This window comes from Oncorhynchus masou, chromosome 9 (assembly GCF_036934945.1).
Source record: "Oncorhynchus masou masou isolate Uvic2021 chromosome 9, UVic_Omas_1.1, whole genome shotgun sequence".
NCBI lineage: Eukaryota > Metazoa > Chordata > Actinopteri > Salmoniformes > Salmonidae > Oncorhynchus > Oncorhynchus masou.
Window position 1 is genome coordinate 59611145 of NC_088220.1, and position 120502 is coordinate 59731646.

The 120502-nt window shown below is 44.2% G+C and overlaps 10 protein-coding genes, 1 non-coding gene and 1 pseudogene across 15 annotated transcripts; 6 read left to right on the plus strand and 6 right to left on the minus strand.

Annotated features, from left to right (window-relative positions):
- The first annotated feature begins 11295 nt into the window (after positions 1–11295).
- trnag-ucc (transfer RNA glycine (anticodon UCC)) lies at positions 11296–11367 on the plus strand. Its single transcript has one exon. It is a non-coding gene; the product is annotated as a tRNA-Gly (tRNA).
- Positions 11368–13589: 2222 nt separating this feature from the next.
- LOC135546353 (DNA-directed RNA polymerase II subunit RPB4-like) lies at positions 13590–14969 on the plus strand (annotated as a pseudogene).
- A 4-nt stretch (positions 14970–14973) lies between these two features.
- On the minus strand, positions 14974–17094 carry LOC135546352 (dual specificity protein phosphatase 14). The gene is given in 3 exon segments (XM_064974707.1): positions 14974–15499; positions 15502–15654; positions 16733–17094. Coding segments are annotated over 3 exon segments (582 nt in total). The 5' UTR covers positions 16770–17094; the 3' UTR covers positions 14974–15107.
- A 3823-nt stretch (positions 17095–20917) lies between these two features.
- Positions 20918–29317, plus strand: LOC135546354 (uncharacterized). Its single transcript, XM_064974708.1, has 4 exons — positions 20918–20971; positions 27009–28086; positions 28343–28592; positions 28827–29317. Exons 2-4 carry the CDS (start codon positions 27050–27052, stop codon positions 29073–29075), a joined length of 1536 nt encoding a protein of 511 aa, XP_064830780.1. The 5' UTR covers positions 20918–20971; positions 27009–27049; the 3' UTR covers positions 29076–29317.
- A 4774-nt stretch (positions 29318–34091) lies between these two features.
- On the minus strand, positions 34092–46183 carry LOC135546355 (PHD finger protein 13-like). Of its 3 annotated transcripts, XM_064974710.1 has the most exons (5): positions 46140–46183; positions 45751–45836; positions 36809–36895; positions 34621–35533; positions 34092–34344 (listed from the first exon to the last, which is right to left on the minus strand). In XM_064974710.1, exons 2-5 carry the CDS (start codon positions 45760–45762, stop codon positions 34115–34117), a joined length of 1242 nt encoding a protein of 413 aa, XP_064830782.1. In that variant the 5' UTR covers positions 45763–45836; positions 46140–46183; the 3' UTR covers positions 34092–34114. The 3 variants fall into 3 exon arrangements, with proteins under 3 accessions (XP_064830782.1, XP_064830784.1, XP_064830781.1); XM_064974712.1 differs by having other exon boundaries at positions 34621–35416; positions 45751–46175; XM_064974709.1 differs by having other exon boundaries at positions 45751–46175.
- Positions 46184–53335: 7152 nt separating this feature from the next.
- kbtbd3 (kelch repeat and BTB (POZ) domain containing 3) lies at positions 53336–56787 on the minus strand. The gene is made up of 9 exons (XM_064972898.1): positions 56544–56787; positions 56296–56461; positions 55879–56061; positions 55205–55378; positions 54786–55076; positions 54423–54665; positions 54285–54357; positions 53961–54178; positions 53336–53732 (listed from the first exon to the last, which is right to left on the minus strand). The coding sequence occupies exons 1-9, from the start codon at positions 56777–56779 to the stop codon at positions 53457–53459; spliced, it is 1860 nt and encodes a 619-aa protein (XP_064828970.1). The 5' UTR covers positions 56780–56787; the 3' UTR covers positions 53336–53456.
- A 1452-nt stretch (positions 56788–58239) lies between these two features.
- On the minus strand, positions 58240–63463 carry LOC135546357 (solute carrier family 35 member F2-like). Its single transcript, XM_064974714.1, has 8 exons — positions 63287–63463; positions 62692–62867; positions 62378–62505; positions 60883–61042; positions 60580–60736; positions 60415–60467; positions 59110–59264; positions 58240–58692 (listed from the first exon to the last, which is right to left on the minus strand). Exons 1-8 carry the CDS (start codon positions 63400–63402, stop codon positions 58426–58428), a joined length of 1212 nt encoding a protein of 403 aa, XP_064830786.1. The 5' UTR covers positions 63403–63463; the 3' UTR covers positions 58240–58425.
- Positions 63464–64154: 691 nt separating this feature from the next.
- LOC135546356 (cullin-5-like) lies at positions 64155–73839 on the plus strand. Its single transcript, XM_064974713.1, has 19 exons — positions 64155–64205; positions 65135–65244; positions 65328–65427; positions 65634–65810; positions 65944–66085; positions 66217–66362; positions 66473–66553; positions 66665–66758; positions 66859–66989; positions 67267–67374; positions 67670–67734; positions 68065–68197; positions 68439–68570; positions 68664–68787; positions 68944–69119; positions 69267–69428; positions 69578–69696; positions 70168–70291; positions 70490–73839. The coding sequence occupies exons 1-19, from the start codon at positions 64182–64184 to the stop codon at positions 70682–70684; spliced, it is 2343 nt and encodes a 780-aa protein (XP_064830785.1). The 5' UTR covers positions 64155–64181; the 3' UTR covers positions 70685–73839.
- A 534-nt stretch (positions 73840–74373) lies between these two features.
- Positions 74374–82267, plus strand: LOC135546358 (DCN1-like protein 5). Of its 2 annotated transcripts, XM_064974715.1 has the most exons (11): positions 74374–74491; positions 76679–76749; positions 76953–76995; positions 77089–77191; positions 77962–78053; positions 80656–80726; positions 80845–80936; positions 81046–81154; positions 81315–81419; positions 81568–81670; positions 81757–82267. In XM_064974715.1, exons 4-11 carry the CDS (start codon positions 77121–77123, stop codon positions 81813–81815), a joined length of 702 nt encoding a protein of 233 aa, XP_064830787.1. In that variant the 5' UTR covers positions 74374–74491; positions 76679–76749; positions 76953–76995; positions 77089–77120; the 3' UTR covers positions 81816–82267. The 2 variants fall into 2 exon arrangements, with proteins under 2 accessions (XP_064830787.1, XP_064830788.1); XM_064974716.1 differs by lacking the exon at positions 76953–76995.
- A 1615-nt stretch (positions 82268–83882) lies between these two features.
- On the minus strand, positions 83883–87210 carry LOC135546363 (uncharacterized). Of its 2 annotated transcripts, none has more exons than XM_064974720.1 (5): positions 86846–87210; positions 86404–86462; positions 86088–86277; positions 85788–85982; positions 83883–85459 (listed from the first exon to the last, which is right to left on the minus strand). In XM_064974720.1, the coding sequence occupies exons 2-5, from the start codon at positions 86420–86422 to the stop codon at positions 84595–84597; spliced, it is 1269 nt and encodes a 422-aa protein (XP_064830792.1). In that variant the 5' UTR covers positions 86423–86462; positions 86846–87210; the 3' UTR covers positions 83883–84594. The 2 variants fall into 2 exon arrangements, with proteins under 2 accessions (XP_064830792.1, XP_064830791.1); XM_064974719.1 differs by having other exon boundaries at positions 86404–86570; positions 86846–87208.
- A 252-nt stretch (positions 87211–87462) lies between these two features.
- Positions 87463–116666, plus strand: LOC135546360 (calpain-5-like). The gene is made up of 13 exons (XM_064974718.1): positions 87463–87913; positions 96983–97142; positions 100290–100421; positions 110755–110963; positions 111093–111285; positions 111363–111556; positions 114420–114497; positions 114607–114802; positions 114890–115012; positions 115092–115288; positions 115376–115497; positions 115583–115719; positions 115863–116666. The coding sequence occupies exons 2-13, from the start codon at positions 96987–96989 to the stop codon at positions 116040–116042; spliced, it is 1917 nt and encodes a 638-aa protein (XP_064830790.1). The 5' UTR covers positions 87463–87913; positions 96983–96986; the 3' UTR covers positions 116043–116666.
- LOC135546359 (olfactory marker protein-like) lies at positions 102727–104857 on the minus strand. The gene is made up of 2 exons (XM_064974717.1): positions 104548–104857; positions 102727–103823 (listed from the first exon to the last, which is right to left on the minus strand). The coding sequence occupies exons 1-2, from the start codon at positions 104638–104640 to the stop codon at positions 103395–103397; spliced, it is 522 nt and encodes a 173-aa protein (XP_064830789.1). The 5' UTR covers positions 104641–104857; the 3' UTR covers positions 102727–103394.
- Positions 116667–120502: the final 3836 nt, after the last annotated feature.

The window sequence follows — 120502 nt, forward strand, 5'->3', positions numbered from 1 at the left end:
GGAGGACAGTGGGCAGTGTGTGTGTGGAGGACAGTGAGCAGTGTGTGTGTTTGGAGGACAGTGGGCAGTGTGTGTGTTTGGAGGACAGTGGGCAGTGTGTGTGTTTGGAGGACAGTGGGCAGTGTGTGTGTGAGCAGTTGGAGGACAGTGGGCAGTGTGTGTGTTTGGAGGACAGTTTGGGCAGTGTGTGTGTTTGGAGGACAGTGGGCAGTGTGTGTGTTTGGAGGACAGTGGGCAGTGTGTGTGTTTGTGTGTGTGTTTGGAGGACTGCACAGTGGGCAGTGTGTGTGTTGGAGGACAGTGGGCAGTGTGTGTGTTTGGAGGACAGTGGGCAGTGTGTGTGTTTGGAGGACAGTGGGCAGTTTGTGTGTGTTTGGAGGACAGTGGCCAGTGTGTGTGTTTGGAGGACAGTGGGCAGTGTGTGTGTGTTTGGAGGACAGTGGGCAGTGTGTGTGTTTGGAGGACAGTGGGCAGTGTGTGTGTTTGGAGGACAGTGGGCAGTTGGAGGACAGTGGGCAGTGTGTTTGGAGGACAGTGGGCAGTGTGTGTGTTTGGAGGACAGTTTGGAGGACAGTGGGCAGTGTGTGTGTTTGGAGGACAGTGGGCAGTGTGTGTTTGGAGGACAGTGGGCAGTGTGTGTGTTTGGAGGACAGTGGGCAGTGTGTGTGTTTGGAGGACAGTGGGCAGTGTGTGTGTTTGGAGGACAGTGGGCAGTGTGTGTGTTTGGAGGACAGTGAGCAGTGTGTGTGTGGTTGGAGGACAGTGGGCAGTGTGTGTGTTTGGAGGACAGTGTGTGTGTTTGGAGGACAGTGAGCAGTGTGTGTTTGGAGGACAGTGGGCAGTGTGTGTGTTTGGAGGACAGTGGGCTGTGTGTGTGTTTGGAGGACAGTGGGCAGTGTGTGTTTGGAGGACAGTGGGCAGTGTGTGTGTTTGGAGGACAGTGGGCAGTGTGTGTGTTTGGAGGACAGTGGGCAGTGTGTGTTTGGAGGACAGGGCAGTGTGTGTGTTTGTTTGGAGGACAGTGGGCAGTGTGTGTGTTTGGAGGACAGTGGGCAGTGTGTGTGTTTGTGTGTGTGGAGGACAGTGGGCAGTGTGTGTGTTTGGAGGACAGTGAGCAGTGTGTGTGTTTGGAGGACAGTGGGCAGTGTGTGTGGTTGGAGGACAGTTTGGAGGACAGGGCAGTGTGTGTGTTTGGAGGACAGTGGGCAGTGTGTGTTTGGAGGACAGTGGGCAGTGTGTGTGTTTGGAGGACAGTGAGCAGTGTGTGTGTTTGGAGGACACAGTGGGCAGTGTGTGTGTGTTTGGAGGACAGTGAGTGGCAGTGTGTGTGTTTGGAGGACAGTGAGCAGTGTGTGTGGTTGGAGGACAGTGGGCAGTGTGTGTGTTTGGAGGACAGTGGCCAGTGTGTGTGTTTGGAGGACAGTGGGCAGTGTGTGTGTTTGGAGGACAGTGGGCAGTGTGTGTGGTTGGAGGACAGTGGGCAGTGTGTGTGTTTGGAGGACACAGTGTGTGTGTTTGGGCTGTGTGTGTGTGTTTGGAGGACAGTGGGCAGTGTGTGTGTTTGGAGGACACAGTTTGGAGGACAGTGTGTGTGTTTGGAGGACAGTGGGCAGTGTGTGTGTTTGGAGGACAGTGGGCAGTGTGTGTGTTTGGAGGACAGTGGAGGACAGTGTGTGTGTTTGGAGGACAGTGGGCAGTGTGTGTGTGTGTTTTGAGGACAGTGGGCATTGTGTGTGTTTGTGTGTGTTGGAGGACAGTGGGCAGTGTGTGTGTTTGGAGGACAGTGGCAGTGTGTGTGTTTGGAGGACAGTGGGCAGTGTTTGGAGGACAGTGTGTGTGTTTGGAGCACAGTGGGCAGTGTGTGTGGTTGGAGGACAGTGGGCAGCAGTGTGTGTTGTGTTTGGAGGACAGTGTGTGTGTTTGGAGGACAGTGGGCAGTGTGTGTGTTTGGAGGACAGTGAGCAGTGTGTGTGTTTTGGAGGACAGTGGGCAGTGTGTGTGTTTGTTTGGAGGACAGTGTTTGGCAGTGTGTGTTTGGAGGACAGTGGGCAGTGTGTGTGTTTGGAGGACAGTGGGCAGTGTGTGTGGTGGGCAGTTGGAGGACAGTGGGCAGTGTGTGTGTGTTGGAGGACAGTGGGCAGTGTGTGTGTTTGGAGGACAGTGGGCAGTGTGTGTGTTTGGAGGACAGTGGGCAGTGTGTGTGTTTGGAGGAGTGGGCAGTGTGTGTGTTTGGAGGACAGTGGGCAGTGTGTGTGTTTGGAGGACAGTGGGCAGTGTGTGTGTTTGGAGGACAGTGGGCAGTGTGTGTGTTTGGAGGACAGTGGGCAGTGTGTGTGTTTGGAGGACAGTGGGCAGTGTGTGTGTTTGGGCAGTGTGTGTGTTTGGAGGACAGTGGGCAGTGTGTGTGTTTGGAGGACAGTGGGCAGTGTGTGTTTGGAGGACAGTGGGCAGTGTGTGTGTTTGGAGGACAGTGGGCAGTGTGTGTGTTTGGAGGACAGTGGGCAGTGTGTGTTTGTAGGACAGTGGCAGTGTGTGTGTTTGGAGGACAGTGGGCAGTGTGTGTGTTTGGAGCACAGTGGGCAGTGTGTGTGGTTGGAGCACAGTGGGCAGTGTGTGTGTTGGAGGACAGTGGGCAGTGTGGGGACAGTGGGCAGTGTGTGTGTTTGGAGGACAGTGGGCAGTGTGTGTGTTTGGAGGACAGTGGGCAGTGTGTGTTTGGGCAGTGTGTGTGTTTGGGACAGTGGGACAGTTGGGACAGTGGGCAGTGTGTGTGTTTGGCGGACAGTGGGCAGTGTGTGTGTTTGGTGGACAGTGGGCAGTGTGTGTGTTTGGAGGACAGTGGGCAGTGTGTGTGTTTGGAGGACAGTGGGCAGTGTGTGTGTTTGGAGGACAGTGGGCAGTGTGTGTTTGGAGGACAGTGGGCAGTGTGTGTGTTTGGAGGACAGTGGGCAGTGTGTGTGTTTGGAGGACAGTGAGCAGTGTGTGTGTTTGGAGGACAGTGGGCAGTGTGTGTGGTTGGAGGACAGTGGGCAGTGTGTGTGTTGGAGGAGGACAGTTTGAGGACAGTGGGCAGTGTGTGGTTGGAGGACAGTGGGCAGTGTGTGTGTTTGGAGGACAGTGAGCAGTGTGTGTGTTTGGAGGACAGTGGGCAGTGTGTGTGTTTGTGGGCAGTGTGTGTGGTTGGAGGACAGTGGGCAGTGTGTGTGTTTGGGCAGTGTGTGTTTGGAGGACAGTGGGCAGTGTGTGTGGTTGGAGCACAGTGGGCAGTGTGTGGTTGGAGGATAGTGGGCAGTGTGTTTGTGTATGGAGGACAGTCGGCAGTGTGTGTGTTTGGAGGACAGTGGGCAGTGTGTGTGTTTGGAGGACAGTGAGCAGTGTGTGTGTTTGGAGGACAGTGGGCAGTGTGTGTGTTTGGAGGACAGTGGGCAGTGTGTGTGTTTGGAGGACAGTGAGCAGTGTGTGTGTTTGGAGGACAGTGGCAGTGTGTGTGTTTGGAGGACAGTGGGCAGTGTGTGTGGTTGGAGGACAGTGGGCAGTGTGTGTGTTTGGAGGACAGTGGGCAGTGTGTGTGTTTGGAGGACAGTGGGCAGTGTGTGTGTTTGGAGGACAGTGGGCAGTGTGTGTGTTTGGAGGACAGTGGGCAGTGTGTGTGGTTGGAGGACAGTGGGCAGTGTGTGTGTTTGGAGGACAGTGGGCATTGTGTGTGTTTGGAGGACAGTGTGCAGTGTGTGTGTTTGGAGGACACAGTTTGGAGGACAGTGGGCAGTGTGTGTTTGGAGGACAGTGGGCAGTGTGTGTGTTTGGAGGACAGTGGGCAGTGTGTGTGTTTGGAGGACAGTGGGCAGTGTGTGTGTTTGGAGGACAGTGGGCAGTGTGTGTGGTTGGAGGACAGTGGGCAGTGTGTGTGTTTGGAGGACAGTGGGCAGTGGGCAGTGTGTGTGTTTGGAGGACAGTGGGCAGTGTGTGTGTTTGGAGGACAGTGGGCAGTGTGTGTGTTTGGAGGACAGTTAGCAGTGTGTGTGTTTGGAGGACAGTGGGCAGTGTGTGTGTTTGGAGGACAGTGGGCAGTGTGTGTGTTTGGAGGACAGTGGGCAGTGTGTGTGTTTGGAGGACAGTGGGCAGTGTGTGTGTTTGGAGCACAGTGGGCAGTGTGTGTGGTTGGAGCACAGTGGGCAGTGTGTGTGGTTGGAGGACAGTGGGCAGTGTGTGTGTTTGGAGGACAGTGGGCAGTGTGTGTGTTTGGAGGACAGTGGGCAGTGTGTGTGTTTGGAGGACAGTGGGTGTGGTTGGAGGACAGTGGCAGTGTGTGTGGTTGGAGGACAGTGGGCAGTGTGTGTGGTTGGAGGACAGTGGCAGTGTGTGTGTTTGGAGGACAGTGGGCAGTGTGTGTGTTTGGAGGACAGTGGGCAGTGTGTGTGTTTGGAGGACAGTGGGCAGTGTGTGTGTTTGGAGGACAGTGGGCAGTGTGTGTGTTTGGAGGACAGTGGGCAGTGTGTGTGTTTGGAGGACAGTGGGCAGTGTGTGTGTTTGGAGGACAGTGGGCAGTGTGTGTGTTTGGAGGACAGTGTGCAGTGTGTGTGTTTGGAGGACAGTGAGCAGTGTGTGTGTTTGGAGGACAGTGGGCAGTGTGTGTGGTTGGAGGACAGTGGGCAGTGTGTGTGTTTGGAGGACAGTGTGTTTGGAGGACAGTGGGCAGTGTGTGTGTTTGGAGGACAGTGGGCAGTGTGTGTGTTTGGAGCACAGTGGGCAGTGTGTGTGGTTGGAGGACAGTGGGCAGTGTGTGTGTTTGGAGGACAGTGGGCAGTGTGTGTGTTTGGAGGACAGTGGGCAGTGTGTGTGTTTGGAGGACAGTGGGCAGTGTGTGTGTTTGGAGGACAGTGGGCAGTGTGTGTGTTTGGAGGACAGTGGGCAGTGTGTGTGTTTGGAGGACAGTGAGCAGTGTGTGTTTGTAGAACAGTGGCAGTGTGTGTTTTTGGAGGACAGTGGGCAGTGTGTGTTTGGAGGACAGTGGCAGTGTGTGTGTTTGGAGGACAGTGTGTTTGGAGGACAATGGGCAGTGTGTTTGTTTGGAGGACAGTGAGCAGTGTGTGTGTTTGGAGGACAGTGGACAGTGTGTGTGTTTGGAGGACAGTGGTTAGTGTGTGTGTTTGGAGGACAGTGTGCAGTGTGTGTGTTTGGACAGTGGGCAGTGTGTGTGGGACTGAGGACATTGTGTGTGTTTGACAGTGGGCAGTGTGTGTTTGGAGGACAGTGGGCAGTGTGTGTGGTTGGAGGACAGTGGGCAGTGTGTGTCTTTGGAGGACAATGGGCAGTGTGTGTGGTTGGAGGACAGTGGGCACTGTGTGTGGTTGGAGGACAGTGAGCAGTGTGTGTGTTTGGAGGACAGTGGGCAGTGTGTCTGGTTGGAGGACAGTGGGCAGTGTGTGTGGTTGGAGGACAGTGGGCAGTGTGTGTGACTGGAGGACAGTAGGCAGTGAATGGCCTGTCCTGTTGGTACGACTGCAGTGTGAAATATGTATGAAACACTGCCACTGTCCTGTCAGCTGGTGACAAAAGCAACCATCCCCCTTCAATCAGACGCATGCATAAACACGCATGAACACAAACACACACCCACTTACAAACACCAGCTTAATGAGAGGGAAAGGGAAAGGGGGATACCTAGTCAGTTGTAAACTGAATGCATTCAACTGAAATGTGTCTTCCGGGTGTAGGGGAGGACAGCAGTGAGCTAATACATTAAAGAACCATTCCAACTACCAACTAATTTAACATGTACAGAAGGATCTGAAAAGAAGGTGATAGAGACGGAGGGGGGAATAGGGAAGGAAATAAATACTCTCTCCCTGTCTCCACTCCTTTCCTCCAGCCCTCCACTCCCTCCCTCGATCATCTCCTCATCTCCCTCCCTACCTCCCTCCTGCCCTCCACTCATCCTCCCATCGTTCTCCTCTACAGGAGCATTGTTCTATTACTACCAGGCTATGTACCAGCATACTATTAATACCAGACTATGTACCAGCATAATATTACTACCTGACTATGTACCATCATAATATGACAACCAGGATATGTACCCGCATACTATTACTACCAGGTTATGTACCAGCATACTACTACTACCAGACTATGTACCAGCATACTATTACTGCCAGGCTATGTACCAGCATACTATTACTACCAGACTATGTACCAGCATAATATTACTACCAGACTATGTACCAGCATACTATGACAACCAGGCTATGTACCAGCATACTATTACTACCAGGCTATGTACCAGCATACTATTACTACCAGGCTATGTACCAGCATACTATTATAACCAGGCTATGTACCAGCATACTATAACTACCAGGCTATGTACCAGCATACTATTACTACCAGGCAGAATACCTGACCACTGTGACTGACTCAAACTTAAGGAAAGCTTTGACTATGTACAGACTCAGTGAGTATAGCTTTGCTATTGAGAAAAGCCGCCGTAGGCAGATCTGACTCTCAAGAGAAGACAGATGATGCCCACAAAATGAGGTGGAAACTGAGCTGCACTTCCTAACCTCCTCCCAAATGTATGACCATATTAGAGACACATATTTCCCTCAGATTACACAGACCAACAAAGAATTTGAAAACAAATCCAATTTTGATAAACACCCATATCTATTGGGAGATATACAACATTGTGCAATCACAGCAGCAAAATTGACATGTTGCAACAAGAAAAGGGCAACCAGTGAAGAACAAACACCATTGTAAATACAACCCATATTTATGTTTATTTATTTTCTCATTTTTAGTTTAACTATTTGCACATTGTTACAACACTGTATATAGACATAATAAGACATTTGAAATGTCTTTATTCTTTTGGGACTTTTGTGTAATGTTTACTGTTAATTTTTTATTGTTTATTTCACTTTGGTTTATTATCTATTTCACTTACTTTGGCAATGTAAACATATGTTTCCCATTCCAATAAAACCCTTGAATTTAATTGAGAGGGGGGCGGGGGGATGGGGGATGGGGGGGCTGAGAGAAACACAGATGTACAGTATATAGTATATATATATATAGAGAGAGATATATAGAGAGAGATAGACAGACACACATAGAGACTTCAGCCTGCTCTAACAGATGCAGCTCTCAGTCAGAATGACTGGCTTGTGGTTTTAAGAGCAGAGTTATCTGAAGAATGATATGGTGATTTAAATCAACAGCCTGAGGCAAGCTATTGGAACATTCAGACTCTTCCATAAACACATCACGGCTTCAGGAGGAACACAGACCACGGGAAAACAACTGTTCTGTTGGGGTCTGTGCTATCTTGGGACGTCCCTACAGTACCTCATTGAAGTTGACATGTAAAATGGTTAAGCTAAGGGTTATGGTATTAGTTAAGGTTAGAGTAGGGACGTCCCACGGATCCCAGATAGCACTGACCGTTATGTCAGGGTACGCACCATAGACTGTCTACATACCTACACATGTTCCTGAAATACTCAGCCCTGTTTTCTATATCAATATGACATTCCATTTATGAACAGGCTATAGGCATATAATGCAACTGGGAAATGGCAAGAGGTTACCTGACTGCTGATTTGCTTACACCCTGGATCTGAACATTGTTTCCCTGTCGCTTAACCCTTTATTTTGGGCCTCCGTTAGAAGAGACGTGGACGGCAAGGGTGAGGAAGGTGCACATGGAGAGTGGATTGGACACGCTGTCATACACGTCAATCCAGAGCCTCCCAAACATGCTCAATAGTTGGCATGTCTGGTGAATATGCAGGCCAGAAGGACTGGGACATTTTCAGCTTCCAGGAATTGTGTACAGATCCTTGCGGCATGGAGCCATGCATTGTCATGCTGAAACACGACGTGATAGAGGCGGTTGAATGTTATGACAATGTGCCTCAGGATCTCGTCACCGTACCTCTGTGCATTCAAATTGCCATCGCTAAAATGCAATTGTGTTCATTGTCCGTAGCTTATGGCTGTCCATAACACAACCCCACTTTGTTCACGTTGACATCAGCAAACCGCTCACCCACACAATGCCATACACGTGGTCCGCGGTTGTGAGGTCGTTTGGACATACCGCCAAATATGTCCAACCGACATTGGAGGCGGCTTATGGTAGAGAAATGAACATTCAATTCTCTGGTGGGCATTCCTGCAGTCAGCATGCCATTTACACCTTCCCTCATATGTGGCATTGTGTTGTGTGACAAAAGTAAACATTTTAGAGTAGCCTTTTATTGTTCCCAGCACAAGGTTCACTTGTGTAATGATCATGCTGTTTAATCAGCTTCTAGATTTGGTGGATGGATTATCTTGGCAAAGGAGAAATGCTCACTAACAGGGCTGTAAACAAATTTGTGCACAAAATTTGAAAGAAATAAGCATTTTGTGCATATAGAAAATTTCTGGGATCAATTATTTCAGCTCATGAAACATTCGACCAACACTTTACATGTTGCATTTATATTTTTGTACAGCGTAAATCTGCTGAGGCATACATAAAAAGACAAACTGAAAATGTGTAGCTCTTTTTGATAGCATAAGTCTGTCTCGCCCGTTGCAGGCCGTCATCATGAGTGAGGTTGAGAAACGGTTTGATAGCACCATCTAATGGCCAAACTCTTTCATTACCATGGGAGAAAAATAGGCTATTGCTAGAGATGCGGTTCCCAAGTGTATCCCAGGTGTCCTACAAGTTGATATCATTTACTTTGTCCATGAGGGGAAATTTGTCTGGGATAAAGAGGGGCATCATGCAATGTGTCAAACAGGATTCCTTCTTAAATTCCTAATCAGATACAATAAATCATATCCTAATGTATGTTTATGATATGAACTTGTAGGATACTTGGGACAGAGGGAAGGGACAGACATCTTTATTATCCAGGATGGCGGGAACAGGGAGGAAGTTAGGATTCCATTAAATGTAGACCAGCTTCCGATTGGATTATACATGTGTTGAATTTTTGGGACAATCTCTGAAATTCTGTTCTGAACTACTTTATTAAAAGTACCCCAAAGAAAAATACACATTTAAGGCAATAAAACATGTGCACGAATTAGAAAAGACAATGTATAAGATAGAAAACAAAGCCCATTTAAATCAGGAGTCATCGGGATAAGCAGTACAGGACACTACAGAGCATTAGGCCTTATTTACACACTACGCAAGTATGCAACACAAGCAATTAGCAATTGCATAGCTGTGAACAGTATACCCTACGCATGGAGTTGGAGATTACAACATCTGGTTTAAAATGAACGGTTGACAAACATGTCTGATGTTCATCTGTTGTGGGCAGTGTTGCTGGGAGTGGTGGGATCTGGTCATGTTTTAAGGTCTGGAGCCACGGTGGACATATCACTCAGAGGCATGCAATGACGGGCCAGAGTCTGTTGTTCAGAAGCTAACAGACACCGGTATGACAGAAACGTTGTCAGCACATCGTCGCTTCTCAACACTCCCATTCTGAAATGATAGAGAAAGAGAGAGAGAGAGAGAGAGAGAGAGAGAGAGAGAGAGAGAGAGAGAGAGAGAAAAAAGAGAGCCCATCAATACACCAACACAGAGCAGGTCAAGGATATCACTAGTACGAATTAAATAGTATTTTTCCTTCATCAATCAGCATGCACTACCCCATAACGACAAAGCAAAAGCAGGTTTTTAGAAATGTTTCTGCAAATGTATAAAAAAACCGGAAATATCACATTCACATAAGTATTCAGACCCTTTACTCAGTACTTTGTTGAAGCACCTTTGGCAGCGATTACAGCCTTGAGTCTTTTTGGGTAGGACACAACAACTTGGCACACCTGTATTTGGGGAGTTTCTCCCATTCTTCTCTGCAGATCCTCTCAAACTCAGTCAGGTTGGATGGGGAATGTTGCTGCACAACTATTTTCAGGTCTCTCCAGAGATGTTTGATCGGATTCAAGTCCAGGCTCTATCTCGGTCACTCAAGGACATTCAGAGACGTGTCCCAAAGCCACTCCTGCGTGGTCTTGGCTGTGTGCTTAGGGTTGTTGTGAACCTTCACCCCAGTCTGAGGTCCTGAGCGCTCTGGATCAGATTTTTATCAACAACCTCTCTGTACTTTGCTCCGTTCATCTTTCCCTCTCCTTGTCCCTTCCACCGAAAAACATCCCCACAGCATGCTGACACCACCACCATGCCTCACCATAGGGTTTCTTCCTATGGTGACGCTTGGCATTCAGGCCATAGAGTTCAATCTTGGTTTCATCAGCCCAGAGAATAATGTTTCTCATGGTCCGAGAGTCCTTTAGGTGCCTTTTGGAAAACTCCAAGTGGGTTGTCATGTGCCTTTTACTGAATGGTTTCCGTCTGGCCACTCTACCATAAAGGCCTGATTGGTGGAGTGCTGCAGAGATAATTGTCCTTATGGAAGTTTCTCCCATCTCCACAGAGGAACTGGAGGTCTGTCAGTGACCATCTGATTTTTGTTTACCTCTCTGACCAAGGCCCTTCTCCCCCGATTGCTCAGTTTGGAAGCATCTTGGTGGTTCATCTTGCATCTTGCATCAACTTCATGGCTTGGCTTTTCCTTTGACATGCACTGTCAACTGTAGGACCTTATATAGACAGGTGTGTGCCTTTCCAAATCATGTCCAATCAATTGAATTTACTACAGATGGACTCCAAATTGTAGAAACATCTCATGGATCAATGGAAACAGGATGCACCTGGGCTCAATTTCGAGTCTAGTTGCGAAGAGTCTGAATACTTATGTAAATAAGGTATTTCTGTTATTTTTTTCGCTTCGTGGTATTGTGTGTAATCCATTTTATAATAAGGCTGTAACGTAACAAAATGTGGAAAACGTAAGGGGTCTGAATACTTTACGAATGCACTGTAATACCACTAGAAATGAGAAACAAAACTGTTAGATAATATTTGTTCAGGTAATGTAAGCTAGCTAGTTAGATATAGAAGCTCTCTCAGTCTCTTTGCAAGCTATCGACCTCAATTGGAAGTTCTTGCGAACCAAAACCAAACCGTTACATAACTGGTTTAGCAGGGACAAACTCAGTTAGCTGGATTAGCAAAATAATGTAATTTGATTACGACACCTTAAAACAAGCAACATTAGCACATCTGTATTATTTAACCGTGACCTATTTTTAGCTAATTATATGTATAATTATATATGTCTGGCCAAATAAAAAAAACGAAACTACACTTTTAACAGGTAATTACAGAAAACATTAAAATTGTTACTTTAAATTCAGTCATGTTTATTTAAAGTCATGTCAGCGTTGGTGGTATAGTGGTGAGCATAGCTGCCTTCCAAGCAGTTGACCCGGGTTCGATTCCCGGCCAACGCAAATCATTTTGAGCATTTCAACCAATATTCTACTTGTTTTTTTCTCCAAACAATGAACCGCAATGCAGCACTGAATGAAAATGGCGTTGTAATTTAATCGTCAACCACCTGGCGACACCAGACGACTTTCTCGCAGCTTTGCATAGTGCAATATGAAGTGCATTATGTTAAAAAAATATAACTACCAAAAAAAAGACGGCCGGTCCTGACCCTACAAAAAAATACGTCCAAAATACTTCGGCCCTTGATGACTGGAGTGCAGCCTAGAGTGTCCGCCTACAATGGACTTGTATGAATGTCCATCCATGTGTTAAGCCCACCGTTCGTAAAACAGGCTGTTGCATTGCCTTTAATTGTCCAGATTCCCGTGACTAATCAATTTGGCTATTAAAACTTCTGAATATCAGCTACCTAACATTATCCTGAATCTATTTCAAATGTGTTTACACAGAGGGAAATGCAAAATTATTTTATTTTTCGCTATGATCGACGGATACAAACTTGAAACCACTGACCATGACAAATATTTTGTATTTTACATGGATCTGTCCTGTTTTTAGGATATGTTGTTTGTTAACATATCAGCGAATGTTTTATTTGATTGGGCGCTATTAAAAGGTTAGGGTATTTAATCGGAGAAAAGTGCTTGATGTAAAACGTGTCTTCATGACATTGTCATACATTTTATATCCAACCTGTAGGCTACAGTGAAGCCCACGAACACTTTCTACCATATACTATGTCTGCTACATGATTTATGTTAGAGGATTTTTTTAACGGAATTGGTGGAGCTCGGCAACAGCACCCTGGAGATGCGCGCTGAGAATGTACAAGCGAAATATTTGAGGCCCATGCATTTGACAAAGTGGGCATTGCTTATCACAGGACGGCATCAGCGCTCACCTAAAAAGCTATATGCCACTGGTTGAGAGAAATTGTCATGGTTTTTGGGGAGAATTATTTGTTTTTATTTGTTGTTGGAGGTGCGTCTGGTCAGTTTAGCACAGAAAATGCCGCACTCTTCAATAGGCCGCTTAATGAACGAACCGGCCAAGCGATCTATTGACTCACGTAGCCTTTTATATATTCTAGGCTATTTTCCGATCGTCCCAATCTAAATGAAACCCAAAATCCTTACTCCTGTTTGGCATGAAAATTCCTAACTTTATTCGATAATCCATAGGTTGCATTGTCAATGCAAATCTGGTATATACATGTCAAAATACAGCTATAACATTTTCCCAGCTTCTTTGCGCCGTCTGGTATTGCTGACCATATGAGAGCCTCAGTGGGGAATGTGTGATCAACAAACGGTATGAGAGTAGATTAAACAGAGTTGGTCCCTGTTAAGTAGCCCTAATGATAGAGTAGGCTTAACTTTGAGCTATTTTCAGGTCTCTCCAGAGATGTTCGATCTGGTTCAAGTCCAGGCTCTGGCTGGGCCACTCAAGGACATTCATAAACTTGCCCCAAAGCCACTCTTGTGTTGTCCTGTGTGCTTAGGGTCTTTGTCCTGTTGGAAGGTCAACCTTCACCCCCAGTCTGAGGTCCTGAGCGCTCTGGAGCAGGTTTTCATCAAGGATCTGATGATGAGATGGTTATCCTTCTGGAAGGTTCTCCCATCTCCACAGAGGAACTCTGGAGCTCTGTCAGAGTTACCATTGGGTTCTTGGTCACCTCCCTGACCAAGGCCTTTCTCCCCCGATTGCTCAGTTTGGCCAGGCGGCCAGCTCTAGGAAGAGTCTTGGTGATTCCAAACTTCTTCAATTTAAGAATATGGGAGGCCACTGTGTTCTTGGGGACCTTCAATGCTGAAGACATTTTTTGGTACCCCTCCCCAGATCAGTGCCTTGACACAATCCTGTCTCGGCACTCTAAATCAATTTTTATTGGTCACATACACCTATTTAGCAGATGCTATTGATGGTGTAGCGAAATGTTTGTGCTTCTAGCTCCGACAGTGCAGTAACATCTAACAATTTCAAAACACACACAAATCTAAGTAAAGGAACGTAATTAAGACTATATAAATTGACACTTACTTCAACCTCATGGCTTGTTTTGTTTTGTTTTACATTGAAAAAAATAAATAATTAAACCACATTTAATGCTTAACGTTTAGACAATTATTTTTCATATATCGAATAAATACTGGTTATTGACACTTTTCTACTATTACGTGGGGGACTTTTAAAAGTCGAAATACCGTGACCCGGAAGTACTTTGTGTTGCTATGAGACGCTGATTTTTATTTTTTTGTTAGGTAGCAGCTTCTTTCCTTGAATAATTTGGAGTTTCGCCTTGCTAATGTTTTTATAATGCCAAAACAATTATTAGGCGCCGATATAGGCACCATTTGGTTCAGAGCAAGCAACTGGATATCAGCTTTGTGGCTTTTTATTTTACTGTAACGTTAGCTAGAAAGGTTAATTAATTAATTGTGACAAGCAGTATGGCGTCCAGAGGCGGTTCAACAACTGTCAAGAAATATTGAGGAGGACGCTTCTCAGTTACTTTCCCCCAAAGGTTCGTGTCCCGCTTATTTATGATAACTAGATTGAATATGACGATTCACTGGAGGTATTTAGCTAGCTAACTATATTAACCACGTTAAAACACACCTGTGTTCTTCATAGAGTTCGAGAACGCGGAGACACTTCTAAACTCCGAGGTAAAGATGCTTCTGGAGCATCGCAAGCAGCAGAACGAGAGTGCAGAGGACGAACATGAGCTATAGGAGGTCTTCATGAAAAGTCTGAATTATACTGCACGTTTCAGCCGGTTCAAAAACAGAGAAACTATAGCCAGTGTCCGCAGGTCAGTGTAGCGGTTGTCACTATCACAACCAAAAACCAATGTCAATACCGTATAAAATACAATATGGTGGTAACTTTTCGTGATGACTGAAATTATTGCCCTGTATCGTATAGCTTGCTCTTACGGAAGAAGCTGCATACATTTGAGCTGGCCAGTTTGGCCAACATGTGTCCAGAAGTAGCTCGGTAGCTCCTCATCCCTAGGTAGGGCCTGTTGTTACTGCCTCCTCACATATCACCATACTCAGTCCTCTAACCCAGACATTGTATCTATTTGGGTAGCAGTCGGCTCTTGACCATGAAATCAGGTGTAAATGTTTATTATATATACATTTAGTGACAGTAGTTGTGTCTGTTTGTTCTGTCTAAAGTCTGGAGTGGCAGTTTGAGGATGAGGAGCTGCAGCAGATCCTTGATGACATCCAGACCAAGAGAAGTTTCCAATACTGAAGACAGTTCCTCCTCTGGCCTGTTCTAACCTAAACCCATCGTTATGTCAGAAAATACTGGGCTCTGCTACCCCCAGAAGGACACTGTGCATCCTAAATGACACCCTATAGTGAATAGGGTGCAGTTTGGGATGTAACCGGACTCTGACCATTCTCCCCAGGATGGGTACCTTCAAATTGGACTTGGGGGGTGTATCGACAGCCGAGGGGTGCGTCAGTCACCGCAGAGCTGTACATTCATTGCAGAGATGATACAGCTCCATTTAGAAGACCATACCAAGCTAGGATGAATACATACATTACTAAATGTAAATACTTTATAAATAAACATCAGATTTTTAAATATTTTTTATAGCAATTTGTTTTATTTTCTCATATACATCTATGACAAATCCCAAATAGCACTCTTTTCAGTTTAGGCTCGTCAAAAGTAATGCACTACATAAGGAATAGGGTGCCATTTGGGACACATACCATCAGCCATTCACACAGTAAATAGCCTCCTGTCCATCCAGAGCCTCAGGCAGCACACCACAGGAGGTAGCTGCCATCCTCACAGTATTCTTCCCATAGAGCCTCCTCTCATACTCCATCAGCTGCCTCCAGAAACCAGCATTGGGTCGGATATGAGGCCTGTACTTCAGGACCCACTCATGGGCCTGGCGCAGTGATACCCCCTCATACCGCATCAGGTAAGCCATGATTAGGGTAGGTGAACGGCTCCGGCCTGCAGTGCAGTGGACCAGCGTACTCCCTGAGTGGTTGTTATGGATAAGTTCTGTAACAGCATCGAAGTAGCAGGCCAGGGGGGCGTGAGGCTGGTCCAGTACGGGTACCTGGAAACACTCCACCCCCTCATACGGAGGACAGGGTACTCTGCAGTGGCGTTGACAATCAGAGTTATGTTCCTACTGTAGAGACCGGTGGGCTTGAAGACTGTGTCCACACCACCCAGATACAAAGACTGGGTGATCTGGGAGAATGACATGGGGAATGGACATTGACAGCTGCCCAACTGTCTCACTACAACAGAGAAACACGATTAAATTGTAAAAAGATGCAGTCTGTAAGTCAGCACAAACATGTGAATATCTTTACTTAATTGCGATTTGCCTTAGAGACTTACCAGAAAAGAAGAGCCGAAACCAATATCGATTTAACCTTAAACTTACTGTGTATTTTTATTTTCTGTTTTACGGCGGCCGTTTTTCCTGACGCATAGATTTGACGTAATTGATCCACGTTCCATCACGTGACTGGATTGTCATAGAGGTACATTCAATTAGCTTGAACGTTTGCTACGTTGCGGAACGGTTTATACTGAACGACTCGTTATCCGAAAATGTTTTTCTACGTTCTTGAGCAGACTTTGATGTACGTTTCCTCCCGTGTGGCTTGAAGCAATGAATGACGTATTTAAAGGGGCAGCGGACATGCTGACAGCATTCCACAACCTATGGTCGCGTTTGAGTGGTAAGGCCAAAGCAACCGACTGTAGACGAAAGTCGAGGGGAGTTGCATCTGTGACAGCCAAAAAGTCAGACACTAATGTGGTTTTCCAACAGCAAGGCTCAGATCAATATGGCTGTGTTAATGTTTTATTATAATAGGTTTTTATAATGTAGAAATATGTATCTCACCCCCATATCACACACTCAAACTGAAATCATAATATATATATGTGTGTACACAGTGTACAATCAATTAGTGAGGCTCATCACTTGTGTGTACTGTATACCCACTGTACACATAAATCAGTTATAAATGTTTCAGTCATGTCTTTGGTCATGTTCGTGTGGGTCAAACAAAACACCCCAATGATTGGTTGACAATAGAACCTCTTACAATGCAGGTTGATCAAAAACAACAAAATTGTCAAAGTGCTGAATACAACCGGTGTCGACCTTACCATGAAATTCTTCCATACAAGTTCTTAACCAATGTTGGTGAAGAGCAACCGCTGAAACTAGCAGTCAAAATTTTGACCTTTGATCACGATTGTTATAAAGTTTACGTGCTAGACATTTAGGTGCAAGTTGGACAATTTTTATCCCCAGAATGCAAAACACATCAAATAAAATACACACCTTTGTTCACTTACCCTCGCCTTGTGCCCTTGGGGGGAATCCCGCGGCCATATTTGTCGTCGGTCCAAATTATTAGCCAAGCAGGGAAGTTTGCAACATGTAAATAAGTTAGAAATGGTGCTACTAATGCAAAAACATGTCTCGTAAAAGTAATGTTTTTGTTTGGTTAGCTTTTGGAAATAGTATAAATAAAATATTTTAATTCTTGAGGTTCCAGCTAGGCAGGCTAATGTTAGTTAGCTAATTAATTTGCTAGCTATCATACAATAGGTGTATATTAATAATTATATAGTTCATATAAGTAGACATGCAATCATAATTGACTGTAGCGCATATAAAGAACCCACCCAGTTACCGGTTGCTGAAAACACAATCGTGGAATGATGAATTTCCGGGCAAGGGCGTCCATTTAAAATTAATGCCCTGCAAGTGTAAACTTGTCCAACGTCATCAGAAGTGTCCACTTAATTTGAGGGCTGAGGGTGTGCCTTTTAAGTGTTTGAAATGCAGCCGGTGACCATCAACTTGACAAAATGGATGATACCCAATGTATACATGCCCACAATCCCTCCCCGTTTTTCAACTGGTTGTTCTGTACAGCAGTTTCTGTTCAATTGAACGTTCCAGAACATAAAAACATACTGAACACAGACCCATTTTGATTGTTTCTTGGGCTGCATTCATAACGTGTAAAAGACACCCTCAGCCCTCATATTAAGTGGAAACGTCTAATGACTGTCATGCACGCCTCTAGGAAGAGGGAACACACACCCTGCTACAACTCAACCCTCCATGAAATGAAAGAGGTATGGGACTGTAGGTGCGAGTAAGGATGACAAAGGCAGAGAGAGTGATACCGTTTACAAGGAATTTATTCAGTCATACGGTAATATGGGGAAAAGGGGCTGGACGGAACCAAAGCAAAGAAAGTACATATCAAAGCCCCCCCCTCTCCTACCTTACCTACATACCCACTACTTACCTAATTTAGCACCACCTGGTGCCCTAACCAAAATACAGGGTGTGGTCCGCCCAGGTCTTACCTAGTGTGCCTAGACAGTGAATATACCACGGGTATATGTATGCCCGCAGGCCTCTTGCCTAAGCACTCCCTAGGTGCCTTCCCTTTCCCCCCTGGGAACAAATGAAACAGAATTATCCAAATGCAATTAAACAATTTAAAAAATCAAAAACACAGTTCTATTAGCACACACATACCTCAAATCATCAGCTACAAAAATACTTAACAAAACCTGTCTCTGAGCCACAACCAAGACAGAACATCAAATCAGCTCTCCCAGCAACAACCACAGAACATAACCATCTCTGTTAGCAACCACCAACATAATGACCCCCAGCCATCAACCTCCTCTCTCAGCAATGATTAGCCATGGAGTCGATCAATCAGCTGCTTGGGGGGGATATCAGGAAGCCATCCTGAAACACACACCTAACAAACCACAAAACAGAAACTGGGGAACGTAACAATGACATATCATGAGATGACACTTGCAGAGCAAGGGTGGAATTAATTAAATTAAATGGACCGCCCTTACCTGTTATTAGTCATCATGGAACTATGGTAGTTGCACAATTTCTAACCTGTCTGCATTTGTTTTTACTTACACTTGTATGTTGACTTCTCTCCATATTGATTTTGGTTTTACGTTTTGGCTGACTTTTCTTAGCCAATGTACAATCATTACAAATTGAATTATGGGGCTTTCAGACCCCAGAGTGAACAGAATTGTACACTCGATCACAAACGAGGGCTGAGGGGCTTACTTGCCAACTTCTCTTGCTTGGGTAATTGTTTGGACCAACGACGTCAAAGGTGGCCGCTGGGATTCCCCCAAGGGTGAGGATAGTGGAGGAGGATGTATTTTACGTATTTGGAACGCAGCCTTAAACCGAAAACTAAAAACCAGAGCTGCCAACTCCCACGCATTGGCCGTGAGACACGCATTTGACCCTCTTTCCGCGCTCTCATGGCACACGTTTTATATCTCACGCATTTAAAAATACTGCATTTATTAGTCTGTGTGTAGTCCCGCGCGTTAACTTTTCAACTGTGCTCCAAATCGTTTTGAAATCGGAGCATCTGCGCCTGCAATTTAACATCACGATCAGGAATCTCTATCATTGTGTTGCCACAGCACTGTGAGCCGCGGCACATTTAAGCATATGATTGTTCTAGTTTATGTAAAGGATCAAGGGGCTTGGATGCGCGTTTAAAGAAGCGCCCCTCGGGATTAGAGTGGAGCTGAATGGAGAGATCGTTCTCCACGGAGTTTATAAAACTGTAAAAAGAGCTGTACGGTAGCGTTGTTTTATGTACAATGTTGTTAACAATATTAAGTTGCGTTTACTCCCGTCCCTATTGCAGCCTTTTGACAGCATGTACTAAAATCGATATAATCCGCACTTCCATTAGTCCCCTCATTTGGTGATTGGCATTTATACTGTGACAACGAAAAGGCAGCAGACAGACCTACAATAAGTTTTAGTAGGGGAATTGGGTAGGGAGACCTATGTGTCACTATGAAAATAATTTTGTCAAATAGATTGTGAACCCAAAAGTGAAAATTTGATTCTAGATTGGGTACAATACATATAAAACAATTTGGGTAGAGTGTAGGGGCAGATTTATGTAATATTTGACTCAGTAGATTTTATTAGCTATTTACTTTATTTAATCTGATCAGTGGAACAATTCTAATTCTTAACAATGGGCTAAAATATAGAGCAATTACTGTGATTCTCAGCAAGAACACTACTGTTATTCCCTACAATTATTTTATTATTCCACTTCTTCACAATTTTGCCAGAGTAATTTCATATTTGAAATCTGATGCATACTTGTGTCTTTGAATATTAATTATATGAGGCTAAGCATTTTTGCAGCCATTTATGGACAGTTTTGAATAAATCATACACATAAGCACAGTATAAATGCTCCAGGTATCAAATGTGATTTTTACATTTTAGTATTGTGCACATGCTAGACAGAGATGGTAGGGGGACTCACAACTCATAAACGCATCATATTTTGTCTATGTAGAGTAAGATGATGGCAAGGATCTTCAACTAGTAGACATAAACCACCTGAATATTGATATTCATTAGACTTTTCTTGAAGGCTGTGTGATCTTGAGAAATGAATTGTTATAACAAGAACATTTTCAAACACCCAGCACTTGGGAAACATAGATCTGGGGTGGCCAACCCTCCAGGAGAGCAAGCAGGGTTTTCTTCCACTCTTATTTTAAAGAGAGAGTTTACCCAATGACAAAGTATAAAATGTTTGTGTCCTGACCTTGAAAGCAGTCTATGGACAAGCAGACTGCAATCTATGACTTGGTTCCCCACTGCCATCAACCATTAATATTTACAGTTCCTGTGCAGAGCCTTGTTGTAGAGGTAACACTCCCAGGTATGTGTCTCATACAACTTTCCACCTGAGAACAGAGATCAGTCCCTGCTTCCAACCTTCCCACTGTTTCTAGCATATGCCTGTCTCCCTATCCCATTTCATTACTGTCTGAATAATGTGTCAAACCACCTAAAAAATATGTGGGAAAAAATATGAGCATAATTTTGAGTGCTCATTTAACGTTCAAAGCATCCTGAATACACCTAATAGTACACTATGGTTATAGGCCTCAAAATACATTGATTTGCAGGAAATTGGTTTTAAAACAGTAAAATCTTCCTGGGGGAGGACCCCCAGTCGAGGGATTGTGCCAAGGGGCAATGAAATTCACAAAGTAAATCTCAATCCAAGCTTTCTTCAAAAGTTGGCAGCCCTGAAAAACGTATTTTTTTAAATAATTTATTCAGGAACATTAATTGTTCTTTAATCCTGTTATTCATGAGATGGTTAAGATATGCATTAATATGGTTATTATAGTGTAATAAAGATGTATAGCCTAATACAGATTTACACAGGACTATGTAGTTTGTCTCACTTGCTGCTTTCAAGACAACTGGGAACTCGGAAAATAACGAGTTTCGAGTTGTTTTTAACGCGACTCTGACACTAGACATGTTCGGGGCATGCCCGACTCTCTCTCTCTCTCTCTCTCTCTCTCTCTCTCTCTCTCTCTCTCTCTCTCTCACACACACACGCACACGCACACGCACGCAGCAGCAAGCCAATAGGATGAATCTGACGTGTTTGTCATGAGATAGTGACTCATGCAGTAGATATTCAATTCCGCTTTTGAACTCTCGACTAGACAGAACTTCATCGGGTAAGCAACAATTTAATTTTGTGGAATACTATTCTGCCCAGTAATTTAGTAGAAAAGTAGAGTAGGACAATGATGACACAGGTCTGCTGTATTCTATCTTAAACTATTAGTTTGAAACGGCCAAACAACCATTTAAACACACAATTAGCTTGGATTATTCTATCACACCACTCCAGATAAATCAAGACCATTTAGCTCACCTGGCGGTCGAAAAAGGAACAGAATGTAATGTGTGTATAGTTTCTGTTCCTCGACTCTTACACTCTTAGAAAAAGGGTACTATCTAGAACCTAAAGGTTCTTCGGCTGTCCCCATAGGAGAACCCTTTGAATAAACCTTTTGGTTCCAGGTAGAACTCTTGGGTTCTATGTAAAAACCCTTTCTACAGAGGGTTCTACAGTGCCTTCAGAAAGCATTCATACCCTTTGATTTATTCCACATTTAGTTGTGTTACAGCTAGAATTCAGAATTGATTAAATATATATATTTTTGACATTTTTTCAAAGGTATTGAAAATTAAATAGAGAAATATCATACCCGTGAGTCAATACTTTGTAGAAGCACCTTTGGCAGAGATTACAGCTGAGTCTTTCTGGGTAAATCTAAGAGCTTTCCACACCTGGATTGTGCAACATTTAGCCACTATTCCCCCCAAAAATATTCAAGCTCTGAATTTGACAGGTTGTTGATCATTGATAGAAAAACATTTTCAGGTCTTGCCGTAGATTTTCAAGTAGATTTAACCCCCTTGTTGTGGTCGTTTCATGTTAATTAATTCTGTGTTCCCGGTTCAAAATGACCGCCCCGTTATAGCTGATTATAAATCCATAATAATACATATATTATCACCTAATGTTGTGTTAGATCTTTCTATCAACTTAAGTTCTTGTGAACATTACACGTTTTGAACTTCTATTTGCTATTTATGGCCTATAGGCCTCATTGACCTGAGCTCATACAACTCGTTTTTGAGTTTAAAAAATCCATGGATTATGGATTTGGTTGACTATAACAAATACAGATGAAACATATTGTGCTATTTATCACAGACTACTTTGTGTCAAAGTTTAACAAGGACTTTCCTCCTCGCCAGTGTCATGATCAAAGATATGATCAAGAGCCTCACATACAGTATATTGTTTGATCATTATGCTGCCACAGAATGAATTGTGAGCATGACCTCAAAAAAGCTTTATATACCAGAGCTGCAAGAAAAGTTAGATGTGTTATTGAAACAATGTTGCGATTGTTTGTGAGAATGCCAATAGGTGTGGTTCCCGTGGGGGAAGATTCTATTGGGGAAAGGTTCCCGTGGGGGTTGACATGGAAGCCAAGAAGGGGAGTTAGGTGTGTGTGTGTGTGCTCAAACACATGCATGTGGGGGTCTGGGAGAGGAAGTGTGTCCATCTGATGAATGGGCATGGGCCTGAACTAAATTTTATACACTAATTGTAGTCTCACCCATTAATTTCTAATGACCGGACCGGGTACACCACAGTGTACAAAAGTTAAATAAAACACCAAAAATGTTATGAACATCATCAAAATGTATTTTGTATGTTCAAATGTCCTGTGTGGACAAAGTCATGTAACCTTATTACAATCAGATTAAATGAACTAAGAGAGAACTTTTATATCAGCCCAATTCGACCTGAACACAGCAGAAGGGTTAAGTCAAAACTGTAACTCAGGCCACTCAGGAACATTCACTGCCTTCTTGGTAAGCAACTCTTGGTAAGCAACTCTTGGTAAGCAACTCTTGGTAAGCAACTCTTGGTAAGCAACTCTTGGTAAGCAACAGTGTATATGCATGTGCTTGAACCATCTGTCACATCTGCTCCTGCAATACCCTCTACTGCTCATCCTGTGTCTCCTTGACCTGCCGCCACTCCCCCAGTACACTCACTCACTCACTCACTCACTCACTCACTCACTCACTCACTCACTCACTCACTCACTCACTCACTCACTCACCCACTCACCCATTCACCCACTCTCTCTCTGTCTCTCTGTCTTTCTCTCTCTCTCTCTCTCTCTCTCTCTCTCTGTTATTGTGTGGGCAGAGACAGGTGTGCTCGAGTCAGAGCAGATCCCCACCAGCTGCAACCTGTTCCATAATCAAGACCTTTACAAATACTCAGCCCTCCACTTCCACACTGCCAGATCGTAATCTCTGCTCAGTCAGTCTACGTTTCTAGCCGTTTGTTATTATTCAGATCCTGTTGTGCCTGTTTTCCTTGCCTGATGCTGTTTTCCTCTCTGCTACAATTATGCCCGCTTTGACAAGCCAAATTTCTTCAGCCTCCTGAGGTTGAAGAGGCGCTGCTGCGCCTTCTTCACGATGCTGTCTGTGTGGGTGGACCAATTCAGTTTGTCTGTGATGTGTATGCCGAGGAACTTAAAACTTACTACCCTCTCCACTACTGTTCCATTGATGTGGATAGGGGGGTGTTCCCTCTGCTGTTTCCTGAAGTCCACAATCATCTCCCTAGTTCTGTTGACGTTGAGTGTGAGGTTATTTTCCTGACACCACACTCCGAGGGCCCTCACCTCCTCCTCGTTGTTGGTAATCAAGCATACCATTGTTGTGTCGTCCGCAAACTTGATGATTGAGTTGGAGGCGTGCGTGGCCACGCAGTCGTGGGTGAACAGGGAGTACAGGAGAGGGCTCAGAACACACCCTTGTGGGGCCCCAGTGTTGAGGATCAGCGGGGTGGAGATGTTGTTGCCTACCCTCACCACCTGGGTGCGGCCCGTCAGGAAGTCCAGTACCCAGTTGCACAGGGCGGGGTCGAGACCCAGGGTCTCGAGCTTGATGACGAGCTTGGAGGGTACTATGGTGTTAAATGCCGAGCTGTAGTCGATGAACAGCATTCTCACATAGGTATTCCTCTTGTCCAGATGGGTTAGGGCAGTGTGCAGTGTGGTTGAGATTGCATCGTCTGTGGACCTATTTGGGCGGTAAGCAAATTGGAGTGGGTCTAGGGTGTCAGGTAGGGTGGAGGTGATATGGTCCTTGACTAGTCTCTCAAAGCACTTCATGATGACGGAAGTGAGTGCTACGGGGCGGTAGTCGTTTAGCTCAGTTACCTTAGCTTTCTTGGGAACAGGAACAATGGTGGCCCTCTTGAAGCATGTGGGAACAGCAGACTGGGATAGGGATTGATTGAATATGTCCATAAACACACCAGCCAGCTGGTCTGCGCATGCTCTGAGGGCGCGGCTGGGGATGCCGTCTGGGCCTGCAGCCTTGCGAGGGTTAATACGTTTAAATGTTTTACTCACCTCGGCTGCAGTGAAGGAGAGGCCGCATGTTTTGGTTGCATGCCGTGTCAGTGGCACTGTATTGTCCTCAAAGCGGGCAAAAAAAGTTATTTAGTCTGCCTGGGAGCAAGACATCCTGGTCCGTGACGGGGCTGGTTTTCTTTTTGTAATCCGTGATTGACTGTAGACCCTGCCACATACCTCTTGTGTCTGAGCCGTTGAATTGAGATTCTACTTTGTCTCTATACTGACGCTTAGCTTGTTTGATTGCCTTGCGGAGGGAATAGCTACACTCTCGGAGGGGAAAGTAACAATGGTCAAGCATATTCTCCCTGCATGTAGCACAGATGTGTTGATAGAATTTCGGGAGCGTTTTTTAAATTATTTTTAAATCTAAGTTATTATTATTAGTCTAGCTCCACACATGATTTTGCCTCACAGGCTCCCCTGCCTGGTCTGGGCAACTACACAGGCCTGCCTGGGGGAGGGATCGAGTATGGTTACATCCAAAATGGCATCCTATTACCTAAAAGGGCTCTCGTCAAAAAGTACAATGTTAAAAAGGGAATAGGGTGCCATCTCCCCCAGGAAATGAACTAAGTCTACTACTACTTAGTTTGTACTATACTCGCAACCTGCTACCCATCAATGTCCTTACTCCCTATTAGTCCCCGTCTTAATTCTAGATTATGGTCATGCTTTTAGTAGGGCTCATTTGTACGTCTGACTCTGAACCCTCACCCTTCTCTCCAACACTTCAGAAATACTATCCAGTAAATTCTGTTTCGTGGGCGGGGGAGGAGCTAAGCAAAAACAGAAGACCATTAGAGCAGCAAACAGACAGTTGAACAGAAGCTAAAGTCAATGAGGCTCGTAATGATCAAACAAAGACATTTGGAGTATGTCAACAAAGACTCTCCCAAACCCCTCCCATAATCTTGTTCTCTGTCAGGATGGAGCAGATCCTCCCAGTGTCTAAGTTAGTTCCAAATGACACTCTATTCTTTATGGAGTGCACTACTTTTGACCAGGGCCCTCTATATTGGGAATAGGGTGCAATTTGAGAAACAGCCTCTGTTGGGGTTGGCCCCCTAATACACTGTTGTTCTGAGAACAGTTGAAGTCACACAATAGGGGGTTTAAATACCTCCGTTGTGACTTCCATGTTCTCTCAACTCAGAGTCACTCAGTATGTAGATTGACTCTCTCAGTACCTCTGTGCATGCCTCATGTCTGGCCAGCTTGCTATAGGGTGAGTCTCATGTCCATTACCTACCTTGTATAGAAGTAGGTTTGTTGCTTGTTTGGTCATTTCAGTTTAAATCCAAGCCATCAGGACTCGAGAGTCAGCCACTCAACCGCAGAAATTCATCTTTGCGTCCCAAGTGGCACCCTATAATGTTATAGTGCACTACTTTTGGCCAGAGCCCTATAGGTCCTGATCAAAAGTAGTGCACTATACAGGGAGTATGGTGCCAGTTGGGACACAGTCTACAAGTAGTCTCCTCACGTGCCGGCGGTGATGTGAACCCTGATCCCTCACCTGCATTCCCCATTAGCCCTAGTTTAACCCCCACTGTACACCACCTGCTACGGGATATTTACTGATCTGTGAACTGGGCAGTGGAGGATCAGATCAAATTGTATTTGTCACATGCGCCGAATACAACAGGTGTAGGTAGACCTTACAGTGAAATGCTTACTTACAAGCCCTTAACCAACAATGCAGTTTTCAGAAAATACCTAAAAAAGTAAGAGCTAAGAAAAAAAATAATTAAGGAGCAGCAGTAAATAACAATAGCGGGGCTATAAACAGGGGGTACCAGTTCAGAGTCAATGTGCCAATGTGCGGGTCACCGGTGTCGAGGTAATTTTGTACATGCAGGTTGGGTTATTAAAGTGGCTATGCGTAGATAATAACAGAGTAGCAGCAGCGTGGAGGGGGGGGGGGCTCTCATGTCTTTTAGAAGCCTCTTGAACCTAGATTTGGTGCTCCGGTACCGCTTCCCGTGCAGTAGCAGAGAGAAGTCAATGACTAGTGTGGCTTGAGTCTTTGAGAATGTTTAGGGACTGCCTCTGACACCGCCTGGTATAGAGGTCCTGGATGGTAGGAAGTTTGGCCTCGGTGATGTACAGGTTCACAAGCTCTTTACGTTGTAAATGGATTACTCAATCACCACATACAGACTCAGAGGGAGGGAGGGATTAAATGGGCATCATTAGTTACAGACAGACTGTAAACCACTAACACACTTGATAGCCCGTAGGGACCTAAAATTAATTCCCATTCAAAATCCTATTTTCCCTAAACCTTTACCCTAACCTGTAATTTAACCAAACCCTAATTCTAACCCTAATCATAAACCTAACCCCTAAGATTAAAATAGCCTTTGTCCTCATGGGGCGGCAGGGTAGCCTAGTGGTTAGAGCGTTGGACTAGTAACCGGCTAGTAACCGGCCAGTAACCGTAAGGTTGCAAGTTCAAACCCCCGAGCTGACAAGGTACAAATCTGTCGTTCTGCCCCTGAACAGGCAGTTAACCCACTGTTCATAGGCCGTCATTGAAAATAAGAATTTGTTCTTAACTGACTTGCCTAGTTAAATAAAGGTAAAATAATAATAAATAAAAAAAATGGGGATGTGGGAAATGTCCCCACAAGGGAGAACTATCCTTGTGGGGACTTTTGGGGATTTCAGGTCCACACACAACTTTAGGAATGGGACATATCATATTTTTATATGTAAAAGTATCTTACTGCTCTATTTTATTTAGAATTTACAGAATCCTTCTAACTTGTTGAAACTCGCCGAACAATGACTCCCACCAAGACAAGCCAGGACGGCTCTCACCGTGACAGCTCAGTGGTTGCATCTGTCTCAAATAGCCCCCCAACACAGATGCATATCAACAAAGGTTCCACCCTAACCCCCTCTGATGGCTCAGGGGACTCGGCAGGGTGGTCAGCCACTGTGAAGACCCCAGCCTCCGGGACCACCAGAGCCACAGCCAGCCAGGCCAGGGGAGCAGGAGCAAAGACCACAGATACACGTTACGCCAAAAAGAACATCCCTACTGTCAGATATCATCCAGATATCATCCTAGAGAAGAACCCTGAGGCCCATCAGCATAGCCATAGCCCTGTCAAGAGCAGCCAGGTCAGGGGTAAGCCTTTGGTCTCTCCCCCCAGGACCAACCAGGTTGGGGGGAGCTCCATGGTCTCTCCCCCCAGGACCAACCAGGTTGGGGGGAGCTCTGTGGTCTCTCCCCCCAGGACCAACCAGGTTGGGGAGAGCTCCATGGTCTCTCCCCCCAGGACCAACCAAGTTGGGGGGAGCTCCGTGGTCTCTCCCCCCAGGACCAACCAGGTTGGGGGGAGCTCCGTGGTCTCTCCCCCCAGGACCAACCAGGTTGGGGGGAGATCCGTGGTCTCTCCCCCCAGGACCAACCAGGTTGGGGGGAGATCCGTGGTCTCTCCCCCCAGGATCAACCAGGTTGGGGGGAGCTCCATGGTCTCTCCCCCCAGGACCAACCAGGTTGGGGGGAGCTCCGTGGTCTCTCCCCCCAGGCCCGAAGCCATGCCTCTGGGGTTAGGTCAGAAGATGGAGGGTGGAGTTGTGGAGGCGGTGGAGCTCCAGACCCGGGGCCAGAGAGAGAACCCCAGTTGGTTCGCCTGGCGTCGGAACCGCATTACAGCGTCCATCGCTCACAGCCTCGCCCACAGCCGCTTCGTCACTGGCCAGAGCCAGACCCCGCCTGCTTCCTATCTGGCCGCCATCACCGGTCGTGGCACCAACTTCAAAACCCGCGCCATGAACTGGGGCATTGAGCGGGAGGCCGAGGCCGTGCGGAGGTATCATTTATGTATTTACTGTAAATGTCCTGCGATTGTTTTAAATGGGTAGGGCGGCTCATAATAATTGCTGGAACGGCGCAAATGGAATGGCATAAAGCCATGTGTTGTATTTTATCAATCCACCCATTCCACTCGTCATTACCACAAGCCCGTCCTTCCCAATTAAGGTCCACCAACCACCTAGGTTGGCTGTAAGGATGACAAACTAATTTCCCCTCTGAGATGAATACATTACAATCTCATCTCTTTTCAGATATCAGAGCCTGAAGAGCAAGGCCCTGGGTCGGGCGGTGAGGGTGCAGGAGTGTGGCCTATTCATCGACCCCAAGCGCCCCTGGCTAGCAGGCAGCCCTGACGGCATTGTAGAGGACCAGATGACCGGCCAACGGCTGCTCTGCCTGGAGGTCAAGTGTCCCTACAAGCACCGTCTGAACACTGTAGCCCATGCCTGTAGAGAGGACCCAGCCTTCTGCCTGACGATACAGGACCTGGGCGTGGGACAGGTTGGTTAGGACATGTTTGTTGTATCATTGTACGCCCTGACGTAGGTTATGCCAAGATTGTTTTTTTTTGTTCTAACATACTATCATAATAAAGACATTTAAATTAAATGAAGTGTGCCCTGCCTTGTGACCAGTTAACCCCTTAACCAAAGAGCACCTTCAATCTATAAAGATCTACCTACTAGTGTATTCTAGCAGTGCTTCCCAATTCTTCTTTTCTTCTGATCTCTACAGGTGAGGTACCATCTGAAACCAGACCACACCTACTACACCCAGATCCAGTGCCAGCTGGCGGTGACAGGGTTAACCCAGGCTGACCTAGTGGTGTTCACCCTGAAGGAAACAGCCATCATCCCTGTGACCTTTGATCCTACGTTCTGGGACGACACGCTGGTCAAGCTGGAGATGTTCTACACCGACGCTGTCCTGCCCTACGTCAGAGACAACGGACTGGACGTACCAGCCATGAGGCCAGAGGAGTAGCTAGCACTTAACACACAGGGGGTGGCTAGCTGGTTCAGGATGTCAGCTATAGAAGTCCTGAGACAAACTGTAGTTTGTGGTGAAGGACTGGTCTGGGTAGGGTAGTTGGTAAAGGGCAATTGAGGCTGCATAGATAAGTGGTGGAGGAACCTTCTGCTTTTGTCAGGTAGGCTTGGAGATTTGAACCTATCACTTTACTGTCGAATATTTGAATGTAAATAAACCATGCCTGCCTGACGACATCTCAGATACCTGGAGGTGATTTCATGTGTGCAGAGATCAACCTATATGATCATCAGTAGTGTGGCAGCTGACCGGAACATAGAGTAGTTTTGCTGGAGATCGGCTGCTTAAATGGACACTAGAAGATTACATGCTTAATGGTCGTGATGCTTTGCTCCATTAAAACAAGACCAAACCACATTATCTGGTCTGGTGACTGATGTTGTGTACAAGGTACTTGTGAAAATAATATGTTATTATGCAAACAGAATAACAATGAGACTAACGAGTTAGTCCTTGACCTTTATTACTGCACATGTCACATATAATAAACAACTCTTTAACTATTTACATCTTACTAAAGGTTTACCATCTGATATACAGTGTACAAAACATTATGAACACCTGCAATAGATTTAAGTGCCTTTGAATGGGCTATGGCAGTAGGTGCCAGGCACACCGGTTTGTGTCAAGAACTGCAACGCTGCTGGGTTTTTCATGCTCAACAGCAACTCAATATTAGGAAGGTGTTCTTAATGCTATGTGCACTGTGTGCATAACGTGTTTGGAAGAGTGCCAGGTATCCACTGGGAACTGTATAATTATACAACTGACAGTCAAAGTCACTGGCATGACAGTTGAGAAAGCATTCTTCAGAAACCTGTCCATGTGTCTCAAATGGCACCCTATTCCTTACATAGTACAACACTAAGTAGTGAACATACTAGTGTAGATGAGCCAATGCAAGCCCTTTTAGGTTCAGTGATGTATTAATGAAGAGATGGGTGGATGGAGAGATGAAGGGACAGGTGGGGGTAAATGAGATTTAGCATGTGAGAAGAAGTTATGTTCGGCAGACGGTTACCAACCACATCCATCTTTCACCCCTGCCCTCACTCCCTCCCCCCATTCCCTCTCCTGTAGCCCCTCATTCCTTCCTGAGAAGACATGATTGTCTGTGAATGGATGGACATTGTACAGTTCTGGAGACAGTGGTAGGATCTTACATTGCCTGGATAGGTATTTTTAGTATTAGCTAGCGACATCATGGGCCGGTTTCACAGACAGGCCTTAGATTAAGCCAGTGAGTAGGCCTTAATGTGTACTAGTTAAACTATGTAAGTAGCTTTCATGAACGTAGCTTAAATTTGGCTTAGTAAGTCAGAGTCCTGGAGTAAGGTAAGTAAGCCTAAATGAGAACACCTGGGTTAATCCTGATTAGGTTAAGTATGAGCTCATGCTGTTGGTCTAATGGTGCTCATAAAACCCCCAGAATGGAATAGAAAACACCATTACTGGTGTGAATCTTCAGAAAAACAATGGCAGAGACAAAAAATAATTTGTTCAAAAAACTTTAGTGAGTATGGAAAAATGCTCCAAAAACAAATTTTGGCAAACCATCCAGTTATTGAAAGTAAAAACCATATTACTGCTACTGAGCAAAGGAAAGTATGGTTGGGTAGCAATTTTCAGTGAATTCAATGCAAAGTAAAATGTAACCACAAGAAGAGGACAACTTCAGGTGAGATATCGTCATTATTATCAGTATTTCTCATATTCATGTTTTTGTGACATCACTTATATTGAATGATATCTGCCTTTATCGACACTGTGGAAGAACCTTAAACTGTCTTTAGAATGTAGAGATCAGAAGAGAGTGATTTACTACTGGTGGTGGACCACCAAAAAAAAGACAAGACTGATGAATTTAGTGACTTGCTGTCTGGAATAATAGAGCACCAGCAACCTCTGGATGGTATACCAGATGGTGACCAACCTCTGGATGGTATACCAGACGGCGACCGACCTCTGGATGGTATACCAGACGGCGACCGACCTCTGGATGGTATACCAGACGGCGACCGACCTCTGGATGGTATACCAGACGGCGACCGACCTCTGGATGGTATACCAGACGGCGACCGACCTCTGGATGGTATACCAGACGGCGACCGACCTCTGGATGGTATACCAGACGGCGACCGACCTCTGGATGGTATACCAGACGGCGACCGACCTCTGGATGGTATACCAGACGGCGACCGACCTCTGGATGGTATACCAGACGGCGACCGACCTCTGGATGGTATACCAGACGGCGACCGACCTCTGGATGGTATACCAGACGGCGACCGACCTCTGGATGGTATACCAGACGGCGACCGACCTCTGGATGGTATACCAGACGGCGACCGACCTCTGGATGGTATACCAGACGGCGACCGACCTCTGGATGGTATACCAGACGGCGACCGACCTCTGGATGGTATACCAGACGGTGACCGACCTCTGGATGGTATAACAGACGGTGACCGACCTCTGGATGGTATAACAGACGGTGACCGACCTCTGGATGGTATAACAGACGGTGACCGACCTCTGGATGGTATACCAGACGATGACCGACCTCTGGATGGTATACCAGACGATGACCGACCTCTGGATGGTATACCAGACGATGACCGACCTCTGGATGGTATACCAGATGACCATTTGGACAGTTCAGATGAAAAACCGAGCACAAATGGTACAGATACCAAGAAAGTAAATTGGTTACTTCCTTTGGTAAATATATTCCACTGTCTGTGTCAATCTTTAGTCTCCTTTCATTCTAAGGACCATGTGAGTTTATTTGTGCTTCTAAACAGTGTTATTTTTCTGGAGGAAAGGAATGTGAACAGGTCAGAAGAGCCAGTGCACAGTGAGTGTGTACCCTCCATATCTGCTATAACATCCCTGAGAGAAGATGCTGCCACCACCTTTCAGCAGAGAACAAAGAAGATGACCATGCATGAAAAGTTAACCAGAGAATTTCACGAGTATAAAATGAAAAATCTGAAGGAAGAACATGAAATGAAACTGAGAATTCTACAGGTTGAATTGGATATGAAGTTAGACGAGAGAGGTATGATTCAAAATAGATACAGTAACGAGACAATTGTGACTTACCAGCCATGGTGAACAATATGTAAAAAATAAATGTTTTGTCATTTGGATATTCATGAGTGCGTGTATTTTAATCACCACAAACTGCATTTTAAACCAGCCTTGGTTTAGTCACTCATTTAATTTTGCTGCACACTATTTGAATTTTGTACAGAACAAACATTATCAAAGCAAAAATAAGCCACAATGAATACATTCCATATTTAAACGCATCTCATCTAGTTGAAGTGCTGCAATGTGAAAGCAACTCTTGTGTGCAAGTCCTCGTTGGTCATTGCCTGCCTCAGCCATGGGCACATCTTCTTGATCATTGGAGGATAAGGACAGAGCAATGCTGCTTCAGGTAGTTGTGCAGCACAGCTGTAGCAATGAGTAGCAACCAAGTAGTCCACTATGTTGTCCTTTCTGAAACAGCACACAATGAAGAGTTGAGAAAAATCCTTAATTGTGAGTTGCACTTTTCCAACGTGCAACAATGTTTGAAAACTCTAAATTACCCTGAACATTGATGGAAAACCAGTTCTTACTATTCCTGTACTCCTCAGCATCAGGAGTTGATGGACACTTGATGGTAACATGACATCCATCTATACAGCCAATCACTCCTACAAAGTGCCCATATTCATAGAATTGTTCTTTATAGTTGGCTTGGCTAGCAGAATCAGGAAACTTGATGTGAAGACTTTGAACTATTCTACAGTTTCTTCACTGACACCACACAAATCACTAGTTTCATGATGAAAGATTCCAGATGCCAAAAACCTCAAAGTGATCAGAACTTGGAGAGAATTGGGTAAAGGCCTTTCTCTTTGAGATGGAGAGGAAAGTCTAGGCTCAAGCAAAGATATTACCTCCAATGCATTTTCTTTGTACATAGGAAAGCGGTCTCAAAAAGCTATTTCATCTAAGTAATTGAATGGATTACTCCTATCCACCAGTACTCGTCTGGCTTGCCTCTGTAGTGCAGGTTGGTCTTCATTTAGACATTCCAAATAGTCCCTGCTCCCTCAAACAGTACTAAGCAGAAGTTAAACCTGCCTCTTTGAAGGATTCCTTTAAGCTTCCATTTAGTCCTAGAGTAGCTCTAATCCCCCTTGCAATCGGCTTTGTTTTATCCAGAACAGGCTAAATCTACGACTATTTTAAGATAAGTATGTGCAAGTCGCTTTGAGTTAAGACAGCTCAAACAGGCATTTTAGTCTGGGACTAAGTTTAAGCCTCGTCTGTGAAACCGGCCACATATGTTATAATCTGGTGCCCAACGACACAGTTGATGTGGTACGCAACCATTGGTTGATGATTACAACGTCTGAGCAGAGGAACATGACCGTAGACTCATGGCTTGGTTGCTGATGGCAGTGTCCCGGGTCGTGTTCGTTAGGCACAAAACGGAAGAAAAAGGACTGAAACGGGGAGGACGACCTGGACTTGTTCAATAATTGACATGTTCTGTGCGTCTTACTGAACACAACCCTGGTGGCTGGAGGTGGTTTGTGCAGAGTGTCAGAATGGACCAGCAAAGAACTTGATGCTCACTAGTGGTCAATGTCCCAAATGGCACCCTATTCCCTACATAGGGCTCTGGTCAAAAGTAGTTCACTATAAAGGGAATAGGAAAGGGTGGTACCTAGTCAGTTACACAACTGAAATGTGCATTTAACCCAACCCCTCTGAATCAGAAGTGCGGGGGGCTGCCTTAATGACATTGGTGCCTGGGGGGAGCAGTTGTTGTTGGGAATTAACTGCCTTGCTCAAGGGCAGAACAGCAGATTTTTCCACCTTGGGGATTCGAACCAGCAACGTTTCGGGTACTGGCCACTGCTCTTAACCGCTAGGCTACCTGCCGCCAATGAACCAGCTGGTGGGGCTCTCTAGTCGCTGAAGCGTTTGCGGGAGGCGATCCGCGCCCGGTTGGACCGTCTGATGTTGGTCTTGGCATCTCGGCAGGGCTGGCAGGTGAAGACTTCAGGAACGTGGGTGCGGCGGATCTTAGCGCAGGACAGGTGCACCCAGGTGCCACACTCACTACACTCTATCATGGGCCGACCCGCGAACGGTTTCAGGCAGAAACAGGTGATCAGGTCCCACGAGTCGTCCTGATCTGAGAAGAGAGAAAATAGAAGAGAGACATTATATTAAACACAGCCTCTGTTTTATACTAGCAATGATGGTTGTAGAGAGTGATGAGGTATTGAGCGAGCTGCATCCAAAACGGCACCCTGTTCCCTATTACTTTTAACTAGAGCCCTACTACGGTCCTGATCAAAAGTAGTTCACTATATAGGGAATATGGGCCCTGGTCAAAATTAGTGCTACAGAGCAGAGCGTGCCATTTGGGACGCATCTTAAGTCTCAAGTGGGGTTCCTCTCTACTCACCATCCATCTTGCTGTTGTCTGCAGATGTGTCCTCTCCATCGCTCCCTCCCTGGTCTGTCTGGTAGTTGCTCCCTCCATGGTCCCGGTCGGGGCTGCTACCCTCCTCTGTGTGGTAGCCTGTCTCCTGGTCTTCAGTTAGCTGACCTCTCAACCTCCTGTCCATCACCATCCTCAGGATATCTGACCTCTGACCACTGTCTATCCTTCCTTCACTCCCAGACCCCTCCCAGCTCTCCCTCGTCACATTCTCTTCCTTTCTTCTCTTATTTTCTCTGTCTCCCGGCCTACGAGGACAGCTCTTCCCCGTCTCACAGCTTGTCGTTGTCATGTCAACAGGCTGTTCGGTCACTTCCTGTTCCAGTTCTTCACTTCCTGTCTTCTGAGGGGTTGTAGAGTCATTCATTTTCCCAGCTGACCCGTTGGGGTCTGGCGTGTGTGTCTGACCAGTGTTGATCTTGTCCCTGTGGACAGACAGAGAGCTGCTGGAGGTGGCTTCAGGGAAGAGTTGAGTCAGGGAAGATTGGGAAAGTTTACAGTCATGGTCACATTTCGGAGCTGTCAGAGGATGTGTTTTGTTGTCAGTAGGACAGCTGTTGAGGTTGGTCCGTTCAGACTGGGGCTGGTGCTGCTCATGGAGCTCTGGCATTCTGTTGACTGTTGATGTAGGGGCAGCCTGTTTGTTATTAGGAGACTTTTTGGCACTTCCTCCTCTAGGCTTCTTCTCCCCCTGGCCAGGCCCGGCTGGCTTCTTGTCTGACCTCCTCCTCTTCAACACCTTCCCTTTCTCCTTCTGGCTCTGAGTGGAGGAGCCACAGTCTGAGTTAGGAGAGGACTGGTAGGCCCATGGACTGGTACTGTGGCTGCTGCTGCAGGGGTTGCTGTCACTGGGCTTGCTGTCACTACACCACCAATCCTACAGGGGGATATGTCACCATGGAAACAACAGCAGAACTGGAGACCTCATTCAACTGAACAAAAATATTAAAACACAACACGCAACAATTCCAAAGATTTTACTGAGTTACAGTTCACATAAGGAAATCAGTCAATTGAAATTCATTAGGCCCTAATCTATTGATTTCACATGACTGGGAATACAGATATGCATCTGTTGGTCGCAAATACCATTAAAAAAAAGTAGGGGCGTAGATCAGAAAACCAGTCAGTATCTGGTGTGACCAGCATTTGCCTCATGCAGCGCGACACATCTCATTCACATAGAGTTGATCAGGCTGTTGATTGTGGCCTGTGGAATGTTGTCCCACTCCTCTTCAATGGCTGTGAGAAGTTGCTGGATATTGGCGGGAACACACTGTTGTACACGTCGACCCAGAGCATCCCAAACTTGATCAATGGGTGAGTCTGCAGGCCATGTAAGAACTGACACATTTTCCACTTCCAGGAATTGTGTACAGATCATTACGACATGAGGCTGTGCATTATCATGCTGAAACATGAGGTGATGGCAGTGGATGAGTGGCACAACCATGGGCCTCAGGATCTCGTCATGGTATCTCTGTGCATTCAAATTGCCAGCTTTTGCCTGCCCATACCATAACCCTAACCTGCACCATGGGGCACTCTGTTCACATCAGCAAACCACCTGCTCACATGATGCCATACAAGTGGTCTGTGGTTGTGAGGCCATTTGGACGTTCTGCCAAATTCTCTAAAACAACGTTGGAGGTGGCTTATGGTAGAGAAATGAACATTGAATTCTCTGGCAACAGCTCTGGTGGACATTCCTGCAGTCAGCATGCCAATTGCACGCTCCCTCAACTTGAGACCTGTGGCATTGTGTTGTGTGATAAAACTGCTAATTTTAGAGTGGCCTTTGATTGTCCCCTGCACAAGGTGCACCTGTGTAATAATCATGCTGTTTAATCAGCTTCTTGATATGCCACACCTGTCAGGTGGATGGATTATCTTGGCAAAGGAGAAATGATCACTAACAGGGATTTAAACAAATTTGTGCACAAAATTTGAGAGAAATTCTTTTGTATGGAACATTTCTGGGATCTTTTATTTCAGCTCATGAAAAATGGGACCAACACTTTACATGTTGTGTTTATATTTTTGTTCAGTGTAGAAACAATAAAACATCAATTAATTATAAGATCAATTTGGTGTTAATAAGCTACATCTCATTCTTACTTGAACAGGAAAAATCTGTGTTTTATCAACCTACCTCCGTTTGATATGGGATGTATCCAGCATAGGCCAACACAAAGGTGCAAAACTGGTTGAAGTCCTCCACAGTGCGTTTTCTCTTTCTCTGTGGAAACAAACAAACACCTCGTTATTTTAGAAACATTAATAACCAAATGATAACGTGCTGAGTCCCTCCTTTCCATGCAGCAGGCCCGTAGCCCGAGTAGGCAGTGTGTGCATTTGAGACCATTCTATTGGCCTTGAAAGCAAACTCCGCCTACTCGGTGCACCCGGCGAGTTGAAACAAAACGCACCTAAGTGCAATAGTAAACTGCCGTGAGCAAAGCGCGGGAGGCATGTGTATGGAGCCTCGGTTGTTCTAGGAAAAAGAAATACTTTGAAACAGAGACCATCTGCAAAATTTGCAGAGTTGTTTGGCAAAAATAGTTCCATTAGGAACCTTCGAATCTGCTCTTTCAGATAGGGTATAGCAATCAAAACGTCTGGCCTGCATGGACCTCAGTAGACTGATATGGAATAAGCTCCAGTCCTTTCATTTCCAATGCCCTGGTGCGGTTATCAATGCACAATGTGCTGGTGCATTGGTCATCAGTCTCTTCATTCTCAATTGATATTATTGTTACCCATCAGACCATTGTCTAATTCATATTTTCTTTAGGCCACATCTATTATTATTATTATTATTATAATATGTGTGAAATTAGTTTCAATATAGTTTAGGTGTAGCTTGGATGGGCTAGATGGGCACCTGTTGTCTTACAGTCCGAAAATACACTCCAGTCTATGTGCTTCTGGATCAACCAGTACTGGACTGATTGCAATTTACATTTGGTGTCCTGAGGTTTCTTAGGACCTATTATAACGCAATAAATGCATTAATTTAGCAATGTATTATTTATTATGGACAGTGGCGATTTTAGCATGTCAATGTTGGTGGGGCAAACCACCAATTATTTTAGATGCATGTCAGCGAAGCCACCACACAACTCTAAACAACACATTCAATGCACTGTAACGATGACAAACAGTGCAAACTTTTAGAGTCTACATCAAGCTGTCCCGAGAGTGGAGCTTATGGCTGACTTGCTTAAATAAATATAGTTTCTACTGATTCCTTGTGGATTTGTATAACTGGATAAGAAACGGCATTCTCCTTCAATAATAATTCATGTCCATATGAGTTTCTGTCACGGATTCCCCCGGTACTGCTGCTCATTCCGTGCACACAGTTCCAGAGGTCTACTTCACCGGGCTTTAAGGCCTCACTGAACTGTCTCATTATACACATCTGGTTCCCATTCCCCCTGATTAGTAATTGTATATATGTGCCCTCTGTTCACCATTGTTTTGGTTGGTTATTGTTCCCATGTCCGTTGGTCTTGTGAGTTCCTGTGCTTTGTTGTTTCAGCATTCGTGCTGGTGTATGGTGTACTAGTTGTTTACGGGTCTCGTCCCGTGTACTGTCGTGCACTTGTTATTACGGGTCTCGTCCCGTGTATTTATTAGAGGTTTAACCTCTCTCTTTTGTTTGGGTTACATCCCTGTGTTTTTGGATATGTGTTTGTTTTGGGCTTCGTCCCCGTGCCTTTCATGGCATGCATTATTTGGTGAAGAATTAAAAGCCAATATTACATATTCCTGCACCTTTCTCCAATCCTTTATACCAGGTATTCTCAAACTGGGTACACACAATGCCGTCGGGGGTACGCCAAATAAAAATGAGATTCACATAAAAAATTAAAAAATGAAGATATTCAAATAGTCCATTTATATTTTCCAATGGGGCTATACATTTGGGTGAGGAATTTCTCGCCTGAGTAGCCTCGTTTCACTGACAAAAATAACATTAAACCATATAGTGTTCAGCGAAATAACAACACAATGTCAAATACAGGTAGCCTCGTCAAATAGTTAACATCCAATCACATTAACCGTTACACTCTCGCTGGAATTCCACTAATGGTATGTAGTCAGTATGTAGCCAAACATAGCTGCTGCTCATTCCGTTTGCTCGAAAATTGATAAATGGTTCAAAAAAAGTAAAGCCCTTGTCCATAGAGACACATACTGTACCAGCTCTACTGGTAGTACTGCTACTACCAGCAGTACGACACCTGCACCTGTCGACGACACAAGTTGTTCTGCTTCCACGAGCACATCCAATGCTAGCATTAGTAATTCTACATTTGTTGTTAGCCCAGCTAGCATGGACACTGACAGTTGTGAAGCTGATGCAGCTGAAAAGCTACTGCCCCCTTTACCCGGGAAGCACCGAACAACAGACAGGGACGTTGGACCATCAAAGAGGCGCAAAAATGATGATAACTACATTGATTTGGGGTTCAATTATATTGGGAGTAGTGCCTTTCCTCAGCCACATATGTGCAAAAGTACTATCGCACAACTCGATGAAACCTTCACTCTTGCGCAGACATTTAGAAACGAAACATGCCGACGATGTTCGAGTAATAAGACATGTATAAAAGCAACAGATACCATTTATAAGAAGGGTCTAGAAGAGTCTATGGTGAGCTACCGAGTTGCTAGGACAGGCAAGACCCATACTATTGCAGAGGACTTCATTCTTCCTGCTGCCGCAGATATGGCTGGGACAATGATGGGGGAAAAGGCCAACAAAAACTATACAGACAATGTCTTCATCAAACAACACTGTTTCGTGACACATCAGTGACATGACAGGAGATGTTTTGAAACAATTACTGCTTCGCATACAAGCCAGTGAATTCTATGCATTACAGCTAGATGAGTCAACAGACGTGGCGGGCCTGGCACAGCTCCTGGTATATGTCTGTTACTTTATGGGGGGTCAATTAGATGTGTTGGTATCTGTACTGATGGCGCAAAAGCCATGACAGGGAGACCTAGTGGAGTGGTAACGTGCGTGCAAGCAGTTGCTCCCGACGCCACTTGGGTACACTGCAGCATCCACCAAGAGGCTCTTGCTGCCAAGGGAATGCCTGACAGCTTGAAAGATGTTTTGGACACTACAGTGAAAATGGTTAACTTTGTTAAAGCAAGGTCCCTGAACTCTCGTGTATTTACTACATTATGCAATGATATGGGCAGAGACCATGTAACACTTTTACAACATACAGAAGTGAGCTGGTTATCAAGGGGAAAAGTACTGACACATGTTTTTGAATTGAGAGACGAGCTTAAAGTTCTTTACTGACCATAATTTTCACTTGTCTGACCGCTTGCATGATGACGAGTTTCTCACATGTTTGGGTGATGTTTTTTCTTGCCTGAATGATCTGAATCTAGGATTACAGTGACTCTCTGCAATTATATTCAATGTGCGGGACAAAATTGAGGCTATGATTAAGAAGTTGGAGCTCTTTTCTGTCTGCATTAACAAGGACAACACACATGCCCTGAACTGCCTCCAGTTCACTTACTGATCGAAATCTGAACAAGAGATCCTCATTGAAACTGCAACAAGCGGTTCTGTGAAAATGTAATTTAATCAGAAGCCACTGACAGATTTCTGGATAGGACTGGGCTCCGAATGTCTTGCCTTCGCAAATCGTGCTGTTAAGACACTGATGCCCTTTGCAACCATGTACCTATGTGAGAGCGGATTCTCAGCCCTCACTAGCATGAAAACTAAATACAGGCACACACTGTGTGTGGAAAATTATTTAAGACAGAGTTAAGTGCATCCTTTGAAGCACACCCTTCTCATTAACCTGTGGTGAGTTATTCACAATTTTTGATGAACAAATAAGGTTTTATATGTAAGATGGCTACATAAAGAGCAAAATGATTGATTATTAGTATATTATTATTTGTGCCCTGGTCCTATAAGAGCTCTTAATCACTTCCCACGAGCCGGGTTGTGACAAAAAACTCACACTCCTTCTTATGTTTAATAAATGTATCGTATATTCTGTGTGTGGCAAGCTTACAATGATGACAAAAAACAACATTTGAGAGTGCGCTGACCCTGGTGCTAGAGGGGGTATGGAGGTTGAATGTTTGAAGGGGTACGGGACTATAAAAAGTTAGGGAACCACTGCTTTATACAGCGTGACAGTTTTGACTTTTGAACCATACACAAACATTATTACATTTATGTTCAGTAAATTCACAATGTTTCTTCTTAACACTTAACACTTAGCTCTAAGGATAAGCAAGTGCAAGTAAATGAGCTGTGATGAGGTAGGCCAATTCATTCAGCTATTTCAAAAAGGACAGCGACAGAAATTCAGATAGATGTTGAGGCCTTAACTTTACTCTTCTTTAAGTCACCAGAGAGAGAGCGAGAGAGAGCGAGAGAGAGAGAGAGACAGAGAGAGAGACAGAGAGAGAGACAGAGAGAGAGAGACAGAGACTCAGCAGTTAGCCTACCATAGAGAGACAGAGACTCAGCAGTTAGCCTACCATTTGAAGTATTTTATTAGGTCTATGTGGTCTAAAAAGGAAGGACAATACAATCACGAGGATCCACTTTTCTAGACAATATACAGATGCACTGACAAGACAACCCTCCCACTATGAACTGGAATGGGTCTATTACTCAACTATTACTGAACAAAAATATTAGAATGGAAGAGACTGTCACAGGAAAACATGGTTATGATGAGGGGATACTAAAATATAATGATGTTGGGTCTGTAACTTACCACCCTCCTTGTGGAGAAAAGCACCAGAGATAATGATAACACACAAAGTAAGAAAAACAATTAAATGCATCATTCTAACATTGCCTAAAATGATTAATAAGATAGTAATGAGATAGACCTATATATGCAATATAACAATGTAGATGTACAAACTATGGCATAGATGATGATAAGCGGTGAAGAGGCAAGCCGTAGTTTTGATTAAGACATGAGCGAGCTGAAACGGATGTAGCCTGTATGCCGCCTATTCGTTCAGCACTTTGAAATGGACAGCGACATAATTCAGAACATGGGCCGTTCTTACAGTATTCTCTCTGTACACCAAGTCAGAACATTAGGCTAAATTAACAGGGGCACGTAAAGCAGACAATGAAAGCTCTTAAAATATTCAAAGATGAGATTTCTCTAGAACAGGCTACATGTACACCACCAAGTCAGAACTGTAGGCTACGTTCCCTAGGGGGAAAGGGACCACACTATTAGGGTGAGACACATGGTCTACTAACTGTTAACTACACAACATACACTTGGTATTACTTTCTTAGCTACAGTATACATATCTCCCTGGCATATTACATCACTTATGCAGCAGCATACCTGACATATTTATGGACTCACCATTGTTGTGCTGTGCTCACTTGAACAGGAAGTTGGCATGGCGGTCCTTGTCATCAAAGTCTGGCATTGTCTGGATGAAGTGATGCTGGATTGAAAGCATGGCCAATGCTTTTAACATTTTCTGGCCCATGGAGTTGCATGTGATGGTTTTATCCTTTAAGGGTGGAAAAGTTTCTCTCTGACTCTGCGGTTGTCATCGGATTGGTGATGATGATTTTGAGAAGAGAGACAAGGCCTCCTGCAGGTTGTTCTCGTAGAGTGATTTCAATAGAGAAAGTGATGTCTTTCCAGTGTGCAGCACAGGATGCCAGTAGCCAGTGAACAGTTCCCTCTTCAACTTCTCCTGTTTGCCCACAGGCCCCAGCTTGGTAGCACACTGGAGTTCTGCGGTGCTGAAAGGAATGTACATACTGGGGGGGGAACTTAGCTGTCCATCAACTTTGCTGCAATTAAGTGGTCACTTTCACAAATCCTTTCTTGCACATGAGCAGTGATTGTGTTGCATGCTTCATTCAACATAGATGCAGTGTTAAGATTTCTCCGCCTTGGTTCAGTGGCATCAACATGTCCTTTGACCAGTGTATAAGATTACTCGCCAATGTTTTGAATGTTCACCTTGAAATTGTTGATTGCTCCAGCAATTCCTGCTGCATCAATGGTTCGTTTCGGCATTATTGTGTACAAAACATCCACCTCTGGCATGACCATGGAAAATAACCACAAGCCTCGCTGATGGTGATCTCATCCCATCCAGGCTGCGTGCGGATGTCCTCCATGCACTGGGCCAGTGTCTCACGGTCCTCCCACACAGCATTGACGGTTCTGCTTTTGAAATTCCATTGTGTACCTGGTGGCCTGGGGACCTGTCTGTTTGTTGATTCCGTGAGAGCGGAGAGTCTTTTGGGTGAGCCAGTGAAAAAGGAGGATAGGTTTGCAGAAAACACTAGGCACGCTCACTCTCCCAGCGCAAAGTTGCTGAAGTGTTAGATTCAGTTGGTGTGCATAACAGTGCACAAATTGCACGTTTGGGTAAGTCTCCTTCAGTACCGTTTGGATACCACGTACATTACCACTCATCACTGCTGCACCATCGTAGGTTTGTGCAAACAGCTTCTCCTTGACATTCAGTGGCGCTAGGACTCACACACACTGTTGTCTGGCGCTGAAGACGTGGATGTCGAATTAAGGCAGCCCCCCGCACCTCTCTGATTCAGAGGGGTTGGGTTAAATGCGGAAGACACATTTCAGTTGAATACATTCAGTTGGACAACTGAATAGGTATCCTCCTTTCCCTAACATGTAGCGCAGCACTATTACCATATGTGATTTACAGGACACATCGGTGGTCTCATCTACCTGTACAGATGCAAAAGGAGTCTCCTTAGCTATAGCTTCTCTGTACACTTCATACATACAATCCAAAAGTTTGTTTTGGATTGTACTTGATGTACCCTTAAAAATGAGTTGGTCGTCATAATGCCTTTGTAGCCTGTAATCTCCTTCACGTATGGTCTCAAAAATACACCTGAATACGCCTGGGTTCAAGGAGTCGGCCGACTCGTCATGGCCCCACAGTGCTGTCCCACAATTGCCACAATTTAATACATGCTATAATTCTGTCAAGCACGTACCTATTCTCCTCCCTTTGTTGGCTGTGAAGGTTGATGGCTCGTCTATATGTCTAGCTGAGCCACAACGCTTGATTTCCCCAGTAATCACAGTTTAACAGCGTTATATGTGATGCACAATTATCATGTATTCAGACCCTTTTCATACAGATGTTTTCTAATTTCCCTTCATATGACAAGAATTGAAAAGGATTTGCCAGTAGATTGTCAACGTGATTCATGATGATGACTACTTGTCTAGCTTTCTAGCTAAGATTTTGAAAGTATGATGTTGACATGATCAGTCCAATCAAAGCTAGGGTAGATCAAATGGGATTTGACCCCATTTTATCTGTGGCCAATGACCCTGAGCCTTCTTCGATGGGCACTTCTAATATAACTCTATGGCAGCAACCAAGGGGCTTGAATTTTCAAGCTCTCCCCGTAGAATTTGCGGTGACGTAATGTCCCCATGAGTGACAGAACACTGAGCCAATAACGGCGCAACTAGAAAACATAACCAATCATTCCGCTCTCTATTTTCTGCTGGGCGCTCCACCACCACAGAGAGCACTGAGCTAAGCTGAAACACCTGCATTTTGGAGTTGTCTTACTCAAGGAAGCAAAACAAGAGACCATGTTTGTATGCCGCTTAATTAACTCAATATTTCTCATTTTTTACATTGCTTCTCAATGACTATTGCCACTGATTATGGAATAGTTACACAATTGAAATAACTGCTGACCCTCATGGTCATTCTAGTTGTTATAGATTTCCGGTGTGCTGAGTGTTAATTGCTTAATCAGTTTTAGCAATAGAGCAAGTGGAAAAAATAATAACAATAATAAGAGTATGCAATACATCTAGAGTTGTGCTTTGAAAGAACACACAACTTTAGGCTAAGATTATCGAAATAAACTTTCAGAAGGCCTCACATGGTAATGACACAAAATGGACAGCCATTTCAAAAACGTGTAGCCCAACAGCCTACAAAGCAGGAATACGTACCCTATAGTCCAAGAACGATTCGTGAATATTGCATATACCTGTGTTGATATACAGAGGCTATTACAACACTTTTGCAATTTGCAACTCGATTGGACATTATGTATCACTTAATGGCAACATTGTATCGGAGTGTTTAAAGCCGGAGCGGAAGGGCTAATGGGGGAGGGGTGGAAACGAGGGCTGAAACAGACTGTAGGCGAACGTTTGACAGAAACACAGACAACGAAGCCGGTCTCGACGGGTTCTCCAAGCGGCAAAGGTAGCCTAGGCATTTCAATAAGACATAACTTTTCGTGTAACGTTATAGGTTGGCTAGTCTTATTGTCATTACCATCCCATCCGAGACTTGACAGTCAGGAAAATATCGACTTCATGTCTGTACTCTACACAGGGGTCGTCTGCATAGGAACTGATCAACGCATAACGAGACAAACACGGTGCCCAAAATCACTTAAAATGACTTTTAAGGACAGGAGAGGATCATTTATCTAAAGATGGCGACGAAGATGATACTTAATCGTAACCTGACTGATGGGCGGTCACCAAAGATTAATGACAGTGGGTTAGACTGTTGAAGTAGGCTAATCAAATGTAGCCTTCGCTTCTTCAAATAGTTTCTCTAAACTAGAGAGCTTGATCAAATGGCATCCAGGGCTACTCACTGATCTAATTTGTCATTCACTGAGTTAGGAATGTAAATCAATGAGCAGAGAACCAAATATTTCGGTGACACAATAGAATTCCTACTGACATGGCTTCTGTAGTCTAGCCTAGACTAAACACTCGATGCTGCGCAGTAATAAAATAAGTTTTGTCAACGATTTTTGGACACACAATAAACTACTGGATATGTTTCACACGAAGTCCATCGCTGATGCTTTCTTCGCTGACCATCATTTGAGGGGTTTGATTCTTTATGCTACGCGGAAAGAACATTGCCGTGTCCAAGTCGCGCGCCCTGGACAAACCACACACAGCAAGCGGCTAGCAGCTTACACGGAACCTGGTTTGTTCTTACCACGTTGGAAAGAATGTACCAAGAATGCATGCTAATAAGAATGTAATAAACCATACATACCTGGGTTAACATTGTTGTATGTCGCTGTAGATCAAATGCAAACAAAATGTCTTGTCCTTGCTCGACTGCAGCCCTGTCCTGATTATCTTCAATCGACAAAATGGGGTATTTTAGGAAAATAAATGTCGACGTTCTAGTTTACAGCAAAGCGTACGTCACAAAGGTCAACATTTAGCTACTAGACATATCATTGTCACCCAGTTGAAATATAGCCAACTATGTTGTTCGATCCACAAAATGTTTAATGATAAACCATTGAGCAACTGTCCTAGAATGCAGACTAACAGCGAAAATTTACTTTTCTTTGATAGTCTCTCTACGAACAATCGTCTTTGTCCATGCGGAACAAGCTGTTTTATGATTAAAAAAGCAATGAAAAGTACACTGACTCGTGAGGGTGGGAGATTCGCGAAACGATCACATTCCATCAGTGACATCACTCCCCGGAGCAGGACAGGAACGCTTAACTCAAAAGAGGACAGCAACCCCCGTTTCGTTGATGGGGTGAAGGAATACTATCTAAATTAACAATTGGAGTATACGAAATATGCCTAATTGTAGCACAATATTATAATACTATAAAACATTTGCATGACACATCTAAAAACAAAACGTACAACATACAGCGTATCCTATTGTGGAACACCCCTATCCAGTCAGATGGTTGAATCCGTCCGTCATCTAGTTGCCTACGACACCGAACAGTAGAATACCTTATAATATCTCCCGCGAAAACTCGGCAATAGATCATGGAGCACAGGTGCCCTCATTCAATTTGAACTGTTTTGAAGATCCTTGTTTTTGGCTTTCAGAAAGTCAACAATGTGAGCTATGCAGAATCATAATTAAATTATGTTTATGTCAAATGGTTAGACCTCTGCTCAAGTGTTTACAAATATTTCAACATTACAACGTGGTGTTTGGCTAGACAAGCCCACTCTGGCACAAAAACATTCCCTAGTCTACCAGTAGAGGGTGCTGTAACACTTGTTACCTGGGACAGTGGCCTCTCATTGTCTCACTTTAAAATATTAAAGACAGGCCCAGTCCAGTTACACTAAAAACCTGCACACAGAAAAATGCAATTACAAAGTTCTTTAATAGATCCTGCACCACAATAGATGACATGTCAGCTGCAACAGCCTTAGTCAGGTAATCAGACATGTCCAGAAACAACAAAGATATGTCTGTGGACCAGTAGACTCAGAAACCTCTACTGTAGCTTTGAACCCAAATAGCATTATTGGAAATAGAAAATGTTTCAATTAAGCAGGAAACAGCAGAGGGAGCATGCCCCGTTTCACTTCGACAGGACCGCAGTGGATGACAGTGAAAAGCTTCAAGTTCCTCTGCGTACACATCACTGACAATCTGAAATGGTCCACCCACACAGAGAGTGTAGTGAAGAAGGTGCAACAGCGCCTCTTCAACCTCAGGAGGCTGAAGCAATTTGGTTTGGTCCCTAAGACCCTCACAAACTTCTACAGATGCACAATTGAGAGCATCCTGTCGGGCTTTATCACCGCCTGGCATGGCAACTGCACTGCGCGCAACCTCAACCGCAAGGCTCTCCAGAGGGTGGTGCGGTCTGCTCAACACATCATCGGGGGACACACTACCTGCCCTCCAGGACACCTACAGCACCCAACCCAATGTCACAGGAAGGCCAAAAAGATCAACAAGTACATCAACCACCGGAGCCATTGCCTGTTCACCCCGCTATCATCCAGAAGGCAAGATCAGTACAGGTACATCAAAGCTGGGACCGAGAGACTGAAAAACAGCTTCTATCTCAAGGCCATCAGACTGTTAAATAGCCATCACTAGCTGTCTAACACCCAGTTACTCAACCCTGCACCTCAGAGGCTGCTGCCCTATATACATAGACATGGAATCACTGGTCACTTTAATAATTTAACACTAGTCACTTTAATAATGTTTACATACTGCTTTACTCATTTCATATGTATATACTGTATTCTATTCTACTGTATTTTAGTCAATGCCACAAAGACATTGCTTGTCCAAATTATATATTTCTTAATTCCATTCTTTTACTTTTAGACTTGTATGTATTGTTGTGAATTGTTAGATAATACTGCACTGTTGGAGCTAGGAACACAAGTATTTCGCTACACCCACAATAACATCTGCTAAATATGTGTATGTAACCAATAACATTTTATTTTATTTGATAAGGCACGAGGGGTTGTGGTATATGGCCAATATACAATGGCTAAGGGCTGTTCTTAGGCACGACACAATGTGGAGATACAGCCCTTAGTCGTGGTATATTGGCCATATTGTTATGAACTTGAGTGAAGACCCAAAAGCGGTTTTAACAGAAAACAGAGTTCTTTAATGAAAATACAGGAATGGCATAAATCCTCTTCCAACGTTGTCAGCGGAACAAAAAGAACGTTAGTATAGTGCAGGATGCTCCTGCCAGGCAGACTCCGACAGGACAGGACAAGGTGGAAGCAAACGAGACGACAGCTTGCTTCTGGCATCAAAAAACACAAACAAGAATCAGACACTGAAAGTAGCAGGAACAGAGAGAGAAATAGAGACCTAATCAGAGGGGGAAGAGAGAACAGGTGGGGAAGAGTGAAAGAGCTAGTTAGGGCAGATGTAGAACAGCTGAGGAATGAGAGACAGAGAAGGTAACCTAAAAAGACCAGCAGAGAGAGAGAATGAAGAGAAAGGACAGGAACAGACATAACAAGACATGACAGTACCCCCCCACTCACTGAGCGCCTCCTGGCGCACTCGAGGAGGAAACCTGGCGGCAACGGAGGAAATCATCGATCAGCGAACGGTCCAGCACGTCCCGAGAGGGAACCCAACTCCTCTCCTCAGGACCGTACCCCTCCCAATCCACTAGGTACTGATGACCACGGCCCCGAGGGCGCATGTCCAAAATCTTACGAACCCTGTAGATGGGTGCGCCTCGACAAGGATGGGGGGACGAGCGGGGCGCGAAGAACGGGCTTAACACAGGAGACATGGAAGACCGGGTGAACGCGACGAAGATAGCGCTGGAGAAGAAGTCGCACTGCGACAGGATTAATGACCTGGGAAATACGGAACGGACCAATGAACCGCGGGGCCAACTTGCGAGAAGCTGTCTTAAGGGGAAGGTTCTGAGTGGAGAGCCATACTCTCTGACCGCAACAATATCTAGGACTCTTGGTCCTACGCTTATTAGCGGCCCTCACAGTCTGCGCCCTATTACGGCAAAGTGCCGACCTGACCCCCTTCCAGGTTCGCAACGCTGGACAAAAGCCTGAGCGGAGGGAACGCAGGACTCGGCGAGCTGAGATGAGAACAGCGGAGGCTGGTACCCGAGGCTACACTGAAAAGGGGATAGACCGGTAGCAGACGAGGGAAGCGAGTTGTGGGCGTACTCTGCCCAGGGGAGCTGTTCTGACCAAGACGCAGGGTTACGAAAAGAAAGACTGCGTAAAATGCGACCAACAGTCTGATTGGCCCGTTCGGCTTGACCGTTAGACTGGGGATGAAAGCCGGACGAGAGACTGACGGAAGCCCCAATCAAACGGCAAAACTCCCTCCAAAATTGAGACGTGAACTGCGGGCCTCTGTCGGAAACGACGTCAGACGGAAGGCCATGAATCGGAAAACATTCTCGATAATGATCTGAGCCGTCTCCTTAGCAGAAGGGAGCTTATCGAGAGGAATGAAATGAGCCGCCTTAGAGAATCTATCGACAACCGTAAGAATAACTGTCTTCCCCGCTGATGAAGGCAGTCCGGTGATAAAATCTAAAGCGATGTGAGACCACGGTCGAGAGGGAATGGGAAGCGGTCTGAGACGGCCGGCAGGAGGAGAGTTCCCAGATTTAGTCTGCGCGCAGACCGAACAAGCGGCGACAAATCGACGCGCGTCACGTTCCCGAGTGGGCCACCAGAAACGCTGGCGAATGGAAGCGAGCGTACCCCGAACGCCGGGGTGGCCGGCTAACTTGGCAGAGTGGGCCCACTGAAGAACGGCCGGACGAGTAGGAACGGGAACGAACAGAAGGTTCCTAGGACAAGCTCGCGGCGACGGAGTGTGAGCGAGTGCTTGCTTTACCTGCCTCTCAATTCCCCAGACAGTCAACCCGACAACACGCCCGTCAGGGAGAATCCCTCGGGGTCGGTGGAGACCTCAGAAGAACTGAAGAGACGAGATAAAGCATCAGGCTTGGTGTTTTTGAGCCCGGACGATAAGAAATAACAAACTCGAAACGAGCGAAAAACAGAGCCCAACGAGCCTGACGCGCATTAAGTCGTTTGGCTGAACGGATGTACTCAAGGTTCCTATGGTCAGTCCAAACGACAAAAGGAACGGTCGCCCCCTCCAACCACTGTCGCCATTCGCCTAGGGCTAAGCGGATGGCGAGCAGTTCGCGATTACCAACATCATAGTTACGTTCTGACGGCGATAAGCGATGAGAGAAAAACGCGCAAGGATGGACCTTGCCGTCAGAGAGAGAGCGCTGAGAAAGAATGGCTCCCACGCCCACCTCTGACGCGTCAACCTCAACAACAAACTGACTAGAGATGTCAGGTGTAACAAGAATAGGTGCGGATGTAAAACGATTCTTAAGAAGATCAAAAGCTCCCTGGGCGGAAACGGACCACTTAAAGCACGTCTTAACAGAAGTAAGGGCTGTGAGGGGAGCTGCCACCTGACCGAAATTACGGATGAAACGACGATAGAAATTAGCGAAGCCCAGAAAGCGCTGCAGCTCGACGCGTGACTTAGGAACGGGCCAATCAATGACAGCCTGGACCTTAGCGGGATCCATCTTAATGCCCTCAGCGGAAATAACGGAACCGAGAAAAGGGACAGAGGCGGCATGAAAAATGCACTTCTCAGCCTTCACATAAAGACAGTTCTCCAAAAGGCGCTGGAGGACGCGTCGCACGTGCTGAACATGAATCGAGAGAGACGGAGAAAAAATCAGGATATCGTCCATGTAAACGAAAACAAAAATGTTCAGCATGTCTCTCAGGACGTCATTAACTAGTGCCTGAAAGACAGCTGGAGCGTTAACGAGGCCGAAAGGAAGAACCCGGTATTCAAAGTGCCCTAATGGAGTGTTAAACGCCGTCTTCCACTCGTCCCCCTCCCTGATGCGCACGAGATGGTAGGCGTTACGAAGGTCCAATTTGGTGAAAAACCTGGCTCCCTGCAGGATCTCGAAGGCTGAAGACATAAGAGGAAGCGGATAACGATTCTTAACTGTTATGTCATTCAGCCCTCGATAATCCACGCATGGGCGCAGGGACCCGTCCTTCTTCTGAACAAAAAAAAACCCGCTCCGGCGGGGGAGGAGGAGGAGACTATGGTACCGGCGTCGAGCGAAACCGACAAATAATCCTCGAGAGCCTTACGTTCGGGAGCCGACAGAGAGTATAATCTACCCCGGGGGGAGTAGTTCCCGGAAGGAGATCAATACTACAGTCATACGACCGGTGTGGAGGGAGAGAAGTGGCCTTGGAACGACTGAACACCGTGCGCAGATCGTGATACTCCTCCGGCACCCCTGTCAAATCGCCAGGCTCCTCCTGTGAAGAAGAGACAGAGGAAACAGGAGGGATAGCAGACATTAAACAGGTTACATGACAAGAAACATTCCAGGATAGGATAGTATTACTAGACCAATTAATAGAAGGGTTATGGCGCACTAGCCAGGGATGACCCAAAACAACAGGTGTAAAAGGTGAACGAAAAATTAAAAAAGAAATGGTTTCGCTATGATTACCAGAGACAGTGAGGGTTAAAGGCAGCGTCTCACGCTGAATCTTGGGGAGAGAACTACCATCTAAAGCGAACAAGGCCCTGGGCTCCCTAACTGTCTGAGAGGAATGTCATGTTCCCGAGCCCAGGTCTCGTCCATAAAACAGCCCTCCGCCCCAGAGTCTATCAAGGCACTGCAGGAAGCAGATGAACCGGGCCAGCGGAGATGGACCGGAAAGGTAGTGCGTGATCCAGAAGGAGAGGCCTGAGTAGTTGCGCTCACCAGTAGCCCTCCTCTTACTGATGAGCTCTGGCTTTTACTGGACATGAGGTGACAAAATGACCAGCGGAGCCGCAGTAGAGACAGAGGCGATTGGTGATTCTCCGTTCCCTCTCCTTGGCCGAGATGCGAATACCCCCAGCTGCATAGGCTCAGCATCCGAGCCGGCGGAGGAGGGTGGCAGTGATGCGGCAGGTGGCAGTGATGTGGAAAGGGGAGCAACGGAGAACGTGAGCTCCTTTCCACGAGCTCGGCGACGAAGATCAAACCGTCGCTCTATGCGAATAGCGAGAGCTATTAAGGAGTCCAGACTGGAAGGAACCTCCCGGGAGAGGATCTCATCCTTAACCTCGACGTGGAGACCCTCCAGAAAACGAGCGAGCAAAGCCGGCTCGTTCCAGTCACTAGAGGCAGCGAGAGTGCGAAACTCAATAGAATAATCCGTTATGGATCTATTCCCCTGACATAGGGAAGACAGGGCCCTGGAAGCCTCCTCGCCAAAAACAGAACGGTCAAAAACCCGTATCATCTCCTCCTTAAAGTCCTGATACTGGTTAATACACTCAGCCCTCGCCTCCCAGACTGCCGTGCCCCACTCACGCGCCCGTCCGGTAAGGAGAGAAATGACGTGGGCGATGCGGGCTGCGCTCCTGGAGTAAGTGTTGGGCTGGAGAGAGAACACCACATCACACTGAGTGAGGAATGAGCGGCACTCAGTGGGCTCCCCAGAGTAACACGGCGGGTTGTTGATCCTGGGCTCCGGAGACTCGGAAACCCTGGAAGTGGGCGGTGGATCGAGGTGGAGTTGGTGAACCCGTCTTGTGAGGTCGGAGACTTGGACGGCCAGGGTCTCAACGGCATGTTGAGCAGCAGACAATTCCTCCTCGTGTCTGCCTAGCATCGCTCCCTGGATCTCGACGGCGGAGTGAAAAGGGTCCGGAGCCGCTGGGTCCATTCTTGGTCTGATTCTTCTGTTATGAACTTGAGTGAAGACCCAAAAGCGGTTTTAACAGAAAACAGAGTTCTTTAATGAAAATACAGGAATGGCATAAATCCTCTTCCAACGTTGTCAGCGGAACAAAAAGAACGTTAGTATAGTGCAGGATGCTCCTGCCAGGCAGACTCCGACAGGACAGGACAAGGTGGAAGCAAACGAGACGACAGCTTGCTTCTGGCATCAAAAAACACAAACAAGAATCAGACACTGAAAGTAGCAGGAACAGAGAGAGAAATAGAGACCTAATCAGAGGGGAAGAGAGAACAGGTGGGGAAGAGTGAAAGAGCTAGTTAGGGCAGATGTAGAACAGCTGAGGAATGAGAGACAGAGAAGGTAACCTAAAAAGACCAGCAGAGAGAGAGAATGAAGAGAAAGGACAGGAACAGACATAACAAGACATGACACATATACCACAACCCCTGAGGTGTCTTATTGCTATTAAAAACTGGTTACCAATGTAATTACAGCAGTAAAAATACATGTTTTGTCTTATCCATGGTATAAGGTCTGATATACCATGGCTGTCAGACAATGAGCATTCAGGGCTCGACCACCCAGTTTATAAATAAATATATAATATAAAATGTAATAAAAGTAATAAATACTTGAGGTATGACAAAACATAATTTATTTCATTGATGCGGAGTGCAGCTTTTAGTCCCCAGGTAGTGTGTGTGTGTGTGTTTACATGTCCCTTCCCCCCCAGGGGTCTCTGTATCTGTTGAAGCTGATGACCTGACAGTGAAACTCTGTCAGGGGGCGTGGCATTGGTGTTACTTCCTCCCACTGGCCCCGCCCACTGTGGTACACTTGGACTTCGTCAGTGATCTCATCGGGTGAGTAGTCTCCTCCCAGGATGTAGATTCGGTTGGCCACGCCCACGGAGCCTGCGTTGAACCCGGCACACTCGAACGACCCCTCCCCTTGCCACACACACGTCTCTGGACAGAAACTGTACACCTGGACAGAACACAGAACACAGGACTCAGACTGGTCAGGTGTGGTGAGTTGGTGTTTCATAGAATAGTTGTCAAGTTTGTTTTAATGACAAAGTCCCCATGTACTGTATCTATGTCAATAGGACCTGCCTGATTAAATGAAGGAGGAATAAATATAAAGACTTATAGATGGAGACATCAATCAATCAAATAATCAATCAATCAACCAGTCAATCAACAGGTCAGTCACCTTATACGTAGACAAGTCACAGAGGTGTAAAATGTTGTTGACGGACACAGCCTTGACCAGGGTGGCGTGGAAAAACTGACCAAACTCTGCCACCAGGTGGCTCCACTGGTCAGAAACAGCATCGTAGCGCAGGAAACAGTCCAGCGAAGGGTTGAAGGAGTCCGATATCTCCACTGATGAACCCAATGTGTAGATGATGCTGCCGCACGCACTGGCTTCTGGGTAATACAAGGACACAGAGGTATGTGTGTGGGGGTTTCTATATTTGTGTGTGGGTGTCTGTGTGCATTTGTGTATGTATGTTTCTGTGTGTGTGTTCCGTACCTGGGTAGTAGATAGCAGTGGGCAGAGGGCTAACGGAGGTCCAGGTTTTGGCCAGGGGGTCGTAGTACTCCACCTACAGACGATCATCATCATCATCAGAACCATCATAATCATCATCATCATCATCTTCATTCTCACCTCCATTAGGCTAGGAGTCCCCTCCCTTTCTCCTCTGGTCCTCCCTCCTAGCACATACAGTCTGTCCAGGGTGGTGATGGCTGTGTGCATGGTACGGGGTTTCCCCATGTCCGGGGCAGGGGTGCAGGTGTGTGTGACTGGGCAGTAGCACCAAACCTCCGCTGTCGCATCATGGAACGGCTCTGCCACGTGAAGACGCACCGTGCGACAACAGTTGCCCCGACAACCACCTGTCACAAACAACTTAAACAGAGGAGAGAAGATATAAAATAATGATAGTTAATAGAAGCGTAAATTCAGTTGTACCACTCCACTATGTGTTACTGCCTGTGTGTGTGTGCATGTGTGTTTGTGTTTGTATACCTTCTCGGCGTAGCTGGTGAGGGAAGAGCCTGAGGGGTCAGGGGTCATACTAAAACCCGCCCCCTGGCCCTGAGGTAGCTCTCTCCATTGGTCTGTGTCCAGGCAGTAACAGAAGCTGTGGTGTATATCTCCGTTGTCCTCTGTCTTGTGGATGTAGATGTAAGACTGTGTGGTGGCTGGTCTGGCGTCTGGCAGTAGACCACTGAACTGTGTCTGTCTACTCACTGCATCACTGACCAGACTAACACAGAGTTGGTCCCCTGAGAGGAGATTCTCAGTCCGGGCCAGGGCCTGAACACACATACACAATACATTTTGACTGGTAAAAATAACCATGCATATGTGTATGTGTGTGTTTGTGTGTGTGTGTGTGTGTGTGTGGGGGGGGGGCATGCCTGATCCTGCATACGTGTGTGTACCTGCAGGGTGTGTGTGGGTACGTGATGTAGCCGTAGCAGTGCTAGGAGCCGTGGCAACAGCCTCTGTCTGGTCTGGAGGTCGTGACTTGTCCACCTCAGGGATGACCTCACCGCCACCTCCTCACTGGGCACGCTCAGACTGTCCGAACCCAGACATAACTCGAGCACGCCCAACTGGGAGGACAGGAAGTAAATCAGTGTTTCCCAACGTTTTTATTTATTTATTTTTATTTCACCTTTATTTAACCAGGTAGGCTAGTTGAGAACAAGTTATCATTTACAACTGCGACCTGGCCAAGATAAAGTATAGCAGTGTGAACAGACAACAACACAGAGTTACACATGGAGTAAACAATAAACTAGTCAATAACACAGTAGAAAAAAAGAGTCTATATACAACGTTAGTATTTAAAAGCAATCCAATGCTTTTAAATCCTTCAGGGGGAGTGGAAGAAAAGGGTTTGGGGGAGTGACAGAGTGGATAGTGACTTTCTCAAAAGCTAAAGTGAGACACAGAGGGATGTATTTACCTTAGCACTAACACACCTAATTCAACTTGATGATGAGCTGATATGTTGAATCAGGTGTGCTCGGGCCCTTTTATTTCAATGCACAAACGTCTTTTTATGAGTCTCAATGAATGACAATGGAAACTTATCAGAGTGGCTCCTCACCGGCATATCCAGGAAGTCTGTAGTCATTGAGAGGTCATGGAAGTTCTGAACTACAAACTCATTGGCCTGCTGGAGGAGGGAAGCAGAGCCATATCCCTCGGCGAGGGCCAATAGCATCAGGCAGTTGGAGAGCTCCAGGGTTCCTATCAGGAAGTCACTGCATGCTCTGAAGAGCACAGACACCTGGGAAATGGAACACCGGTCAATATATCAACATCACCTCTCAAGTTTCTGAATGGATTTGACATACAGTATGCATCTGACCCAGATCTAGTGTTTGTTCCAAATGCCACCCTCTTCCATTGATAGTGCACTACTTTTGACCATGGTCCATAGGGCTTTGGTCAAAAATAGTGCACTATGTAGGGCATAGGGTAGGGTGCCGTTAGGGTAAGGGTTGCCCCTGATGTAGTGTACCTGTAGGAAAGAGGCGAGCTGGAACAGCATGTCTACGTTTTCGTGGGTGATGACCATCTCTCCAGAGTAACAGAAGTCCAGGAAGCAGCGCACGGCTTCTGGGGACTGGTTACCCAGGGTTACCATCCTATCACCACACTCACGCATGTCCAACTCAAACATGGCCCTGCAGACAGAGAACCTTTAGAGCACACACACGCACAGATGCACGCACACACAAACACACACACACACACACACACACCAACCTGAAGAAGTCGCTGCAGGCTGCCAGGACACAGCGGTGACAGGGGAAGGTCTGGTCCTGGACTGTTATAGTGAAGTCAAACAGGAGGCCTCGCTCTCTGAACGATCTGAGCATGCCCAGTAGCTGCTGGCTGTGAGCCTCTGACACACACAGCTCAGACCTGTGCTCCGGAACATAGGGAATACTGTTGGGAACGTAGTCAGTTCCCTCGGACCGGGGGTCAGACCGTGGATCCATGATCACTCCAGAGTCTGGGACAGAATCAGGAAAACTTTATCAGTTTTATGTTCTAAGTTTGCATATTATGCAAACTAGGGGCATCAACTGAGTGAGAGAAGAGGAGAACGGGAGGAGGAGGGGAGGAGGAATGACTGATAGCAACAGTGACTCTATTTATTAAGTGGAGATCTCGCAACAATCATTCTCATGATTGCACATTGGTAGTAGTCAGTGATAAATATCAAAGCTAAATAGGCCTGGGTTTGGTTAAAACCCTGGATGGGAGACCAAGGCATAGCTGTAGATAAATCGACAGTTCAGTAGGAAGTTCTGCCCAGCCTTAACCATGGAAACTCATACTTAAACATTTATATGCAAATACTTTATTTTTCTCATAGTAATTGTCATGTTGTTATATGTTAACTTATAAAAAACAATGTGAAACCTATAAGAAAACATTTATTTTGTAGAGGTTACATTCTCAGAACATAATTCATATATTTTGTCTCAAATATGTCTTACAATATCTTTTTAGGAAATGCACCACAATAATGTATTCAATTGTGTATGTCATATAAGGCATATAAATTAACACATATACAAATACAGCACTGACATGTAAGGAAAAACATACATTTTACCAGATCCTTGTTAGATTACTTCTTAGATGTTTGTACAAATAATGTTCTTCTGCTTTACAATATTCTTATTTGATTTTCATGATTATTTTCCATATGGGGCCTGTGTAAGCTCTATAGCCTAGTAGTCTGTCTATCGATCCTTACTGTGGAGCTGGTTAGACAGTTTAGGAGTCAGGGAAAGAGATGGATGATTGACAGAGGGAGAGAGTTAAGAAAAACATTTGCATGCAGTCTACCTTATTATATCTCAACTGTCTGTAAACGCACGGAGGAGGTGTCTACATGTAAATTATTATTTGTCCCAAAGCAGTTCAGTAGCATTGCTTCCGTGCCTTGTTTAGTATCATATATAGAGTGAATCACAAAGCAGACTATTAGTTCGCTAACTGTTTATAATAAAGTATTTGACTAGCACTAGCTCGGGAAAAACAAACGTTCTGTCCATAGATTTGATGAGCTGAGCTGATCAGATCCGATGTTTGAAAACAATGTTGTGCGCGTGCTAATAACTGTTTCAGCACTACGGACAGCTCTCTACCAACCGGAAGAGCGAAGCAACGCGAGGACATGACGTGTAAATACTCAACGTGCGACCTCATTCCAAAGATTTCAAGTATCAAGTATTTCTTCATTAAAAAAACGAGGGTCCCATTCTTCGATTGTGTTTTTTGTTTTGTTGTCTCAAATAATAATAATTGAATTAGGTAATGTTGCACGCATTGAGCCCTGCATATAATATTCTTTATGTGAAAATATTTTTCTTAATTGGGTTTATGCTCCAACCAGGTTTGATATCAATGAAGAATCACTCATTAACTTGACACACACCACAATGAATGTGGAATAAAACATTTATTATTCTTCCTGCCAAGTCAACTAGTGGACAAATATTACAACACACCTATACTGTACATATATACACCTGTCAATCTGTAGATGTATTAGAATGGCACAAATTAAAGAAAGGAGACAAGGAGTTTAACAGCTATAGACAGTTGGGAAGTGCTCGTCTAGTAGATCAGATCACATCTTGGTACTCCGTCCCTCTGCCGGTACTTCCTTATTCTGTGTTCTCTGATTCCATGACACCCCTGTGTGTTCACCCTCTTCCTCTTCCAAAACCGCCACCACCACTTCTTCGATGATGTCATCAGGGTTGTCGTAGCCGCCCTCCTCCCAGCCCACGGAGGGGGCGATGGGGTCTGCAGGGTCAGGGGTAGTTGCCACGGTGTTGAATGCGACGAAGCCGACTAGGATGATCACCAGAGACACCATGTACAAACCTGAGAACTACACACACACCAGATGTGCTGTATGAGATTACACATTAACAGTAATCAACACACTGAACAGGGTCACGGTGACCATTTCTCTTCAGGACTAAGATGTTTTAAAATAAGGACAGCGGTGTCCTGTGACAGGACAGCTCTAGTGGGATGGATCCTGCTATCTCTGTTTCTGTTCTTATCACAACTGCCTCCTTGATCGCACAGGGATTAGAATAGACTCGTTTGAAAGAGATTACAGTGAGTACAGACATAGTACTGCAGCAATCAATCAATCTATCATCCATCATTGGAGTCATCAAATCATTGATTAACTAGTCTCTTTATCTATTTCAGAAACACAATCAGCAACTGAACTGTCAAATGGCTCAACCTACTGTACCTACTATCCCCAGTGTGTGTGTGCTGTGTGTGTATTAACCGTGTATTGAAAGAGAAACAGGCCACAGAAGAGGCTGAGGAGGTCTGCAGAGAGCAGGGAGAGGTTGACTGCTGTAGCACTGGTCTTCTTAACCACTATGGGCATACAGCTGTACAGGGTGTACATACACAGGGCATAGCCAGCAAACAGCAGGCCTGGGGAGAGAAGAATTATACATGATAAAATTAACATTGTTTTCCCAGAGTATGGCAGACAACAGCATTTCTAATATTTTTTTCTTATCGCTCCTAATGTGCATCTGTCTGTTTAATATTTTATTATGTGTTCATATCTGAATATTATTGATCCTTGTCTGTGTAATCGTTGATGATGCTTGTGGTGATAAAACAATTTCCCAAGTTGGAATCAACAAAGTACTAATATCTTCTACTTATACACTGGGCATAGTCAGCAATAGAAAGCAATAGGCCTGAACAGAAAAACACAAACCTTATACAGGGCAAAAATCATTATAAACAAGGAAGATCAACTTTTGCAGATCCAATAAAACACAAGATAAAGAGCAGCAAAGAGCTGTGGAAACTGTTCTTCTGCAAGCTGACACAGCAGACATTCTGTACTCTCTGTAACCTTGCCACCACCACTTCTGTAATCCTAAGAGAGAGGTAATAACCGGTGGCCTGGGGTGGTCTAGTGGTTAACACTACCGAATCCCAGACCCACAGCTACTTTGTAACAAACCCTCTCCTTACTTTCCTTCCTTTACGCTGTCCTATCTGTTCAATAAAAAAATGCATACAAAATATCAACAAATGTACAGGTAACTGCCAAAATAAAGGAAACACTAACATAAAGCGTCTTAATAGGGTGTTGGGCCACCACGAGCCAGAACAGCTTCAATGCGCATTAGAATATATTCTACAAACATCTGGAACTATATAGGAGGGATACGACACCATTCTTCCATGAGAAATTACATAATTTGTTGTTTTGTTGATGGGAAATGCTGTGTTGGGTGCCACTCCAGAATCTCCCTTAAGTGTTCAATTGGATTGAGATTTGGTGACTGAGACACACACACCCTTTAAACCCCCTATGCTCCTTTGAGACCCCTGTTTCAAAGTACCTGAGATCTCTTCTTCTAGCCATGGTAGGTAAAATAATGGGAAACTCTTCATTTTTATACATGACCTTAAGCATGATGGGACGTTAATTGCTTAATTAACGTAGGAGCCACACCTGTGTGGAAGAACCTGCTTTCAATATACTTTGAATCACTAATTTACTAAAGTGTTTCCTTAATTTTGGCAGTTCCCTGTATATTTTATTTTATGTGGTACTAACCAATTCTCCAGTCCCATTGAATGTTTGACACATTGTTATGCTCCAGAACGCCCCTGTAGCAACACAGCAGATCACTCAAATCAACCACATTCCCATTCTACTACCTTCTCCCCGAACATGCACACACATCCACATGAGGATACATGTGCACACACACACACTTACAGTTGTATGCCACTGATGAGTGTGCCAAACAGGCCAACCATGCCTAGGAACTCCACTCTGCTGAGGTGTTTGACGGTGTACTCCTGACACACGTTAGACACAGCATATAGACTGGCACTGAGCAGGACCAAGCCATCACCTAGCAGAATGTCTGAGGCTAGGAGAGAGGGAGGAAAGGATAGAGGCAGGAGAGGCGATAGATAGAAGAGGAGGATGAGGAAAGAGATGAGGTCAACATGTTACTATTTATTATATGAACTGAGAGATTAAAGTAATGAATTAATGAATAGAGTGGGTTCTTACTGGATCCCAGGTCTCGTCCAGCCAGTAGGTCAGCTCCCACCATGGCCCCCACCCCCAGCAGACAGACACACACAGAGACGTAGTGCACAGGTCTGTAGCACGTCTTCAGGAACCAGCAGGAGAGTATCATCAACACAGGGATCACAAAACAGTCCAGGAGCTGGAAGACAGAGAGACACACCAGAATAGTCACATACGTCCAGAAGGCGAGGTCAGTACAGGTGCATCAAAGCTGGGAACGAGAGACTGAAAAACAGCTTCTATCTCAATGCCATCAGACTGTTAAACAGCCATCACTAAAACAGAGAAGCTGCTGCCTACATACAGCCTTGAAATCATTGGCCACTTTAATAAATGGATCACTCGTCACTTTAATAATGCGACTTTAATAATGTTTACACATCTTGCATTACTTACCTCATATGTATATACTGTATTTTATACCCTCTATTGCATCTTGCCTATGCCGCTCTGTCATTGCTCATTCATATATTTAAATGTATATATTCTTATTCCATTCCTTTACTTAGATTTGTGTGTATTAGGTAGTTGTGGAATTGTTAGATTACATGTTAGATATTGCTGCATTGTCGGAACTAGAAGCACAAGCATTTCGCTACACTCGCAATAACATCTGCTAACCATTTGTATGTGACCAATAAAATGTTATTTTATTTGCCACGTACATACAGTGGGGCAAAAAAAAGTATTTAGTCAGCCACCAATTGTGCAAGTTCTCCCACTTAAAAAGATGAGAGAGGGCTGTTATTTTCATCATAGGTACACTTCAACTATGACAGACAAAATTAGAAAAAAAATCCAGAAAATCACATTGTAGGATTTTTAATGAATTTATTTGCAAATTATGGTGGAAAATATGAATTTCCTAATAATTGCTCCCACAGTTGATTTCTTCAAACCATGCTGCTTACCTATTGCAGATTCAGTCTTCCCAGCCTGGTGCAGGTCTATAATTTTGTTTCTGGTGTCCTTTGACAGCTCTTTGGTCTTGACCATAGTGGAGTTTGGAGTGTGACTGTTTGAGGTTGTGAACAGGTGTCTTTTATACTGATAACAAGTTCAAACAGGTGCCATTAATACAGGTAACGAGTGGAGGACAGAGGAACGTCTTGTGTGTATTAGGTCTGTGAGAGCCAGAAATCTTGCTTGTTTGACCAAATACTTATTTTCCACCATAATTTGCAAATAAATTCATGAAGAATCCTACAATGTGATTTTCTGGATTTCTTTTCCTCATTTTGTCTGTCATAGTTGAAGTGTACCTATGATGAAAATTACAGGCCTCTCTCATCTTTTTAAGTGGGAGAACTTGCACAATTGGTGGCTGACTAAATACTTTTTTGCCCTACTGTAACTCAGCACACACGCACGCATACACCCATACCCATAGGCAGGAAAGCAGGCACGCAAGCTTGCACACATACAAAACAAAAACATACAGACATACACACGCACACCCTCTCGTAGTTCTGACCTGTATACTGGTGAGTGTGGTGTACTGGTAAGCCTTAACCACAGTGTAGTTAGCCTCGACGTCCACCAAGCCTAGTAGGAGATACTTCCACCACCTCTTCTTTAAAATTGGAAACATATTTTCATCCCCTACAGCACGTTAGGAGAGGGTAGCCTGGAGGTTATTGCACTGCTACACAATTATGACATTTTATAGAGTTGACAAATGTAATATTCTGACGAGGAGCACCCTGGGGTGGTGTGTGTGTGTGAGAGAGACTACCTGTTCTTCAAAGCAGAACATTGGTGTGCGTGAGTGTGTGTGTGTGTGTGTACCTGTTCTGAACAGCAGAGCGGTGGTGTAGGTGAGGCAGAGCAGTGTGTAGCTCATAAAGCTCTGAAGCATGGGCGCGTCCACATGGTAGTCTGAAGCCAGGTACTGGGATGTTACTGCTGTGCCGCAGATGAGAGCAGCCAAACCCTGACCCATAGCAACTGTCTTCACCAGCTGCCTTTTAGGACAAAGGTATACGTGAAGAGGAAATTCAGCAACTCTTGGAAGACAGTGGACATTGATTAAGCTGTGTCTTTATTGGTAAAAGCAACATGTTTTGGCCCTATAGCCTTCATTAGGGTTTCAACACAACTCCGTCCAGGCTACTGTATGCTAGCTGCCAGGGACATACACAACTCAGACTAGGCTACTGGACAGTGGACACATTCTTGGACATTGAAAGACCTCCACTACATCACTATATGTCCCAAATGGCACCTCATTCCCTATATAGTGCTCTACTTTTGACCAGAGCCCATAGGGAGCTGGTTAAAAGTAGTGCACTATATAATGGATAGGGTGCCATATGGGATCAAGATCATCACTATTATAACACATCTCTCTTTCTAATTGAGTTTTCTCTCCCCATAGACTCACCACGTAAACACTTCTTTAGGGTTGAACTTCAGAAGCTTCCGGATAATAAGGCATTTTCTATCATCATTGTTGCTGGGGTCTGTAGCTATAATCCCCTCTGGGTCTTTCTCAGCCATGTTGTCTCACTGTAACAGTGGGGTACTGGGATGGGGAATACACTGCTGTGTGCTGCCTGGACTGAGGCTTTTTCCTTTCTACTGTGCTACCTGGGCTGAATGATTAACAGTGTTCTCTAATCAAAGTGCAAAGATCACTTAGTGCTTTCAGATGATAGGTGTTATAGTAGTGATGAAAGTGGCTGGTACAATGAATGATGGATAGGAGAGGAAGGCTGTGTGGATTTAAACATATGAATGAAAGTGGGTGGTACAAAGTGGGGGTGTGAAACTGTGGGAGTTGGGGTGGGGGGTATTTAGATCAGTGATTACTTAATTTCAGCCAGGTAATTACTCCAAGGAAGGAAACGTTGACTGAAGGAATAGAGAGGAAGGCTGTGTGGATTCAATCAGGGTCCATATCCATTCTCTATGTTACTCACTTGTCTCCAAGTCACATAGCTACTGTACATATCATGTACTGACCTGTAATAAAACTCAGTGGTTCCATGGCAGTCAAAAGCTAAATTTAGCACTGGTCCAGCCACGGCAACTGTGGCCTACTGTATGCAGTTTCCAACACCTGCAAAATCCTATTTGGTGCAATGTCTTAAGTGCAAAGAGCAGCACATAAAAATGCAGATAACATGTCATGACACAATACTGTAAACTGGACAAATATCTAGCATTTTTTATCTACATGTCTATTTTTATTGCGCTAAATAGGAAGATCCATGACCTCATCCCCTCCAACCACACACTCGCGAGATTGCGCGAGGAGGGCACAAGTTGGAGGAAACATGGCGACGTCGAATTTGTTAAAGGTAAGAGCCTCTCACGTCAGCATTTTACCCTGATTTGAAGATCTAATTATGCGCCCCGATGCCCATAGTCTGGATGTAAATAAGTTAATGAAGGAGTAAAAAAACAACGACAACGGACACTGTTTTTCAGCTTTTATTTTTGCACTGAAGGAAACAGATATGTATTTCTTGCTAGTTAGCTAGCAAGGGATGCTAGGACTAGCTAGCCAGCCAGCCAGCCAGCCATCTGGCTAACGTGCAATTAAGTTGTCACCGGCATAACATTTCGTATTTTAAATTGACAGTTCATCAGTAATATCATGCACAGTTCATTGTAGTATCTGTCCACATCAAACTGTAAGAGAATATGCAGCAGGCTTGTCCAGGTGGTGGAACAATCAGCTGAATTGGCAAGCTAACATTAGTTCCGTTTGACAGCTCTCCAGCACAATAACGTTAGTGTTACTAGCTAACTAACTACATTTTACAGTCTTGACTGTTACAGATGTATCAGAGTTGGGTGCAAATACACTGTTGACAATGTAGTCTGTAGCTAATGTTTTAGTTGAAGCAGGTTTTATTTTAGCGAACTGGATCATTGTAACGTTATGTTTTAAGATAATAGAATTATAAAAATGACTATTAAACATGCGTTCATTCTGAACAGCGTCAGGCAGTAGCAAGTTACTGAGTAATGGGTTAGTAAGTATGAACTGTGTTCCTTCTCTGGCGCTATCCAAAATGAATGGTTTTAGGTACTGGGTAGTGTGGTGGAGAGTAGTGAGTACATTGTCATACTCATATGGCACGAGACAGAAGCAAACAGGTGTGTCTACTTGAAATTGTCCAAAAATAAACACTTGTTTTCATTTTCTGTTGCAAAACATTTTCGACAGTGTGCACTAATGAATACGACCCTGAGTAGTAACAGTAGTATCATCTCTCTTCAGAATAAAGGCTCCTTGCAGTTTGAGGACAAGTGGGACCTGATGAGGCCCATCGTTCTCAAGCTATTGAGACAGGAGGCTGTCACCAAGCAGCAGTGGTTTGACCTCTTCTCGTAAGACACACACTGCATCACACCACACCAAACTGCAAAGCAGACACGCACAAAAACCCTATGCTTATTATTGTGTGTTGCAGAGACGTCCATGCTGTTTGTCTGTGGGATGATAAGGGACCAGCTAAGATCCACCAGGCGCTCAAAGAAGACATCCTAGACTTCATCAAACAAGCTCAGAATGTAAGTGGGAATGTGGGTTACAGGGGAGGGATTTTGGTAAGGGTGAAATCACATTTGAGTTTGGAATGTGCTGTTCACACATGCATGCGTACACACACACACACACACCTTTCCAGTACAGTGATGACAGTTGCAGGCAAGAGGCTACCCTTAAACTCCTGACCTCTACCTATGCAACATACCTCTGACCTGTGTTTCCATGGCAGCGTGTGTTGAGTCATCAGGATGACACAGCGTTACTGAAGGCCTACATTGTGGAGTGGCGAAAGTTCTTCACACAGTGTGACATCCTGCCCAAACCGTTCTGTCAGCTGGAGATCACACTGATGGGGAAGCAGGGCAGCAACAAGAAGTCTAACGTTGAGGACAGCATCGTACGCAAGGTGATGAGAGGAGGAGGAGGAGAGAGGGGAGAGATGGACAATGCTCTTCTTTTTGATAGCATGTGTCAATTGTCTCATCCTGCTCACTAACACTCTCTTTTCCTCTCTCTATACCCATCGGCTTCTCTTCTAGTTGATGTTGGACACATGGAACGAGTCAATCTTCTCCAACATAAAAAGCCGTCTTCAGGACAGTGCTATGAAGCTGGTTCACGCTGAGAGGCTGGGAGAGGCTTTTGACTCCCAGCTGGTTATAGGAGTACGAGAATCATACGGTAGGACATATACACACTGAGTGGCAAACCATCCACATATTTTATATGGCAAGTTTTTGTGAAGTATGGTATGTTGACTGTGTGTGTGTGTGTGTGTGTGTGTGTGTGTGTGTGTGTGTGTGTGTGTGTAGTCAACCTGTGCTCTAACCCTGAAGACAAGCTCCAGATCTACAGAGATAACTTTGAGAAGGCCTACCTGGACTCAACTGAGAGGTTTTACAGAACACAGGCCCCATCATACCTACAGCAGAATGGAGTCCAGAACTACATGAAATATGTAAGGACTGCTCTCTCTCTCTGTGTGTGTTGGAGAGAGTGCGTGTCTGTGTTGTTGTGACAATTTCTTAGTGGGTGTGTATACATTCACTGATCGTGTGTGTCTTGCAGGCAGACACAAAGCTAAGGGAAGAGGAGAAGAGGGCAGTTCGATACCTCGAGACTCGTCGTGAATGTAACTCTGTCCAAGCAGTGAGTAGACAGACTGTTTACCCATGAGTCTGTATAGACTGGTTTAAACTCATATTCACAGTCAACAGATGATGAGGTAGATCAATGTCAGTCTCTAATGTCTCATTCCAGCTGATGGAATGTTGTGTGAACGCTCTGGTGACGTCGTTTAAAGAAACCATCCTGGCAGAATGTCCCGGCATGATCAAACGCAACGAGACAGACAGTGAGTAACACGTTACAGTACTACTTTTACCCACCAGCCTTGGGACCGGTTGTAGAGGAGGGTCCTTCTTTGTGTGACGTTAATGTCCTTCACCCTGCAGAGCTCCACCTGATGTTTTCCCTGATGGATAAGGTTCCTAGTGGGATAGAGCCCATGCTGAAAGATCTGGAGGATCACATCATGAACGCTGGGCTGGCTGATATGGTGGCTGCTGCAGAGACTATCACTTCTGTATGTACACACACACACACACACAGATCTGTCTTACTATACTTGTGAGGACTTTTTGCAGACCAACAATTGATTCCCATTCAAAATCCTATTTTCCTTAACCCTAATTCTCACCCTAACTGATATGCCTAAAATGTCCTCACTTCTCTGAATTTGAGTTGGTTACTATTCTTGTGAGGATTTCTGGTACTAGTAAAATATAGTATAGTAAAACATGTACACACTCAAAATCAGCAAGTATATCTGTATGTTTTTCTTCTTATTCCTGTGTGTGTAGGACTCTGAGAAGTACGTGGAGCAGCTGCTGATGTTGTTTAACCGTTTCAGTAAACTGGTGAAGGAGGCTTTTCAGGACGACCCTCGATTCCTCACTGCCAGAGACAAGGTCACACACACACACACACACACACACACACACACACACACACACACACACACACACACACAGTGAGAGAAAAGGGGGTGAAGGGAGAAGACTGAATGGAGGAGCAGAGAGAAAGGGGGGATGGGGAGGAGAAGGGATGGACGGAGGAGAAAAAAAGGGAGATGAGAGATGCAGCGAGAGAAAAGGGGGTGAATGGAGCAGATGGAGAGAAAAGGGGGTGGGGGTGGGCGGAGGAGGAGGAGGAGAAAATTAAAGAGGAGAGCGGGAGGTTTGACAGTTCTGTGTTTCTCTCCAGGCCTACAAAGCTGTAGTGAACGATGCCACCATCTTTAAACTGGAGCTGCCCCTCAAACAGAAAGGGTAAGACAAACCTGGGTTTTATGTTTATATTTATTCCTTGGTTATGGGTTAGTATGGCTGCTGGTCCACCCATCACGGAACTTTAGCTGCATCCCGATTCTTTACCCTTTTCCTTAGGGTGCATTTTCACACTCCCCATCATGGATTTAAAAGCATATGATTTGTGTAACAATTGGCTGGAGGTAGTTTCCATTATTGTCAAATTCACGCAAGAAAGTGTGCACGTGTAGACGGAGAAAGGGTGAAGAATCGGGATGCATCCATAGACTTGAATGTAGATGCCTGTTTTAGATTTCTATGTGTACTATTCATATGTGTGTCTCTTTACAGGGTAGGTCTGAAAACCCAGCCAGAGTCGAAGTGTCCAGAGCTGCTAGCTAACTACTGTGACATGCTGCTGAGGAAAACCACCCTGAGCAAGAAACTCACCTCAGAGGAGATAGAACTAAAACTCAAAGAAGTGGTGAAGACTCTACCCTAGTACTGTCGAATGAGCCCCCATTCTCAAACACCTAGTCATGGATTTTAAAGCATTGGATTGGTGTAAACATTGGCTGTTGTGAAATCCATGACGAGAAGGGTGTAGAATTAGGATGCAGCCGTAGTCTTCTATCCTGTTCATCCCGGACTCTTCTAGCTGTTGGTGTTGAATTATGTTCAGAATAAGGATGTGTTTTCTCTCTCTCCCTCCCTTCTCTCTCTAGTTGCTGGTGTTGAAGTATGTTCAGAATAAGGATGTGTTTATGAGGTACCATAAAGCCCACCTGACCAGAAGACTGATCCTGGACATCTCAGCTGACAGCGAGATAGAAGAGAACATGGTGGAGTGGCTCAGGGTAAAAACACACACACACACACACTCTTTCTCTCTCTCTCTCTATACCCCCTTTTGATTGTGTTTTTTCCCCCTGGGTCGTGTGTGTTTGTAGGAGGTGGGGATGCCTGCAGACTATGTGAATAAGCTGGCCAGGATGTTCCAGGACATTAAAGTATCGGATGATCTCAACCAGGTCTTCAAGGAGATGCACAAACACAACAAGCTGGCTCTACCAGGTAACGCGCACTTGCTCTACGAGGTAACAAACACACAGACCTATGGCTTGAGCTTGTGTGATTATTAACCACGGCCTCCATACTCTTCCTGCTGGTGTACCATAGTAATGCACTAATACTCTCTGTCTCCCCCCTTGTCTCTGTCTCTCTCTCCAGCTGACAGTGTGAATATAAAGATCCTGAATGCGGGGGCTTGGTCAAGGAGCAGTGAGAAGGTGTTTGTATCTCTGCCTACTGAGCTGGAGGATCTGATCCCAGAGGTAGAAGACTTCTACAAGAGGAACCACAGCGGGAGGAAACTACACTGGCACCACCTCATGTCCAATGGCATTGTGAGTGGGAGATATAGACAAAGTGCACACACACTCAGAAATATAATCCGTGGAAAAACTACTATCACCTCATGTCCAACGGAATACTAATCTCTCTCCCTGTGTGTGTGGGGGGGTGTATGCCTGTGTGGGTGCATGTATGTTTAGATCACCTTCAAGAATGAAATGGGTCATTATGACCTTGAGGTCACAACCTTTCAGCTGGCTGTCCTATTCGCCTGGAACCAGCGGCCGCGGGAGCGAATCAGCTTTGAGAACCTTAAATTGGCTACCGAGCTGCCTGATGCTGAGCTACGACGCACACTCTGGGTAACACACACACACACACACACTCTCTGGGATTGAAAAATGAAAGCACACATGCCCATATAAACGCAGTTCATACACAAAGAAGAGCCTGAGAGAACAAACAAATGACCTTTTTCTTTCCCTCTCTGCTGTCTCTCTTCTGTCTCTAGTCTCTGGTAGCATTCCCTAAGCTGAAGAGACAGGTTTTGTCCTATGAGCCTTCAGTCTCCTCCCCTAAAGACTTCACTGACAGCACCCTGTTCTTCATCAACCAGGACTTTTCTCTCATGTACGTAGCAACAACACTAGCTTTGAACCCACAACAATGTGTTAGCCCCCAGAGCTAAATAAAGGCATTGAATGTACCTAGCATTACAACATTCTGGTAACTTGCCACAAATTCCCACGTTTTCAAAAAATTACTTATAGAAGCATTCCAGAATTTCCTGCTTTTTCCAACCTGATTCCAGGAATCTCTGGAATTTCTGGAAAACCTGGGATTTTGGGAAAGAAGGGAGTTTTGCTGCCTTAATTGCACCTCACTGCAACCGCTGTTGGTTTACCATGTTGATTCATGTTCTATTTAGTTAATGTAACTAACTGTGTGTATTCTAACTCATCATTCATTTTGGAGAAGTTTGAATGTTGATGAAAGCTATATTGTCATGGTTTCCTACTGAAGACCTGGATGGACTGTTGCGGAGCAGTTTCAGGTGTGATTTAGGATGGGATATTGAGTTCTTTAGTCTCTGTTTCTTAGTAAAAACTCCAAGGTCCAGAAAAGAGGCAAGATTAATCTGATTGGTCGATTGCAGCTGACCACGGAGCGAATGAGAGAGGAGGAGAACGAGGGCATTGTCCAGCTGAGAATATTAAGAACCCAGGTAATGTTACAAGTTTAAAGGTACAACTTGAGGAACCTGTAGTTTCAGCACTCCCCCCTCAAGACTTAAATGGCGCACAACTACCTTCCACCCTGCAAGCCTAGAGTGAAAATCATAACCATACCAGTTGAATGTGTGGCGCAACATTGAGTAAAGATATAATGCTGTACGTTGTTTGACCCACCCACTTCTCTCCAGGAGGCCATCATCCAGATTATGAAGATGAGGAAGAGGATCAGTAACGCCCAGCTACAGACAGAGCTGGTAGAGATCCTTAAGAACATGTTCCTGCCCCAGAAAAAGATGATCAAGGAACAGATCGAGTGGCTCATCGAACACAAATACATCAAACGGGACGAGACTGACATCAACACCTTTATTTACATGGCATAGAACCCACTTACCCGGACTGGAACCACCTACCTACCTACTGCTTGACCTGGCTGGATCCTCACTGCTGCAGGAGGAAGAGGAAACACAGGAAGAGGAGGGAGGGAGCAGTGGTTGTTTCAGAAGAGGAAGTCTCTGTGGCCGGAGGGGGGAGGGGAGGGGCAGGCCAGTTAGTTGTATGAGATAGATGGTGTAGTCTTCAGACTGTGGCGCCACCCGGGGGCCAGGAGGAGGAGGACAGTGGGGCTGACTGACAGTCTCAGTATCACAGTAGAGACATTATTAAAGAAACAAACTCTCCCTGCCTTACCCTCCTTACGCAGTCCACACAGAGACAGACAGGCAGGAGGACTAATGGACTAGTAGTCTATCATTATGGAGTGGACATTGAGAGGAGTGTATTTTGCCAAATGTACTGTGTGTGTGTGTCTGCACCTTGACAGCTTGCTGCTCCTTAGAAGTCTTGCAATCATCTGAGATCCCGTCACATTTCCCTCCAGCTCCACCCCCCTCCCCCCCAACTGCCACATCCCTCAGAGGTCATGGCTCCTTACGTATTAGCCAGTCGCAGGGTGAGAACAAACGAGACCATCACTTTTCTGTTTCCTACCTTGTAGGTCAGTGTGTCTGAATGGTTTTATATATCACTTTCATTCTCCTTCTCAATGCTCATCTTTTATTTTTGTGAACACTTGTGTGTTGTTGTTGTGTGTATCGTTTGTAAATGCTGCACAGCGTCGTCCAATCGATCGATTGAAGTCACAAAGCTCTCTAGCGATCTTTGATTCTCCTGTACCTCTTCCTCTTCTTTCTCCCCCATCCATAGCCAGTGCATGATATGACAGGTGTATTGTTATCAGACCATGAGTGGGTGTCATGACCCAGGTTTCTTCCCAAATGCCACCATATTCCCTAGGTACTGTATTAGGGTGGCAGGTAGCCTAGTGGTTAGCCAGCTGGGCCAGTAACCAAAAGGTTGCCGGATCAAATCCCTGAGCTGACAAGGAAAAAATCTGTCGTTCTGTCCCTGAACAAGGCAGTTAACCCACTGTTCCTAGGCTGTCATTGTAAATAAGAATTTGTTCTTAACTGACTTGCCTACATTTAGAAAATATAAATAAATACTTTTGGGGGCTAAAAGTAGTTTTAAATTCCCTATAAAAGGAAAACTCATTTGTTTCCTTTATAGGAAAAAGTAGTTTATATTCTCCTTTTTATATAGAATGTAGAATCCCTCCAGTGCAATATCTAGAGAGCCCCAACTGCTGGAGCACTTCCTGTGGTGAGAGGTCATGTTGCTAAAGAAATGGCATTGCAGTGTTGCTATTAATGTACCCTACCCACCACCTTTTACAGAAGATTGTGTGTTGCAGTATATGAGTGGGGTGAGGATGGAAGAACTAGAAAAGTGTTGAGGCCGTGTGTTGTTGACTTGTTTATTTATTTAATTTGTATCAATGTGGTTTGTTTGTATGAGATTGTATGCGAGTGTTTGATAAATAGGTCTGGTCTGTAGCAGGATACTAGGTGTACATAGCCACTTATTAATGTTACATGATGAAATGTATGAGATGACTTAATAACACTATCCATCTTTGACTCTTTTTTTGTTTGAGTTTTGCTATTGGCATTGGGATAATGTTATAGTGTGGGAAATTAAATTGTGCCCCCTATTCCCTATATAGTGCACTAGTTTTGACCAGGATCCATAGCCCTCTACTGAAAAGTTGTGCACTATGTAGGGAATATGGTGCTATTTGGGATGCAGGCTAGGTAGCAATTTCCTCTTTTCTCTCACTGAATTGAATGCAACCACATTGGAATCAATTTAGACACCTCAAGACAAAGATATTGTCAGACGAGGGAAACATTACTTGGGATTTAGCAGTTATGAATTGTTTGGGCATGATGCCATGGGCTTCACTTCATCCTACCATGTTTCATTCATACACACTACATATCTACCCAGTACTGTATAGTCCACTGTTCTACAGTGGAGGACACCTATGAGAAACACATGTACACTCATACTGATTATTGCCCAAATAGTTAATTGTTTATTCTATCAGGTGATGTAATGTGTGGAATACTCTTCTACTACCTGTAAACTGTTGGCAATAAGAGGCTCTCCACATGAGCTAGTTACATTTCTCAACAGACTGACTAGTTCAACTTTTGAACAGTTACTCTGAAGGATATCAGCGCTTTGTGAATAAAAAGTGTTAATATCATCATTGACAGTTTATGCAGTTATATCGTCCACTGAATTACATTGTGTCCAGCAGGTAGACTGGTTTTAGTACCATTGTTGTTTTTCATGTCTTCCTTCCCTGGTATCTGACGTTAATGGTTATGCATCACTGCTGTAATTGTTGCATCAAAACAACCTGGAGAAGAAGAGTGCCAAATGCCACCCTATTTCCTATTTAGTGTACTACTGTTTGACCAGGGCCAATATGGCTCTGGTCAAAAGTACTGCACTATATAAGGTGTCATTTGGAACGTTGGCAAAGTGTTACTACATTTTAGTAATTTAGCAGACACTCTTATCCAGAGTGACTTACAATTAGTGCATTCTTCTTAAGATATGTTATCAGAGTAATGTACTTAATGTAACTCATTCTGATACACTTAGCGCTTCTCTGGATTTTAGCCATGTTCAACAATGTTTTAAGATGACAATTTTTGCCACTTTATGAGTAACAACAAATGAACAGTATTAAACTAGGACATCAACTCAACTTTTGTTGTAATAATTCATGTTTTTCTCTCTGCACAGAAATGTCAGGTAGAGCAGGTCTTATTGTGTCAAGAGACTAGACTGACATCTTGCTTCAGTTTTAAGTGTGGTTGTGATGATGGTAGATGCATGTCTTATGATTACCCATCTATCTCTTCCTTTCCTTCCCTACTTGCATATCTGGAGCCTTGAGTAAAAACTAGGTTTTATTGATCATAACATTACCAGATGAATGTGTGTCCCTTCTTTGAGAAAAAAATATATAATGCTGTACATTTGTTTGAATGGGAGTATTCTGGCTTTTGGGCTCAACTTCTTTGATGTGCTGCATTATTATTTTTTTGTTTTGTTCATGACTGCTTTAAAAAATATATAATTTATTTCCTGGCTAATAAAATCTGTACTGTAAAGAGAGGCATCTCTGCTGCTCTTGGTTCTCTTTGTCTTCTGATGATTTCTATAGACAGATGAACATGTGCTTCTTCCTCTGTGTACTTTGATAGTAGCCTTCCTGTATGTTAATATGTCATGGCCTCTTCCAAGAGGTCTGACACTTTATGGCACAGAAGATCATCTGTTATTGGCATTTTATTTATTCATAATATATATTTGTTAACTAGGCTATTCAGTTAAGAACAAATTCGTATTTACAATGACGCCTAACCTGGACGACGCTGGGCCAATTGTGCGCCACCTTATGGGACTCCCAATCACGGCCGGGTGTGATGCTGCTTGGATTCGAACCAGGTACTGCAGTGACGCCTTTTGCACTGAGATGCAGTGTCTTATACCACCGCGCGACTCGGGAGCTTGAGTAATAATCCGTAGCTATATTTCTTTCGATATTTTAAATCAAACACGGTAAAATGTATATTCGAATAATTCGACCTGTAATGTGATTTATGTTCATAGCTAGTACGACTCAATCGCGCACCCCTTGAAATCAGGTGGTACGTTCCATAGCTCTGTTTCCCCGGAAGAAAGCAGTTTGCTTTTACCACTTGGGAAGTGATCAACCGTGAAAGTACATGATCTACTCGCATAAAAAGAAATAACTCTTGGAATTCAAGGTTTGCATAAAATATTCACATAATTATAATATCCAAAACGGTGTTGTAACAGGTGGATGAACTGACGTAAACCTGTGGCAAATATTTAGCTAGCCAACAACGGCTAGTTTTCTGACTTCAAGTTCTGTTGAGAAACTAACTTCGCTAACGTTGCTATTTAACATTCCAGCTAATCGTTTCCATTGTTTTGGTCGAATTCAACTGATCTCTGTACCCCATGTATTCTAGCTCTATGGTCCGACGTATTCGACTCTGTTGGCTTTTGAACATCATGACAGAAATAACATGCGAACTGTTTAGCTGGATGTTAGCTACCCGCGTTAGTTGGCAAGTTAGCGAGCTAATTAGCTTACATTTTTAGCTAACTCTGGCTAGCTATGTCTTAATCTTGTTGATAACTACAAATAAGCAAAGCCCCAGACAGGTGTATAAAGAGCACAACAATACACACAACGTTAGTCACTTTTGTGGTTGATGATTAATTACATATATAGATTTAGGCAGATCAAGATTATATTGCTTGTTTCACTTAACGTTAGCTAGTTAACGTTAATTGATTGCCATATAACGTTCATCTGGTAAGTTAATGTGACATTTTAAAACCTGAATCCTTGGGATGATTTGTAAGCAAGCATTTCGCTATAAAGTCTACACCAGTTGTATATGGGTCATGGGATGAATATAATTTGATTTGGAACATCAATGCATATGGTTAGCCTTTGCTTTGGCTTTGCAATCGCAGTTAACATTGCTAGTTAACGTTAGTACTAATACTAGACCTGTCATACGAGTTCTTGTATATTTTTTAATTGGTTTTGATAACAACCGTTCTTCCGTACTTTGGCATTGTACTATAGTTAATATTTAGACAAGCTATCTGGCTAGTTACCAGGTACAGTGGGTTTATGAATGTTTCTCTCCGTTCTGCATTACGGTGACGCAGTTATTCGGACCAGTGTTTAACGTTAGCTAGCACCTACGACAACAATTGCGAGAAACTCCTGCATGTGTGTCGATGAATATCCGTTATTTGTTGTAGTTCTATGTACGTTAACTGGTTAGCTAGCTAGTAGAGTAGCGATCATTGATGTGTCAACCCCCTGTCAGAACAACCTCAATTCGTCGGGGCATGGACCCTACAAGGTGTCGAAAGCATTCCACATGGATGCTGACCCATGTTGACGAAACAAACTGTTGAAAGCGTTGAGTGTGAGGGGGAAAAAACCAGCAGTGGAGGCAGTTCTTGACAACAAACCTGTGAGCCTGGAACCTACTATAATACCCCATTCAAAGGCACTTAAATATTTTGTCTTGCCAATTCATCCTCTGAATGGCGCACATACACAATCCATGTCTGAATTGTTTCAAGGCTTAAAAATTATTGTTTAATAACCTCTCATTTCCCCTTCATCTACACGGATTGAAGTGGATTTAACAAGCGACATCAGTAAGAATTCATATCCTTCACCTGGATTCACTTGGTCGGTCATGGAAAGAGTTCTTAATGTTTTGTACACTCAGTGTATTCACATGCACGCCACACACAGCCTAGTTTCAGCAAGAGCGTGCCTCTCAATTGGTTACATGGAACAGCTCACAAAATAACAACAACGGTAGCCGGTAGGGTATGTAGGAAAGACGTTACTAACAGTAAATACTAACTAAGGAAACAATGGGTATGGAAACCAGGTATTTGAAAAAGTTTTGTCTAGTCTTGGTTGAATCTTTGCGAATTCAGTCATCATGCGCTGTTTGAATGAACATTTCCTAAGGCCTTCCCAATTTAATGTTGACTGCAAAGTAATCCTACCTGGCAGAATTATTTCGGATTTCTATCCATTTGGTTTTCAAACTGACATCACATGTACTGTACTGTAGCCCTACATTGTACAGAAACACAGAAAATGAGAGTATAACCACTTCTCCAGGCAGCACTACACCACTGCATCTACTGTCTATTGAATGGGCTAAGGTCCACATTGGATGAGATCTGTTTGTTTAGGCTAGCTAGCTGCTTCAATATACAGCCAATTGGCTAACATTAAACATGGGAGTTATCTGATCTGTGGTTTACGCCTTGTCTGGCACACAACCGCGAAAACCACTTACACAAGACAAAGATAGCTTGCCAGTATATTAGCTAATATGTCATCTCCCCTCTCCCTCACTCTCTCTCTGTTGCTGTAGGATAGTACACAGTGTTCGGACTGGCTGGGGAGGCAGATCTACAGACAATATCACATACGCTGGACAGATTTGTAAGTGAACAGACTCATGAGTGAACTTTTGGGATGGCCCAGTACTATAGCTAGTTGAGCCACAGCCAGAGTGGGGGCATTCTAAGAGTTGATTAGCTATGTGATGTGACCATACCGTCTTGTCTTTATGTATGCTTTATAATGTTATTGTACTATGTAGTTCATCACATCAAGTCTCACTGTAAACTGTGTTTTTATTATAGAATCTTATAGATTTGAATGGACAAGGAGACCAGAAATACATAGGTACTTCTCCTATATACTATCTGTAAATAGTATACTGTTTATGGTATGGCTTTCGGCTGGGTGAGATGACATTCAGTGTGTGTGTGGACCCAGCCCAGCTAGTTAACCCGTGTGGTGACTCCGCGATGCCTGTGAAGAAGAAGAGGAAGTCTTCAGGGTCAGATGACCCGGGACTCAGGAAGTGTAAAATCACCTGGTGAGGAACACTACCCACTACCCCTCACCCCTGCTCCTCACCCACCACCCCTGTCCTCTTTCTCCTCACCACCCCTCACCCACCAATTCTACCCTCCTCCTCACCCACCTCTTCTGCTCCTCACCTCACCACCTTTCCCACCATCCTTCACTATTGGATGTTTGATATCCCCAGATACTGCTGTATTTAGAGCTGTAGTGGAACTCTGCCTCACCCAACCCTCTTCACCCATTCCACCGTGTGTGTTGCAGCTGCTGCTTGCTGGCTTTGCTCTGTGCAGTGAGCCTGGCTGCTTGACTAAAAGAACTCAATACTCAGCACATATTTGTCCCCTTATGCAACACAGACCCCAGTCAGTCCACAGGAAAGTAGAGGGGGAGGAGTGTGTGTGTGACACTGAATATCCTGAGAACTCCTCTAATGCATTTGTCTGAGTCTGTTGAGTGACCATGTTCTGACCCGCGTTGTAGTTTCTGACTGTGTTCTGACCCGCGTTGTAGTTTCTGACTGTGTATTCTATCCCGTGTTGTAGTTTCTGACCGTGTTCTATCCCGCGTTGTAGTTTCTGACTGTGTTCTGACCCGCGTTGTAGTTTTTGACTGTTCTATTCTGCGTTGTAGTTTCTGACTGTGTTCTGACCCGCGTTGTAGTTTTTGACTGTTCTATCCCGTGTTGTGGTTTCTGACTGTGTTCTATCCCGCCTTGTGGTTTCTGACTGTGTTCTATCCCGTGTTGTGGTTTCTGACTGTGTTCTATCCTGTATGTTGTAGTTTCTGCAGACCCCAGGCTCCAGGCCGGTTGATCAGCCCAGAGGACCAGTTCTCCAATAAGAAATGTCTGGCCTGGTTCTACGAGTACACAGGTACAGTGCCTTCAGAAAGTATTCATACCCCTTGACTTATTTCTCACCCATCTACACACAATACCCCATAATGACAAAGTGAATACATATTTTTAGAAATATTAGCAAATTTACTGAAAATAAAACACAATTATCTCATTTATATAACTATTCACACCCCTGAGTCAGTACATGTACACCTTTGGTAGTGATTACAGCTCTGGGCAATGTTCCCACAATTATTTTTCAGCACTGAGCAAATTTTTGGTCTGCTGAGCACAAACTTGAATATTGTGAAAATTCTGTGCAACTTGTGGCGGGCGGCGTGTTTACTGTGAACACTGAGGCTGTACCCGCTTTAAGGTTATAACAGTGGCCTAGTAGGCTACTGTGGCTATTTGATCATAATGTAGGTCTAGAAGAGTGGCCTACCATAACAAACAATGTAGAAAATGTATCCCAAAATGTATTCAGCCTACAGTAGCAGCCAATGTGGTGTTCAATGTAGGCCTACATTCTGAGACTTTTGAAAAAAACATTTAGGGATTGACACTAACCTGTTTATCCGCTTGTCCTTCAGACAAGGTGGCTGAACATGTTATGGTGTTTGATGCAAGAAATCACTTTACAAAATAAAATGCATTGTTTTTCCCTTACAAATATTACAGAGAATTGAGACAAATGATGCTACTCTCTGCCTATTGGTTTGTTAGCTTATTCAAGACTCTCAAATTGCCCCCTAAAGACAGAAAAAAAGCTATGTACCTGGGATTTCAAAGATGGCTAGAAATGCACCTGTTTTGTGCTCTTGTAGGATGAAACCACTCCCCCATTACTGACTAGAAATGAGCTATAACTGAGCTAATAACTTACTTACTAGCAAAGAATATGAACAAATGTACATAACTGGCTACATGCAGCTTTTGCTTTGATCTCAAAACAAGCGCATCTACTTTTGACCACTCATGCTCTAAACACAGTCCAGTTCAAAGTGAATGGCACAGATCCATATATGGCAATGGACTATTTGCATATAGAAAAACTGAAGCTCTGATTGGTTATGCTGCACCGGTCTGTGTAGAGTCATGACTGTCAATGCAATAGAATCTGTAGTTTGTTTCAGTATGTTGCATTGAAAGGGGATACTATTGCGTGGATTTGATGATAATTCTTACAGCAGAGGAAAATTGGCTATAAGTCTTTCTGGTAAGTCTCTAAGAGCTTTGCACACCTGGATTGTACAGTATTTGCACATTTATTATTTTTGAAATTCTTCAAACTCTTGTCAAGTTTGTTGTTGATCATGCCTAGACAGCATTTTCAAGTCTTGCCATAGATTAAGCCAATTTAAGTCAAAACTGTAACTAGCCGACTCGACATTCAATGGCATCTTGGTAAGCAAGTCCGGAGTATATTTGGTCTTGTGTTTTAGGTTATTGTCCTGCTGAAAGGTGAATTTGTCTCTGTGTTTGTTGGAAAGCAGACTGAACCAGATTTCCCTGTAGGATTTTGCCTGTGCTTAGCTCTATTCCGTTTTATTTTATCCTAAAAATAACTCCCTAATCCTTGCCGATGACAAGCATACTCATAACATGATGCAGCCACCACCATGCTTGAAAATATGAAGAGTGGTACTCAGTGATGTGTTGTTGGATTTGCCCCCAAACATCATGCACATCATGCTTTGTATTTAGGACATAAAGTTTATTTCTTTGCCAAATTCTTTTCAATTTTATTTTACTATCTTATTGCAAACAGGGGGCATGTTTTGGATTTTTTTAAATTCTGTTCAGACTTCTTTTTTCTCTGCCATTTGTTATTATTGTGGAGTAACTACAATGTTGTTTATCCATTTCTCCTATCACAGTCATTAAACTCTGTAACAGTTTTAAAGTCACCATGGTGAAATCCCTGAGCGGCTTCCTTCCTTTCCGGCAACTGCGTTGGGAAGGATGCCTGTAGCTTTGAGTGACTGGGTGTATTGATACACCACCCAAAGTGTAATTAATAACTTCACCATTCTCAAGTGGATATTAAATGTCTGTGTTTGTTCATTTTGAACCATCTACCAATAGGTGTCCTTAGGCATTGGAAAACCTCCTTGGTCTTTGTGGTTGAATCTGTTTAAAATTCACTGCTCGACTGAGAGACCTTACAATTATCTGTATGCGTGAGGTACAGAGATGAGGTAGTCATTAAAAAAATCATGTTAAACACTATTATTGCCTTAAGCACATGTTTACTCCTGAACTTTAGGCTTGCCATAACAAAGGGATTGAATACTTAATGACTCAAGATATTTCAGATTTTCGTTTTTCATTTTTCATTCATTTGTAAACATTTCAAAAAAATGTAATTCCACTTTGACATTATGTGATATTGTGCGTAAGCCGATGACGCAATCTGTTCCATCAATTTTAAATCCAGGCTGTATCACAACAAAATGTGGAAAAAGTCGAGGGGGTGTGAATACTTCCTGAAGGCACTATGTCATATTATGATGGTCATAGGTTGCTGTATTAACTTTTGATACACACTCTGATTAGAACTCGAAGTCACAAGGAAAGCTCAAGTTGATTGTTGGGTATTGAGTCATTTATACCATTCTGTGTGTGTGTGCCAGGTCCAGATGAGGTGTTGGGTCCAGAGGGGATGGAGAAGTTCTGTGAAGACATTGGAGTGGAACCAGAAAATGTTAGTCTTCCTCTTTTCTCTTCACCCACTCATCATCATCGTTGATAATTATGATGCATATTCTCTCTCTCTTCCCCACTCTCTTTCTCCCCTCTCTCTGTCCCTCTCTCTTTTTCAGATAATCATGTTAGTTTTAGCCTGGAAACTAGAAGCACCAAATATGGGATTTTTCACTAAGGAGGAGTGGCTTAAGGGAATGACTTTACTACAGTGAGTAACCTTGATTTACCACATCGCATGTCTGTTTCTGACGCTTCTGATTCTATAGGTGTGACTGGGAAAGCGTGTTTGTTTGTGACCACCCCCTCCTCCTCTATAGGTGTGACTGCATAGAGAGGTTACAGGGGAAACTGGACTACCTGCGCAATCAGCTCAACGACACAATCATCTTTAAAAACATCTACAGATACGCCTTCGACTTTGCCAGAGTGAGTCCTCCTATCACTGGTCCATAGTCATGAAATGGTTTGACTTCCTGAGGAGAGGGTCTGGATGGCAGATGTACTTACATTATCTCTCCCTCTTTAACATCTCTCTTAACCCTCCATCCGCCTCTCCTTCTGCTCTTCTTCCCCTTCTCTCCCCCAGGATAAGGACCAGAGGAGTCTGGACATGGACACAGCTAAGTCCATGCTAGCGTTGCTACTGGGGAGAACATGGCCACTGTTCCCCGTCTTCAACCAGTTTCTGGAGGTAACACACACCCTATGTTGAACACAGCTGTGTGGTTCCTGCATTGACTCGCTCCAGATATCAATCTCCTTCTCTTCTCTCTCTGTCCTCCCCGCTTTTCTACACTCTCTGCCCCCCCCCCCCCTTGCTTATCTCTCGTCCCCTGCAGCAGTCCAAGTACAAGGTGATGAATAAGGACCAGTGGTATAACGTCTTAGAGTTCAGTCGTACAGTCAGCACAGACCTCAGTAACTATGACGAGGATGGAGCCTGTGAGTACACACACTAAAACACATACACACACACTAAAACCCATACATACACAGTCCCTCATGCTAACACTACTCTCTCTCTGAAGGGCCAGTGTTATTGGATGAGTTTGTGGAGTGCCAGAAAGCTCGGCTGGCAGCACTATAGGGGAGGACACTCACAAAACCGCAGAAGAGGAGAAAGAGGGAGCAGGAAAGCGAGAGAGAAGCACACATGAGGATGTTCTGCCCCCATTTGAAATATACAGAAACGGCACACACACCTTTCATGGACTGTGCACACACACACACACGCGTACAGTGTCACGGAGCGCACACACACTTCCAGTGATGGCCTCTGTGCTTTGTGGGACAAACAGTGAATTTCTCTCTGAAGAGACTTTTTCAGTGTTAATTTAAACAAGTTCAACAAGAAGAAAATAACTAAAGATGAACTATTTTTCATATGTATTGCATCTGTGGCCACAGTTCTCTAGCCAGTGTTGTTAAGATCGACTGGGGAATTTTTCTGTTTCATTTAACATTTTTTCCATTCATTTGAGTCTTACATTGTTTATAGTATGTCTTCAGAACAAGAATAAAGAATGGAATTGTACCAAACCTGCTTCTAACCTCCTCGCTACAACCAAATATACTGGGCTGTGATTGGTTCTACCAAATGAATTTACCAGATACATTTGTCTTGTGGTCTGGTGGATCAAAATGTCAAACATGGCCTTCGTTAAAGGTCCAACGCAGCCGTTTTTATGTCAATATCAAATTAATTAAGGGTAACAATTAAGTATCTTACTGTGATTGTTTTAAATTAAAATGATAAAGAAACAAATAACTTAGCAAATAGTGATTATTCAAGCAAGATTTCTGCTAGGACTGTCTGGGAGTGGGGAGGGGAAAACGAAATGTTATTGGCAGAGAGATTTGGAACTCTATCTTATTGGTCTATTAACAAATTTACTGCCTGATGATGTCACCAGACAGGCCAAAACCCCATCCCACCAAGACAGGCTGAAATTTCAGGCAGTCTTTGCAAACAGCTCTTACACTTAAAGGGCATCATAATTTTCACAATTTCACAGTATTATTCCAACCTCAGTATGGAAATATACACGGAGTGTAAAAAGCATTAGGAGCACCTTCCTAATATTGATCTGCACCCTGTTTTTCCCTCAGAACAGCCTCCATGCCCCGACAAATTGACTACGGGGTTGAAAGTGTTCCACAGGGATGTTGACCCATGTTGACTCCAATGATTCCCACAGTTGTCAAGTTGGCTGGATGTCCTTTGGGTGGTGGACTATTGATGTACACGGAACCTGTTGAGCATGAAAGACCCAGCAGCGTTACAATTCTTGACACTCAAGCTGCTGAGCCTAGCAACTACTACCATCTTTTGTCTTGCCCATTCACCCTCTGAATGGCACACATACACAATCTATGTCTCAGGGCTTATTAATCCTTCTTTAACCTGTCTCCTCCCCTTCATCTGCACTGAAGTGGATTTATCAAGTGACAATAAGGGATCATAGCTTTCACCTGCATTCGCCTGGTCAGTCTGACATGGAAAGAGCAGGTGTTCCCAATGTTTTGTACACTTGGTGTATATAAAAGAGGGAAATTAACCCAATAGAACACGAACGAGTCCCAAATCATTAGCCATCAGCTTAATATTTAATCAATCGCCTCCGAACACTTCCTCCTGTATTGTCTACCTCAAATTTGTGTACCCCTGTCTTGCAGTTGTGTGATTCGGCCAAATAATGATATATTTTTGTTCACTCCGACATAGGCCAGACTATAGTTGTTATTCCAGGCGTATTAGTGCTATGTGCAATCATAACCTGGGGACAAGGTTAGAACCAAATACACAGGGACTAACTTTAAATTAAGAATCAAATGTATATATAAATCCCTATTTACATGAGCCGATGTCAAGGTGCTGTACAGAAACCCAGCGTAAAACCCCAAACAGTAAGCAATGCAGATGTAGGAGCACGGTGGCTAGGAAAAACTCCCTAGCAGGCAGGAACCTAGGAAGAAACCTAGAGAGGAACCAGGCTATGAGGGGTGGCCAGTCCTATTCTGGCAGTGCCAGGTTGAGATTATAACAGTACATGGCCAAGATGTTCAAACGTTCATAGATGAACAGCAGGGTCAAATAATAATAATCACAGTGGCTGTAGAGGGTGCAACAGGTCAGCAACACAATCATCCAAAGTGAACATTTACTTGTAATGTTTTATTTCCAATTGCTTTTACAAAACAATAATGGAATCTGCTGGATGTGATGACAAGTCAAAATCTTAAGTGTGTCTGGGAATTTGTGTGTGAGAATTTGTGATTGAGAAAATGTTTCACAATGGAGTGAAATGGCGAGGCACTAACTGTTAAAGTTATCCAGTAGGAAACACACATTTTTGTTTTCTGTTTCAAACCATTTTGGTACATTGTCTCTGTATGCCTGACTGAACATGACCCAGATCTTTCTGCTCGGGCTGCATCTATCAAGTTTAGGAGGGCTGATCTTGAACCAGTTTCGCCTTTTATATCATAATGATTAAGATTATATGGACAGGTTAGGACGGGATCATTTATCAGCAGCTCTACTCTGAGACACTTTATGAATACAGGCCGAGATCTTGTATGTCATATCTCCAGTTGAAAGACTGGTCTCTCCTGGCCCTGGGATGGGCTGGCTGGACTGGCTGTGTCCCTCTCCTCAGGGTCTGAGTCCTGGGGGTCTGAGTCTCGGCCCAGGGGGTTCTGTGGGTCCATGGGGCTGGCGGTGGCAGCAGCCATGATGGTGTTGAGCCTGGTGAGGGACAGCGAGCGCTGCTTGGCCTGGGGAGCGGGGGAAGTACGTTCCATGGGGACGGGGTTTGGCAGGTGACTATAGCGATGCCCCTCCTCATCGTACTGGTACAAACGAATCACACGGCTCTGTCTGGCGGGCCGGGGAGGAGAACACCTCTCTTCTCCCGCTGATCCCTTCCCCTGACTCTCCACTCCCCCTCTCTCACCCCAACAGACCCTTCTTCTGAATCACTGCTACTATCACCTCTAAATCCTCCCTCTTCAATCTTTCCCTCACTCTCTGTCTTCTTACACTCTGTCCTCCCCTCCTTTCCCTCTCTCCCTTTCTCACTCGCTCTTCTTCCTTTCTCCCTGTCACTTTCATTCCTCCCCTCCTTTCCCTCTCTCCCTTCCTCCCTGTCACTTTCATTCCTCCTCTCCTTTCCCTCTCTCCCTTCCTCACTCTCTCTTCTTCCTTCCTCCCTGTCACTTTCATTCCTCCCCTCCTTTCCCCCTCTCCCTTCCTCACTCTCTCTTCTTCCTTCCTCCCTGTCAATTTCATTCCTCCCCTCCTTTCCCTCTCTCCCTTCCTCACTGTCACTCCTTTCTTCCTCCCCCACTCCCCTGCTCTTCTCTTTTCCATCTGTGCTGCCTCCCACCTCCCTCCCATCTTCTCCTCCCCTCTCCCTGCCCTCTTCTTCTCCCCTCTCCCTCCCTTCCTCTCCTCTCCTCTCTCTCCCTTCCTCTCCTCTCCTCTCCCTCCCTTCCTCTCCTCTCCCCTGGTAGCAGCCCTCCAGGTAAGCAGTCTCTTCATGATGTTTGCCCCTGAAGCTTCTCTGAGGTTTGGCTGGTGGAGATGGGCTTACATTCTCCATGGTAACGCTTGTTGTTGAGGCAGGGTAATCCTCATCGTCTTGTTCCACATCCTTCCGGAATGCCACGCTGACTGTTTCACCATGGTTACGACGTTCCTGTCCTAGTGAACGCACCCAATTCACACACCTTAGAGAGGAGTTGTGGTAAAATATATCTGTATTTAATATTGATGCTGTTTAAATGGGAAGTTTTACAGCTATACTACTGTCACGGAAAGCAGTCTATGGGCCAAGAGAAACTAATCCATGGTTCGGTTTTCTTTAAACAACAACTACAAGTTTCAACTAACCATGATTTAGTTTCTCATGGCCCATATTCTACTTTCAGGGTGAGGACTCATCTAACATGAAGTTGTAAAATACTGAAATTCATCTTTATCAAATGTAAAATAAAGGTGAATAGATGTTGACTAACAGTTGAATACATGTTAATATAGGTAGATAAAGCAATACACCTGTCCAGTAATGTCCTGCTCAAAGCTCCAGAGCTGAACCCCACCAGGAACGTCACCACTACTGATGCTGCCACCGCCGCCGCAAACACACCGTCAGAAACCACGGCAACATTCCTCTCCTCTGCATGACCACCCAGAATACTCCTGACCGCCCGCCTGTGTTCGACAGCATGGTCCTGTGAACTGCTGGCAGTCCTGAGGGAGGTAAAGAGTGAATGAATGTATGAGTCCCAAATGGCACCCTATTATATAGTGCACTACTGTATTAACACAACATGACTGCCTTACAACAGTGCTTACAGCAGGTAGGGTGTGAGTGTAGTTTGTCCTCCGGCCAGTAGGAGGCAGTAGTACAGCCCGCTGTGGTGAGGAGAAGCAATGTGGATCCGCAGGCTACCATCTCGTTGCATAGAAATCACATCCTTCTGGTTGGCATTAAGACTGCTGTTCTGGACCCGACCGAAAGGGGTGTGCCAGTACTGGACCACTCCTACACACACACACACACACACACACACACACACACACACACACACACACACACACACACACACCAGTATAACAGGGGTATGTGGCATTCCACAAAGGTAGTCTTTGTGTGTGTGTTTTATCTCACCTGCATGTGTTGTGTTCATGCAGGTCAGTGTGAGGCTCCTCCCTTTGTGAACTCTGACCCTAGAGGTGTGGCTTAGGGTTAGACTGACCACACCCATACAGAGGGCTGAGCCAATCAGCAGAGCTGCTGGCAGCAGAGACCCCAGAATTCTTCCCATTCCCACAACTCTACACACACACACACACACACAATAAGGACAATGTTTCTCAGAATGCCACAAATACCTCATCTTATATGGACCCATGTCAAGTAACATGTTTTTAAATTCAACAAATAATAAAGCAATCAATCAATAAATCAATTAACCAATCAAACAAGTATTTGATATAGTTTCTCTTGGCATAGTCCTTCATTGAAACACACTGTGTGAATAAGTAATAGTCTTCTGGGAAAAATAATATTACAATACAATGATCCTCATCACAATACCATTATGACTTACTGTGTAGTTTGTTCTGTATATCTCCTTATACAACAAACCGTCTTAAATTAAATTAACAAGTTAGATGTTTCATGTCCATCTCCCCCGTTGTCGGATGTGAATGTTGTCTTTCTTCAGTTCAGTATAGTGTAAAGTGCAGTTTCTCACATGACTTTTCATATGTCCGGTGACTCCGGTACCTTGGGGTTAAACATTAATGACATAGCGTCACCTCGGTCACTGGCTCTACTCCACAGTACATTACGCTGCTGTCGTTTCACCCGATGGCCACCGGGGGGCGCTGCAGTACTGTAAATACTACAGACGTGAAAAACATGTTGTTTCCAAACAAACTACTGGTTCGATGAAAGTTTTACATTGTTTCCAGAATGGCAAATTGACCGATCTGCTGCATAATGGCTGCTGTATACTGGCTGCAATTAGATTTGTTCAAACAGACAGTTAGTGTAAAAAGATCAGAGTTGGGCTGCTTGTGTAAACGTATGCTACAGTGCAGGCATACATCTTCGAAAACATTGAACACCAACATTATATATTTCTTTGTGCGTTTTGAAACGAATTAGACCTCATTCTGAAATATACATATATATTGGTTTGCGAAGTTGTTTTAGGAGTGGAAATTCTTTATGAAGAGTGAGGTGAGGCGTTTTGACCACAATCTAACGGAAATGGATGTCCAAGTAAGATAAACGTCACACATTTTTTTTAAATGACTAGGCAAAAATAGACTAGATTTATTCTCAAATGTTTTATATGAAAAACAGTTGGCTCCAGTTAATATTTAAGAGCTTTGATTCAACTTGTCACTGGAGCAGTAGGTCCAGTCGGCAGTAAAATAAAACACCATATGTTTAGGATCAACATAGTCAGGGAACGGGAGTAGCTTGAGCTCAGCTCCAGCCGTTAAGACACCCTCCCCTGTGTGTGAGAGATAAAGAGACAGCAAGTGAGTCCCGAGGAGCTCATGCACCAGAAGAGCAGCCACCGGGAGGGAACAAGGGATCGCTCCGACTGAAGCCCCAGTAGGACAGAAACGAATACGTCATCGAGGGAGTCAACTCTTCCAAGGTAAACTAGAGTAATTAAAGCAGACCGTTGGTTTGACGATGGATGAACATACTTCAACTTTCCTCGAGCATAGCCTACAGCAAATATGGATACTTTTGAATGTGTGTAAACGTATCTGAACTTTTCTAGAGCATACGATTTTACCAACCGTCAGCCAAGTAAAATGATATTCCATGATGTAGGCCTACTTCACATCAACGGAGTTGAGCGCGGACTGGAGCTCGGGCGTAACCTAAAATGATTCTTTTTTTTTTTTAAATAAAAACGTGATTTTATGTGATGTCAGAACTCCAGTCCGCCCACACAAGTCGTTGTGCAACTCCGTTATTGTGAAGTACAGTACATCGTGGAGTTTACTTGGCCACCAACTGTGTTCAGCAAGTACAAAACACGTGTTTTCGCGCGTCATTTCAGTTAAATTGCATACTTTCTCCGTGTGTGTGTGTGTGTGTGTGTGTGTGGGTGTGGTTGGAGAGCAGAATACAAAAAATGATTGCAGTCAGAGTGCAGTGTAACTGCATCCAAAATAAATAAATAAAAATCCTCAGTAATTTTGAAGTATAACTGCAGTTCTGCAATTACTGCTTCCAAAATACCATAGTGGACTGCAGGTACGGCACTTTTAATGCAGGTTCAAAACGGCAATCCTTTTTAGTAAGAGTTTCCTCCCAGCAGCTGCAGCATCTGTAAAATGTGTTTACAATTTCAGTAGTGTTTAGACTTACTGAGCAGAGCTACTACCTTTGGCCCAGGCTGTGGAGGTCTGTAATGAATCCTGACATTCTTTCTCTCTCCACCTCACATCTACTCAGAAGTTCTAAAGCCTGATGAGTCATGTAGGACTTCACTGTTCAATGGGACTGAACTGTGAACAAAGCCACGGTTGTAGTATAGTTTGTCTCTGCCAGTTCAGTCTGCCATGTCTGTTACGGTGTTATGCCTGAAGAACACCCACAGCCTCGGCCAGTCACAGCCTCGGCTAACATTGGGTTGGTGTTGTGGTTAGAGTAGCTAGCAGATTGTAATGGGCTAATGTGATGCTGCATTAGCCTCTACTGTTTGGCGTGGCACAGAGCATTTTAGACTTAACTTGGTGATACTATCTTCGTTCTCGGTTCAGCTAAACATGTATCTTCTAAAATGTTTAAGTCCAGTTGCAGGTGGTTCGTTTGAATTTTAGAAAATGCTCCGTTATTAAAAATACATGTTTTGCTCCGTGATGTAATCCAACTATGTGTATGCTGCCATCTTGTCTATTTCAAATATTTTCTCATTGATTGAGACAGGTGGATCATGATTAGGCTACTGTTGGTATTTCTAGTGGTAAAGATAGATGCAAAGAGTGATACATGATGAGTTTGGGATAGAACGTATGGAGAAAGAAAGGAAAGAGACGGACAGTGAGACAGAATGAAAACAAACAGGCGGCGCAAACGGGAAGAATGTACGTAAAAGGACGAAGAGAATGAGCTTATAGAGATGGATTTGGAGGGGACAGAGAGTAGTAGTAGTGATTTTGACAGTACCCAATAGTCCCCTTCCCAGACAGAACCCACAGCTAGGCTGGCCATGTTCCATTCATACCCGTAGTCCCTTTCCCTAGTTCCTACTCAGATTTGTAAGGAAGAAATGGGTATAGGTAGTACCGTGACAGCTCCATCTAGACCTCCAATAGACTAAGTCCAACCAGTAGCAGTGCTTGACTGAACTGCATACAGTATTCCTGTAGTAGTATACACCGAACAAAATATAAATGCAACAATTTCAAAGATTTTACTGAGTTCCAGTTCATTTAAGGAAATTAGTCAATTCAAATACATTCATAAGGCCCTCATCTATGGATTTCACATGACAGGGCAGGGGTGCACCCACTGGGGAGCCAGGCCCAGCCAATCAGAATGAGTTTTTCTCCGCAAAAGACAGACAGAAATACTCCTCAGCACCCCCACCCCTCAGACGATCCCACAGGTGATGAAGCCGGGTGTGGAAGTCCTGGTCTGGCATGGTTACACATGGTCTGCAGTTGTGATGCCAGTTGGACGTACTGCCTCTGTATACACTCTATATACATCAATGATGTCGCTCTTGCTGCTTGTGATTCTCTGATCCACCTATGCACAGACGACACCATTCTGTATATTTCTGGCCTTTCTTTGGACACTGTGTTAGCTAACCTCCAGACACGCTTCAATGCCATACAACTCTCCTTCCGTGGCCTCCAACTGCTCTTAAATGCAAGTAAAACTAAATGCATGCTCTTCAACCGATCACTGCCCGCACCTGCCCGCCCGTCCAGCATCACTGCTCTGGACGATTCTGACTTAGACTATGTGGACAACTACAAATACCTAGGTGTCTGGTTAGACTGTAAACTCTCCTTCCAGACTCACATTTAATCCAAAATTAAATCTAGAATCGGCTTCCTATTTCGCATGCAAAGCATCCTTCACTCATGCTGCCAAACATACCCTCGTAAAACTGACTATCCTACCGATCCTTGACTTTGGCGATGTCATTTACAAAATAGCCTCCAACACTCTACTCAGACTGCATCCAATTTGCTATCACAGTGCCATCCATTTTACCACCAAAACCCTATATTCTACAGACCACTGCGACCTATATGCTCTCGTTGGCTGGCCCTCGCTTCATATTCGTTGCCAAACCCACTGGCTCCAGGTCATCTATAGGTCTTTGCTAGGTAAAGCCCCGCCTTATCTCAGCTCACTGGTCACCATAGCAGCACCCACCCGTATTTATTTAGCTCCTTTGCACCCCAGTATCTCTACTTGCACATTCATCTTCTGCACATCTACCATTCCAGTGTTTAATTGCTATATTGTAATTACTTCGCCACCATGGCCTATGTATTGCCTTACCTCCCTTATCCTACCTCATTTGCACACACTATATATATATATATATATATATATATATATATATACTTTTTTTCTATTGTATTATTGACTGTATGTTTGTTTATTCCATGTGTAACTCTTTGTTGTTTGTGTCGCACTGCTTTGCTTTATCTTGGCCAGGACGCAGTTGTAAATGAGAACTTGTTCTCAACTAGCCTATCTGGTTAAATAAAAAAAACGTTTTTAAAAAAGCCACATTTTCTAAAACAATGTTGGAGGCAGCTTATGGTAGAGAAGTTAACTTTCAATTATCTGGCAACAGCTCTGGTGGACATTCTTGCAGTCTGCATGCCAATTGTACTCTCCCTCAACTTGAGACGCCTGTGGCATAGTGTTGTGTGACAAAACTGCACATTTTAGAGTGGCCTTTTATTGTCCCCGGCACAAGGTGCACTTGTGTAATGATCATGCTGTTTAATCAGCTTCTTGATATGCTACACCTGTTAGGTGGATGGATTATCTTGGCAAAGGAGAAATGCTCACTAACAGGGATGTAAACAAATTTGTGACCCAAATTTGAGAGAAAAAGCTTTTTGTGCTTGTGGAACATTTCTGGGATTTTTTATTTTAGCTCATGAAACATGGGACTAACACTTGACATGTTCTGTTTATTTTTGTTCAGTGTAGTTAGTACTGCTAGCTGTTGTGAACTGACCACTCCCTTCATCCCTCTCCTTTCCCCTCCTCTCTTCTCCAGGAGAGGTCTATGGTAAACCCTGTGTGTGTACTAGTGTGCATAGTGTTTGTCTGCATTGTGTAGTGTGTGTTCTGTCTCTAACAGGCTTGTCAAACACTAACATGATTACAGACTGCCTGACTTTGTCTAATAAGCATCTCCATGACTACCAGAGAGTCCTGTTGACTGTCAGACCAGTGAACTGTAGCAGTTTGTGTGTGTTTAGCAGACAGACTCTATGCTAAGCACACTGCTAAAAGGTTTGGGAACCTCTGATCTAACATTGGAGGTGGATCGGGTTACTCCCAGTGATCCATGGGTAGACTAGGAGTGTCTCTTGTCTGGATGTGTCACATGATTGGAGAATTATGTTGTTATGGTGTGACTCATATGGTGTGTGCTGTGTGTGTCGAATAAGAGGATATCCTTTAACAACCGTGCTTATTTTGCTCTACTTTCAATGGGAGGAGTCAGTGTACAATGTAGATAATGGGACTCTGTCTCACACACACACACAAACCCCCTTCTCTTGTTTGCCCTCTTCTTGGCATAAATCTCATAGACTCCCCACCACAAAAATGTAGCCTTAAAGCTAAGGTATTTTTGTTCAGTGTAGTTAGTACTTCTAGCTGTTGCGAACCGACCACTCCCTTCTCCTTTCCCCTCCTCACTGGTGGCTGCTGAGGGGAAAACAGCTCATAATAATTGCCGGAGCAAAACCATCAAAAACATGTGTTTGATGTATTTGATACTATTCTGCTCCAGCCATTACCATGAGCCCGTCCACCAACCTCCTGTGCTACTGATACCAGGGTTTCTTCTCGATCAAAAAGGGACTATCCTGTTATTTATCTAAGTACCTAACTGTTTAATTGTTACCAAATTAATAATGAAACAATTAACTCATTGGGATCTGGGGCACCACGAGAGTGGTTCTTTAACTTCTTATGGCTTGGGGGCAGTATTTTGACGTCTGGATGAAAAGCGGGCCCAAAGTAAATACAATGCTCAAAATAATAATAAAGGGAACACTTAAACAACACAATGTAACTCTAAGTCAATCACACTTCTGTGAAATCAAACTGTCCACTTAGGAAGCAACACTGTCACATAAATGTCACATGCTGTTGTGCAAATGGAATAGACAACAGGTGGAAATTATAGGCAATTAGCAAGACACCCTTAATAAAGGAGTGGTTCTGCAGGTGGTGACTACAGACCACTTCTCAGTTCCTATGCTTCCTGGCTGATGTTTTGGTCACTTTTGAATGCTGGCGGTGCTTTCACTCTAGTGGTAGCATGAGACGGAGTCTACAACCCACACAAGTGGCTCAGGTAGTGCAGCTCATCCAGGATGGCACATCAATGCGAGCTGTGGCAAGAAGGTTTGCTGTGTCTGTCAGCGTAGTGTCCAGAGCATGGAGGCACTACCAGGAGACAGGCCAGTACATCAGGAGACGTGGAGGAGGCCGTAGGAGGGCAACAACCCAGCAGCAGGACCGCTACCTCTGCCTTTGTGCAAGGAGGAGCAGGAGGAGCACTGCCGGAGCCCTGCAAAATGACCTCCAGCAGGCCACAAATGTGCATGTGTCTGCTCAAACGGTCAGAAACTCCATGAGGGTGGTATGAGGGCCCGATGTCCACAGGTGGGGGTTGTGCTTACAGCCCAACACCGTGCAGGACGTTTGGCATTTGCCAGAGAACACCAAGATTGGCAAATTCGCCACTGGCGCCCTGTGCTCTACACAGATGAATGCAGGTTCACACTGAGCACATGTGACCGTTCTCCACAGCGTCTCCAGACTTTCTGCTGCCTGCAACATCCTCCAGCATGACCGGTTTGGCAGTATGTCAGTCATGGTGTGGGGTGGCATTTCTTTGGTGGGCCGCACAGCCCTCCATGTGCTCGCCAGAGGTAGCCTGACTGCCATTAGGTACCAAGATGAGATCCTCAGACCCCTTGTGAGACCATATGCTGGTGTGGTTGGCCCTGGGTTCCTCCTAATGCCAGACAATGCTAGACCTCATGTGGCTGGAGTGTGTCAGCAGTTCCTGCAAGAGGAAGGCATTGATGCTATGGACTGGCCCGCCCGTTCCCAGACCTGAATCCAATTGAGCACATCTGGGACATCATGTCTCGCTTCATCCACCAACGCCACGTTGCACCACAGACTGTCCAGGAGTTGGATGCTTTAGTCCAGGTCTGGGAGGAGATCCCTCAGGAGACCATCCACCACCTCATCAGGAGCATGCCCAGGCGCTGTAGGTAGGTCATACAGGCACGTGGAGGCCACACACACACTACTGTACCTCATTTTGACTTGTTTTAAGGACATTACATCAAAGTTGGATCAGCCCGTAGTGTGGGTTTCCACTTTACTATTGAGTGTGACTCCAAATCCAGACCTCCATGGGTTGATAAATTTGATTTCCATTGATAATTTTTGTGTGATTTTGTTGTCAGCACATTCAACTATGTAAAGAAAAAAGTATTTAATAAAAATATTTCATTCATTCAGATCTAGGATGTGTTATTTTGGTGTTCCCTTTATTTTTTTGAGCAGTGTATATAATTGGTAGATTAGGATAGAAAACACTCTAAAGTTTCCAAAACTGTTATGTCTGAGTATAACAACTGATATTGCAACCTGAGGAAAATCCATCCAGGAGGTGGGATTTTTTTAGATGTGGTTATTTTCAATTGAATGCCTATAGAGTATCTAATGGGTTAGGACCCAGATTGCAGTTCCTTTGGCTTCCACTAGACGTCAACTGTCTTCAGACATTGTTTCAGGCTTGTTTTCTGAAAAATGAAGAAGAATGAGACCCTTTCTCAGTGGACTGTAGAATCATGCAGTGCTGGTTTGCGCACGTGACCGAGTGTGCGCCCTTCATTGTTTTTCCTTTCTATTGCATACTCTATTGTCCGGGTGAAATATTATTGATTATTTAGACAATAGACAACCTGAGGATTAATTATAAACATCGTTTGACATGTTTCAACAAACTTTACCAGTACTATTAGGATGTATTTGTCTGCATGTTTTGAATGCCTTTGAGCCAGTGGATTACTGAACAAAACGTGCCAACAACTTTGGGATATAAAGGGGGACTTTATCGAACAAAATTACCATTTATTTTGTAGCTGGGACTCTTGTGACTGCAACCATATGAAGATCTTCAAAGGTAAGTGATTCATTTTATCGCTATTTCTGACTTTTGTAATTGCTTTACTTGGTTGTAAAATGTTTGTATGCTTTTGTAAGTGGGATGCTGTCCTCAGATAATCGCATGATATGCTTTCGCCGTAAATCCTTTTTGAAATCTGACAAAGTGGCTGGATTAACAAGAAGTTAATCTTTAAGCCACTGTATAACATTTGTATTTTTTATGAATGATTATTATGACTACTTCTGTATTTTGAATTTGGCACTCTGCAATTTCACCTGATGTTGTCGAGGCGGGTCGCTAGCAGAACGCCTGGGCCAGAAAGGTTAACCTCTCTAGCCAAAAGCCAGAGAAAATGCAGAGGGCCAAATTCAAATAAATTACTATAAAAATCAAACTTTCATGCAATCACACATGTAATATACCAAATTAAAGCTACACGTGTTGTGAATCCAGCCAACATGTCAGATTTCAAAAAGGCATTTCGGCGAAAGCAAACAATGCTATTATCTGAGGATAGCATCTCCGCAAACAAAAGAGAGAACATATTTCAACCCTGCAGGCGCGACACAACGCAGAAATAAAAATATAAATCGTGCCTTATCTTAGACAAACTTCTTCTGTTGGCACTCCAATATGATCCATAAACATCACAAATGGTCCTTTTTGTTTGATTAATTCAATTGACATCTATCCAAAATGTCCATTTATTTGGCGCGTTTGATCCAGAAAAACACTGGTTCCAACTTGCGCAACGTGACTACAAAATATCTCAAGTTACCTGTAAACTTTGCCAAAACATTTCAAACTACTTTTGTAATCCAACTTATTTTATCCCCCCCCCCCCCCCCCGCTTTTAAAGTAAATAAACTTTCAAATTGAGGATGGGATGATCTGTGTTCAATACAGGAAGAAAACAAACTGACGCTACTTTTCTGGTCATGCTCCTCTAACAAACAGTACACTTGAAGTGACCCTCGTTTTGAACAGGGCTTCTTCTTCATTACACAAAGGGGAAAACCGCAACTAATTTCTAAAGACTGGTGACATCCACTGGAAGTGGTAGGAACTGCAAGAAGGTGCCTTAGAAATCTGGATTCCCAATGAAATTTCATTGAAAAGAGTGACCCCCCCCCCCCCCCCCCAAAAAAAATAAATAAATCTGATTTGGTTTTTCCTATGGGTTTTGCCTGCTACATAAGTTCTGTTATACTCACAGACATGATTGAAACAGTTTTAGAAACTTCAGAGTGTTTTCTATCCAAATCTACTAATAATATGCATATCTTATCTTCTGGGGATGAGTAGCAGGCAGTTGAATTTGGGCATGCATTTCATCCGGACGTGAAAATACTGCCCCCTGTCACCAAGAATTTTATACAGTTGGTACGAAAGGGCGGTTCTGTCAGGCTGACACGCTCTCTGACCTCACTCAGGGGTGTGACTTGTTAATGTAAAACAACTATCTCTTATGGCTCCTAAAATCACCCCCCCCCCCTTTAACAAAATTACATTCATTTTTCATATTCCATGGACAACGCATATAGTGGGTATTCTTTCCAAGTTACAGTATTTCCTTTATAACATTTTTAATGACATCACAAAATGACATTAGTGTTCTATAGATCGCCTCTGACCATTCCCCACGTTCTATGTTAGAAATATTATTCCAGTATTTGCTTTTGAACATTTTAGAGTTTTGTTGGGAAAAAGTATCTTGAAACAAAGGACATTCCTTTGGTGAATATTGGAGACGGAGATCTGAATCTTCTCAACTTGATTTACAACAGGACTTGAGTTGGTAATCCCCCCCCCACCACCCTGCGGGTGAGAGAGCCAATTTCCTATCATTCTACACATTTCTCCATGGAACTGAGAGAAAATGTTGCTGTTTTAAAGCTAATTTCCTGCAATTCTATGCATTTTCTATGACTGACTAATGCAGTGCTCTTCTGTTCAAACAATAACGAAGTCAATACTGCTAAAATCATTATTTCGGGATTTTTGAATTGTCCCTGGTTGTCAAGCTTTTCTTTAGGTGATTGTTAGTTGTCTCTTATTTTAAAATATAACGTTATAGGTGCATTATAATTTCTACGTACTTTTTCTGCTTTTAGTTGTTCAAGTTTCCGCTAGAAGTGTTTTTCCATCCTGAAAATGTATGCCTTTATTTTTTTACACTGTTTGTACATGTTTGTGTGTAACCTGTGTGTTCCAGGATAATGATTGTGCCATATGAGAATCAGTGTTTTGCTGCCCTGTGTATGGAATGTGTGTGTGTGTATAACTGTGTGTGTGTTCCTGCAGGGTGATGGTGGTGCCATATGAAAGCCAGGGCTATTCTTCCCTGCGCAGGGAGTGCCAGCAGAGTCGAGTCCTGTTTGAAGACTCTGTGTTTCCGGCTACGGACCAATCTCTGTTCTACAAGACCAACCGCATAGGAACCATCACTTGGAAGAGACCTAAGGTACCACACACTGACGGGAGGGGTGGGTGTGTTTGTCTGGGGGAAATAGGAGAGATAACTTTTCAACTTCATATGCATCATCTCCAGCACCAAACCAGTGTCTACATATGTGAAAACAGTTTGTTTCTATGATCTGTGGTTAAAAATATATGAAAGGTCCCCCAAAAATGATCTGTGACATCACAGGGTAGGATTAAAAGTAATTAAAAAAAAAGATTTTCAAAACTTGTAATGAGTTTCTAGCCAGATGGAGGGTATTTTCTTGCTCACCACGTCACCGCGAATCTGTAAATCACTGTTTTTAAGAGTCCATGTTATCGCAGCAACGGACTCAACCGCACGAATACCCGACCAACCCGTCTTCAGTCAGCTGTTTGTTATTTTATTGTCATGACGGTCTTCATCCAGAACCGTCGGTTACACGGTAATTGTGCCAGCCCTGGAGTTAAGGTGTTTGAATAAGCATCCGACTGAGGTATGTCATCTCACTGCTGTTCAGAGGAAGAGAGGTGGGTGGTGAGAGAAGGTGAAAGAGTGTGGGGCAGGGAATAATTAAGTGATAATTCCCGAGAAGCCGGTGTTTGGAGGATATATTGGCATGGGTGTTGTTAGGCCTGTGCCAAACACCGGCTTCTCGGGCATTATCACTTTTATACAACGGGTTACCAACATATTAAAAACAATTCTTGGCATTTTCATTAACGTTTATTTTGATTAATTTATTCATACTATTTCATCCTTCCACAAGATATAGTCCCAACACAAATGTAGGGTTGCTAGAGACGCGTCCCAGTCGTTCTGTATTTATCTGCCATACTGGCTACCAACGTTCTTATCCCTTGCTTGCTATCTAGCCAACTACGGCTAACTTACGTCAAAGTGCAGCCAGAATAACAACAGTAGCTGCATTTGTTTAAGCTGTTTTCTAGTGACATTGTTTTTGGATACATCCATAACAATAAGCTAATGAGGCGCAATTTTGCCTGGCATAGTAAATGTAAAAGACTGCCAACTACATGCACTTCATGTTGTTTGACCTTTTTTCTATTGACATTGTTTTGTATATATTCATAAAAATGATACCAGCTGAATCATGATTTAATCTGGCTGAGAAACGCTGTCTGTCTAGTCCCGACTTCTGACACGTTCATTACTATGGGACGACAGGAGGTCGAATTTGAATATTGAAACAATTTTGCAAATGTTGGAGAGACAGACAGCAAGGTTTATACAAATATCCACTCTTGAAAACTAGAAATGTGAGATCATGTCTAAATGCTTTTTATAATGGAGATCAAGTTTCAAAGTTGCTGGGCTGGTGAGACAGTGGATTGCGCAGTAAGATGCAACAGAGTAAATAGGCATTTTAACCCCAGAGTTATGTGTAGAAATGGTATGTGTAGAAATGGAGAAATAGAGAGAGAGAGCGGTATGAGTAGAAATAGAGAGCGATATGTAGAGAGAGCGGTATGGGTAGAAATGGAGAAATAGAGAGCGATATGTAGAGATGGGTATGGGTAGAAATAGAGAGAGATGTGTAGTGAGAGAGGTATGGGTAGAAATGGAAAAATAGAGAGCGATAGGTAGAGAGAGGTGTGGGTAGAAATTGAGAAGTGTAGAGAGAGCATTTGAGGTGTAGATTAGACAGTCCGCCCTGGGGGAGAGTCATCATGACAGTCCGTTAAAACAAACAGCAACACTCTGGTGACTACCTACCTACCATCTCTGACTGTCTGTCTGTTCTGATTCACAGCTGTGAGTGTGTGTGTGTGTGTGTGTGTGTGTGTCTAGGTATGTTCAGTTGAATCTGTTAATGACAGTACATGCCGCTCCCATTATATAAGTTGTTCTAGGTTTTTTATACTCTGCTATTATTCAGCTATGGTTACAGTATAATTGTCCAGGTAAGAGAGGTTGTAACAGCAGGACTGGTTGGACCAGTAAATAAAGCACTGGTGTACTGGTTGGACCAGTGAATAAAGCACTGGTGTACTGGTTGGAACAGTGAATAAAGCACTGGTGTACTGGTTGGAACAGTGAATAAAGCACTGGTGTACTGGTTGGAACAGTAAATAAAACTTGTGTACTGGTTGGACCAGTGAATAAAGCACTGGTGTACTGGTTGGGCCAGTGAATAAAGCACTGGTGTACTGGTTGGAACCAGCCCAAGGCAAAATGTTACTTCTCACCCAGTGAAATTCCTTAGGAGTGCCTCCTGGTTCAGAGAAAGAGCAGCTAGTGGTGTGGTTACCGCAGCGAACCATAGAACAGGTTGAGAAAATATCCACCCTACAGTGTGTTAGACTTACTGATCTTCTTTGGGAGTGTACCAGAGGTTTTTGTCTTTCACAAGACCTCTGATCCCCCTGTTAAGCTCTAGTTACAGTAGTGTCTGGCACAGTAAGAGTCCCAAAGAGTAGCTTAGTGTGGTCAGACCTGCTTCTCCTCTTCTTCTGCCTCATCCTCTCCTGTTCCTGCTCTGGGGCTTACAGCACCACCACGGCCTAGTACTGTCCTACCGCACCCTGCCCAGAGAGCCTACTTTCTGCTGGGGCTGAGGGGTGGAGCAGGAAGGGCTGGAGAAGGGAGTTAGTAATCTGTGGTTCTTCAGGTCCCAAATGGCACATATATTCCCTGCACAGTGCACTACTTTTGACGAGAGTGCTTTGGGCCCTGGTCATAAGTAGTGCACAATAGGGAATGGGGTGCAAGTTGGGACGCATCCAGACAGTTGGGAAACGCTCCCTCTGCCATTAGTGGTCAGCTCAGAGAGCGCAGCACAGCCACAAAACAGTCTGAGTGCAATTAATTAACATGGGATCACAAGGATTGATGGATCAAGGGAGGAGAGGAAGAGCGAGACCTAATGGGTTTCTTGGCTTCTTCTTAGAAGCATCTCAGAAACAATACTGGATCTCGTCTTCATCTTCCTCTCTGTCTCTCTCTCCCACCCTCCCCCTCTGTGTGTTAACCCCATGTTATCTTTCCCCCCTCTATAGGAGCTGTGTGTTCATTTCATTTTCAATCTGATACAAGGGCACACAGTCCGACTGCTCTGAACTCAAATAGGAGCTGTGTGATAACCCCATGTTGTCTTCTTCTCTATAGGAGCTGTGTGATAACCCCATGTTGTCTTCTTCTCTATAGGAGCTGTGTGATAACCCCAAGTTGTTTGTGAATGGTATCAGTGCTCATGACCTCCTCCAGGGCCAGCTGGGGAACTGTTGGTTCGTAGCGGCCTGCTCCTCCCTGGCATCCAGAGAAACTCTGTGGCAAAAGGTAAGACTCCCTGGCTGTGTGCATGCTGTGCGTGTGTTTGCCTTGGGTGTGTGACGTGCAGTAGGAGGATGTGATTAGAGACCTGATCGAGAGGGATTTACAATTTTCCCCCACCACAAACACAAACCGGAATGATTTGGAGTTTATTATTGTTTCCGACTCCTATTTGGAGGAGTGGCGTGTGTGTGTGTGTGTGTGTGTGTGTGTGTGTGTGTGTGTGTTGGTGTTGCCCTTCTGAAATGGCAGTGTGTATTTCTTTCCACTGAGTTCATAGGGAATCATTAGCATTAGTCCCACTGCTCTTAACTTTCTGTGTTCAACTTTCCACCACTTCAGACTGGCTCTGCCTAGCTCCTTACCCCTAACCCCTAGCTACTAGTGTAGGACGTCACTGTGTTGCTAACAGGTTCACATCCTCTACTGTCCCTGTCCGTACAATGGCTCAAAATAGTAGTCCTTTGCTTAACAAGCACACGACTGCCTTGCTTGACGATTACTGCACTGCCGAAAAGTTACCAAGTGGGCAGCGCCATTGGTGATATTTCAAGCTGTGGAGGGATCTTACTGACGTGATCTAACTCCATACCCCTATCTCACTGAATTATCACATTTCAGAGAGGGCTCTGATCTGTCGTCTGAAACCAGGTTTATTATGTTCCTCCATTTCCTGGACAACAGAGGGTCTGTCACTGAGAAACAGCTGCTGTTGGTTTGGAGAGCTAATTTCACCCCAGAGACAGAGCTGGCAGGAGAGCTAAGTAGACCGGGTCGATGAAGAGTTCTAAGCATTTTCTGTTAATTTCCGGGATGATTCTACACGTTGAATCGCCACTGTTAGTCGACACCCAGAACGTGATCAACCGCACACTATCGACGTTCAATATGGTGTGTCTTCCTCTTAGCACAGGCTCTCTGGAGAAAGCTCTGTTCCTTGAGCTGGGACTGTTGACCAACTGAGTGTCCGGTACAAGACTGTGTTAGTCCGCTGAGCTAAAGCCTCAGGCAAGGTCACTTGTCTTCAATAAATTACCTCTGTTACACCTGCACCATATTGACTGATATTATTAGCTCCCAGGGAATATCTTGTGTGTGTGTGTGTGTAACCGATGTGAAATGGCTAGCTAGTTAGCAGTGGTGCGCGCTAATAGCATTTCAATCTGTGACGTCACTCGCTCTGATACCTGAAGTAGTTGTTCCCCTTGCTCTGCAAGGGCCGTGGCTTTTGTGACGCGATGGGTAATGATGCTTCGTGGGTGACTGTTGTCTGTGTGCAGAGGATCCCTAGTTCGAGCCCGGCGAGGGGACGGATGAAAGCTAAACTGTTACGTGTGTGTGTGTGTGTGGACATAATTACCTGTTCTTTAGTTCCGGTGTTTAACGACATGCTATATCACAAGTCTTCAACGATGTGTTCTAGAAGCAGTTCGTTAACACAGACACAGTAGAATGAATTGGACCAGACTGTACCTTTCTACTGTACCCTCTACCCCAACCACACACACACATACACACCCTGTTATTAATCCAGTGGGAGGGTGATGTTATATCTGCTTAGGATCACTCTCATTAACACACTTTCTCTCTCGCTCTCTATCGAAAGTGTTACATTTCCCTTCTGGCATGTAGTCTACCACTTGTCCAGTGTGTTTGTGTGTGTGTGTGTGTGTGAGAGAGAGAGTGTATTGATTGCCCTATGAATGAAAAGCAACCAACGCTACTGTAGCCTGGGGCTAAGCCATCTCTATCCTGTCCCCTGCCCTGACCATTAACACAAACACAGCAGGACAGAGTACCTACATCTCTTTATTGGACAGCAGTAGAGGACATGGTCAGTTTACAGTATTATGTTGTGATATATTTCATGCAAAGTGAATATGGTAACTAGTATATCAGTGCAGTGTAATAGGAGAGTAATACAGTGTATATTAGAGTCATAGTACAGCAGGTAGTTGGAGTTACATTACAGCATTGGTTCTCTAATATTTCCTATAAAGAAGGATCAGAAAGACCTATTCATTCAGGTTTTCATTATAAATGTACAGGTAACTGCCAAAATAAAGGAAACACTAGAGTAAATGAGGGGTACAAAGTATATTGAAAGCAGCTGCTTCCACATAGGTATGGTTCCTGAGTTAATTAAGCAATTAACATCCCATCATACTTAAATATATCAATTCTGGAGTGGCTGAGACAGCGTTTTCCACCACCATCAACAAAACACCAAATTATGGAATTTCTTCTGGAAGAATGGTGCCGCAAACCTCCAATAGAGTTCCAGACACATGTAGAATGTGTCAAGGTGCATTGAAGCTGTTCTGGCTCGTGGTGGCCCAACACCCTATTAAGAAACTTTATGTTGGTGTTTCCTTTATTTTGGCAGGTACCCGTATCTATAGGATTCTAACCTAAGTTAGTGATTCTGCAGCCTACTGTTACTACTGTGTAACTACTGTACCTTCAGAAGATGGTTTCTAGCAGATTGTTGACTGACATGCATAGATAGATAGATGTTCAGGAAGGAAGTGCGCACACACTCAGATGGGACTTGTGGGTTTGTGTGGACAGGGGGCGTAGAGAGACAGTGAGAGGTGAGGACTGGCCCAATCTCGAATTGCTGTAATAGAAGGCATTCCCTTAGAATGGAGAGAGGGAGACTAGAGGAGTAGAGGGAAGAGGAAGCAGTTAAAGGGATACTTCGGGATTTTGTCAATGAGGCCCTTTATCTACTTCCCCAGAGTCAGATGAACTCGTGGATACCATTTGTATGTCTGTCCAGTATGAAGGAAGTTAGATGTAGTTTCACATAGTTTTGTGAGCCAATGCTAACTAGTGTTGGTATCATAATGGTATCATTAGCATTGGCTCGCAAAACTACCTCTATCTACCTTCATACTGGACACAGAGAAGCACACATTTCTGTGTCCAGAGGGCCTCATTGCCAAAATCCCAAAGTATCCCTTTAAGGTTTATAGGTCAGGCCTGATTAAACTCCACGGAGATGCTGACCTTGTTAGCCTCTGCCCCCTCCTTAAAGGCAAACAGGAAGTACATGACCTTGCGGACCTTGGCCAGCTCCGCGATTCGCTCCCCGAACTCCTGGATGTCCGCTTCCAGACACTTGAGGGGTGTGTCCTCCGGGTCGCCAGCGTTCCGCCAGAATGTTCCGACGGGTTCTAGAAGCTGCCGGGTCATCAGGTGTGTGAGGTCAGGGGTCCAGAGCTGGGAGATCCCTGTGACGGTCACTCTGCCATTGCCAATCAGAGACACCGACCAGTGGACGAACGTCAGCTCCTGATTGGCGAAGTCCAGACGGTAGACAGCCTCATGGGGGAGGAGCAACCGCTCCCCCTCCTGTCGCTTCTGACCGCTCCGCTGCAGGGACTGGACACGTAGCCGCATCACCTAGCAATAATAATAATAATAATAATAATAATAATAATAATAGATAGCCTTTTGGCTACTCCACCGCTCCACTGCAGAGACTGGACACTCAGACGAATCACATTATAGAATAATAATACTTTTATAATAGTAAAACTATAATATGCTGGACACCCAGACGAATCACATTATAGAATAATAATACTTTTATAATAGTAAAACTATAATATGCTGGATACTCAGACGAATCACATTATAGAATAATAATACTTTTATAATAGTAAAACTATAATATGCTGGACACTCAGACGAATCACATTATAGAATAATAATACTTTTATAATAGTAAAACTATAATATGCTGGACACTCAGACGAATCACATTATAGAATAATAATACTTTTATAATAGTAAAACTATAATATGCTGGACACTCAGACGCAGGTACCAGTCAGTACAAGTCAACTCCTGGAAACTGTCCATTCATTTGTCGGTCTGAATTTATATAGGCTACTTTGTTCCAGATGAGCACATATTTAAGACAGGACCAAACTACTACACATGGCAGAAGCCGATTTTGAATTTTGTATGTCTAATAGAAAATACTTTAAACTCAGTAATGCATTTACTTTGCCTATCTGACCCATGCAAGAATCAAACTCACAACCAACTGAACCATCGATTGTGCTATTTCAACCACATATCAACCACCTCATCCTCCTCTCAATCACGTTAACAGTTTTACCTCAGTGAGAGAGGTGTCCTCTGCAAAGCGTAGCTCCAGGGCTGAGCCGGACGAGGGAGCCGCAGACAGCTCTGTGTACATCTGAGAGCTCATCTTTCTGTGCTGGGGAGCGAGGCCTGCCTGTCTGTCTGGATGGATATCTGTGTCTGTCTGTGCCTGCAGATAGTTTCGCTGTGGTCCTCTCCCACTCTCTCTGTCTCTTATGCCATCTCTTTCCCCTCCCTTTCCCAGAGGGTAGTATGGTTGAGTTGGTTCTCTGGTTGGAACTATTGATTGTGTGGCATGTACAGTGAGGGAGGGATGGAGAACAGAAGTGAGGATGGGGTGTGTGGTGGCGCTAGGCAACAGGAAGTGATGACATCAGAAGAGGGACCAGGGATTTTCCTGAAGGCTTCTGGGAGCTGGTTGGTCATAGCTGGATGGGCTGGTTATTAATACACACACTGGGCTGGCTGGCTGTGTGGAAGTGTGTTTTTATGTGTGGGTATGCGCCTATGTCTGTCTGTGTGTGTGTGTGTGTGTGTGTGTTGTTGGAGTTTGGTTGTTCTGATTCACTAGATGGTTGCTTGTTTTTGCTCCTGTTTTAATTAGCTGTGATTAGGGCTGTTACGGTGACCGCATTATCGCAAATTCCATGTGACCATTTAGTCACGGTAACTAGGCTTCTCCAAGAGCTGCTGCTGCTGCTGCTGGTCCTTAATAGTCTACCAAACTTGCTAACTGCCTGGTACTCAGCACACTATTGTCCCTCTAATCACTCTGACATCAATGCAAATGTAATCGAAAATCTAATCAAAGACTTCATGAGAGCCCATGTTTCGCAATATTTCTATAGGGTATGCAATTGCGGCCTCTATTAAAAAGAGGAAGTCCCATATGCTTTCTATAGACTAGGCCTACTATATTTACAGTGCATTCGGAAAGTATTCAGACCCCTTGACTTCTTAGGACACAGCCTTATTCTAAAACGGATTAAGTTGTTTTTCCCCCTCATCAATCTACACACAATACCCCATAATGACAAAATCAAGCTCTGTCAGGTTGGATGGGGAGTGTTGCTGCACAGCTATTTTCAGGTCTCTCCAGAGATTGTTCTGGCTGGATCACTCAAGGACATTCAGAGACTTGTCCCGAAGCCACTCCTGCATTGTCTTTACTGTGTGCTTAGGGTCATCGTCCTGTGGAAGGTGAACCTTCACCCCAGTCTGAGGTCCTGAGCGCTCTGGAGCAGGTGTTCATCAAGAACACTTTGTACTTTGCTCCGTTCAGTTTGGCCGGGCGGCCAGCTCTAGGAAGAGTCTTGGTGGTTCCAAACTTCTTCCACTTTACGAATGATGGAGGGCACTGTATTCTTGTGGAACTACAATACTGCAAACATTTTTGGTACCCTTTCCCAGATCTGTGCCTCGACACAATCCTGTCTCTGATCTCTACAGACCATTCCTTTGGCTGTTTTTTTGTTCTGACATGCACTGTCAACTGTGGGACCTTTTTATATAGGTGTGCCTTTCCAAGTCATGTCAAATCAATTTAATTTACTACAGGTGGACTCCAATCCAGACGAAACATCTCAAGGATGATCAATGGAAACAGGATGCACCTGAGCTCTATTTCGAGTCTCATAGCAAAGGGTCTGAATACTTCTGTAAATAAGTTGCCAAAATTTCTAAAGACATGTTTTTGCTCTGTCATTATGGGGTATTGTGTGTATATTACTGAATATTTTTATTTATTGAATTACCTTTTAGAATAAGGCTGTAACGTAACAAAATGTGGAAAACGTCAAGGGGTCTGAATACTTTCCGAAGACACTATTTCTCAACTTTCCTAATATTAAGCACATTGCTTCTCTTTACAACAGGAGGCTGGCATGAAAATGAACCACTGGAAAAGCATCCTCCATTTGCTATTTAAGTGCATAGATGACATGTATTATTTTCAGAGACAGATGCATGATAATGGTCCATTCTAAATCAAAACATTTTTCACACATACACTAGGGGTCAAGTGTTTTATTGAATAAAGACATCAGAACTATGAAGTGACACATATGGAATCATGTAGTAACCAAAAAAGTGTTAAACAAATCAAAATATATTTTATATTTGAGATTCTTCAAATAGCCACCCTTTGCCTTGATGACAGCTTTGCACACTCTTGGCATTCTCTGAACCAGCTTCATGATGTAGTCACCTGGAATGCTTTTCAATTAGCAGGTGTACCTTCTTAAAAGACAGAAATGGAAGACCCAGTTACCTCTGCAGCAGAGGATAAGTTCATTAGAGTTACCAGCCTCCAAAATTGCTCTGCTTCACAGATTTCAAGTAACACACACCTCAACATCAACTGTTCAGAGGAGACTGTGTGAGTCAGGTCTTCATGGTCGAATTGCTGCAAAGAAACCCCTACTAAAGGACACCAATATGAAGAAAAGACTTGCTTGGTCCAAGAAACACACGCAATGGACATTAAACCGTTGGAAATGTGTCCTTTTGTCTGGAGTCCAAATTGGAGATTTTTGGTTCCAACCACCGTGTCTTTGTGAGACACAGTGTGGGTGAATGGATAATCTCCACATGTGTATTTCCCACCGTAAAGCATGGAGGAGGAGGTGTTATGGTGTGGGGGTGCTTTGCTGGTGACACTGTCTGTATCACACTTAACCAGCATGGCTACCACAGCATCCTGCAGCTATACACCGTCCCATCTGGTTTGCGCTTGGTGGGACTATCATTTACCAAGAAGGAGAGTGATGGAGTGTGGCATCGGATGACCTGGCCTCCACAATCCCACGATCTCAACCAAATTGAGATGGTTTGGGATGTCGGACCACAGAGTGAAGGAAAAGCAGCCAACAAGTGCTCAGCATTTGTGGGAACTCCTTCAAGACTGAGAATGCAAAGCTGTTGTCACGCCCTGACCATGGAGATCCCTTGGTTCTCTATGGTGTAGTAGGTCAGGGCAAGACTAGGGGGTGTTCTAGTTCAATATTTCTGTTGGTGTTTTGTATGGTTCCCAGTTAGAGGCAGCTGGTATTCGTTGCCTCTAATTGGGGATCATATTCAGGTAGCCATTTTTCCCACCTGTGTTTATGGGATAGGAGGTTACGAAGGTTTCGTTGCTTGTTTATTGTTTTTTGAGAAGTTTCACTGCAAATAAAAATGTGGAACTCACCACACCCTGCGCCTTGGTCCCGTCCTTATTACGAACGTGACAGCTGTCATCAAGGCAAAGGGTGACTATTTGAAGAATCTCAAATGTAAAATCTATTTTGGTTTAACAATTTTTGATTACGACATGATTCCATATGTTATTTCATAGTTTTGATGTCTTCACTATTATTATACAGTGTAGAAAATAGAAAAAAAAATAAAGAAAAGCCCTTGAATGAGTAGGTGTTCTAAAACTTTTGACCGGTAGTGTATGCTACTAGTTTATTCACTAACCTGTTGCGGGCTGAGGACGGTAAACCGACTGTCTGGCGGTCTAAATAAAGAAATATTACAGTGCCTTGCGAAAGTATTCGGCCCCCTTGAACTTTACGACCTTTTGCCACATTTCAGGCTTCAAACATAAAGATATAAAACTGTATTTTTTTGTGAAGAATCAACAACAAGTGGGACACAATCATGAAGTGGAACGACATTTATTGGATATTTCAAACTTTTTTAACAAATCAAAAACTGAAAAATTGGACGTGCAAAATTATTCAGCCCCTTTACTTTCAGTGCAGCAAACTCTCTCCAGACGTTCAGTGAGGATCTCTGAATGATCCAATGTTGACCTAAATGACTAATGATGATAAATACAATCCACCTGTGTGTAATCAAGTCTCCGTATAAATGCGCCTGCACTGTGATAGTGTCAGAGGTCTGTTAAAAGCGCAGAGAGCATCATGAAGAACAAGGAACACACCAGGCAGGTCCGAGATACTGTTGTGAAGAAGTTTAAAGCCGGATTTGGATACAAAAAGATTTCCTAAGCTTTAAACATCCCACGGAGCACTGTGCAAGCGATAATATTGAAATGGAAGGAGTATAAGACCACTGCAAATCTACCAAGACCTGGCCGTCCCTCTAAACTTTCAGCTCATACAAGGAGAAGACTGATCAGAGATGCCACGAAGAGGCCCATGATCACTCTAGATGAACTGCAGAGATCTACAGCTGAGATGGGAGAATCTGTCCATAGGACAACAATCAGTCGTATAGTGCACAAATCTGGCATTTATGGAAGAGTGGCAAGAAGAAAGACATTTCTTAAAGATATCCATAAAAAGTGTTGTTTAAAGTTGGCCACAAGCCACCTGAGAGACGCACCAAACATGTGGAAGAAGGTACTCTGGTCAGATGAAACCAAAATTGAACTTTTTGGCAACAATGTAAAACGTTATGTTTGGCGTAAAAGCAACACAGCTCATCACCCTGAACACACCATACCCACTGTCAAACATGGTGGTGGCAGCATCATGGTTTGGGCCTGCTTTTCTTCAGCAGGGACAGGGAAGATGGTTAAAATTGATGGGAAGATGGATGGAGCCAAATACAGGACCATTCTGGAAGAAAACCTGATGGAGTATGCAAAAGACCTGAGACTGGGACAGAGATTTGTCTTCCAACAAGACAATGATCCAAAACATAAAGCAAAATCTACAATGGAATGGTTCAAAAATAAACATATCCAGGTGTTAGAATGGCCAAGTCAAAGTCCAGACCTGAATCCAATCGAGAATCTGTGGAAAGAACTGAAAACTGCTGTTCACAAATGCTCTCCATCCAACCTCACTGAGCTCGAGCTGTTTTGCAAGGAGGAATGGGAAACATTTTCAGTCTCTCGATGTGCAAAACTGATAGAGACATACCCCAAGCGACTTACAGCTGTAATCGCAGCAAAAGGTGGCGCTACAAAGTATTAACTTAAGGGGGCTGAATAATTTTGCCCGCCCAATTTTTCAGTTTTTGATTTGTTAAAAAAGTTTGAAATATCCAATAAATGTCGTTCCACTTCATGATTGTGTCCCACTTGTTGTTGATTCTTCACAAAAAAAATACAGTTTTATATCTTTATGTTTGAAGCCTGAAATGTGGCAGAAGGTCGCAAAGTTCAAGGGGGCCGAATACTTTCGCAAGGCACTGTATATCACTTGTGAATGATGTGCAGTAAGACAAGAAACGCATGTCTTTTTTTCTTCTTTTTGCGACTTTTTAAAATCCTAGTCGCACACCTCATGTAGCCTAGCCCATAGGCCTAATATGTTTTGAAAAGCTTTGTTTCACAACTAAATTGACCAAATAACTTCTTTAAAATGAAGCACATTAATCTGCTTTACCGCACAACCCCTCACATTTTTGTAAATATGAGTATATCTATTCATGTGACAACACTGAAGAAATGACACTTTGCTACAATGTAAAGTAGTGAGTGTACAGCTTGTATAACAGTGTAAATTTGCTGTCCCCTCAAAATAACTCAACACACAGCCATTAACCGCTCCACACAGATTAGCCGCCTGTGCGAAATCCTTTTGGAGAAAATATCCTTTCTATTTTATTCAGCTATGTTCAATTCTATTCTTCATACTACAAAATAACAAAGAATTCTAAGCAAATCTTGTCTGCTAAATGAACTAGTGTAGCCCACAGCCATATGGCATAGCCAGATCAAGGCCTAACATCAGGACAACTCAGAGTATGATATTCTGTTCTTTTGAAATAGACTACATTTCCTTCATATCATGTTTCTTTAGATCTGTCTAAAATAAGTGATTTATTGTGATGGTTTGGACTATATTATTAAATGTATTTACTATACTTTTTTAAATATAGATGCCCCAAAGGTCTGCAACAGTGGCTTGTAGGCTATGCGTGGAAGCCAGGAGATGATAAATGTGTTTGTTAATTAACGGTCAATCACTGTGAGACCGGCAGTTATTTGCTTGACAATCACGGGCTGAAGAAATTTCATGACCGCCACAGCCCTAGCTGTGATGTGTTCTTCTAAATAGATGTTTTTAAGGTATTTTCAGATGTGTATTGAGCAGATAGTGAGAGAGACTGGCAGTGGGGAAAGTTGTAGGGAGATTGTATAGTAGGCCAGATCCGAACCCATGCCGACACTGAAGACGTGTCCCAGAGGCTGCAGCATTACCGCTACACCAGCCAGGGCAGACAGCTGTGACGTGTTCTGCACATCTTATCTCCCTCCCAGGTGATTCCGGACCATAAGGACCAGGAATGGGATGAGGAGAAGCCGGAATCTTATGCTGGAATTTTCCACTTCCGCTTCTGGCGCTTTGGAGAATGGATTGATGTTGTCATCGACGACCGGTTGCCCACTGCGAACGGAAACTTGGTGTATTGTCACTCCAGTGACAGCAACGAGTTCTGGAGCGCCCTGGTGGAGAAGGCTTATGCCAAGTTAGTACACACAAACACACACTGATTTGGTGAGGAAGGCTTACGCCAGGTTAATACTATAGTAGACTGTTGTGTTAATGTGTAGGATATATTGTGTGTGTGTGTGTGTGTGTGTGTGTGTGTGTGTAGGATGTATGGTTGTTACGAGGCATTGGACGGGGGCAACACAGCGGATGCGTTGGTGGATTTCACTGGTGGCGTCTCTGAGCCCTTGGACCTGCTGGAGGAAGGGTTGAGTACGGACGAGGAGAAACGCTCAGTGCTGTTCGACAGAGTCCTCAAGGTTCACAACAGAGGAGGCCTCATCAGCGCCTCCATACGGGTATAACACACACCCACCTACCTACCTACCTACCTACCTACCTACCTATAGTCCTGACCCTTCACCACTCTCTCCAGGCGGCCAGTTCAGCGGAGATGGAGGCTCGTCTGGCCTGTGGTCTGGTGAAGGGTCATGCCTACGCTGTGACAGACGTTAGAAAGGTCCGGCTGGGCCACGGCCTCATGGCTTACTTCAAGTCCGACAAACTCACAATGATACGACTCCGAAACCCCTGGGGAGAGAGCGAGTGGAAAGGAGCCTGGAGCGACAGGTAGGTTTTAAAGTGTTTGTTATTTACCTTTTAGTTATTCAAGAAGTCCCATTGAGGTCAGAAGACCTCTTTCACAAGGAAGACCTGGCCTGGTAGGAGGGGGGTGGAGGAGAGTGTGTGCAGGGGCATCAATTTGGTATGGCAGGGGATGGGAGTCGCCATACCCTAGCTAGCGCAACACCAACAATTTTTTTAAATAGGCAACGAAATCTTTCAAATCCCAATTTAAAAGGCAAATGCAGTTTAGCGGCATTAGTCGTCTGGCTTTGGGACCATGCAGATGCCTGGGAGCGGAAGGGAACACTGTTTGTATGGCTGGCTGGCTTTATGAAGAGCAGAGATCTGTATATAATGACGAGATGCTCGTGTCTAAGACTTAAAACTTCTTGTGACTCCCAAACCCGCATGTGGGAGCGTAATCATCGCCTGAAACTAATTAGCATAACGCAACAGACATAAATATCCCTAGAAAATATTCATATTCATGAAAATCACAAATGAAATGTATTGAGACACAGCTTAGCCTTTTGTTAATCACCCTGTCATCTCAGATTTTGAAAATATGCTTTACAGCCAAAGCTAGACAAGCATTTGTGTAAGTTTATCGATAGCCTAGCATAGCATTATGCCTTGCTAGCAGCAGGCAACCTTGTCACAAATCAGAAACACAATCAAATTAAATCGTTTACCTTCGAACTTCGGATGTTTTCACTCACGAGACTCCCAGATAGGCACATTTCATTTTTCCCAAAATATTATTTTTGTAGGCGAAATAGCTCCGATTGTTCTTCACGTTTGGCTGGGAAATCGCCCGGAAATTGCAGTCACGAAAACGGCAAAAAATATTCCAAATTAGCTCCATAATATCGACAGAAACATGGCAAACGTTGTTTATAATCAATCCTCAAGGTGTTTTTCTAATATCTATTCGATAATATATCCGTCGGGACAATTCGTTTTTCAGTAGGACCGATTGGAGTAATGGCTACCTCTGTATTTTACGGGAGAATCTCTCTCGGAGCCACCATGTGACCACTTACGCATTGTAGCCGCCTACGGCTATTCTTCAACATAAATGCGTAAAACTACGTCACAATGCTGTAGACACCTTGGGGAATACGTAGAAAGCGTAAGCTCGTTGATGGCACATTCGCAGCTCAATAGGGACTCATTGGAAAGCAGAGCTTTCAAAATATGGGGCACTTCCGGATTGGATTTTTCTCAGGCTTTCGCCTGCAACATCAGTTCTGTTATACTCACAGACAATATCTTTACAGTTTTGGAAACGTTAGTGTTTTCTATCCAAAGCTGTCAATTATATGCATATTCTAGCATCTTGTCCTGACATAATATCCCGTTTAAAACGGGAAAGTTTTTTTTTTTTTTTTCCAAAAATGAAAATACTGCCCCCTAGTGCCAATGGGTTGATTCGTTGTCCCAAAGGCAGGAAAGCAGGCGTCAAGCTGATGTCCAAAATAAGTACATTGGGCTTAAATTGGACAGATTTTTGCAAGAGTGAAACCTCTCGCTTCGCCTCTTCCTCTCTGTGGAAAGCACATCAACCCAGTTGCAGGGAACAGCGTGACTTTTTTCAACACATTGTAGAGGTAAAGATGGCTGTAGTAGATGTCTTTGGCTGCTGTTTGACTTGACATTAAACTAAACAAGATTTAATACCAGTTCTGAGCTAGTGCGTAGCGAGCAGCTTTTATATTTTTTTTTATTAACTAGGCAAGTCAGTTAAGAACATTCTTATTATCAATGACTGCCTAGGAACACTGCCTGTTCAGGGGCAGAACGACAGATTTGTACCTTGGGGATTTGAACCTTCTGGTTACTAGTCCAACGCTCTAACCACTAGGCTACCCTGCCGCCCCAGCTAATGCTAGAGTAAATTTAGCTTGCTTTTTCTTTTCTCCAAATTGCATTTTTTAGATTTTAAATTGTGTAGATAGATGCTCATTTACTGCATTTCTATCTTCTAATTAACAGAGTAAATAACTAACGGACACGAGAGAAGCTTAACCAAGTTTAATTCTTCCCAAAGGGTCGATACAGCTGGATTCAGACAAAATACATTTTCACACAAGCACTGATATTTAACCGTTCCTCATAGGCTGAGTCTCTTCCAACCCATCTGTACAAACATCATTCTTTACTGCTAGGCAGGACACTAGTGATACGGGCCATAAACTTCTATTTCTCCCCTAAGGTGACCTGACCTGACCTCAACCCCCCTCCCCCCATCACTAATCCATGGCTCTCTCCCCTTATCAATGCCTGCCACATGTAATCACTTCCCTGCACTCAACACATTCCAAGCTTTGTTGCACCCACTATAATGCCTTCCTCCTATAACCCTTAACTTCTGGTGTAGATCCTCTAAACCTCAGCACTCCCTCAGTGACATGAATAAGTATATTTCATATTCTCAAAACCCAACAATATATATATTTTTTAATACTTGGAGGAACCCCCCCACGCTCCTGCGTGGTTGGGCGGGCGAGCTGTGTGCGTGTGTGTGTGTGTGTGTGTGTGTGTGTATATAGACCTGTTCATGACTCACTCCCTCTGCTGGTGGAGAGAGGTAACGTAGGCCAACAGGGAAACGGAGACCTGTAGCACAGATGGATGGTTCATTCCTGTTAGAATGTTTGTTTAATTTATATCCTGTATTGTAGGAAAATTCCATAGTGGATCTCGGCACCAAAAGGTCTGGGGAAAACTGCATGTTTGCTGTCCATGTCTCAGAACCTTGAATTCCTACTCTGTCAAGTTCTGTTCTGTTAGCATTCTTTCATTCTACACAGCACACCCTTCAGACAAACACTGAGCGATAGAGAACTTTCTCTCTCTCTTTCAGCTCAGAGGAGTGGGGGAAGGTGAGTAAGAGTGAAAGAGAGAAGATCGGAATGACGGTGCAGGATGATGGAGAATTCTGGTGAGTTCTAACCCTTGACATATGACCCATAGCCTTTCCTCCACACGGCTGAGAAAATGGATGGCCATAGGATGATGAAGACTCCCCCCCCATTCCTCCCCCCCTCCAGGATGACGTTTGATGACTTCTGTCAGTACTTCAGTGATTTGATCATGTGCCGTCTGATCAACACGTCCTACCTGTCTCTTCACAAGACCTGGGAGGAGGGCTCTCTAAAGGGCGCCTGGCGGAACCATGACGAGCCGCTCCGCAACCGCGCCGGGGGCTGCACCAACAACAAACACACCTTCCTACAGAACCCACAGGTAGGGGTGGGGATGGAGGGGGGCATTTGTGTGTGTGTTTATCTATGTGTGTATTAATGTATAGGGTGTGTGTGTCTCTCCCTGCAGTATGTGTTCAACGTGAAGAAGCCAGAGGATGAGGTGCTGGTATGTCTACAGCAGACAGACAGAAGAGCCAGACCTAAAGAGGGGAAGGGAGAAAACCTGGCTATAGGCTTCGAGATACACCGGGTGAGAGGTGTGTGTGCGTGTGTTCATCACCTCATTGTGTGTGTGTGTAAGATTTATTAATGTGTGTATTAATGTGTAGGTGGAGTTGAACAGGCAGTACCGTATGCACACTCGGCAGCAGAAGGTGTGTGGGAGTGTGTACATCAACTCCAGGTGTGTGTTCCTACGCTGTGTCTTGATGGAGGGTCGTTACGTTGTCATACCCACAACCTTTGACCCCGCTCTGGAAGGAGACTTCCTGTTACGCATCTTCACTGACGTCCCCGCCGACTGCAGGTACACACACACACACACACACACACACAAGCGTACACACACACTCGTACACATTCTATCACTCACTCTCCCCCCCCCCCCCCATAGAGAGTTAACCCTTGATGAGCCAGCCCAGACGTGTTGGTCAGGACTGTGTGGTTTCCCTTCCCTGGTCACTCAGATCCATGTCCACAGAGCAGATGGACTGGCTGGACAAGACTCTGATGGAGGTATACAAACCTTCTCTCCCTTCTCTGTCTGTTTTCTTTCCTGGTCTGGTCTTCTTCTCCTATTCAGTGTGTGTGTGTGTTGCAGCATCAGATCCATATGTCATCATTCGTTGTGAGGGGGAGAAGGTTTGTTCTCCGGTCTATAAAGATACCCGCAGCCCAACCTTTGACACCAAGGCTCTATTCTACAGGAAGAAAACTAACCAGCCTATACTGATAGAGGTAACAAGACTGGACTGGGTGGTGGGTTCTGTGTGTGTGTGTGTGTGCTCCTGTGGCTTAAAGAGGAGTTGGTGACCATTACAATTTGGGTTGTTTCTGTCGTTCTCTCAATTAAATTCAATACAACTTTTTTCATCCCCCAGGTGTATAACAACAACGTGTTGATGGATTCCTTCCTGGGTCAGGTCAGTTTGACCTCTGACCCCGGTGACCCCCAGCAGGTTACCGTCCACCTGAGGGACAAGGGTAATCACCAAGACAATGACCTCCCGGGCACTCTCACCGTCTCCATGGTGACCAGCAACATTCTCACTAACATCTGACTAACCGTCAACCAATCTTTCAATCAGTGCCTTACTCCCTGTCCAATAGGAGAGAGAAGCCATAAAAATCTATTAATTTGCCATAAAACATATCTGTTGAGGGACCAAAGTTAGCCTTCCAGACAATATAGTGTTGTTTTTACTCCAACCACAGGGGCAACAGAGGACAGATAATCTCCGAGTTCTTCTTTCTCATTTTATAACCACTTTAACTTGTGCCATTACTGATATATAAATGCATGTCCAGTATTTCAGCAGTATATTTTGTCCTGTTTACATTTATTCTCATGTTTTACATTTCAGTCAGCTTTGTACTAGTCTCTCTCAAGAAACTGAGTTGGATCTGGGTACTGACATTTCTAGTCTTTCAGAAAGACTATTATTTTTGTTAACTTCATAATTCAACTTAAAAAAAAATGAGATTTCTGTCTTGCTCTACTTTGTATCACATTGATTTTCCAGTGGGAGGCCAAATACTCAGTAGCGACACATCATTCAGGGCATTTGAGCCTCACCTGTTTAGCATGTTATTTTGGCATTCATACGTGTCACATATCAGTTTACAAACAATGTAACAAATAAATAAATACATCTAATACTGAGTTAATAAAGCTGTATAACAAACATGGTCTCTTTTTTGCTTTCTTGAGTAAGACAGCTCCAAAATGTAGGTGTTTTAGTCGAGATCAGTTATTTCTGTGGTGGTGGGGCAGCCAGCAGAAATACAAAGCGTTGGGGTTGGTAATATTCTCTAGTTGCGCCGTGATTGGCTCAGTGTTCTGTTACTCATGGGGACACTACATCACTGCAAAATCTACAGGGAGAGCTCAAACTCAAGCGCCTTGGGTGCTGCCATAGAGTTACATTAGAAGTGCCCATCCAAGAAGGCTCAAGGTCATTGGCCACAGATAAAATTACATCAAATCACATATCTACAGTAGCTTTGATTGGACTGATCATGTCAACATCATATTTAAAAAATCTTAGTCAGCAAGCCTGCAGTCATCATCATGAGTCAAGTCGACAATCTACTGGCAAATGCTTTTCAGTCTGTCATATGAAGAGAAATTAGAGTTAAATGTCTCGGTGCTCATTGGCCTTTGGACATAAACATTACTCAAGTCAGAAATTGCAAATTCAACAATGAGTGGTTTGGAAGGAAGCAGTGGCGAACTGCAAGCATTTCGAAGCAATCATTATTTTGCTTCCCCTGCCTGCTTTTCAGTGGAGAGGGTGTGTGGTCTGGGATTAAGGATTTAAAACGTCTGTATGAAAAGGGTCTGAATACATGATAATTGTGCATCACATATAACGCTGTTAAACTGTGATTACTGGGGAAATCAAGCGTTGTGGCTCAGCTAGACATATAGACGAGCCATCAACCTTCACAGCCAACAAAGGGAGGAGAATAGGTACGTGCTTGACAGAATTATAGCATGTATTAAATTGTGGCAATTGTGGGACAGCACTGTGGGGCCATGACGAGTTGACAGACTCCTTGAACCCAGGCGTATTCAGGTGTATTTTTGAGACCATACGTGAAGGAGATTACAGGCTCAAAGGCATTATGACGACCAACCCATTTTTAAACAAACTTTTGGATTGTATGTATGAAGTGTACAGACAAGCTATAACTAAGGACACTGCTTTTGCATCTGTACAGGTAGATGAGACCACTGACAACTCCTGTACTGTATATTACACGATTTGACAACATTTTATCTGTGACCAATGACCTTGAGCCTTCTTGGATGGGCACTAATGTAACTCTATGGCAGCACCCAAGGGGCTAGAATGTTCTAGCTCGCCCCTTAGACTTGGCTGTGACGTAGTGTCCCCATGAGTGACAGAACACTGAACCAATAATGACGCTGGAGCTGCCTATTTACTTATTTGTATTTATTTAGGCAAAAAAAATGTGGGGGTCAAAACAGGCTCTGCCCCACCTGCCCTGAACGACGGGTTGCCACTGTTTGTGTTATCAATATCTCTGGTGCTTTTCTCCACAAGGAGGGTGGTAAGTTACAGACCCAACATCATTATATTTTAGTATCCCCTCATCATAACCATGTTTTCCTGTGACAGTCTCTTCCATTCTAATATTTTTGTTCAGTAATAGTTGAGTAATAGACCCATTCCAGTTCATAGTGGGAGGGTTGTCTTGTCAGTGCGTCTGTATATTGTCTATAAAAGTGGATCCTCGTGATTGTATTGTCCTTCCTTTTTAGACCACATAGACCTAATATAATACTTCAAATGGTAGGATAACTGCTGAGTCTCTCTCAATATGGTAGGCTAACTGCTGAGTCTCTCTCTCTCTATGGTAGGCTAACTGCTGAGTCTCTGTCTCTCTCTCTGTCTCTCTCTCTCTGTCTCTCTCTGTCTCTCTCAATTCAATTCAAGGGCTTTATTGGCATGGGAAACATGTGTTAACATTGCCAAAGCAAGTGAGGTAGATAATATATAAAGTGAAATAAACAAAAATTAACAGTAGACATCACACATACAGAAGTTTCAAAACAATAAAGACATTACAAATGTCATATTATATATATATATAGTGTTTTAACAATGTACAAATGGTAAAGGATACAAGATAAAATAAATAAGCATAGATATGGTTTGTATTTACAATGGTGCGTGTTCTTCACTGGTTGCCCTTTTCTCGTGGCAATAGGTCACAAATCTTGCTGCTCTGATGGCACACTGTGGAATTTCACCCAGTAGATATGGGAGTTTTTCAAGATTGGATTTGTTTTCAAATTCTTTGTGGATCTGTGTAATCTGAGGGAAATATGTCTCTCTAATATGGTCATACATTGGGCAGGAGGTTAGGAAGTGCAGCTCAGTTTCCACCTCATTTTGTGGGCAGTGAGCACATAGCCTGTCTTCTCTTGAGAGCCATGTCTGCCTACGGCGGCCTTTCTCAATAGCAAGGCTATGCTCGCTGAGTCTGTACATAGTCAAAGCTTTCCTTAATTTTGGGTCAGTCACAGTGGTCAGGTATTCTGCCGCTGTGTACTCTCTGTGTAGTGCCAAATAGCATTCTAGTTAGTTTTTTTGTTAATTCTTTCCAATGTGTCAAGTAATTATCTTTTTGTTTTCTCATGATTTGGCTGGGTCTAATTGTGCTGCTGTCCTGGGGCTCTGTAGGGTGTGTTTGTGTTTGTGAACAGAGCCCCAGGACCAGCTTGCTTAGGGGACTCTTCTCCAGGTTCATCTCTCTGTAGGTGATGGCTTTGTTGTGGAAGGTTTGGGAATCGCTTCCTTTTAGGTGGTTATAGAATTTAACGGCTCTTTTCTGGATTTTGATAATTAGTGGGTATCGGCCTAATTCTGCTCTGCATGCATTATTTGGTGTTCTACGTTGTACACGGAGGATATTTGTGCAGAATTCTGCGTGCAGAGTCTCAATTTGGTGTTTGTCCCATTTTGTGAAGTCTTGGTTGGTGAGCGGACCCCAGACCTCACAACCATAAAGGGCAATGGGCTCTATGACTGATTCAAGTATTTTTAGCCAAATCCTAATAGGTATGTTGAAATTTATGTTCCTTTTGATGGCATAGAATGCCCTTCTTGCCTTTTCTCTCTATGTCTCTCTCTCTCTCTCTCTCTCTCTCTCTCTCTCTCTCTCTCTCTCTCTCTCTCTCTCTCTCTGTCTCTCTCTCTCTCTCTGGTGACTTAAAGAAGAGTAAAGTTAAGGCCTCAACATCTGTCTGAATTTCTGTCGCTGTCCTTTTTGAAATAGCTGAACGAATAGGCCTACCTCATCACAGCTCATTTGTGTTAATTATATAAGAACAAGCATCATACATTTACTGAACAGAAATATAATAATGTTTGTGTATGGTTCAAAACTCATGTTGACATTAATTATTATTGAAGGAGAATGCCGTTCTCCAGTTACACAAATCCACAAGGAATCAGTAGGAACCATATTTAAAGAGCTCCACTCGCTGTTATAGAGGCTCCCGGGTGGCGCAGCGGTTTAAGGCACTGCATCTCAGTGCTTGAGGTGTCAGTACATACCCTGGTTTGATTCCAGGCTGTATCACATCAAGTCCCGTAGGGCAGCGCACAATTGGTCCAGCGTCGTCCGGGCCGGGGTAGGCCGTCACTGTAAATAATCGTTTGTTCTTAACTGACTTGCCTAGTTCAATAAAATACATGTAATGTTGTGTAGTGGCTTCGCTGTCATCTGAACATTTTGTTGTTTGACATGTTAGATTGTTGTTTGACATGTTAAAATCACTACTGCCAATACTAGTAGACAGACAGACAGACTAGATTCACTGGAGGAGAAGAGTGATTTAAGATACAGTTTCACATCAATACTGCCATTCTTACATTGGACTCTACACTCAACTCCTTCATTCCTTTCTTTCTCACAGACACTGTGTATAACCCATATTACTGTATCATATTGTATTACCTCCAGTGACTACAGTGCCATGTAGATC

Excerpts from the sequence above, each read along its gene's own strand:
- LOC135546356 (XM_064974713.1), top strand. The coding sequence starts at position 64,182 with ATGGCGACGTCGAATTTGTTAAAG. Across the intron at positions 65,428-65,633 it reads TCATCAAACAAGCTCAGAAT|CGTGTGTTGAGTCATCAGGA; the intron begins GTAAGTGGGAAT and ends TTTCCATGGCAG. Across the intron at positions 69,697-70,167 it reads AACCAGGACTTTTCTCTCAT|TAAAAACTCCAAGGTCCAGA; the intron begins GTACGTAGCAAC and ends TCTGTTTCTTAG.
- LOC135546360 (XM_064974718.1), top strand. The coding sequence starts at position 96,987 with ATGGTGGTGCCATATGAAAGCCAGGGCTATTCTTCCCTGCGCAGGGAG. Across the intron at positions 100,422-110,754 it reads GAGAAACTCTGTGGCAAAAG|GTGATTCCGGACCATAAGGA; the intron begins GTAAGACTCCCT and ends TCTCCCTCCCAG. Across the intron at positions 114,803-114,889 it reads CCTTCCTACAGAACCCACAG|TATGTGTTCAACGTGAAGAA; the intron begins GTAGGGGTGGGG and ends CTCTCCCTGCAG.
- LOC135546359 (XM_064974717.1), bottom strand. The coding sequence starts at position 104,640 with ATGAGCTCTCAGATGTACACAGAGCTGTCTGCGGCTCCCTCGTCCGGC. Across the intron at positions 103,824-104,547 it reads AGGACACCTCTCTCACTGAG|GTGATGCGGCTACGTGTCCA; the intron begins GTAAAACTGTTA and ends TATTATTGCTAG.
- LOC135546363 (XM_064974719.1), bottom strand. The coding sequence starts at position 86,560 with ATGGGAAGAATTCTGGGGTCTCTGCTGCCAGCAGCTCTGCTGATTGGC. Across the intron at positions 86,278-86,403 it reads CATGAACACAACACATGCAG|GAGTGGTCCAGTACTGGCAC; the intron begins GTGAGATAAAAC and ends GTGTGTGTGTAG. Across the intron at positions 85,983-86,087 it reads ACACTCACACCCTACCTGCT|GACTGCCAGCAGTTCACAGG; the intron begins GTAAGCACTGTT and ends TACCTCCCTCAG.
- LOC135546354 (XM_064974708.1), top strand. The coding sequence starts at position 27,050 with ATGACTCCCACCAAGACAAGCCAGGACGGCTCTCACCGTGACAGCTCA. Across the intron at positions 28,087-28,342 it reads GAGGCCGAGGCCGTGCGGAG|ATATCAGAGCCTGAAGAGCA; the intron begins GTATCATTTATG and ends ATCTCTTTTCAG. Across the intron at positions 28,593-28,826 it reads AGGACCTGGGCGTGGGACAG|GTGAGGTACCATCTGAAACC; the intron begins GTTGGTTAGGAC and ends TGATCTCTACAG.
- LOC135546355 (XM_064974710.1), bottom strand. Across the intron at positions 35,534-36,808 it reads ACATCCCATATCAAACGGAG|GATTGGTGGTGTAGTGACAG; the intron begins GTAGGTTGATAA and ends ATCCCCCTGTAG. Across the intron at positions 34,345-34,620 it reads AGACAACAGCAAGATGGATG|ATCAGGACGACTCGTGGGAC; the intron begins GTGAGTAGAGAG and ends CTCTCTTCTCAG.
- kbtbd3 (XM_064972898.1), bottom strand. The coding sequence starts at position 56,779 with ATGGATCCACGGTCTGACCCCCGGTCCGAGGGAACTGACTACGTTCCC. Across the intron at positions 54,666-54,785 it reads TCACCAGCTACGCCGAGAAG|TTGTTTGTGACAGGTGGTTG; the intron begins GTATACAAACAC and ends CCTCTGTTTAAG. Across the intron at positions 54,179-54,284 it reads CACTGCTATCTACTACCCAG|AAGCCAGTGCGTGCGGCAGC; the intron begins GTACGGAACACA and ends TGTATTACCCAG.
- LOC135546358 (XM_064974715.1), top strand. The coding sequence starts at position 77,121 with ATGCCTGTGAAGAAGAAGAGGAAGTCTTCAGGGTCAGATGACCCGGGA. Across the intron at positions 81,420-81,567 it reads TCTTCAACCAGTTTCTGGAG|CAGTCCAAGTACAAGGTGAT; the intron begins GTAACACACACC and ends CGTCCCCTGCAG. Across the intron at positions 81,671-81,756 it reads CTATGACGAGGATGGAGCCT|GGCCAGTGTTATTGGATGAG; the intron begins GTGAGTACACAC and ends CTCTCTCTGAAG.
- LOC135546357 (XM_064974714.1), bottom strand. The coding sequence starts at position 63,402 with ATGGCTGAGAAAGACCCAGAGGGGATTATAGCTACAGACCCCAGCAAC. Across the intron at positions 60,468-60,579 it reads CTCATCAGTGGCATACAACT|GGGCGTTCTGGAGCATAACA; the intron begins GTAAGTGTGTGT and ends GTGTTGCTACAG. Across the intron at positions 59,265-60,414 it reads TCAATGGGACTGGAGAATTG|GCCTGCTGTTTGCTGGCTAT; the intron begins GTTAGTACCACA and ends TTCTCTCCCCAG.